This window comes from Gymnogyps californianus, chromosome 19 (assembly GCF_018139145.2).
Source record: "Gymnogyps californianus isolate 813 chromosome 19, ASM1813914v2, whole genome shotgun sequence".
Lineage (NCBI taxonomy): Eukaryota > Metazoa > Chordata > Aves > Accipitriformes > Cathartidae > Gymnogyps > Gymnogyps californianus.
In genome coordinates this window covers 3945816-4089994 of record NC_059489.1, presented here as the reverse complement: position 1 = coordinate 4089994, position 144179 = coordinate 3945816, and the positions used below count along the sequence as shown (strand labels likewise).

Sequence of the window (144179 nt, the reverse complement as noted above, 5' to 3'; positions counted from 1 at the left end):
AGTGTCAAGCAAAGCTGAAGGCTTTAAATCCAATAGTTAAGTCAAAATTAATCTATAGCATAGTGAACTATACAGTACGTTCCTAAAATTGTATAATGTCCGAAATAAAAGAGGTTTGACTAATCTTTTCAGAGAGAAATTGCAAGGTTAACTAATTATAAACACTTCTTTTCAAAATATTAAGCAAGCCTGCCAGTGCAATTTAACCAAAGTCTCATTTTTATAAGATTGGGCACACGCACAACATACAGACTAATAACCGTTTCCCCAACAATTAGCCATGAGTGAACAAACTATATTTCTGGCTCAAGATTTCCCTCTCTAGTAACCACATTTAAGGAAACTCAGATGTCAACCCACTCTGGCTTTGTCAGGTTAACAAAACAGGAGAGACACTTAGAAATCTTCCATTAACACCACCCTCTCTGACAGGTATTTCTAGGTGAAAAAGCCCAGGTCCCAGGAGCATCAGCTCAATTCTCAGTGAAACAATCTTCTTCCACGCACAGAGCTCTAATCTAGCTCAGGACTTTTTCTGGACAAAACTTTTCCCACTGGTGGGAAAAGTACCAGAGTTTATGCTCCACTTTTCTAACAGTTTCAACACTGTATTAAAACCTACTCTGAATATTCTGATAACCAACTGATTAATAGTTCCTTGAGAATAAAAACTAAGGAAGTTTGGTTTCCTATGGATTTATGTTTTATGGTTGACTGAAAGCTATAGCTGAGGCTTTTCCCACCGGTAGGGCATTTAGACAGACACTCTCCCACGCAGACTCTCCAGTGGTCTAGCAACACGGGATCTCTCGCTGCAGCTTTTTCCTCTCATTTCAGGTCACTGCTAGGGTCTCCTCTTTATCCAGGCAATGATTCTCATAAAACTCATGGGACTTAATTATCTTTGAGACCTCCATCCTATGTCAAATTTGAGCTAAAGATTCAAAAACCAGAAAGAACCATTGTCAAGGAAAATAAATCTTGCTAAGTGAAGTTAAAATGCTGATGGTTCTGGACCCAAACCACACTGTTATCAGATCTACACAGATCTGCACCATTAATAGATCCTCTAGAGGCACAAGGGCACTGAAGAAGGTTATTTGTACGTGTTTGTTTTAAAACACTTTTTATTAAAATTATTTTTAAACAAAAAAAAGTTAAGCTATTTAAACTTGCACTGAAGGTTCTCAGAAACTAGAATACAAACCAATGCCTGTATATATTGACATTGGTTTGAAAAAAAAAGGGGGGGGAGCATTGTACCATAAGTGCATCATCAAAAGACATTAATGGCTTCTAATACACATATGTAGATAAAGTATTTATTGCAAAGTATCAATGAGTTCGTGGATAGCTATGTTTTGTATTTATTACAGACTTCCTGCGTAGTCTACAGAAAAGAGAGCATTAATATTCCAATATGAAGGAACAATATACGTGCCAAGGCAAACATGCACATCAGTTTTACATACTATATGTTCATTAAATATCTTTTTATCACGCCTTATGATCTCATTCTAACATATGCTAATCAGGTCAGTTCACAGAAACATGAAGAGAGCATAATATAAGCTATCTAGTCTCCTTCCATGACTGCTTTGCTACACATAGTTCTCAAATACTTAAAAATAGGAATTAAGTGAATCGCATTTGCCAGTTTCCTTTTTCTGATTTATTACTCCAGTGACTGACAAAGAATGGTTTACTGAAAAATAATTTAGCTATTGCAAGTAAATGCAAAATATTTAATATCCCCGAAACTCCTGTAGTCTCATTTATGTGTTAGCTATTAAAATTTACATGCAATTATAGAGGGGGATGAAATAATTGGTTGAACTAATAAAAAAATTGAAAGGAACTATGATTATTGAAAATGTGAATTTTATAGAAAGTTAAAGATTTCTCTCATTTTCTGAACTGTTCTTACTCTTTTTGCTAGCTACTGAAGAACTCTCATTACAATTGCTTTTTATTTTGGAATAATTTTTACAGAAATATCAAACTTTTTATGACATAAAACTGTTGTTATGGAAGGTATTCTATGTTATACATTACCACTATTTTATATAAGTATTAAAAAGTATGTTTATTTCAGAATAGTAAGCATATCTGTAACACGTACTTAAACTCCATACTTAAAGGGAAGAAGAATATGAAGAGGAGAGTGCCATTGTAGGAAGCTTGCAATGAAAACAAGTAAAAAGTCGTAAAGATCTATGAGATTTCACAGTATCACCACATCTTAGATGTGATCTAAGCGTCTTCAATGATCCTATTCACCTTCAATGGTTGGATAACAGACCTAGAATGAGTGTTGAGGAAGGCAACAATAAGAAAGAAAATGTTATCTGAATTTAAGGAACTTGGACATTTGAGGGTAGTGACCTTGTATTGAACCCTCACGGGTATTTCCAACCTATATCAAACTGTTTATGCAATCTGTATCAAATTGTTTATAGCCAATTTGTTCATCACATTCCTTCATACCTGCAAAATAGGAGTAATACTACTTTACCTCACAAGTACATTATAGTGTTATGTTACCTGTATGTTTGTACACTCTCATCTATCTGTTATAACGTGTCTCTTGATTTATGACAAATTGCAAGGTTTAAATGTGTTTGTACCCAGCAACGTGAGGTACAAGTACCTCAGGGCTACAGTTGTAGACAATCACAATAGAAATATATTGGTTTTAAAATTTCTGTATTAAAAAATAATATTGCTTAAGCTATCTTCTTAAGTAAATAATTTTTAAATGTGTGTATTGGAGAGACATCAATACTATCAGTGAAAGATACGGGAAGACAGGTAAGAAAATAAAAAGTAATCATAAATGCCCATGGAAGCCAGCTGAAGAAGCAGAAGGAAACACATAATCAACACATTTAAAACTCAGTACGTGACTTAGTAAGAAAACACCCCCCCATCTCACATCAGACATCCATAAGCAACCAGTACTGTGTCAACAGACAGCCCCGAGTTTATAGGGGGAAGAAAAGGACTGGGTCCAAAGCTAAGAGTATGTTTACTAATCTTCTGGCTTTTCACGTGTCATCATCATAAAAGAACTAGTTCAGGCTTCTGAATCCAACCAACAGTTCTAATTCCTGTTGTTTTTTTTCTTTCCTCAAGGGTTTTTCTCCCAGTAAAAGTGCTTGTTCCAGAACATATGTAACACATGGGATAGCGAGGAGGACAGGCTGCCTATCAATTTTTACCACAATAGTTCATTTTGAAGACAAGTCTTTTTTCCCCCTACAGAAACACCATCTTTTAATGAAAGCCATTAGCATTGCTTTTTGTGATCAGATCCCAGTTGTTTGCATGTAATACGCAGTACAATACAATCACTAAAATAAGTCCCAGCTGTAGAAACACAATGCTATGCTGTTGCTAATGTGTGTTGTACTGATAATGAATGGTCGTCTATGCTTTAATCTGAATAAAGCTCCCAACTGCTCTGCCTCTCCTTGCCAAAAATTCCCCTTCCTCCTCCAGACTGTGGTTGCATTCCAATTACACTGCTGATTGGAATGAGCCTGCTTGGGGGAGGGAGAGGGAGGGAGACAAATGAACACACACACACACACGCCCCTCCTCGCCTTCGGATGGCTGCCCCTGGGACCCAGAAATTGTTTGGGGTGTTCGAACCTATGGCTGACACGACGTACTTTTCTCCACGTTGTATAAAACTCTTCATAAATTTATTTATTTATTTTAGAAAAACATTTGCAATGGGCAAACAGCACACCGTGCACAGGTTCCAGCAGGATAGCTCAATACTTTAAACGTTTCTAACAAATTCCTACTGTTTTCTTCCATTGTTGGCACGCTACCGAGAAACTTATATTTTTATGCTTGCATTCCCTCCTTGGACCTGCCTAAATCTCCACATGGGAAGATATAAAACAGGAGGTCTTCAACTATTCATCGAACAAAGAGCTGTAAGTAACGCCATACAGATTTGCAAATACAGCTGTTGAGGTAATAACTTCCTCAATTAAGGTTTTGAAATAAAATTGTTTATCCCAACTACTCACATTAAATTTTATTTTACAATTAATCTCTCTGAGGATTTTTTTTTTAGCTTTCATTTCCTTTCAATTTTCATTTCCTTTGAAAGGTGTTTTTTCTGCAGATGAACAAACTAGGTGACAGAACATGATCATAAACTAAGAATTTACTTTCAGTTAATGAAATTCATGCATTTTAGAAGATTGCTATCGATTATTGTCAAGAAGGGACACACAAAGATAGGTAAAGCTGACAAATATATGTTTTACAGGTGTGTAGGGGTTTTGAGTAAAGAAGGTACTGAAATATTAAATGGATAAGAATGCAGCAGCTGACCATTATTCTAACCACGATCACTGATCAACACGAGCTGGAGGGTTTCGTGTTGCACCTAACAATAAAGAGGGCTGCAGCTGTTCATCTCTCAAATCAGGTCTAGCAATCATATGGATGCAAGGTAGATCAGGAAGCTGAACTGGCTTAACAGAAAACCAACCTTCTGGGGAGATGGATTAGTTTGCCATTGGCTCCAAGAGCCGTGTTGACTTATCCCGCAGTCACGCCATCTGTAGATCTAATGCAAAGGAAGTGGCAGAAGCACATGGCTGCAGAGGAGGGAGGATTAGCCAGACTACCTTTCTGATGGCAACTTGCAGTTGCACTGGAAAAGCGCACTCCATACCTGGGAGTTTTTCAGCTCTAAAAACAAAATACACCCCCCCCATATATTTCATTTTGATGCTGATGGCTAGTTTTTCCTCCTGTCTCTGTTTTGCAGCTCCAGACATTTACTTTCTTTAAAAAAAAAAAAAAAAAAAAAAAGTTAAAAAGCAGATTTTGCCATCAGGATACCAAAATAACTACCTAACACCCTTCAGGTTTTCAGACACACAATCTTAACCTTAAACATTCGGCTGGAGTTTTATTTTCTATTTCCCAAAGCATACCCAGAAGCACAGAATTAAAACACTGAAAAAAGCATTTCTCTTGCAAGTATACACACAACTGCTTTCAGGCTGCTCTATTTTACTTCTTGACAGCTGCTCTTTCTGAGTGTCACAAAGCACTAGAAATTTAGAATAACCTAATGAGCTCTAAACTAGAGTTAGCACAAAACATGTACAAACACAGAGGCTGGCATGCCCTTCTTAAAAAAAAAAAGTTTAATTATTTTCCCCAATACTTTATCTGAAATTCAGTGCTACCCAAATTAAAACTCCAAACACCATCCTCTTCTGGGACCAGTATAGAGGCAGCACACACTGAGATAAAGGTGCCATATGACATGCACAGGGAAGCCCAGTTCACCCGAGGACACTGGACAAGCTGATGCTGATTTCAGACATACTCTGCTCGATTAGATTAAATGTAAATACTCTCCACCATCCCCTAGATCCATGGTTCTGCAGCAGGAAAGAGCTGCAGTGTAGGCAGCGTAAGCACTGCCTTCTGGAGCAGCCAGGTAAACCTCAAACCACCATCCCGAGCTGTTTCATCTAGATATCTTTTTCTGATGTGAATTAGGAAATGCATAACATGATCCCTTCTCCCCCCAGAGCTATGGGAGACAGGACGACTTGGAAGGGATGGTAACTTCTTCAACAGGCACAGCTATCTTACCACGTACACTTACAGTTCATACTGGTAGGAAACTAATTTCCAATTTTCAGAATTATAAACCTAGTTTAAATCCAATGCAAGTTTAGAATCATGTACCAATTCTAACTGTCTTACTAGGAATATGCGTTAGAACGATTCAGAAGTACTAATGAATTTTTAAAGTGCTATTAAATACTAACCTGTCAGGTTGAAAAAAAAAAATATTCAACACTAGTTCTAAGTGACATATAAAAGCATTATTGCTAAACTGATATCCAAACACAAGGTAGACAGCTTTAAAATAAATTCTTTTAAAATACATATTAGGACAACCTTAGTACTAGAAAAGCACTTTCAACAAGAATTTCCTTTAATAATTGTTAAAAGTCTAAATTGTCCCATAAACACATTTCTGCAAGTTCAACTTCAACACAAGCCAGATGCTAAATCCTTAATATACTGCATGTAAAATGAAACCCATTTCAAAGGATCACATGCACCTGCTTATAAGCATTGTCAGTTAGAAATCTGTCTCTCAACAAATCAGAATTATTCCTCTGGGACTAAACAAACAAAACCACAATAACCTGCATTCAAACACCGAACAGCAACATGGATTATCCAGAAGTGAAAAATGTCCTAATAATGCAATATACTTTAAATCACTGTAAAATATGCCAGAAACTAACGTAGTAACAGTACATTTTTCTTTCCAACAGATACACTGTGTTAAATTCTGCCTATAAGAGCAGGTTGTGCTTTAACTGGATTTAGAATTCTAGACCCATATTACTTGCATGTAATATAACTCATGGAGATTAAAATTCAAAATTAAAACATCACACATTTATCATGGAAGAAACGTTAATAAAGATGCATTGCATCACTGAATATAAACAGTTAAGCCAATAAATCATTCATCTCATGCAATAATAAAATTCTGGGGCAGAGTCTCCAAGGCTATTTTAAATTCCCGTAAGGGAGGACGACACGACAGCGACTCAAGACTCCAGCAGTCTGTGCCGGGGATGTCTGAATGACTTGTGGACACGGCCAGATGGAGTCTGCCTAGATTTGCCATGTTTAGACTCCTGTTTTAACATCATGATGTCTACTTCACAGTATTGTTTTACTGTAAACAAAAGGCTTCCCTTTCCACTTCTCCTCCCTTATTCCACTCCAAGCCAAAAGTAAAACAAAACACAACCCCCCCCACACCATTGAATTCTTCCTTCAAGCAACTAATGCATTCACATTTCCTAGATTCATTCAGTGATGGGCTTACTGCCACACACGTCACCAACTCTATTCATGTGTCCAGTTTATTTGATACGCCTGTCAAGAGGTAAAGGAAAGAAATTATGCTGCCGCTTTTGCAATGAAGGTAGCAACCCTCCCCAAGCATTTCAAATCTTACCATGAAGTTTTACAAGTCTCTTTTATGGAGATTCATGTTTGAACCAGTGAAATTGAATACGTAGATGCAAAATCTTAAGTTGTTTTTGTTTTGCCTTTTTTTAGCTATATACCAAATATGCAAATTAAATCTGAATGATACAGGATTAAACCATCCACATCAGGGCTCTGTGTAAACTGTAATCAGGGCTTCAGTCACAGCCTCAAACAGTGAAAAAGAAGCAGAAGTAACACATGGGAAACTTCAAGAAAACAAAGGCTATTGCGAGTATTTGCATTTCCTGGTTTAGTGTGGATGGAGCCTCTCAGACCAGCCAGGATGTTTCTAATGCATAACTTTCATACACTAGAAATTCCACTTCACTTCTCCACCCTACTCCAAAATGGTCTAACTCTCACATCTTGTCCATTTTTCAACATCTGAAAAGCCACTAGTGTACCATGAAGTCATCATAAATACACCACTTACAAAGACTGAATACTATGCTGGTCAGTTGGGGCGGGGGGGAGGAAACAACATAGCTTTAAATTAACAGCTATTAGAAAACTTAAAAAAAAAAAGTCTGCAGTCAAAGATCAATTTTCAGACTAATTTCAAAGTTATCTGTTCTGTTTCTCACAATTGTAGTAAGCATAAAATTGTATTCCAGTAAAAAAATCAGGGTGGGAAACAGAAATTCATGAAAGATGAATGAACCCACCAGTTTTGCTGTTGTATTTGCTGTATGATCCTCTCTATTTTTTTTATTATTTTATCTTCCTGCAGTATTAAAAACATAATTCCCATTAAAAAAACCTTCTAATTTCAAGTAACATTACCAAGATCAACTAATCTCACACCTGCAGAGGTGGTTATTATATGCAATTGTGAGTGAAGTAAACTCTATTACGAGTATTACCTCAATTATCCTAGAAATACAGAAATAAAATAGTATTTAGGAGCTCAAAGAAAAGGGGGTACTCTTATCTCAAACTCTTAAGAATCATTGTGCTAAAATCTTACCTCAATCCTTAAAGACTTGTTTGAAATCCCAGCAGCTAGTTTTTAACCAAGGCCCAGTTTAGACAGAAGTGGTTAGTCCAAAATTATCAACTTGCAAAATACTTAGAGCGCACCGGATTCTTCCTCTGAGGATGGGTAAATAAAAAAGGTAAGACAGAAATGTACCCATATATTTCTCAGCTTGTTTTGATAGGAACAGGGGGTGGGGGGGGGAAAAGCTAACACAAGAAACAAATTATAGCTCTGTTCTGTCTGATGTATTTCATGCACCTCTGAAAACGTGCTGGGGGAAAAACATGCTCACAAGAAGCAGAGCCCTCAGATTTGTTTCACTGCATTAAAACTCTCCACCCTCTGAATGATCTATAGTAGAGGCAACAACAAAAGAAATTCATGATCTAATTACCAACCAGACAAAAATGCCCTGAATTTTAAAAAGGGCTTCAGACAAGAGGCACCTGCAACTAACCCAGACTCCTGCGTATCAGGAACTGTAGATACCAGCAGCTTTCCAGACTGCAGGACCACTGCCATCTCTGTTGGGACGCAGCCACACACTTGATTTAAACAGGAAGTCTCAAAATTCTGTCTCCGCTACAGACACGATCCTAGGGGGACACTGCTACTGCTGGGGCTTTTCTGGGAAGAGGCGGAAGGAAAAGAACCACACACACAAAAAAAAAAGGGGGGGGACACACCAAAAGCATGCACATCATTTACCCTTCATGAGTAATTCTCATGCCACTCCAGCAAAATGCTGTAAATCTTAATTTTATGAACACTAACAAAAGGACTGTCAGCTGCTTTATAAGAAACAATTCCTGAAACACAACAGCAGCTAAGGTGACAACTTTTGTTAGGGGGAAAAAAGTCAATTCCAGCATTTCAAATATATAACTTGAGTAATTTTTAAAAAATCATTCCCTAATAAATAAAACTTAATGAGTTCATGAGGATCATGATTTTGATACTATCACTAGCAAAAATCACTAATTAAGCATCCGCCCTTAATCTAAACTCCTAGTTCAGCAGAATTATGTTTTACCACTACACCTGATGTACTGAAATCATATTACATGGGGGAATACAGATGAGCGATGCACTCTTTACATCCTTCTGCATTATCATCAATATCCACAACTTCAGACATGGATTCTGATCTGTCTCCCTGATAATATGTGGATCCTGCCTCTTCTTCCTTTAATGCAGTTGAAATATTTAAGCACAACATCCCTATATTTACTTTTGGGGGGAAAATTGTTTTTAGTGGAATGCTTAGAACTCTGGAAACTGTCTCTCTCTGGAAATTGACAGTTTGGCTTCTGCCAAAAAAAAAAAAAAAATAGGGTCAGCAGAAAGATGTGTGGACTATATACATACCCTTACCTGGCTACTAAGCTTATCCCTCTGATCACGTAATTCTGTCTCTACCTGCAGAAATGCAATACCCTGTAAGTGGGGAAAACGCCAGCTGCTTAAAGAAAGTACATATGGAAAACCAAGACAATGTCACCATTCATACATTATTAAAATTCTCATGTACCTCAGTCCAGTCTTTTTCCCCCATCAGATAACCATGAAGCCTCATCTCCAGGAGATAATTATATCAACAGACTATACAATTTATAAACTGATTTAGTTAAATTATTGCAGTCCTTTAATATGAACAGATTCAGTTTAGTTTCTCTGTGTAAACAGATGTGTTCTACAGAACAAATCCAAACAGTTTAAGAAGCTGCTGCTGTTAAACAGAGATGAGCTAACTGGATGAGCAATCCTATTTATTTCAACAGAAGTAAAGCAACTTATATTAAAGCCTCGTTTTTCTTGTTTTGCTTTGTTTTTACACAAGTTGCTTAAATTATTTCGTCAAATCAGTACAATTTATATACTACTGTAAGAAATAATATAAAAAGGATTTTAAAGAAACAGAACACCAAGAGATTCAGATGAAATAGCTCGCCAATACGTGAAAATAAAGAATCTTGCCCCAAAAAGCTTACCATGCAATTCAAACTACAACTTCAGAAATCTTTTGGGAAGATGCAATGTTCAAGTGGTGAAAAGACAAGAATTTGTTTTTGAGAAAGAGGAGCACATGATAGAAGATAATAAGCAGTAGAGAGTGAAGACTAAGAAAGATAACGGGAAGCAGGTGAGACGGAAAGGAGGAGTCTAAAGCCGATTACATTAATGTAAAAAGTATAACACTGTGAATCAACACTCCCAGCAGTATAACAAACGAATAAAAATCCAGGAAGGTATTTCCAAGAAGTTAGAGGGTATTTTATTGCTAGGCATCTACAAAGGCAGAACAGCTTTCAAGCGTAATGAGCATGCAAGTATTTCCATTGATCTCAAACACCAGTTACGAGTCTGAGTGGACACAGAAATGGAAAGCCCTCATTTACTCTGGTGCCCTTCACTCTAGAAACCCTCAGACTCTTGCAGTTCCACTTACAAAGCATTACACTAAATATCACTTCTGATTTCTACCATTTCTTACACGGTTGCACACGCAAGGTAAAAGCAGACTCAGTTTTGCAGAGGAATCTTTACATTAATTTCCCAGGCATACTGCTCCTTGGATATCTCAACTGCTAATTGAGTGCTATCCCAGCACCACCCCCCCATATAATTATTTGCTAAACAATATATTAACTTAACACTAAAATGATTTTTCCTCTCACAACTATCTTCTTACATCTCAATTATTTAACACTAAATACTTCCAATGACCTAATTCCTTTAGTTTCTCTATCATCTATGTATCTTAGAGTCAATATGACAATTTATATTAAAACAAGACCAGAGACATGCTAAAACTCTGATCAGCTATATGAACACTGAAGGAACAAAGAGGGAACAAGCCTTTTCCCCCTTTACATTCCTTCAACTAGCTTTGTAAACTGTACCTCCTTTCCGCATTGATTATTAACTAAATTTAAGAATTCACAAATACATTTCCTGTTTATCTTTGTGCATTGTAGACTACGAATGGCATTGTCAATGTTAAATAGATACAAGTTTTTAAAATACTAAAAATCCAAATGCAGTGATCGCCTTGGAACTGACACACTACATTGAACTACCTCTCCAGCTAATCATGTATTTTCACTAAATATAAACAAATAAACTATACTAAGTCAGTTCAACAAGTTCTGCGAGCATCACTTGTGTCATGCTTCCATTCCAGACACATAACAGTCCTCACTAAAAGGTGATACTGCCAAAGGGTCACAAGATGGGAGTGCTTTTAGGATGCATGCAAACATTTTGTTATTTAGCTAAAAGTCAAAAAAGTACCTCAACACATTCAAACCTACAAAAGAGAAATTAGAACAAACAAGCAAGTCTTGTAGATTTTGATCCTAAATATAGACTGCTGTTCAGGAGACAATAAAAAACACAGGACTGGAGAAGATAAAGTGTTAATCGCATATTTGGTGGTTTATGAGCCAAAGCAGTCTGAGGTTTAAACTGCTTCTGCTCAGTGCTCATCCCATTCAGAGACGATGAATCATTTCCCATTTGGCAACACTTCTGCCTACAAGGCTGTCTTCTGTGAGATTTCTCCTGTATCCTTGTAATACATTTGCTAATTTAGTACACCTGACTTTGAGCAAAAGCTATTGTTGCCAGCTGTCAGACTAGACCTCGTCCTGTTTATCAGACACATCTAAACCATCCTGTTCTGCCCCAGTCATAGAAACAGAACACTCTTTACTAATCCCAGTGCAGTAAATTACTTTCTAATATCCTTGTTTTTCTTACTCTGCCAAAATACCAACACATCATAGATTTAAAGCAACAGCAAAATCAATTTATCCACAGCAGCTGGGTTCATACCAGTTTATCCAATAACCACATTTTTTTAAAGTCATATTTGCTGTTCTAGTCATTCTGTCCATGAATTCCTGAGTTTCAGCAGTGGAAGTTTGACTATTTTAAACAAAGGCAATATAAGCTCAGAGGGAGTGTATTCTAGTTTTTTAGGCAGGCCTCCACAGCTCTGTGAAAGATAAATCAGAGCAAAACAAAGTATTAAACGCCTCACACACACTAAAACATTTCCTCATTTTCCCCAGGGCTTTGTGCATGCAAAAGAAACTGCATTACTTTCTGTTTATAAATATTTGTCTGGACAGCAGCTTAAAAGGGTAGGGGCAACAGAGAAAATATGTGGGGTTTTTTTGGTTTTTTGGTTTTGGTTTTTTAAAACCTACCTAGAGAATCTGGGAAACATATGAAAAAACAATTTGAGTATCACATTTTTACTCCTAAACAAAATCTACCAGAACTTAAGTCTTTACATTCTAGATTACATAAATCAGTTATACGGATGCAAAAAAGTAGACTCACTCTTTTCAGGTTTTATACACTGCCCAGAATCCCTACCGCACTTTAAAAAGCTCAGTGTTCACAGAAACACATACCCACATGTTAGATGCTCTTTTGATACTTTTAACTCTTCCAAATATTTTAAAACTCAGTATAACCAACAAAAATATGAGAACACATCCACTCCGCTAACAAAAATATGGAGTATTTACATTCCTCTCTTCTTTTCCATTTTCAGGGGGCTGTGGAACTGCTTACTCATCTCTAGCATTCAAATCTGGCTTTGTTAATTCATGCTGAGCAGTCTAGGAAGCGCACCTGGGGTCTTCCACCTGGGACTGACTTGGAAAGCCAGTCAGAAACTGCGATTCAACACGCAAAGGCCATTTACTGTGAGCAGGTTCCACACCACCCTATGGTTATCTTCTGCTATATTTGTTGCCAAAATTAAATTTAACTGTATTTGCCTACTTGTAGACTAGCAGAGGATCCCCGCTAACGTCTTTCTTCATGACAATATCCATACAACATTCAAAACAGGCTGATGCCTTGACTGGTTTCAGACAGGAAAAAAATAAAATAACTGTAAAATATATAAGAGAAATCAAGAGCACAAACTCCACATAGGAAAGAGTTGGAGATCGTTTGTGCTATAGGTAGTACAGATTGCTTCTAGAATATAGATACAGGAAGAACTGCGCGAAAGGGCACAGACAGCATTGCTAACACACGGGATGAATGAGAAAAGTTGTAGCAAGTTCCTAAAACAAGAGGAAGCGAAACACAAGAAACGTATGGGTGCAGGGAAAGAACAATTTAGAGCAGCTGATCGTGATGTAGCAAACCTACATGAGAAGATTGCTATGATGCAGTTACATACAGGGCACACCTATCTACGGGCAATCAGAGCAACTCTTTGGGGATTTGCAGAACATCTTCTCCCCACCCCACCCCAGTAGCCGCTCATCCACTGCAACCACACTGCCCTTGCAAAGGGGGCACGAATCTGGAACCGCCTGCTGCAACCTCAGCTGCAGAGCCACTACCTGTTCTTCCAGGTGGGACAGAGGAAAGTAACCTGGGAAATAGAACATCTTGGGATTTTAGGAAATGGAGATGCAGTCAGAACAAATAACAGAATTGAGAAGCAGTATTATTTCATGACCCTACAACAGCTACATGCCAGTCCAGTCCTCTGTAAAGGCGTTGTTCTTGCAAAAAGACCTATATATATATTCTCACAAGGTTTTTCATTGTAACATTTGAAATGATGAATCAGATACTGTATTTGAAGCATTATTCATCTGTACAATTTAAGCTAGCCCTGAGTAATCATTAAAGAAAAATATTTGCCAGGAAAAAATAACCCAGAATATATGATTCATTCACTTCTGAAACAATAAAATGGTTCACTATAACAAAAATAACTATATTGTAAATATTTCAATTAAAAAGTTAAAAAAACAGCCAAATACAATGAAGAAAGCATGCCCTTAAAAAAAAAAAACAAACCAAACATGCTGATGTGTGCAAACAACAAAAAAAATCTTGTTAGAAAAAGGTAATTCCACGAAATACAGTTAACACCATATCTGATGGAAATCGTACTCTCTTTTTTAGCTACTTAAGTTAATAGCCTTAAAACAACAAAGATACACCTCACCTCTCAAACTCTGACAACTCACTATTAAGCTGATAAACAGATATTTATTTCAGCACAAAGGTGATGGCATGCAGTGTGTATCTGAAAAAGAAACAGACCACTAGCTCTGGAAAGTTCAAGACAGTAACATCCCAGGGACTCCTAAACAACTCCCTGGGAAGTAGTTAGGGCTTTCACAGACCTTAAATCATGAAAAAGGGGATCAGCTGAAAAAAATAGAGCATTTAATAGCTTTATAATTGCCCAAAGCTCAAGAAGGTGTGAAAATGAGCAGCTTTTTGGAAAAGAAGTCTTCATAGGAGCAGACATTGTTTCAGCCTTGTATCAAACACCGGGGCGGGGGGGGGGGGGGGGGGGGGGGGGGAGAAACACTGTTAAGCATCAACGAGTAACACTGTACAAATATGAAAACAGTTTAAAAAGCTCACTTTTCTTCATGGTTAGACAATATTAAGTTTACTTAAAATGAAACCTTGCAGTTTCACATTGTATCAGTTCATTTATTTTTAGTTGACAAAAAAAAAAATCATACATCTGATAGCACTCTTACAACTTCTCCTCACTTTGTCTATATATAGCCATTCTCTGAATAGGCCTCTAAAAGAAACTTCAAATAGAACATGATGCCTTTCTCTTGCTGGAGATACACCTGCCCACTACATGTAACTTCTGATTTGTTTCTTCACTGTTTAAACTCTTTTGCAGATTCATACGTGTGTGTGTTTAATATATAGAAAGAGTGAAGATCAAAGTTTTTCACAGCACAGGCAACTCAGTATAAATGAAGCACAGTATATATATCAATCCACTAACACAGTAAGCTCTTCCTGCACAAATCCAGTGGTGACAAACTGTGTAAAATTAGAGGACTCCCCTCTTCTATAGAGAAATCTTTACATACAATGCAAGATCCATCAGAGTACACAAATGACGACTGCCATAGCTTTCTCTGTCCATTTGATATTTAACATATTTGTATTGACTTTAACTAAAAAAGGTCAAATCTTTCATGCAACTAACTCATCAATAGCAGGTAACACTTAATCTGAAAAAAATATTAATTGTAACTCCAAAACCTTTGTGAATAGATGGCATGTAAATTAGCCAAGGAAACATTAAAAACTACATAACTCAATTATTATCGCATATTACTTAACAGAAAGTCTTCTCACTCTTTTAAAGCAAGAAAATATTAGCATTAATGAAGTGACCATGACATCACACCATTCCTTAGAACCAAGGATTTAAAAAAAAATTCTCAAGTTTGCTAAAAGCTGAAGAATTGCTTTTGTTCTACATGTAAGGAGTAATCCTGATCTTATCTGCAAGCTTTTCTTAGAATTATGTTATGAATCACGGCCACTTAGAAGCCAGCCCCTAATTCCCTATTTCTTCTATATAGGATCAAAGTGATGAACATGGGAGAAATTTTGGAGTGCGTGTTTTTTCCTGTTTGTTTTTAAACTTCTGTCCTCTATCCAACTGTAACCGCTTACATTCTTTGCGTTTGTTACACATCTTAAGTTCTCATAAAGCATCTCTGCTGTAGATGACAACTTCTTCCAAGTAATATACTCAAATCACTAACAATAACACAGCACATGCAGCAACAACATTCCCCAGTTACAAAGCCAAGTGTTAAAAAGTTTGGAAACACAAAAATCCGGGCCGCCACTGCGACCCTGTGTCACGTTCATTGCTACAACACTAGAGCGCGGGCACCAAAAGATCCCCAGCGCCTTGTCCTGCCAAAAATCAGTCTCCACCACCTGCCCATTTGTTCCAGACAGTTCCTTCTTCCCGGTCACTCCCTTCTTCTCCACCCTCATCCAGCTTTTGAACCCTCTGCATTCTAGTTAATGCCTCTCTTCGCACTGGTAGCGCACCACCGAGTTTAGCATTAACAGGACAAGATCAACTCCTGTCCCCAGCCATTTGTTAAACTGTGCACTAATTCTTACTTGGCTGATGCAGAGACATCTGCCTATTACCACGGCCCTATTTAATAGCATTCCTGACCAAGAATAAAGAATTCACAAGAACAAAGGATTTTTAAAAGATGTACAACATAATTTTAATCTCCTCCTTGAAATTGGTTGAATTTTAACAGAATCTTCCCAAAATAAATTCAGCCCGATTTAGCTGCTCAGCATGAAAAATTTCAGTGTTAGCAGGCTGCTTAACAGCAACTGAAAAGACAGTCTTATAATGGGAAGTGCTAACTATAGTTGGCGTTACAAGCTCCAACTTGGTATTACAAGTTCAACTATAGTTATAAATTCCACTGACAGCGAATAAAAAGCAAGGATGTTCAGACAAAGCAATTCAAAACTGTGTTCAAATTACATGAGGTAGAAGCAACTGCAGGAACCAGTGCTCCTACTCACCATGCTGCTGAAGTGTGACTGTAACATTCAAAAGGGCCAGGCTGACCAGGGACAATTTTTCTTTTCATTTACTGCTACTCCACCACAGTGACACAGGGTGGGTGCAGAACAAGTGCATCTCCAGTCTCGGACCACACTAGGAAGAACTGTTTAAATGTGGAGAGTGAAGTTTCTAAATTTCAATAAACTTAAAAAAAATTAAAGCCTTTGAATGGGTCCAAAGTACTACCCGGTGTAGATTAAGTTACATTATGCTGATACACAGGAAATAGCTGACTTATTCTACAGGATGAACAATTCACCAGAGGAAAGGAACTTTCAGGAAAAATGATAAATATTGTAATGAGGAAATTCAAGGCACATATTCACAATGCCACATTCAGATTTCACAAATGAACAGAAATTTCTTCATGATCTCTTGGCCACAGAAGCAAGTGAGAGATAGATAAATATAAATATATAGTACCTCCCCAGGCAGAATAACCGCTTGCCATTGGGGGGGGGAACCAAAAACTTTATTGTCTATCCTTGTAGATGGGACTACAGAAATTTTAACCTCCTTTTACCATCTCTGTATAAGACAAGTATCGAGAGAACATTATGAACTGTGGGAACTGCTTAAGGAAGGGAGAGAAGACTACACAAATATTTTATTTTACGACAAGCCAGGCACAACGCATGTACTACTGAAAACTACTGTAAGTCACTTTTTCCTTAAAGGCCTTCTCTTTTCCTGTTGCAGAAGAAAGCAGAAACCAACAACATTTTAAACCATCCTTCGACCCAGTTCTTAAGTAGAAATCCCAAATATGAAAGATGTTCGCAAAAGGGATACAATATTACATGACATCACAACTTCAGGATAAATCTTGGCCACTCCTGCATTAGTACAATCACAAAGATTTAAACCCTTTAACTTTTTAGCAAAAAGCACATATTCAGCTATTTAATGCAAACTGGAATTATTGCATGGCATCTTGAATTTACAGATAGCATTTGCTTCTGTAAGAACACCAGGGCAGTTCACCTGTGCAGCAGCATTAATTAGCTTGAACAGAGTTCAGCAGCAATTTTTCCCCATTCCACACATCCGTACTTGATCAATAGTTTATTATAATAATGTGTGATATATACATTTGAAGATTCTGTTCACCTTGTGCTTTACCAAACATCCAGAATTGCTAGTTAGACATTTAGAAATGCCATGTATGTGACCCCTTTGAAATTATGAAAGATGGCACTTAAAATTTTTACAGTTGTTCACAGGCTTCAACTACCAAGAAGCTTCTGCAATAGCAGTATAAAACATTTTTGAACTTTCTACTAGAATCCTCTAAATAAAAGTCCCAGAAGATTTCCACTTTAACATGCATTATACCCTTCTTTAAAGTTTGGTCAATTAATGTGTCGTGCACTGTGAACCCAGGCTTAACGAAGCCAGTCATTTTTAATTTCATAATGAGTAATGCTGAGCAAGTGCTCTCTAGCATATGGGAGGACCAGGTCCTTCACGTCCATTTAAATGGAGTACTTAGCAACACATGTATTTTGTGTCTCTTAAAACATATGTATTAATATTAGCATAAGGAAGAGAAACATTTGGTATCTTCAGATTTTCACACTGAAAATGCAATCATTACTACTTGGCCAAGAGCAATATTGTAATCAGCAGCATGAAACGCAGGAGAGATTTCTGTATGTTTTAGCCCAAGTACAGGAACCCGCATTTGCTCTCTGCTTCCACTACAAAGTGACACGAAAACCTGGTATACTTATGGTGTCTTCAGGTCCCTGTGTCGGCTCAGCTCCTCTGGCCAGCTCTCGAACACTTTTTCCCCACTCTGTCCTATTTCACCTTTACAAATGACCCCTTTTGCCTCCAAATGACACCACCTGCCTACACCAGCTCCACCTTTATAAAGTTTCTTATATCACATCTGATATCACCTTTTATAAATTAAGACAGAAGTACTTATTTTGCTGCTAAACAGAAAAGAGGATACCTTAATACATAGGCACAATGCTACTACTCATTTAGTCCTGCATATAGTCTTCTATACAGAGCTATAAACCATTATTTCAATAAATCCATCAGGGAAAATAGTAGGCGAGAACTTTTTCTCTGAAAATAAATATTTATACACATCATAAATTAATCATTTCAGAACAATAAGGTGAAAATTTTCTGTTAAGAGCTGAATTGAAGAATTATTTGTCATAAGGACACCTAAATGCTTGGCACAATTAATGCTATGAATTTCTAATCCCAGGCAGTTAAGCATGAATGTAATTCTATGCATTTTATCCGGACATGTTTAGTTCCTTTGCACGTTTAAGGATTTTTGGGTTTTGGTTTTGTTTTTTTTTTTTTTAACCAGCCATATTTATAAGTACTCTAACCCAGATAAGATCTTTCTTCCTCCACCAGGAATAAAAGAGGATTCATTTTCGTACATTTACGTGTTTTCCATGGAAAATAATTGTAAAAGGTAGTAGACTACCTTTTACTAAAATGAAACAGCAAACTTTTATTGAGTATACTCCATCCACTTTCTTCACGTCCTGTGATACGCACAAAGCAGATGTTTCACCATACGCAGTTTTAGAAGCGCACAGCCTGGTCTTTATTTGTATTATAAAGAAATCATCAAGTTGGCTCAAGTTTTCAGAAAATGCCTCTAGTATTACCGATGCAGATTCCCACCTTCAATTAAATAGAAGCACAACTGCATCTATAATTGAATTTACGTATGCATCTATATAGACTCCAAATCAAATAGTTAGGTATGTTAAAAAGAAGTATCATTACAGGTATAATTAGTTATGACTCCATTTAACTCCATCAGTAATATTAAAATCTGGGTCAAGGCAGAATGAAAATGAGTGTATGTCACTTGTTTAAAACTATTTCACGTGATCAGCCAAGATACGCCCCCAATCCCACAGCAGCCTGCTGTTCTGCAAACTCCTGGCTGACTTAAGCCATCACTCACACACACAAGCCAACCCACAACAGTCCTCCTCTGCACCCAGTTAAAAAGAAAAAGGGGGATGAGAGGAAGAGGTTGATTTTAGCTTGGATATATTCCTCAGCCCACCCCATCTGACAGCACGGGATGGAGCAGAGGGATGCATGCATCCCGAAAAGCAGTGCTGCGGGTTGGAAAGCTCTACTATGGCATTCTCACTCTAATGTTTGCGGCAAGATGGCATCACACATGCTAATTTAAGCACGAAGGGTAGAATCTGGGTACATATTTTTACTGTGACCTGTAAATTACATAGTCTGTACATGCTCTGCATATTTGAAACAACTTAAACGAATTCATTATAGAAAGGATGCATTGAACCAGTTTACACTGACAATACCAAAGCCATGGTTGGAGCGACTCTCCCTTTCTGCAAGAAAACAATCCTTGTAAGTTGTGTTAAATACGTACTGGCCAAGAGTCATTCCAGAAAATTAACAACAGGATACAGCCACATGAACTCACATACCGCTACTTTTTCTTTCACTTTCAGAATTTTGAAAATGTGAATAACACTTCATCTAAGCAATACTTTTTACTCACTTTTGGGGATATCAGTCCTCCTAGTCTAATTTGCCTGAGCAACAGGAAAAAAATATATTTTGAAGCAGAAAAAAAAAAGTGATTGCCAAGAATCTGCAGGATGCTAAAATACAGCTGATAGTGCAACACAAATATGGCATATAAGAACCCAAATCACCCCAAATGCATAGTCTCAGAAGGCCCAAAACAGAACCATGTTTTCTGTGGATTTAAGCTCAAGACAAACAATGTTCATGGGCAGAAAGTCAAAAGATAGTGGCTCTAAATCCCAGCTTTACCTGCTTTATCCTTTTTATGATCTTGAGCATGTCTATTCTCCATCCTGTATCAGTCTCCCCACTTAAACTCAGATGATAATGCTTAGCCAATTCTGTCCTGAGCTTTGTTATCTAAAGATGATTTCTTTAAAGTTACAAGCATTCTTATCTATGCTTTCATTGAAAGTATTTAAAGTTTAAGTAGCAAGAAAAAGTCAACAGTTTGCTTCCTTGAATATGCTATTGCCAAATGTCCCTCAAGATTTTGATCCTCTTTCCCAAATAGGAAACGTGCTTTGCTAATAGCAGACACGCACGGTAGCTACTTTTATATGCATTGTCTAACACTATTGAGATTAATCTTTACCAGGCTCTCAGAAGTCACCAGAATGATCTCAGACATTGCACGTGTCATGAGCATCTAAATTTTATATATTAAAGCATGCACGTAATAGCCTGCGTAGTAATATACTCGTGCCATTAAGCCAAGTCAGAAGTTAGGTCATCTCATTATTGTGATGAGAAGAGGGAAGACACCCAAAGAAATCATCCACGTTTTTAAACACCCGCAAGAAGGTCTGGCCCAATGGTGAGATGTCATTTTAAGTAAGATGGCAAAGCAAGGACACACTTCAAAGGCCATGAGATAAAACAGAACAAAACATTAAAAGCTGTCTTCTATTAGGGATCAACCAATTCACCATAAGGACATAAAGACAAAACATCTTCATCTGGGGCCTGATCCGATTTTCGGTGTGATTAACAAACAAAAAAGAAAAAATTTGTCACCACTAGCTGAGTTACTCAGCTAAGTTCAGCTATGCAAACAGACATTATGGGACAGCTTAAACTCTTTAAATGTAACTGAAAAGTACAATTCTAAAAATTACTCGCTATTTTTCCACCCCCAGGATTTCTCTTTCATTTTTTCCCCAACAGCTTTATTTTTTTAAACATCAACATTAGGACTGTCTGCAGATTTCCCATACGTCTCCTGCATATGTCCCATATGTTACCTACACATGTAAATCCTCTACTAGCTTCTACTCGATGCTTTTCTGATTCTACAACCAAAGATGAATATTGGGCCTTTTTGCTCCTGTAGAACTGTTTTCCTACTATGATTTCCTCCCCCAAATCCTCTTTCATCTTTGTTTTCCTTGCCATGATACCCCATTACGTATCCTTGAACACAGATACCTAATTTTATATCCAGATGAATAAAAATTTGTCATATAAGCTGACCCCATTGAAACAAGCAGTTGAGACTGCTCCATACAGCTGCTCAGTTGTTTATTACAATTCTTTGGCATCTGTGTGATCCACAACTGATTTATATGTATATAAATATCTATATACTGTATATATTAAAAGCATATATATATACACACACTTCATACTTTGCTGAAAATATTGAGGGCCAAGAATCCATCAATCCCTATACAATCTGATTAGACACATGCCTATTGACTTTGTTATGACTGCACCAGTTTAATCCACCTACCATGTAATTTATTGATTCTGATTTCTTAAGGACTAGTTTTTAGTAAGTCATGTGTCATTAACTCAAATACACCTTACATGAAGGAACCCCATTGTTTTATTGTTGACCAAAGCCTACCTAACTATAGGCTGCTGGTAAAAGGCAGTCCTGCCCTCTTTTCAGCTTCTTGTGTGCATCCCTCTCCTTCAATGCAAAAAACTCCATTTTTTTTCTTGGTAGGATTAGCTTTCAGCTCATCACATAGCTACACAGTTGCTGGAGTCAACACAAGGGAGGGCCCAGAAAAGTGAAGCTGGGGACTACAAAGAGAAAAAAGAAACAGCACTCAGATTTTAAACTGACCTAAAATTGCACTACGATTTAAGCCAACTATGAAACCATAGCCTTGCTACTTAAAAACATAGGTAGCTACTTTATAAGTCAATCAGTAATGCTGTTCCTACAGTGAGGCTCTGCTATCCATAAACTTCAATCCTGCTTCCAACAACACTAATGAGAATTTAGGATTTAGGTTAACCACTATTTTGAATTGTATTAATTCAACTGTTAGATTTATCCACTGCAAAAACCAGGTTTGGAGATTCCACGTTGTTTTGCAAAACTCAAGAATATTCTGACTTTTTCTAAATAATACACACCTTTCTTGAGAAATATTGTTAGCATCACAAGAGTTTCTAGGAACTGATAAAAAAAAGAGTAGCACCTTCTTCCTTCAACGCTGTAACCTTATAGTAAAGTACAGTACCACCTTCGTACTGTAAGGAAAGAATAGACAGTGAAATCAACACGAGAGATAGCAGGACAGAAGATGAGATGCTGTCCATTTTCTACAACACAAGATCCAGTGCATTTATTTCCCTAATTACCAAACTCTGCCAGGAAGCCTGAAAGCTTACAGTAAGGAGGAAGAAAACCAGATCTAGCAACTCTTCAGGCCTACCTCTGATTCTTTACCAACAACACTCTTCCAGCTCATTCCAGTTTTATCCACAGGATATTTATTACCACTTTTTACAATACAGTGTAACTGTGCTTTGTGGCTATCAAAGTATCTTGTTAACTATTCTGATGCAAACGCTAGCTATAACACATGAACTAAATAAATTCATGCACTAACCTTTATTCAACTCAATAAATTCTAGTGCCCATCTAGCTTTTCAGACTTGAGACTGATTTTAAAATACATCTTTCTACTTGATAAAAACAGCCCTATGGACTTCCTTCAGGTAACTCTCATTGATATCATAAGTGAAAGCAGTCAAATGTAACTATTTTAACATCAGATAATTCACAGATTAGGACACAAAATATTTACTGAGCAACTGAAAGCAATGGTCATTTCTCAATCTTTTGAGGAATATAAGACCAATGTAATTCAACATGGGGGGTGGAAGAAAGAATAGTACATTCTGCCTGAGAGTACAGTATATTTACAAATCCACAAATCCAACACAACACTGAGAAAAATCACAGTAAGAACAGAAGGAGATGACTGCACTTGCAGCTTTTGTAGAACTCGGATGTACTCAGGATAGGACTAGATAAAATGGTGGTAAAAATGTCAGAGTTGAAGGAACTTTCCTTATATTACAGCTTCCTTGGATAATGTTATTACAAGCTGCTAAGATAGATTTTGGAGAAGAATAGTGCAATTCTAGACTTCAGCTAACTTAAATACATTGCCTATATTTTAATCAGAAACAAGCATTTACACCTCATACTAGAAGTGAAGTATCATCAGAAGGCATAATCTTGGGATTTTAACAACTATCCAGTGATTTTCTAGCTCAAGATTGTGCAAAATGCATCAACATAGGTATCACTGAAGATTCAAGTGATATTTACAGCAGACAACTAAACCTAGGAGCAAAATAATAACCTTTTATAAGAAACATATAACACAGATGCACTGTAAACTAAATAAAAACTTACTAGAAGTATGCCACCACTGTGGTTTTTCTCTGTTATGGAACCCAGACCTAAATAAACTGTTAAACACTTAGTGTAAAGGTATGCCAAACATTTCTCAGAACTTTCTTAAGGTCCCAACAAAGAATCAACCTTTTTTGCAAAATGAGGCCTAGGTTAAATATTTTATTTGGCTCCTCAAGATGGACTGAGAAGTTGGGCACTAGCTCCAGATCAGTTCTTGGACTCACATCAAACATTACCCTGTCATTTATCCAGTCAGTCAAAACAATGTTTTCCATCTAGACCTTTAATGTTTATGTCCTGAAAAACTGCTAATTGAATCCAGTTCTTGAAATTCATTTTTTAATCTATACCATCTAATTTCGAGATAATGAACAGAAAAGATAAGTACTATACAATGATCACAGAATTAATCCTATAAATATTCAAGCCAGAACAGAAGACTGCTAGTTTCATACAGCCAAAGAAAATTAAGATTAAATAGCATTTGTCAGTTCGAGAATAAACTTTTAAAAACACTGGATATACAGATTCTTTTAATTCCAAACAGTTTTAGAATTCAAGAGCCCTCAAACTACTTTTCCAATCAAAAAGGGTAATCAAAACCACGCAGAACACTTAAAACTATTCCTAGGCAAGAACTGACAACATGTCAGCTGAATTAATAAAATTCAGTGTTTTTCTTAAACATGTAAAGCTTCCTTACAACAAATGACCTTATGTGAAACAACTCACAATTAGCTAAAGCATAAAATACCTCAAACCTTTTTAACTCAAGAAATAGGCCGATATTTCATATAAACTTCCAAGTAACAGAACTGGTACTCAGCAACTGCAAGAGCTGCTAACCCTGGAATAGTCCCTAGAAAGACAATTTTGCCAGTGTCTCGTGCTCTGCATATTCCCTTCCTAAAATATAAGATGACAAAAAACTCAGAAACGTTCCTTAAGATTGTACCTGCTTCTTTTGGGGATTGACCACACAACTAAAACTCCATATGTAAAACTACTGCCTATTTCTTGCTCACAATCACACTCCCTATAACATACTTATATTGTCACAGACACAGTTTCATTACATGCTTAAACCTTAATAAAAATAAAATAAATATGAAACAAAATAGAACACAAAATCCAAAGGTGAAAGAGACAACTCCCTAAATGGTACTTTCCATGCTTTTACAGAAGGCTACAGACCATTTTTAATGTTCCAAAGATAAGCAAGTCTGAGCACTCACTGCTCAGGAAAAAAGTATTAAGGCACTGCATCAATAAAGCAATAACCTGAAGAGAAAGCTACAAAACACTCTGTAAAAACAAGGCAGCACTGTTCCATGCATCAGTCCCAGCTATGCTTATTTTAAAGAGTTGTATTTCTAAGTGTAATATATAGACACTCACAAATCTCCATGAAAACTAGATTACAAATTTAGTCCAAGTATTTCCAAGGTAAAACATAAGCAGATACATTTTACTTTCCCTGTAAAAACAACATACAAATAAGTATGAAAACACCTCTCTTTATTAGGCATTAAACTGGAAATATTTCTCATGCACCTAAAGTAAATATATGAACCCGTTTAGTATTTTTAAAAACATTTGTTTTGCAAGCTGATTAAATACACTACATGCAGAGAAGAGTATTTACAGTGTTATCTAATATTTTCTAATCGCTTACCTTCATGCACTGACACTTTAGAATACAAAATATCGTTTATGTGCTGGGGGACTTACAATACTTTGAACTAGCTCTTTTCTTTAGTCTCCTGTTTTTTTTTTTTTTAAGAAAGCTCCAGCAGAACTTCCAAGATTTTTTTCTCTAAACCTATTTACCTGGGTTCTTATACAGAAAATAACATACTTTTAAGTATTTAAAAACAACTCATTTTCCTTCCTAGCATGCAGGTGAACAGTTTTTATGCTATTTTAAAATATTAGAGGTCAAGTGGTCTTCTGAAAGAGGGCAGCATAAGGCACTTCACCAAACGAACTGTGTACAATCTTAACTGAGGAAGTTGGTTTAAAAAAAAAAAAAAAAAACAACAAACAAAGAGATCAAAACAAAGAGTGTGACAGTTTCTTTCGAGTTTACACTGAGAAGAGGAAGGGAAAATAAAAGTTGGGGTGCGGAGAAACAGGAGAAGGTGCCCAGTGCCTGAAGTTCACACCGGCCGGCTCCCCCACGCCTGGGGATCCCCGGCCGGCTGCGGGGGGCCCGGCCCGGCCCGGGCCCGGCGGGGAGGGCGGGCGGCACCACCGCCCCGCAGCCCGCAAAGACATGTTGTTCCGGAGGCGCGGACCCCTCGGCGGGGCAGGGAGGCGAGGGGAGGGAAGAGCTCACCGTCTCCTTCCCTCCTTCCCCCCCGCTCTCCTCCCGAGGCCTGAGGGACTCCTCCGGCCCCAGGTTCAACCTCAAAGACACATGGAGGGAGCCCGCTCCCGCCCCTCCAGCTGGGCTCTCCTCGCCCCGCTCCCCCGGGAGGCCGGGCTTCGCGCCCCCCGAGACCCCGCTGCTCCTCGCTTCCTCCGTCCCTTCCCTCCCCCCTGCCCGGCCGGCGCCCGACCAGCCCCGCCGGCGGCGGGCGGGCGGCGGCAGGCCCCGGCGGAGCCTGCCCGCTGAGCCTCACCTGTCAGTCGCAGCTTGACGGGCCCGTTCCGCCGGGCCCCTTGGTTGGACATGTCCCCGGCCGCTCCGCGGGCTCGGCGCTGCCTTGCCCGGGGCTCCCCCTGCCTCTGGGTCCGGGAAGGGAGACGGGGGGAGGGGAGGCGCTAATGGAGTCGGGCTGGGCGCTCAGGGCAGCGGCGGCCGCCGGAGGAGGAGGAGAAGCCCGGATGTGCCCAGCGTCGCCATGAGCGGGGCCGGGGCCGAGGAGGAGGCGGAGGAGGAGACGCGCGGCCGCCTTCCCCGCTTCCCTTCCCTCCGCTTCCCCGCCCCCTCGCCCGGAGCCCGGGCGGCGAGCACAACAAAGCCGGGGACGGAGCCACACGGCGGGCGGACAGACGGCCGCCTCGCCTCGCCTCGCCTTCCCTCCCCTCCCCTCGGCCCGGCCTGCCCCCGGGGGAGGCCGCCTGCCCGCCCGCCCCCCGCGCACCCCGCCGGGTGGGGGGGGGGGCCGCGGCGCCTCCCGCGGCCGTTTCCCGCCCCGCCTCGGGGTCTGCCCGGGGATGCTGAAGGGGGAACCGCGTCAGGTGGTGTCGAGGCTTGGGGTCCTCCTGGGGAGAGCTGGGGGGTCAGGAACGGCGGGGGTGAATTGCCATGGCTGAGAGGAGGGGAGCGGGAGACGGGGAGGAAGATGACAGTGAAGTTGGGGGGGGGGGGGGGGGCTGGGACAGGAGAATCAAAGGTAGAAATGGGAAAAGACCATACGGGTGAGAACTCAAAGCCGGGCTGAAGTGTGTGTAGTGACGCTCAGGAGTGCTTCTGATCCAGGGGGGTATTTTGCACGGATGGGGTGTGACAGACTGGCCGTGGAAACTGTTAAACTTTGGACCGATTCACTTCTTATCTGCGCTCTGTAGAAATCAGCAGCCCAGTTCTGTGAGCTGCCATTCTCAAAATAATAATAATAAAAAAAAGCCTTGCATCCACGGCGTGTGGCCTAATTTAACTCCCATCCCGGAGGAAAGGTGACTCTTTCCAGAGTTTTCCCAGCACTGCAGCACACTTCCCATGAGGGGAGCTCCACGCTGCAGCAGAGTCACGGGCAGCTTTCTGCAGGGTCAAAGGGGCCTCTGAAGGGTGGGAAAAGCTCCCAGAAAAGCAACGAAGATTGCCACAGTAAAGTTTACCTTAGAAGACTGAGCTAATAAACCACACACCTATTCTTAGTAACAACCTTACTAATATTCTGGACTCATTCGGTCGTGTCATTGCACTGGCTTCTTCCTGTTGAGGCAACCTGTAAAGTATTATCATGTGGGTAGTCATAGATTAGGATCCAGCCTACGGATCAGGATCCAAACATGGGATGAAAAGATGACCTGTGCTTCACAGAGTTTATAATGTAGCTTCTACACTGCCCAGGAGGTTTACTTTCTGAAGTTACGAACACAGAACTGAGCTATAAGCATGTCTGGAGTGGTCCCATCTTGACAGAGCTCAGAGGTTGGGCCTCATTACGTCAAATCCAGGGTGAGGAACAGATTTTTTCCCACTGAAGGCCTTGGAAGTGGCATGTGGTTCTCAAAGCTTTCCTCCCTTAAAATGAGACCCCTCCCCACAGCGGGTGTGTGCGGACTCACATCTCCTTCCTCCCAAAGTGTGTCTTAAGCACCAGGTTCTTCCAGGTGGAAATTTTCAATGCTTCCCGCTGTGGTGGTACTGCTGTTCCAATGTCACTTGAGGAGTCCTGGGATCAGGATCTGGGGTCCCTTCCTCACACAGGACTGCGTCTGCTGCCTGTGCAATTGCCTGTTTAACACAAAGCTAGCAAGTGTTAGAAACAAACGTTTCTTTACAGCATAGACAGAGCACAAGAGAAAATGCGGATTCATTGCTTAGCCACTATTTCAAGCAAAGAGAATTTGAAACAAGTAAGTCTAAACTTCATTTACTGTAAAATACAGACACAATGTATCTGCTGATTTTATGGCTTATATGCTGCACTGAAACACTGAAAAAGTTACTTTATAATAGTTACGTAAATTCACACACACCTCAAAGACATTCCAGGTGTCCTGATTCCTGCATTAAAAAAAAAGAAGAAAAATCAGCCTTCATAATTGAAGGTCATACTATTAAAGTTTCAATCTGTCACAAATTCACATAGCCAGGTCATTACCCTTTTCTAAAACCAACTATATAAAGCAAATGGCTGATGGTTCGCAAATATTGCAACATTACCTGGCCACTGCTGAACTGAATAGAAAAACAAAATAAAAAGCCACTTTTCACATACTTAACATATTTCTAGGTTACTCAGATTTTTCCTAACGTGATGATTATTTGTTTCTGGATTCTTGCCGTGCACTCTGGACCCAGCATTCAATAATTCTGATATAATTTGACAAAAGTATTTAATGTTATGTTAAACATAGTACTCTTGCTACATGATCTTTTTCTAATGGATAACTAGTGTGTCAGACATTAATTGCAATGCCAATATTTAAAAAAAAAAACTATTGGGATTAAATATAGTATTTCATTGCTCAGTAGGTATATGAACATTTTAAAGCTTTCATTAAAAGTGTTTTTTAAAGGTCACGAACTATAATTAGTTTCATACCACTTTTCAGAAAGCAACTTGCTGAACTATAAATTTTTCTGAGATTTTTGGACAGGCTGCTCACCTTTCAGTGAAAATACTGTGATACATTGCAAGTGTTAGAGCGTTAATTGACAGTTCGTGCATTTGGGTCACTATATAAAGTGCACTGGCTGCAAGATTGCTGCTACTGCCATGCATTTTTTTCAAATATGTTCAATATTTGATTGCATTTATTTTTAAATAACCTACATGACTTGAGCTTTTTTACTAATACATCCAAAATGCATCAGTGACACATAAGAAAGTCCTATACAGTAGGTATGTATTTAGTAGGGTGAGAGAAGAGGGGCTTTAGCTCTCATTAGCACCTGCAGGCATGGTATGTGTCCCATTTAGGTCAGGACTATGTCCTCTCTTGACTAACATAGGTAGAAATGACCTAGATCAGGTTGCACTTGGACAGGCAAATGCACCAGATGCAAACTGCTCGCTTCTTCCCTTCTGGCTTTGTGTAAGCATTACGACGACTGCACCTTGGATGTCCTTCAGATGCTTCTGCCCATCGTATCTCCCAATTCTGTAGGGAGATCAGGGTTTTTATTCATTGCTCCCCTTCACTGAGTAGAATTGCCAAGCAGAATTTAGGACGAGCAGCTCTGTGAGGGACCTGTCCAAGATCTGCAGTGAGCAGAGGTCGGGAAGCCTTGCAACGCGCCTAGAACTGCAGCGAATATAGGAGACCAAAGACACTGACACTACCTGATGATTGAAAGTGCTACTTTTCCAACAAAAGAATTCCACATGAATGTTATGATCCAGAGTTTCTTGTGCCAGTGCTATCCCCCAAGTTCTCAAAATATTCTCAGATTAATGGAACAGATATCTTGCTGATCCTGCTTTAGGTTTTGAAGCCAACAGTTTACAGGAAATTTTGTCTTTATGCAGTTCCATTTCAAGGGTGAGAAGAGGTTTCATGCTTTACAGTGCTGATCTTGGGAGATAAGCAAGCAAATATCATCATTAACTGCTGACAAGTGATCCGTGTTTCACTCTAGGCTGATATCATTGAGCAACAAATCCTTTCAAGATGAGGTAGCTAGCTCAGATCCGGAGGGAAGGGAGTGCCTTGCATCACCCCGCAGCTCACTTTTGGATGACAGCCTCGCTGCTGGACTCAGGAGGGAGTCCCATCCAGCCTTCTTCAGCCAGAAGTTAGCAACTGAGGCAGTCCCAAAGGTTGGAGGAAATGTATAGAAAAGGGGTAAGCTCAGGGATCTTTAGGACACCGACAGGGTTGTAGAGTCCTAAGGACAAAATAATTTAATGGTTGGTATCATATTAGTGAAACTTTTGAAGAAGTACTTAGAAATACAAAAACTTCTTTTGTTCTATGGCTGCACAAAAAAGAGCTTTGATTTCTTGAATTTCCCAATAGGAAGAAAAAGAAGGCTTTGCATTCACAGATATTTCTCAAAGGATTTAGTGGTTTTGGACACTGGGAAATGTGAACAAACGTCTTTAACCAAATAGTGTTCATTTTCAGAAGAGGGTAGTTGTAGTTAATTTTTTGGAGGTGAGGTCCTCTCCATCTTTAGAAATGGAAGAGTACACTGGAAACTCATTCCTCAGCATGTGGTATGTGTTCAAAGCAAATCAACATTTAAGAATTACATTCCATTTCTTTCTGTATAGAGGTTTAATCACACCACATTCCTTCAGCAGTAATGAGAGCTGGCTGGTGTTATATCACATTCTTCCCCAGCTTCTGTGATGATATCAAGAAAGCAAGAGAGTTCTGCCCCTATTATTAAGCTTTTGTAAGTAAATTGAAAGGTTAAAACTATTTTTCCTGAGACAATTTTTAAAAATAAAGATATTTAAAATTATCTGGATTGTATTTCTTTCTACTAGTCGTCATTTAGTAAATTTCCCAGAGCCTGTCATGGCTGAATTATAGACACCACCACTAGAGATCATGGAGTTAAAGACAGAGTTGATCAGAAGAGAATGACACCTCCATTTCCTTTTTCTCTATGATGTATTTCCATTGTATGTGCAACTGTTAATGCTAAATGCTTATTTTTGCCACCTAATGGTGTAGTTCTGAGAAAAGTATTACAGCAGTGTACAACTAGGCAACTCCAATAAGATTTAAATTTATCAGGTCTAATTTTATCTGAAAAGTAATAAATCTGAAATACTTGCAAAAGTCTGTTCCCTTTCTTATCACATCAATATTTTTCTTTTTTTGGTAAAGCTTTGTTAGATAAAAAAAGAGAAATGAACAAAAAAAAAGAAATTGTGAAAAATTATGAACATTTATACCACCAGTGTTCCCTGCCTCTCTCTTAATTTGCCTGATTAACTCATTTCCTTTCAAAGCATTCCTATTTATCACTTTGCAAAACATCATTTTAAAGATGCCTTGGTTTGTTTGCCTGCCATGTACTTTTCACTAGCATGTACTCTCTGTCCCACGCCAATTTCCACCATTAACAGCAAGGGTCTTCAAAGCAAGGACTTCCTCTTATCGTGTTAATGCAGTGCCTAATAACAACTAGGCCTTATCTAAGTTGATGTCCCAACACACTGCTCAGTAAAATCTAGTCATTAGGCTAGATTAGCAGGCTTGACCTGCTCCATCAACATCTTTGTTTGCAACAGGCATCATTCTCTTAGCCTGACTCTTTGGCACAGGTTTTTCTTCTAATCCTTCTCTAATCCAATCATAACTTCTTACTGTAGCAAAAGTACTTCCTAAATTCATTGCAGATCCATCACATTTTTGTCCTGTTCCTGAATGGAATTCTGTCCTCCGTGAGGCTTTCTGTTACCTTCCCTGCTGCTCTTCTGCACAAAAGGATCAAACTCTACTGAAGTCATGTGTAAATTGCTTCTGCATTTCAGGAAGAAAGACCAGGAATAGATAGTTTCACTTTGTACAAGATTCCTTATTTCCCTTTGCAGATCATGAAAATTATCGGACTGGAGCATTGTTTGCATTGCTGGTGAACTAAAACTACATTAAAGTATTCAGATGCACATGCTTAAATATCTGGTTTAACTCTGGCACCGTTACTACTCAGGGACAAACAGAGTTAACCCAGCAATGGAAGACATACCTATCAGAGTTATATGATGAAGAAACATGTCTAGACAGGGGCTCTGGCTCTCACTAAGACTCCCTTTGGCATGCAGAGACAATGTTTATGCAAGAGGTCAAGATTCAATCCATTTCTCAAGCTGGAGCTTGAGATGAAGCTTTTCAGGAGAAGAAACTAGGAAGGAAATCCCCACCCATATGCTGGCTACTGAAAAAGGGGACAGAAGCTTGGAGCAGCAGACACCATAGCCCTCTGAGACAGGATGTGTCTTGGGGAAATGATGTGTCTCTGAAGGGAAATGACTGCAGCTGTGGCTACAAAAAAAATGCATGAGCTCCCATATCACAGGATTTTCCAGTGGTTAGTCACTAAGATAACTCCTAAGTCCGTCCATCCAGAACAGATTAGTAACTGATGCATAGATATTCCATGCAGTTCTTCAGCCATGTTATTTCCTTATCATGTCCTGCAGGACAGCACTATCCTAATGCAACTTTAGAAGAAGAAGAAGAAGAAAAAAGGCAGATTTTAAAGAGACAGGCATTAAACACAGAATAAATAGATGCATTGCATTGCATTTTATTACTAGCCAGAGGCTAAAATTCACTTTCTGACAGAGGTAACACTATCGTGAGAAACCATATCCTGGCGCTTGGGCAAAAGACTGGAGATTACGCCCGTGTTCCAGCCCCAGCCCCGTTGTTTAGCTCAAGTCAACACTGTTCTCTGCTGTTGGATGTACAGTGTCTTACAACCCATAGCCCAATGACAGGCTTTGCATACCATTTTTAACAGCCCAGCACAAAGGGCAGAGCCTAGCTTCAGTCTTTAAGCATAGTGAAGTATGTTAGGCCTAAAATATTTTCCCTGATTTGCCTTACATTCACAATCAATGGGGAAGCTCGCTCAAAGTATAAACCAGATCTTCAAAAGTCCTGGGCCAGAAAGAAGGTTTCTTTCTGAAAAATGTTTCCTTTATTCTTCCATGATTTCCACTTATTTATCCATAAAATACTGTTGATAATACAATTTCTTTACCAGGCTCTTGGACAACTGGCTTTGTCAAGTGCTTTGAGAGCTACAGGCTAAGTATTCCAACTGAAATTACTAAGGTTTCCTGAAGAACCACATGTTCCCTCGTGCAACTGCTCTGCAGGACTTTCTCATGTTGCTTTGTGAATGAAGCAACTGTAGAATATCATCCTTAGATTTATTTGGCTGATACAAATAGACCTTACAGAATAACAGTTAGAAACAGTCTCCTCTGAGTGACATGTATCAAGAATTTACTTTACTACTATACTACAACATCTGTCTCCAGATATTGTCTGATTCAGCTTGACACAGTGTGTATTTGTCCCAGTGGTATGCAGCTTAGACAAATGAAGTGTTATTAGGAAGACTGTCAGCCCAAACAAGTATTTAAGAGAGCTGACATACAGCACTGTTTTCGACCAAGCCATATTATTTAGCCACTAAAAGAATACCAAACCTTCTTTAATCTTTCTTATCCCCCGTGGCCCAGCATCAATTTGAAATAACAATTCTGTTGTCTGCAAAAGATGAGCTGTAAAATCTCCTATATTGTAAGTCTCTCTGAGTCTTAATTATGCTGATGCTGAGAGCAGGGTGCCACTGACAGTGATGCCAAAAGCTGACTCAGTCCTGCTGCTATAAATTCACCCCTTAGACACTGTTGATCAACAGTGATACATTGGAAGGTAGCTGCCATGTTAAATCAATCTCTCGGTCTGCCTAGTTAACATCCTGCTTGGGCCACAGCCACTATTTAATGCTTTGGAAGAAATAAAAAATGTTCTATGATGCACCTTCCATCCACGCAGCCAAGGAAAGCAGAGATGCTTTCCTGACTCTCAAAAAACCCTAGAACATTATCTGATAAGCCTTAATACTTTGGCATAATTAGCTTGTTCTTATTGGCCATCGTTACTTATCTAGATATTCAGGGATTAAAACCTCATGTTTCTAGCTTTACAGAATTCCACACGTCAGGGGTTAAGATGAGGTTTTCAAGAGGACCAATTTATCCCATTCCAATCTGTTGCAGGGACTGCAGCTATTATAGGCAAATAGTGATATAGACAGGCAACGAGGCTGGCAACAGACTCCTCTGCCTACCTGATGCTGGCGTCTCAGGGCAGTGTAAACCACTTAAAACAGCCCTTACCCAGTAGTTCTGATTTTCTGTTTCTTCAAGCAAGTGGAAGTTTTTCCATGTGTCTCATACAAGTTACTTCCAAAGATTTCCATTCAAGAGACAAGATTAATTCCAGGACATCTATCAAATTATAACAATATTGCATACTTCTACAGGTAATTGAATCTGCAAGGTTCAAAGACAAAAATAGCTAACAAAACCTTAACCCCACAACATGATTATTTTCTGCCATGGGGAAGCAACCACTAAGATTCAGAATGAGCTGTCTTAAAGTGTGCATACCACATATATTCACATAGTTTTGTGAATTACTGAAAAGAACCCAGGCTAAATGGCTTTGGAAGCACTCTGCTTTGTCTTACATTAACAAGTCTGTAGACATAAACACGCTATGTGAAAACTAAATCTATAAATAAGATCAATCATGACGCAAAAGCATTTGTAGGTTCAATAAACACAACAATCTCTTTTTTTACTCCAATTCCTAACACTTTCTGAACTGCAGACATACCTAACCCATCCACAATCTGTACTAGATTCTTTTCTGTTAAAAGAAAGCACAATCACCCACAAGTCCGCTGTGAAATCAATTTGAGAAGATTTAAGATAACTTTATCTCTAAAATTATTTCATTCTAAAAATTATAAAGCAAGGTTGCATGCCAGATAAGAACAGCACAGATATTTAAGTAGGTTAGTGGGTCTAGTGAAGTGCTAAAAGTAACCTAAAGCAAAATCTGTCACCATGTGTCTTGAATCATTCTTTTATTCCACTCTTGAAACCCTTTAAAATAGAACTGGAGGAAAGGTGGGTTTTTTCTTTTCTTTTTAGCAGTAGAATTCAGGGGCAATATGTCTAATTAGGCAATATGTCTAATAAAAGATGTGAGGTCTTTGTTCTGCAATCAGATGTAATCTTGCAAGCAGATACATCGAGCCCCTGTATGCCTATGTACTCATTCACTGACTGCAAAATTTGGGGTTTTTCAGCAAATGTCATCTCTCATTTGTTCTGCAAAGTGCCTTGCACAGTTTGGTTGCTACAAATTTAACAAACATTTGGATTATATAGCTAGAAAGACTTTATGTTCCAATTTGAGCCTAATACACGGTTGGCTATGAGGAAGTAGGCTTTCAGTTTAGTTAAAAATTTTTTTGGGGGGGTTTTTTGGTCGTGTTTATTCCTGTTTTTTTTTTTGTTTGTAACTATGGCACACTGAATTCTGTTGACAGCTGCAAATCTGCTGTGCAATATAGCAGATCAAATTTTGTATTTTGCAGCAGTAAGATATCTGCATATGCTATTGGTTATGATGAACAGAAAAGTTTTTAAAGGTAGTCTGGACAAGAGCTGGTTGCAGGAGTGGGCTAATCTTCTAATTTTTCTTAAGTAATTTCTAGGATTATTTGCTATTAAAATTGGTTTGATTAGAAATTATTAGATCCCCATTGTCAGTCTTCCTCAATCGCCTGTTTTTCCTTTCTGACTTAATTTAAATCTCACACAGTTGTTATCATTCCTCCTCTACTTACGTTTTCCTTTTCTAATCCATGTCTGGCCACAGACTGCAGGTATTGATATGTACTTAAGTACAGATGGGGTAATAGCTTCAATTTTAGGAACTATATAAAACAATCTTTCTACACAGAAGAAAGATTCCTGCTTAATTCAAGGCAAACTTTGCAAAGCAGTTCTTCAGAAATGGAATGTGGATGTCCTGTCTGTCCCATCCCCCCCATCTTTATTTTCCTATATTGTTAATGTTCTCTCTATTGTAAGTTATATGGACTGCAGCAATGGGTTTTTTAGCCATTAGGGGAAAGGAAATGACATATGGAGAGAATTCAAGTCCCTCCTCATTCCTAGAGAGTCTATCCAGAAAGTTAGTATGCTGAGCTCCGTCCAAGTGTCGTTTCCTGCTCAGAATTGGGAAGGGGAGCTGGGGGTGGGAGGAGAGATGAATACGTAACATTAAATTGCTGCTTCTGATTAACAGCAACATTCTGCAAATGATTTCACAGTATTGCTTTGAACAGAATTGAACCTCTGCAGCCCAAATATGTGTAGCAATCCACTGATGAAAGAGCTATTTTTACATCTGTTTCATATAGTGGGTAAAAATGAAGTGATTTGGATGGTGGAAATGTGCCTTGGAGATTATTCAAGATTTTCTGATAACTTTGTACATCCAATCTTCCACATGCCCACAGAGCATTATTACATACTCCTGGTATTATAGCTATTTTACCACTGTGAACCTGTACACAAAGCAATCTGTTACAGATAACAAATTAGGCAGCTTTCCACTCTTTCTTTTTTTTAATATATATATATCTTTATATATCTAAAAATCACACCTTCAAAAGATGACCCCATGATTTTCATTTCACATTGCAATGCAAATTGAGAAAGATAGGAAATGAAGTAGAATGCTTCCTCATTATATTGCCTCTTTTGTTGAACTCATAGATGTAATCCAGCCTCTTCTGCAGTGACATCAGTGCCATTGATTTTGCTTTTAGTATGTCAGTCAATTGAAACTCCTTTCCTGATGTATGATTTATACATCACTTCTGGATTTGGCCCGTTGCTTTATTTAAATGATTAGCACAACATTTTAATGTGGTCAAGCAAGTTCTGCTTAAGAATTAACAGGATTTTTCTCCACCCTGCTTTAATTTTTCTCTCCTCTCCTCATCCTTTTAAATCCCGACTTCACTTCCCTCCCACTAATGACACTCCCTAGGGCAGTGGGTGAACTGCAACCTGGAAACAGGCCATGGCTCTTCCATGAAATCTTCTGGCTTCTGCGGAAGAGCGTCCATTTCCTGGAGCCAGTCTGAGACAGACAGTGCTCCGCAGTCAGAAACAGGACTGGAATCCAGTGACCCTTATTCCATATGAAGTGCTACAAAACTCACAGCAAGTCAATTCTTTCTTAGCTGCTTACATGCTGAGTTTCTGCCTGACTCATATCAGTGCCATGCCGTGGATCAATAGGAAGGAAGCGTTTTCCAAAAACAATGAACAACTTTGCACATTTGTAGCTTGAGTGTTCTTGTAAATGCTTTTTTTCTGAAATTTGCAATTGGTTTGGGTACACCTCTCCCAACCTTAGGAGGGGTCACCTAATTCTCTCTTAGACTTTTCTCCTAACACGTTCCCCTGAAGGTGAGTCAAGCTTAAGTTTTTAGCTCAGACCAAAGGGTTAATGCGTTTCCTATTAGGTTTTAAGTGAAAGTCCCAACATTTTCCTCTATAGGCCAAATATCATCAGTCACAATTAACCTTCATTAATTACTTCTGTTTTAATAACAGTACTTTCCCCAAATTGCACACACTCCCAAAGTTTAGACCTGCACTTAAACGTTATGTCATACCTTGTCACAAGAGAGATTCAATACTCCTGGCATAATCCTACATTCAGCAAAAGGAGAATTGTGACCAGAGGTGCCATAGGTTAACTAGAGGAATGGACATCCCAGGCTCCAGGTTAATTCTGCCAGCTACTTTCTGAATGTCTGTGGATAACTTTCTTGTATCTCAGTTTGCTCTGCTGTAAAATAGATTTAGAAACAGAAGCGATCTGTGAAATATTGTTGGCTAGTGAATTCCTTTTCCTATAAACTTACAGCTGTTCCTTTTTGCCGATATACCACTGTAGTTCTGTGCAATTTAAATCATTCTGTATAGAGTAGCAGGAAGCAGCTTCACTTAAGAGAATATTTCAGTCTAAATCACAGGGAAATAAAGAATAGATTTCTCCTAATTTAACCATTTCTAGCTTTTCCACAGTTTAAACTGTTCTTCCTGTAGCTGAAAGTGAACAGACGCGCTATTGAACAACAGGACGGCAAAGCCTCTGCTCTTCTTTCAGAGCCTAGCATCTTTGGAAACAACAAGTGGAAGCAATCACACAGGCAGCATCGGCTAGCATCAGAATTTCAGAGGTGGTTACGTTTGCTGAGATCTTAGACTGAAATCTTGCCATCACTCCACAGATAAAATAGCATTAGCAACAACTGCATTCCAAGCCAGTTGATGTCAGCGGGGGTCTGTTATTGTTGCTCTCAGCACAGAGGAGCTGGCAGACTGACACATAGGCCACCAGACATTTATTCCAGCCCTTGTCCTGAATTAGGCATTTGCCAAATAAAGAAGACTAGCTCTTAAATCTGGCTGGGCAACACAAAAAAAACCCCAAACAAGCCCCAACCAACAAACCAAGAACCGGGAGCAATAACAATTCTCCTCTCCCTTTTTGCTCCTACCACTTTTTTTAAGCTAGAGACGCAGCCTAATGGGTGACTGTGATCCTAACTTCAGAAATAGTTTGCATTTTCTTAGAATAAGGAGTGACTCACCCCAGTCACTTACTCATAATCACTGTAGATTGTTGCATGTGGAAATACGTGCTGCCAAGAACAGGGCTCATTGGTGGACAGGCTGAACACATTTTTCTTGGATAAAAACAAAGTCTTGGTCCCCAGAAAGTTAATTATTAAGCCACTGAGCTGTCAGGCATTTAGAGAAGAATTTGCAGTGTTCTATTATTAACTCAATATATTAGATAATTCTGAAACAAGTACTTCAGGAAAAAAAGTAGAGATAACACTATTCAACAAGTGTTCTGCATTTTCATCCCTTTTACTATATACAGAGACAGAAAAGTCAAATTAACTGCATATATGCTAAAAAGCAATTAAAGCAAGGAGTTGTGTTTTAAAGTAACAGTACCCTGACATACCATTTTTAAAAGATTATGCCTTAAATTCAATATTTAATCTGGTTATATACTCGGGAATTAGCACACAGATGTTTTCTGTAACTACAAGAGGTGCCCCAATGGATTTTATCTCAGTATTTTCTTAATAGGAAAACAAAGTACATCATACCCGAGTGGTCCAGGCTGGATGAAACTCCACATCAACTTCTTAGAAGCAATCGAGACTGTGAGGTTGCCTGTAGCACCCTCTACCGAAAGATGTGATATTTTACAGAGTTAGAAAACTAAAATTACTCAGGAATTCTGAATTCTGTTTCACAAGTCATTGTATCATTACCCTTATAGACCCACAAACATAAAGTATGCAGAAGCAATGATTTAATTTATGAAAGCTGACGTCACATAATTGCTTTTATATAGGTTAATTCTTTCAGTTCTCTAGTTACAGAGAAAATAATGATTTTATAACTGATGCTTTTAGGTCAGTTGGACGCTTGACAACAAAGCAAAGGACACACGAGGCTTCAGTGCAGATGCATAAAAGCCCTATTTGGTTGTTTTTTTCCCCCCAGAATATTAAAGGCTTCGGCATTGCAAGGCAGATGGTTCTTTCCACGGGTACTGCTAGGATAATACCAGAATCTGGTCCCAAGGGCGTTGCAGTATCTGTGGCGTTAGACTTGCTTTCTGCTCCTCAGTCTGGCACTGTCTACAGCTTCCTCTGCAGGTGCTGGGTGCCACCTGCAGTCCCTCCCATTAGTACAGAAGGCAGGCAGGGCTGGGAACCCGCCGCAGCCACAGTTCAGTCTCACCCTTCGTTTGGCAGCACAGGCATGGAGACGGGTGGTTAGTAACACTGACATCGACTTCTCAAGCAGAAGATGCAATAGGGTTACAATAGCCGTTGGTCTGACTGTCTTTAAAGACTCCTGTAGTAAAGCTTATTACTTACTGCAGCTTTGTTTTGGGGCAAAGAAAAAACAGTTGAAGTGGTACAGGCAAAAAAGTATGAAGTCATCATTAATCAGTTCAGGATATTGTGATTTTTGCAAGACAATATCTTTTGTGACAGGTAAAATCTGCAACCCTCTCTTGATACACCACTGACAGCAATGTAAGCATCTCTAAGGCCATGTTCCGAGCTGGATGGAGGGACTCACATGGCTCAAATAGCCCAGCAGAAGTATGCTTATGCAGGCCAGTTCACAAGTGATTGCTCTGCAGGAACCATTATTGCTGCTAACCATAAGAAGATATGAATGTATATGCAGTCAAATTGTCTGCTACCTTTTGTAACATTATCACTATCCAGCCGTACCTAAGATCCAAGCAAGTGGCTTGCACAGAGAAGTCACGTCAGTCCATACGTAGATCATCAGCCTCCAGTTAGGGCGAGTACCATTTTTACAAGCAAGTGTGAAATAGGTAGTAGTAGACTTGCAGCACAATAATGGAAGTGAGAGTGACATCTTCTATATTAGCAATGACTCATTTAAAGAAGTCTTGAGTAGCAGTGTATGAGAAAGGTAATCTAGGTTTAGAAAGAGCGTCCCTTTAAGATCAGGTATTCTTAATGAAGAATTTAAAGAGTTACACCCAATCCACTTACATATGCACATGCACTTTAAAATAGACTTCACAGCACACAACAAGCAGACTAATGCACAAGACCAAGTCAGATTCTTTCATCAGGTTTACTTAACAGAATACAAGGGGTTTTTTGTTTTGTATTTACTTGGATTTTTTTATTCCCCACCCCCCCATAAAGGCAGAAGCAAAGCCTATGGGAACCCTGGGAGAATTGCCTACACATTTGATTTTTCCCTTACCTTTTATTAATAATTGAAGTGACATACTATGTTTCAAATACGTCATGCTTATGAAAAATCTAAGCATGAAAAACTGACCTCTCCTGCGCCATCATAAGAGCTAGAGGAGCTCAGCTCAGAGAGCTAAGGCAATAGAGGTAGGGAGTCCTGGGACATTCCAGTTAATGAAATAGCTCAATCCAAGTTTTTCCAAAAAGCTGGAAAACAGGACTACAGTTCTTCTCCACCCACTACCTCCCTCCCCCCTCAAACCGCACCCTGCACAGCCACCTTTAGAGACAGAGTAGGTTGCTGTAAATAATGATTTTAGAAGTAAAGGGACAGTAGATTCCAAGACAAGGCCTTCGTTTTTGCTCTCTAGAGCAGGCAACCGCTTCAAAGCATTTCCTATGCTCTATGCTAAGGCTACCTGAACATACTTACAATTGGTTTAACTGCTGTACTTACCCCTCCTCCACACTATTACTTACAGTTAAGTAGTGCTACTACAGTCTTTAAATATTTCTCCAAAAGGCAGAAGATAGTTTAGCTCAGTTATGAACAGGGTAGAACGAATCAGATTTCTGTAAGAGATATCTAGAGAGAAGCAGCAATTCGTTTGCTCTGCAGCAATAGAAGGCTGCTATACGCAGAAGTCAGAGCCTGGGGTGACCAAGCTGTTTTAAAACCACCATCTTCAGAATTGAATCTCTCACAGTTTAGACCCACATTCTTGCCATTATACATTTTTGATTAAGTATACTCACCATATCAGTCACCTTTTAAGAGAGCAGTTGACACAGTTCAATTTGATGTATTGATATCACTTTATTGAACTTCAAATATAAATCCTTTTTAAAAGCCTACTCAGTGTATGATTACAGCAATAGGTTATGGAGAATGTAATAGATCACGAAGAGGTTTGCAGAGTAGTAGCTCATGCTTTGCGAGAAGCCTGTATGGACCACGTGCATTCTTATCCCTGACAGGGACAGTCGGAGCCAGAACGAGAACAAGTATTTACAAGTATATCTCAGAAGGAATGAAGTTTACAGTTAGAAATTCACATAATATGTACAGTTTTGAACTGTTCAAGTATGTTTCAGTTGAACAAAGTGCTAAAGGTCACATAAAAAAACACAGTAAAAACAAGAGGAACTACTAAGACAAAGAGGTGGCAGTCATTTTGTGCCAAACGACTTGTAGGTGGTTGCAGTATATGCAAGATCTAGAAGCTGAAAGTATCTGGAGTATTGCCCTGAATTTGGAAAGTGTAGCTGGCAGCAGTAGATTCTGGTACAACATTTTGGTCTTCCTCCTCCTAGAAGGAAAAGAAAAGAGTTTTGAAAAACAGTAGCATTCTAACCTAGTAATCAGTGCTAGAATAGAAAATAAGAGGGGGGGGGGGGGGGGGGGGAATCATTCTGCAGCCACTTACTTCTGCTGAGAAGTATTTCTCAATCAGGGTGGATGAGGCTTTGTACACTTGTTCGTTTTCATGTGACTGGAGAGCTTCAATTTTGTCCAGACCCCCACACTCCTCAATCATGAGACAAAGTTTTTCAGTCTCATTAATCTTCTCAGCAGCCTGCAAGAGATGAGCACGGAATAACTTCAGGAAAGAGTTATGGCACCAACTACTAGAGAACCATTAGCAACAACCTGGACAACGATCGAGTATACTGCATCCACATACCAAGAAGATATTAGAAATAGCATCCAGGATAACTAGCACAGTTTTGCTGTCTTTAGCCGAGAGGAGATTCAGTAGAGGCTCAACAACACCAGCCTGAACAAGATACACGATCTGGTCAATTGTTCCACCACTTGTGTAGTTAGTCACAGCCCACACAGCTTCCTTTTGGGATTTGAAATCCCCCTGTGAAGGTAAAAGCATGGTATTTGAACATAGATAGTAGTAGTAACAGCAAAAGCCTCAATGTAGCAAATATAGTTTTTGTTTACCTTCCTCAGAATACCAATAAGATAAGGTACAAGACCATGGTCTACAACTCGCTGAATCTGATCCTGACGTCCAGCAGTGATGTTGGACATTGTCCACGCTGCTTCTTTCTGAATGTTGTTTTTATGATGAGAAAGCAGACTTGGAAAGACAGATAGTGCTCCCGAGTCAATAACAATCTGTGTCTGCTCATCAGTACCAGTGACAATATTCCCTATGGCTCTTAATGAAGGAGTCTGAAACAAATATGAAAACAGTACTTTAGAAAACTGGTGTCATCTAATCTGTGCTTGAACAAATACAGCCATACTTGATGCCCCTCTGCTCTAGTCTTCCCAGTTAACAGCATGATATGCTATGTACTGAGGAGCTTTAAGCTCCTCATTAGCATTACATATGCAAACATTAAGCATGCTAAGACTGCACTCCTTGCAAGGCCAATCTGCAAACAACTACCCATGACATAGCTTAGGAAAACTATCTCCTAAGTACTAATGCAGTTTTATTATACTACAATTACAGTGTGCACAGAGGCCACTTCCAAACACTGTCCCTAGAATTTAGATTTGCAACAGTAGTTTAGAGTTAAAAGCAAGCTTTAAGGATGTTGACTGTTGTGCTGGCCTGTGTGTTAAATCCAAATGGTTATGTAAAGAAGCTTGATAGTCATCAACAGCAATAGTCTATGCCTCATGTGGGGCAGTCTCCAGGCAAGATAGAAGCTCAAGTCTTATCTACGCAAAACCTGGAACAAGCATCAGATTCATGTATGAAAAGAACCATTCAGTTACATGGACACTATTCTAACTGCAGTTTTATTCGTGACTCAAATCAAGCAACAGCAATCTGTATGTCTGATAGCTTACCATTATTGGCAGTTCACTGCATCCCAGGAGTTTCACAAGTTGTGGTACCAATCCAGTTTTCACTACAACTTCTATCCTGTCATTGGAACCATCTGTTAGATAGGAAAGTGCCCAGCATGTGTCTGCTAACACCTCATGATCATCATGGTGCAAGAGCCGAACTAGAGTTGGAAGAATCTGCTCAATAGCTTCTATGGGTGGTGCAGGATTCTTATTACGACACAGGTTTGAGAGGGTCCAGGTAACATTGCGTAAATATCCAGACTGCAAGAGTTGAAATAAATGGTTAGCAACTGTTTAGTTACTTGAGCTCTCTTACTCACTTGTTCGTAATTGTAACTTGGATCATACTGCACACTTACAGCCAGAGAAGAGAGATCAGGAACAGCTAGTAGACTCAGCAGCGGCTCAATTGCACCAAATTTAATAACCAGATCTCTGTAGGCAGAACCGTCCCCTGAGAAAACAAGAAAAATAACCAGGTGAAGCCAGAATAGAGGGACATGTGCATACAGTGTCATTATATGTTAGAGGATGAATTCTTCTACTGCTTAAGAAGGGCTAGATAAAATAAGAAGAAATAACAGGACAAAAGGACTACTACCATGGTTAAGTCATACATATGACAAGCATGTGTTTTTCTAATCAAGCCACTGAGCTTAAATTTTTTTCTGTTGGAAGAAGAGGTAATTTAGCATATGTTTTCTATACAGCTTTTCTCAGAGTTTATAACTAAGCAGGGACTTGCGTGTTTCTTTGAAAACATATCTAAACCCTACCACTAGAACAGAGCTCTTCCCGTAATATGGGACTTCAAACGCATTATAATCATTGGTTGCGTGATTGGGTTCTATAGTATAATGCTGATGGAATGTCAAAGTTTGACTGAATTCTTCTATTGCAAGGTACAAAAAGTACCTTATAATTGAGTTGAAAAAAAATTCTAAGGAAAAACTTTAAGAACACTCCAATCAAACAAGGCTTTTATTGAGCCCATTTTCTCTGTGTGAAGATTCACTATTCTCTGTAAGGCACAGCTGTTGGAAACCATAATAATACAGCAAATACAATATTTAACTATATTATTAATTTTGACCAGTTGTTTTTTTTTTTTTTAAGAATGGGATCCAACACTGGCAGATCAAGTAAACCTGAAAAGTGCATGAGAAACTTCAGTATATAATACTTTCACATCAGTAGCTGTTTCAAAGCAAGGAATATTGGCCATAACATACACAATTATGCGAGGCACCTGCTTCTTCCCTTCCCCCTTCTAGTCACACACAGAGCAGAGCTCATTGATAAGTCACAAAAACATCAAGTGAGATATGTGACAAAGCCCTGTGTTGTAGCATGGTTATATAGCGCTATCAAAACTGAGCTGAAATATGGAAGCAATTCACATAACACAACCCACAGGTTGCCAGGTATTGCATGAGACATCTTATACCAGGTCTGAAGATAAAGAATTGTCTGTAGCATACTCTACATTGCAGAGCATGTCTTTACTTGAAAACCATTAAGGCAGAGTTCCCAAGAAGCTCAGCATGCTGCATGACATGTCAGTAGTAATGTCTTCCTATTTTAAATAAGGGAACAGGTCTGAAATAGAATTGTGTAGCATATTGACATACCTGCAATATTTCCTAATGCCCACACAGCCTGTTCACTGATGTGAGTATGGGGAGAGGCCAGTAGTGAAATAAAGGCTGGAATAGCCCCTCCATCTACTACTGCCTTTGTTTGTTCCGACGTGCCAGAAGCAATGTTGGTAAGTGCCCAGGCAGATTCAAACTGAATAGGACTACAGTCTGCTCTACCCAAGAAGGAGACAAATTTTGGAATCAAACCAGCCCGAATTATGTTGTCTATTGGGGGCTGCTTCTCTCTCGAAAGGAGTTTCCTAAGGAAGAAGACAAACAGAAAGCATTATTTTTGCCTGCAGAGACCTGAACAACAGATTAAACAGTCTAAGAAGATCCATATTTGAAAAAGAAAAGGTTTAGCATTGTCTTAACATTCAGGGAAGGCAACGCAACACGACATGAAGGAGAAATACAGACAAGCTGAACACTAGCTTCCTAAACCTCTGTTAACATTGGTTTTGGCATGTCTTCACTATATGAGAGGTTCTGTTCAGAATCTGAAATAAAGCAGACCTGCAAGAGTCACAACACATCTGAATTGCTAGAGGTTTCTCAGTAGAGAGGTTAATGACTGCCAGAAGCAGCACTGCAGCAATACACAAGCTTGCTAAAGATGATTTTAGATTTAGAAGGAGAAAGAAAGCTTGGCATACTTCCAACTCCAGTCATCTTGCTGTTCGCATTACGGTAGATCACTGCACTCAAATATTGTAGTTAAGTGTTAACACAGTTTAAAGATATCTTATTTTGCTACAAAGGGTTTATTATTATTAGTCCTACAACTCTAAGATGGACTCCTGTTTATTTTGCCACCTCAAAACCACTAGAAAGAATTACTACTTCCTAGTAAAATGTTCAGGCACTTTAAACACTCAAAAGCCACATGGTTTCAATAAAATTATGACTAAGTTAAGTGTACCTAAGCATTGTATATAAGGTCAACTCAGGTGTTTGTTGAAATACTGTCTGATAAGAAGAGCCATAGCTGCTGTCGTAAGCAGATACTTAGGCTCATAAGCCATTTCTTTTACCTTGCCTGGTTACTGGCTTGCACAGCTGAATTGATTACCTCTACATGCCTTACCTGGCAGCTTGAGTAGCCTGTAGCTGAAGCTCCATATTATTACTATTAACTCCTTTGACTATTTCTTCAACTGACCAGTGTGCTGAAACCTGTACAATAAAGAGTTACATGAATGCTTTGTTGGGAGAGGCATGTGTCTTCCTGACCACAGAGGCCTTCTATACAATACTATGAACAGACTCCCATTTACAACCACTTCCTTTATTAAAAGATTATACCACTACGTGATACTCCAAAATCTCATCAGCTACAGCTTTATCTACAGTTATCTGAACTACTGAAAGCTCTTTTTAAAATCAAGTGCTTCACACGACTGTTACACTAGGCTTAATCACAACTGGCTAAGCTACCTACATTTTAAGAGCGTTGTCCATTAGAGTTGGTAATATAGACTTAAGTCGGTAATGTATATGTAGTAGTGCTTTCCCCCACACGAGAAGGAATTCATACTAGCGTGGCTGCATGAGCTTATATTGCAAGACCTCTAAGCGTGCCTGTTCTGACTACCTACTTACCTGATTGCTCCTGTTTTCCTGAAGGGGAGAAGTAGCATCATCTGGTAAAGTGCTAACATTTCTTCTTTTAAGCATCTGGTCATCTTTCTTAGCTTTCCTCAGCTCTACATTGACTTCAATACGCCGCCTTCTCATTTCCTAGAGGATATACATTCATAGTAAGGTCTTGGCTTTTACAACTCATGTTTAAAGAGATGATGGCTAGCTAAAGTACTAATTGCATCAGAATACTCACAGTAGTATCCTTTCCTTTGTTCTTGAATCTGTTCAATCGAGCTGCTGCTGTATTGGTATTCTCATTAGTAGACATCTTGCTTATTAGATTTTTGAGAGAGACAGATAAAAACAAACCTGAAAACAGAGCAAATAATAAACAGCAAGTTTACTCCACAAGACTTAAATCTAAGAACTGGGATCAATACTTGAGAATGAGACACACTTGTCCATATTAGATACAATAACAACCTCTGACTTGATCAAAGATACTAGTAACATAACAGATGTCTCTTTAAACACCTAGATGTTACAGCAAGCTCTAGCATTAACACAAAAGCAGCAGACACACATACATTGTTTTAAGACACTTCCAGCCACACACATTATCAGTCATTGTTTTTAGGAGCAAGATTGATCTTCCTTCCCATAGACAGTGCACATACTTTTAAATACTATTTTCACTGTGCCATATAGGTATATGGCACAGGCACCCCGTCCAGTCCCACCCCGACCCCTTTTGATAGAAACAGTGACATCTCGTACTGGGAAGGGCCCCCCGGGGGGGCTTGCTGTGCTGGTGCAGCCAGCAGCACATAGTAGCAGCTACACTGGTAACGATGCAGACCCCTGCGCCTTGGCCAGCTCCAAGGTGACCCACTGCATAAGGACCGGCTTCATTTCGGCCACAACTCAGCCGGAGCACATAGCCCGCTCTCAGACGCGCCATCCCTGTCAGCCCTATTCCATGCAGTGGCCTGCGACCACCGCAGATACGGGAGGCTCCCTCCGGAGCCTTTCGGGTAGGTCCTGCCGGCCTGCCCTACCACCGACGGAGCCTAGTCCCTTCTGACAGACCAGTGCACGGCCAGCACCCCCGCTACCCCCGCTGCCCCCCGCTCCCCGTCCCTTCCCGCCCCCGCGGCCGGGCACCTCCGCCGCGGACTCCGCGCACAAACCACCACCGCTGCCGCCCTCCTCCTGCCGCCGCCGTGCCGCTCCCAGCCCGCGAGCACGCTGCCACTACCCCCGGCCGCTCCAGGCGGGATTTAAATTTCCCGCGCCCTCGCCCTGCCATTGGCCAGTTCGAGCGATAGCAACCTTCTGATTGGCCAGTTTGAAATGCAGCTCGTCTCGCGATGAAGGGGAACGAATCTCCACCGTGCTCCCGGAAGAGCAGACCAGGCGTCACGTAGTCAAATACCCGTCCCCCGCCTCAACACTACAACTCCCGGCATTCAACGCGCAGGGACAGCGCCGGGAAGACTGCGGCGCTCCCGCCTCAGCGGCTCGCCGGGAGGCGGCGCATGGCATGCCGGGACTTGTAGTTTCACAGGGCGCCGGCGCTGCTGAGGGCCACCCGGGGAGCGAGAGCGGGATGGCCGGGGGCGGCTTGCACCCCTGGGTGAGGGGGGAACAGGGAGATTTTCAGGCTCTGAGCGGTTTGCGGCAGTAACACGCCATTCCCTCACATACAGCCTGATTTCTACCTCAGTGACCATCAGGTCACCGCAGGCTTTTCCTGTGACTCTCGTGTTGTCTCCTAGAAAAGTGGTGCACGGGAATTTAAAGACAACAGGATGGGAGATTGCAGTTGAAAGCAATTCAACAGCAATCAGGACAGATCAAAACGAAATCATACAGAACGACAAAAAAAGTATGCCCGCCCTTGCGGCATGTCCAGAAAATCGACGGATTTGGGATTGTTTCAGATGGGTTTGGCCTATCTACAAGGGATGGAATACAAAAGAACAACACCCAGTTTCACAGGAGATGTAATTCAAACCATAAAACCTGGGGGAAAAACATGACTCTGCCAGCAACTCGGGCATTTTAACATCTACAATGTGCAATTCAGGGTAGAGAAGCGTCAGAGATGCACATTGATACATCTGTGCGTTAAACCATTACCTTAAGCCATTTATACTGATCTGTAGATGCACACAGTAGTTGACAAAGATGTATGCAGAGGAGGAGGAATTACCAGTGACATTCTACATAGCTGATTTTGGGCCTTACAGTTCTGAGCTTCACAAAAAACCCAACACAATAGCATTTAAGCAAGAGCAGGGAAGTCAAGAGAAGAGAAAGCACAGCAGTCACAAATGGAGATACTGAAAAGGACTAGTTTGACAGAAAAAAAGGCAGCTCAAAAGTAGAAATCGAGGTAAAACACCTGGCGTACAGAAGGATCGGAGGGCCACCGTGAAGAAAGTCCGCCGGGTCATAAATCGCGGAGTGTGCGGTCTGGAGCAGCGTAACCTGGACGAAGGAGACAAGGAGAGTGCAGGGATGGGTGTTCCTGGGCAGGGAGAGGGCTGTCGGTGGAGACTTGAGGTGGCTGCGTACGAGGTGCTGCAGGCCGGTATGGGGTCAACATGTCTTGGGGTGGGAGGGAGGTGTCACAGCGTGAAAGGCTGTTATCAGTACAGGAAAGCGACGAACAGAGAGGTGGAGGGCGGCTGGACAGCTGGGGGAGAACGGCCCCACAGTGGCTGAGCTGGGGCTGAGGTAACGGGGACAGCGGAGGGTGCGCAGGAGGAGGGAAAAAGCGCCGCGAGGGAACACCCGTGAAGGGAGAACGCCGAGCACGAGGCCGACGGGACGGGGCGAGTGGCAGCGCAGCGCGGGAGCGGCGTGACGGTGCGCGGAGCCGCGCGTCGGGAGGCCCGTGAGGGACGGGTTTAAAGGCGAGGGTCCCGGGGAAAGGGCGGTTCTGGCGCGCAGCGGATCTCCTCAGGCGGGCACGCGCGTAAGGGACAGCGGATGACACCCTCGCGCCGCGGGGAGGGAGCTAACGGCCGCCGCGCCTGACAGGCTTTGAGCGCGCGTGAGGACGGAGGAGCTGAGGGAACGAGCCCACCCCCTGAGGACAGCGGCAGCGCGGGCTCGCATGACGTTGAAGGGCGGGGCCTCCAGGCCCGTCGGGGAGGGCAGCGCCGTGCCCAATGGTGTGCAAGGAGGGCGGGGCTGGGGGGCGGAGCCCTTGAGGGGCGGGGCAAGGAACGGGCGGGCGGGGCCTCCTGGTCACGAGCAGAGAGAACGTGAAAGCTCGCTTAGGGGCGGAGCCAGCGCCGGCCGGGCGGGGCTCTTACTGCGCGGCGCTCGCAGGTTTTGCTGGGTGACCCAGTGGCCTAATGGATAAGGCATCAGCCTCCGGAGCTGGGGATTGTGGGTTCGAGTCCCATCTGGGTCGTACCGCACACACGTTTTGTGGCCCTGCGGTAGATCCAGCGCGGAGGCTGCCCGGCCTCCTCCTGCCGCGCCGCGCCTTATTATCGCCCACCCGGAGCCTCCCCACACTTTTAGCCGCGCCGCCGGCTGCTGCAGCGGCCGAGGCCGGTGGGGAAGGCCCGCAGCCCGGTCTGCCGCTGGGACGGGCCTCAAGCTCCCCCTCAGCCGCAGCCGTCGCCCTGTCAGCGGGGCGCTGGGCCGTCTAACTCGCCCACCGACACCACGGCCCTTCCCAGGCGGCACCGAGCCTGGTGCCGCCGCCGTCTCCTTCCTTCCCCCGGGGATCCAGCGGCAGCGGAGCGCCTCCGCCCGGGGCCCGTCTCTGGCCGGAGGACGAGGCGTGAGGCGGCCGGAGCGGGCGTCGCCTTGGCCGCCGCAGATTTCTGGCCGAGCGTGTGGCTGGTGAGTGTCCCCGGGAGCCCGAAGGAGCCGGAGGCGGTTCGCGGGCGGGCGGTTCTCCTCTCAAGTGCTGCGGGGTTGATCCCGGGGCGACCGGGCTTTTCGCCGCGTCCCAGGCAGGGTCGCGTCTCTGGGTCGCACCGTGGGCGCTCCGGAGCCGTTGTCGGTAAACACGCAAGGGAACCTGAGCCTGTAGAACTCCTGCTGCTGCCAGTCTCCAGGACTAGGACGTGGCCCTTGGGCTGTCGGTCACTGTTTTACCTCAGACCATGGAGTCCTGCTCGGAAGGGTTTTCGCCTCTGCTGCTGCTGGCATACCTGTAGCTTCTTGAACGGTAGAAATACTCCAGACGCTCCTACGGCCCTTTTGATCAAGATCCTGCCCAAGTAAAGAGTCTGGAGAAACTCATTAATACAGACGTAGTCATACGTTACCGTAGGTTGAGTTACACTACCAGCTAATTTAGACAGAAAACTCCCTGGAGCACAGAAGGTCTGCAGGACACTCATGGGTGCATCCATCCATCCTCAGCACAACCCTCAACAGCACGAGCCTGTCACACTCCTGACTTCTCTCGCTTGCTGCAGGCACGCACGCTGGTTGAGCGGGAGATGAGGTACAAAAACATACGAGCTCACCGCTCCCTCATCCTTAGTTTAAATTCCTATTTCCATAATAGCTATCTTGGGATAGTTTTGGAATTAAAATGTTTAAAATAACAGAGGAAAATAAGGATTAATAAATGCTGCAGTAGAAATGTAACACACTGAGTAACAGATGTGTTAAAATTTCATTTATTTTGCACACTGTTCTGGCTAATTTTCTGTGTCTTCACCCATAGCTGCTTAAGATAAAGCCCTAAACTTTTAAGAATTCTATTAAACTGCTTAATTAAGGCAGTACAAAACAAACAGTGTTTAAACTAGGCAATAACTGGACCACATGACACAGGCATTACTGATGGGTAGATTTTTCTGTTGGGGGGTGGGTTTCAGGAGCTGAGATATAGTGCTTTTATGGGGTTTTTAAGTTGTTCGTCGCACCTTAAAGGCATGAATGAGTTCACCAACTTTCATGACATCCAATAGCAGCTAGTGAGATAAACTGTCACAATGGAAATCTTGTCTAGCAATAAGGTCACCCATTTCAACTGGGAACATAGAAATAAGCCTACTTAATTCAGTAATCTGAATCAGGGTTGGCTTGGTGTGTGAAAATTTACAGAGTTCTTCACGTTAGCAAATACAGTTTTAAAAATATCTGGGGTCAGCAGAGCTTTCCCTTGGACTGGACAGTAACTACTACATTTTCCAGTCTGAAAAGAATCACTGGAAAGGGTTCCTTAAACTAAAAGAGGAGATCACCAGCTGCATAACTGGAGGTGGCCAGAAATACCTAAATATGTTTCATTGTAATGCACATCCTTTACAGACACTGAATCGCAGAGGTGATGCGCGTTCCAGCATCTATCAATTGCACTTTATAATGTAGTTCTCCATATCCAGTAAAACCATATCTGTTCTGTATGATTTTCTCTACAAAATGCCGTAAGAAGCAAGACCCTCCCCCAAAATAAAAATCTGCTGCTAAAAACGGATATCCATATGTTAGTCACAAACACAGGTGACTGCAGGCAGTATAGACTTGTGCGTATATGGGAAGGGGGCTGTCCGTGCGCATTCCTCCTAGGCAGGGGTAGTGGGAGGCTAGCGGGGACGGCAGCAGCTTGGTCTTGCTCCAGTGGGTTGTCCAGTGAGTGATTCCCGTTTCCCCTAAGGCTGCCTCTCATTAGCATGAATCGGGGGAAGGGCATAAAAGACTCCAGTTCATTTTGAGTCTGGAAAAACTTTACTTCAAAATGACAACCAAAGTGTTCTGGCTCCTCTGCTTTGTCATTAGATCATCTTCCAGCTCAGTGGCCGGTAAGTCTGTTAACATTCAAAGCGGGGCTGGGGCATATTTGCCTTTGGTATCGGGAGGCTAAACACCTTACTACAAATTCTTGCCCAAACAGCCCTCTTCAGCTGTAGTCTTTTCAGCAAGCGGTAGCAGTAATCACGTAAGGGCTCAAGAAAGCATTTCAACATGTTTGTGGGATGGGAATGTAAATTGCAATATTTGCTTTATCATCATTTGAAAGAATTAAGAGCACCTGCCAAAAGCAGGCAGCTAGCTGGTGCCATGCGTCCTGCTAGCCATCATTCAGCAATTGAAGTTTGACTTGCTTCTGCATCTGGGATTTTTTTATTTGTATGTGACCTTTCCCTTTTAATCGTCTCCTTCCCCTCACCTGTAAACTCCAGATTTCTAATTTATTTCAACGTGCTCTGTGCTGTCACTTGTGCCTGCAGCAAGCTGTCCTCAACAGATTTTTTTTTTTTTTTTCTTCTTAGTACCTCATTGATGGTACAGAAATAAGATATACATCTATTCCATTGGGAAGGAGAAGTCCAGGAGCCGATTATGTTGTAGTTGTATTTCTTAAGTTGCAAGAGCTAGACAGGAATATACTGGTGTAGGGGCACAAACCTCAAGGTCCTGAACAGATTAAGCAGAGAAAAATGAACTATTTCTTGTTACAATCCATGACTGAGAAGGCATGATAAACTGTTAGAAAAGTATACTTAAAAACCAAGTCCAAAACACCTGTTCAGAGTTCACAGCTTCATATTGAACCATCTCCAAAACACCCTTGCCTATTGCTTTCTTTAGCTTGGACTTCTTCCACCCCTTTCTTCATGGACATTCTTTTGACTTTACGTGTGGCCAGCCCAAATATCAGGAAATCTTTCCCATGACAGCAGCTGGCGAGAGCGAAGGGGGAGAAGTGGCAAGGTCAGCAGTTGAGTCAGTTATAGAAGATAAACCAGGACGTTGTTCATCTGTGTATGTCAAATATCTCTTTTCACATAAGGAGTTAGGATCAGCCTCCTACACGATGCTAACCACAGACAGTGAACACCCAGACAGCGGCTGTGTGTGGGTGAACTGTTTTAAAACTGTGCTGGCTAACTAAAGGCATGCAGTGAAGGACTAAAGTAAAAGGAAAATGAACTGCAAGAGGAAATTTCTCTCTTCCCAGGCTAAACAGAAGGTCATTTCGCTTTGTGAGGTCCAAGCGATCAAGGTGAAGGTATAAATGAAAGCCTAGGTGACTGCCCAGCTTGCGCGAACAATGTCATTAAGCCTTTCCATTTTTCACTAGATTCCCAGACACTTCCTGTCTTTCTCAACCCTTGTCCTCTCAACTTAAGAAAAGCCTTGAAATAATTGTTACTCAGCAGCAATAGCCTAGCTACCAGCTATGGTACTGCTACTATACAACTCTAGTGCAAAAGTCAGAGACCCAAAACTGTGGATAAAGATCTTTTCAGTAGCGTTCAAAGCCCAAAGCCGCTGAAGAGTCCAGATGACATTGTCAATGAGGCATCCCATGGATGGGAAAACCAAATAGTTCTGTTGTCATGGTCTTTTAAACAAGCATCCCAAATGGCAATGTGAACCTTGTTTCCTCAGATGCTCCCCGGAGATTCAGGCTTTTGAGAAAAGGGTTTGTTTATAAGTCATGTTTTTAATTTGTAACAATAATAAAGTAAAAATGCAAATCTCCTGTGTTTTGCTCACACAGCTGCATTCTCTGTACTGGGCCTTCCATGTTTGAGTACAGAAGAATGAGGAGCTCTACTATATTTCATCTGTTGAACTATTTATCAATTATATTGTCTTATTGTTGAAGGCCTCACTTAGGGACTAGAGCCTCCAATCTGCCAGGCACTTCCCATTCAGAAGCACATGGAATAAAAAAATTAAAATGCTAATTCGCTCTCTCCTTTTTTTGTACGTAGGATCCCTGCCCTATGCCGAGAAACCCGGTCAGACTCTCGGCCAAGATGCTTATCGTTCAGCAGGCGCTGCACCTGGCCAAGGCAAACTGCCAGCCTGGGGCACCAGCAGCGGCAGAGAGAATCACACGGAACGCTGGCTTCTGCCCCCGCTGCCCTGCAGCGGCCCAAACCTCCTGAAATCATCTCCCTCTCATCAGACAAAAAGAAACACACCAAGCCTTCTCTAGAAAACAGCACAGGGCTGAGGAAACACCTCTTGCAGTATGGAGGGGCCCTGCCTCTGGAGAGCCTGACTGAGGGGCCTTCTCCTGCCTCCTTTGACTTCAACCACGCAAACAGAAAGCACACGGATAGACGGCTGGCTGAGGCTGCCAACAGCGTGTCGGCTCACTTCCATCACACAGCATCTTCCTATCAAAAGATCACATCCATAGTGGAGGCTCATCCTTTTCCAGACTCTGGAGCAGTGGAGTCAGATGATCCGAACACGCTGGATCACTTCAACCGAGCAGGCAAGATAATCCCCTATAAACATTCTGATCCCTTCAAAAAGATCACCAAACCCTCCTGGGTCACCAACCGCCAGTCATCCAGCCTGCCGTACCACTTCAGTGCGCTGAAGAAAGGTAAGGGGATAGACTGCTCTGGCAAGGGCTATCCTGAGCTTTCCAAAGGTTGGGTGGCCTGATTTGGATGAAATAGCCCCAAAGGGCCCGTTGCTGTCCCTCAGTCTGTGTGCCCGTTCCAGATGCTGATAAGGAGAAGGCATGTCTGACCGAGTGCAGGAAAGAGAGAGACGAAGTGGAGGCCTACTGCGCAAGTGAGTTCGGTAAGTTGTGTCCTCCATGAACCACACAGACAAAGCAGAGGCTGCCTTTGTTCATCTGTTACTGACATTTCCCTTCTGCTTTTAAGATACTGTTTCACTGGGTATGTTAAATAACTGCTAAGTACCTTAAAGGGACCCATCACAGCTCTTTATAAATATACTATGACAAACGGTACCAAGTCTTACCCTTTCCCTACCTTTCCCTGCTCTTTTTTCTCTTTCCTCTACTTTCCGCTCCTGGGAGGAAGACAGTGTTCTTGCTGCTGGTCAAGGGAACTGAAAAGGCCAATTGTTTTAGATACTCTAAGATTAAACATTGCAGCTGTGTTACTTACCTCTTACTATTTAAAGCAAGCTTGTGATTTTGGGGGCTGAAGTTTCAAATGAAAATAAAATGGAGAACCAACCAAAAATAAAACTGTGATCCTCTCTGTATAGAGGATTCTCCTCGAAGTTCCTTAGGATTCAATGTCTTTAGTCCTCGTGTCCAAGCTGACGTAGCTAAAGACGGTAGAAAATAGCCCGGCATTTTTGTACTGAATGTTAAGAACAAGCATTTTCTGACTGAAATCTTGCCTTGTGCTTACGAAGTTGTGAAATAGATACCAACTTTTTCTCACAGTATTTTAAGAGATAAGCAAAATACATGCCTAGTGGTAACAGATGTTTCCATTTGTAGAATATAAACACGTTATGAGACATCTGTTTTCTCTAAATGGAGAAGTCAGGAAGTGCTTTCTACAAATGCTATATTCTTTATTTTTTACCACTCTCATGCATTCCTGTCAAACGTAGGCCTTATAGCGACCTGACCTGTGTCTATTTCAGCCTTTAACAAATAGCGGTCTCATTCATCTCTTAAATTGAGAGAGAGAGGTAGGAAAAAGACAGTCTGAGCAACAGATCAGCCAAGGTTCCATTGCAGCGATCAGAGCGAGCTTTTCGTTTCTTTACATTTACAGTGCAGATTAAAGAATAAATGACTGAATCAAAGTCCTCACTCAGTGAGGCAGGTGTAACGCCAATTACAGAAGTCCTGTTTGCCTTACCTGCCTAACACGTTTGTTGTTTTCCGATTCCTGTCGTTAGCTCAGCACTTGTCAAAACCAGAAGTTGGGCGGACAGCACGAAGTGATTGTCTGAGTGTACAGCATGGCCTACTGGGTGCCCTTGCCTCTCAGTATGACAAGGGCCTTTTCTTTCAAAAGCTGAAGCGTTTCATTAGCAGGTTAGCTTTGGACTTCATTGTGACGTTTTACATTTCAAAATTTCACTTTGTTAAGTAAAGATGTCCACTTTTTATATGTCAGGATGGAAGACTACTAAAATCATCACTTTCTTTTGAGACATTTTATAAACTTCACTAAGAAACATCTCAGACCTGTAAAGCAGAAGGTTAGTAACTCAGCAAAAACTAAGGTGATGACCTCATCAAATGGGATTATTTGAAGCAACTCCTGCTTTCAAGACTGCCCACTACTGAGCCAAAGAATTTCTGCTGACACTTACTTCACAGCATTTTAGATGAGAGCCTTAACGTACACCCTGAGTTGCCACCAAGATATGGAATCTGATGCTTGGTTTTTCCCCCCCCCCCCTCCCTTAAAACAGCAGTGAACGGAATTGTTTATAACATGGAAAGACTGGGGAATGGAGTCCACTTGATTACGCTTTTGGTAAACAGCGATGGATTATACAAGATGAGTCGCCTGTATATTACTCCGGATGGCTTCTTCTTTCGAGTTCACATTCTAGTTGTGGATACTTTAAACTGCAGTAAACCGTGTCCAGACTTTAAACTTGGTAAATAATTCCAGCTAAGTCCATTCCACTATTCCTCCTGCATGCAGTGCAATTTTAGTCTGCCTTAGTTTAATAGGCTTATCCTGGGTTGTTGTGATATTCTGGGGGGGGGGGGGGGGGGGAAGTATTTACTGTTAAACTGGAGGGCTTTTTCCCTCCCAGTTTCTCTAAATTTTCAGAAGAGAACCAACTGTGTGAAGAAGTCAGGTAGCAGCGTAGTCCTTTCTTAACTTTATCCAGTTCCAAAATGATTGCAAGAATTTTCAGGTTTGCCAAAAAAAAAAAAAAAAAAGAAATAAGCAGGAGCTTAAGATGATGTCTTTGTAAGTAGTCCGGTTTTCCTTGTAAATGCAAGTTTATCAAATACCAGTATTTCCCCCCCAAAACTTCTAATTGCAATACAACACAGTAAATCATTATTTCTGTGCAAGCACAACCCCCAAGTCCTACTGAAGCTCAGGGTGCCGCTGTACTAAGCCACAGGTTCAGGATATATTTCTGCAGGGTACAACGTCACCTCTGTTCATACATCCGTTGCCCTTAGAGCGAGTGTAGTGAATGAATCCATGCTTTCTTCACAGCACAGAAGTCTCGTTTCTGTTGCAGGCAGCAGATACATTGTGATGGGTCGGATCTACCACAAGAGACGACAGATCCCTGCAAACCTGCTGCAGCTCCTGCGCGGGCGCCTGAGGCCAGGGGACGGCTTGCTTAGGAGCAGCAGCAGCTACGTGAAGAGATTCAACAGGAAGAGGAATCGCAAAGTGCAAGCGGCTCACGCTAAATGTAGATGAGGCTCCAGTAACCTCCGTCTAGGACACGGGCAGCAGCAGAATTCACCTACCAGAATACACCTGGCCATGGTTTAGCAGCAGCGGGAGGTGGTTCTCCTCACCTCTCAAACTGGTTGCGATAGGACACCTGCTTTTGTGCTTTAGCAAACGCTAACTGAATGTCTTGACTAGGTGCCGATATATTGTGAAGTTTAGCACGGAAGTCGGTGTAGGGAACATTAACTGGTCATGAATTTGCTCCAGCTGTTTTCAGAGCCACAGGTTACTATTGCCTCCCCTGCTGTAACGTACCCCTAATAATCTGTAGTAATTGTAAAGTAAAATTCTGGAGGTGTTGTTCTAGGTACACAAGAAGTAACTGCACTTTCAAACCCTTAACCTTGAACAAATGTTAGATGATACCACAGCTTTATCTATAGAGGATGTCCATTGTGTTGTCACACAATTCTGTCTAAAGCCTTACATGCATTTGATTCAAAACAAACCAACAAGACTAAGTATCATTTGTATTGTTTTGGTATCCTCAAACATGTCCATACTACTTTTAAAAATTACATCATTCTTCAAACAGAGCTGGATTTTCACATGAAGCATACAAAATAGCTATGTAATTATTTGAGTATATGAATACACTAACTGAAAGCAAATCAACTGCACAACACAAATGCCCAATTAGGCTTACAAATAACAGCGCAAGTTCATGCCAAGGAATGCAAAATAAGCACGCAACTGCAAGCACATTTGTGTGCCTGGTTACACTGCCAGTTCCTTAAAAGTTCAGTCCTGGAACTGTGTACTGAATGTCATTCTCCCATGAGAAGTATTACCAAGTTTGTACTTGCACATCAGTAAAGTTACTTTTTGAATCAAAGATACAAGCTTTTAGTACCTTTAATGTGGTAGATGGAAGAACCGATGAAACTGCTGCAAAGGGGATCTTCATGTTTGCTATTCCAAGAGTCAGTATTCACTAATCGTAAGTCTTTAAAAGAAACTAACAAAATGCTCCTGGGGTTCTGGGTTCACTGTCTCCCGGGTTCTGGAAGATCCAAAAGCTTTTGTAATGATATTAAACAAAGGCATCTCCTTGTTTGACCAGTCGGCTGGGGATTTTAAGATATATATTTATATAAAAAAATGGGAAAATGCAGTCTAGCTTAAAAAAAAAAAAAATATATACAGTGATATATATGATGTGACCTGGAACAGGAAGCAGTGGCTTCTATAAGCATTTTCTGTTTTGAAGCAAAGGTAGTTCTAACACAGTTCTACCTGTCATACTCCTCTGCAGCTTGATTTAGTGTCACTGACAAGCTGCGGAGTAGTGGATGGGCAATAAGTCACACCGTAGGAAGTATTTCTTGATATGGAATACGAGCCAAATACCAAGAGCAAACATCACACATTTTGGGACCCAAAAGGCTGTTACTATAGGACAGAAATTTACTCGTAGCTTGTGTTAATCTAAAAAATATACTGTCTCACTTTTGTTACATGAAAGAAGGTTTTGCATGGAGCACAGCATATATAGATGGAATTTTCCTGAGAGACTTTGAGGGGGCTTTTGATTTGGCAGAACGACTGTTCCTGGCAATGAATCAAAGCACTGGAGTGGACTGGGAGGGACAGGAGAAGGAGGGAGGAAGGGTTACATGTCCATCTCAAGTTTCTTTGTTTCTATTTTCAACTGAAGGCCAGGGACTAACCAGCAAGTCCTACGGTCATCCACTTGCCCAGAGCAGCAATTAAGCGCCCTTCCCCGCCCCCAAGACATTATCGTAATCTAAACCAGGCAAAGCGTGGGTACAAAAATAACATCCACGGCCGTATCTCATTTTGATTGTCTCTCGGATGAGATAAATAACAGTATACCAGTGCTAATGACATCCAAAGCCGAGTAAAATGCCAGTAACTGATACACCGTCTGCACCACTCTCAGATACAGGTATTGCTCTAGAAGCAAGCCTGAAGAGCAATGTATTCGGTGTTCTCTTTCTGCGTTACAAAGTCCTCTTACCTTTCCTTTCTTGCTTGGGAACTCACTCCTTAAAATGTTATCACAACAGCTGAGCAACAAGCCACTCTGTTTCACAGCCCAACTGAAATACAGCTGGAGCAGGAACATAACGACTGTTCTTTTTACCAGGCTCATCACATGCTAACGTACCGAAGAAAAAAAAAAATGCCTGGATCAAGTGCACTTCCACAGTCTTGCACTCGCCATTACAAACACCGCACAGCATTAACCACACTGAAAAGAAGATGGCACTTACGTGCAATAGCTGCCACGGTCATTTTGATGCCTTACAGCAAATCCTTTTCCCCAGCAGGATAAGCATGAGAATTCTGCAGCCAACACACAGAAATCCAGGTGTACAGGAATATCGTTGTCTTCCTGTCTCTCCAGGGCTTTACTCAAGGCTTTGGGGTAAGCCCAACTTCTTATTCTACTTTAAAACCCCATTACCTTTTGCATGAACTAAATCTTAGACCAAGGACAATTGCTTCCAGTTTGTTTGAGGAGACAAAAAGAAAATGAAGCTGGTATAGCTCACATTATCAAAATCTGTGTTACAATATATGACCATTTTGAAACAAATGTTGCAATAATTTATAAAAATACAAAGAGGAGGATGACTGAACAGAGATGACAAATCGTACGAACTTACCATGCTTTTAAGGAAGGTGGGTATTAATTACAAGTGTATTATTTCCAGTAACACCATTTAACTATAAAAGATCACCACTAACAAATCGAGAAAAGTACCTCAACCTACTCCATGGCAATTGAAAACACTAAAAAAGGCTCTCAGCGCGATTCAATTGTATGTATGGATTATTTCCCTAAGCAACCTGATTCACTGGCAGTTATATAGAATCTGGCAAAGCCAAGACCTCTATACGGTAACATTAGCAAATGTTTCATTAGAAACACCACCAAATCAACGTCAAACACATTACTTTATTTGTCTAGGATGATGTGTCCTGTAAGGTACAAAAAAGTACTCTTCAGTTTGCCACAATTTGTTAAAAACATAGCAATCTATTGCCTACAGGTAGGAAAGTTTTAAATCATGTCATATATATTTATATATGAATAAACAGTACAGAAATACTGTGAAATTTTGAGGAGATGCAGGATCTGTTCAAATGCTGTTAAAAGTTGAGATTTTTCCTTGTTGCATTAAAAACACAATGCATACAATATGCAGCATTTTTTTTAAACGTCAAAGGACAACATAACCTAAATGCCACTACTCTTCTTTAACTTTAAGAAGCATAAATGGATTATTGTTTTCACATTGTACAATTATTTTTAATTTTCACATATAGGTTAAATGACAACATTTGTATGTACAAAAAACCACGGGTTTTTATTAGATAAAATTGCCCCAGAAGAACCTGTACACCTGAGCCTGTAAGTGTAAGAAAGTGTGGTCAGTAGCAACATCTTTTTAAGAAAAATAACAGGAGAGGTTCTTGCATAGCAAGGTGCGAGGTTAAACCCAAAAGGAGCGTGTCCATAAATCAGGCTGTAGAACAGAAGTTAACTGTGAATTAGTGCAAAAGCTAGTCAAATGGTTGAAAAGCCGCACACAAACCACGGCTGACTAACTACAGACAGGTAATATGAGCAAGTCGTTTATATACGCAACGCGAGAGTGACAGATCGGAAAGCAAAAGGAAGGTCACCTGCAATTTGCATCTTCTTGTGACTTCAATTTATCCCTCAGAGTAGCACTGCTCACACAGGAAACAACGGAGCAGCCCAGAAAGCTTTCAAAGAGAGCATTACACTTGGCACTTGACAGTCCTAGAGTACTTGGCAAAATACCACTTAATGCAGCAGTGGGCAGTGACATTTCACAAAACACTTCCTACCATGTTATCTGTTACAGTAGCTTTGGCACCACTGTAGAAATTTTATAAAGGGGTAACAGCTGCTGAAGAACGAAACGTAGTAAACGCTACCTTTGGAGCAAAACAAAGCCAGATCTCCCTGGCCACTTCCCTCCCCTGTTACTTGAAATATCTATACTTCTGAAACAGATCCCCAAAGTGTTACAAACATATTAGCGCACACTCAAAGACACCTACATCTGTGGGGAGAACAATTATCTCCATTTATTTTGTTTCATATACATCCATATTTTGAATTTTAATACAAAAGAAAAAAATTAGAATCTGACAAATGTTTACAAACAAGATACCTTCAAATAGATTTTACTCATTTCAGTCTGGTGCAGAGTAAATGACAAATTGTACTGTTATATTCAAGGCAACAGAGTCTGTAGTCCATGACCACTTAGCCCAACTTTTATGCACGCTTAATTGTTTTTATCTACCATGAATGATAAACTCATTGTTGATTCCCAGTTCTGTGTGTGTGCACATGTGTACATAGCAGCTCCTTTCATAGAAAGAAAAGACATCTAGAGGTCTTCTTGTACTTTTACCTACAGGAATCATGTTAAGATACAGAATGGATTACATGTAACCAGGGCTGGATTTTATAAGAAAAAATAATTAGCTGACAAATGAGGGCAGCAATAAAAAAGCGTCTTTTTTGCAACAATAAATAAATACAGTCAAAGTTTTCTGTGTGGACTTTAAACCAGCTTCTTCACTGAAGAACAGACGTGGCATTTCCATGGAGTTAAACGTGACCCCATTTACTGTATCTTTTTTCTTGCTCTCTTTCTCTCTCTCCTTCAACAAAACAAAGTTTTCCTGCTTCTGCCACAATAGTACAACAATTTGATCTTGACAAGAAAGTGGTGCTGCTGATTTTTATTTCTTTGTCCTTTGGACAAAATAAGCCAAGAATATAATTTGACTGTTGTGACCAATAAAAACGCAGTTTACATCAAGTCTTGTCAGGATAACCTGACTAAAAACATCTGGCTTCTTAATTAAAAATTTTCAGACAACCAGATTCTTGGTCGTGTGTTAGGTTAACACGCTGAACTCTAAGAAGCTGTAGACTGCAGTTTGTTGTTATGGGACCTGCAGAATACAGAAGAAAGTGAAGAATTAAGCACCCTTCATTTTGGAGAACACAGTTGCAAGGTGTTGCCAAGGGTAAATCATCATGAGGGAATTACCACCATGTTGCTTCCATTTATTTTTTCCCCCTTCAGAAAAAAAGAACACTTAAAATAATTCTCTCTGAATTTTAAGCACATTTTCTCCTACAGTATACAAATATTTCAGTACTTGTAAAATGCAGTGTGTCACTGGAATATTCCAAAATGCCTGAAATCAGTTTTACTCTCATATTTACATAATAGTAGTCCATCAAAAAGGAAAGCAAAAAGACATTTTTAATTGTGAATATTTATAATAAGGTATACTTTGCTTAAATTTATTCAAGAAGTCTTTGGATTAACTTAATAGAAAAAACTGAACAGGCATGTTAAAATCACATTTTTGCTAATCAGAGTTCAGCAAAACTCCTCTTTGACATTCACAGTTTTATTAGTGACTGAAAATAAAACAATAAAATACATGGTTTCCACGATGAATTTTTCATTTTTCTCAATACAGTATTCGAGGAATGGGACAATTTTTTTTGTTAATACAGTTATGTTTACCAGTACGACTGCTGGTAACAGAGACCAAAAACCCAACAACATTTACTTTTTAGACAAATGATCTGGATTTTTAGGGCAGTTTAATGTCATCAAATTGTACAATAAAAGAAAGTGACCCCAACATCCAGTTCTGATTCCAGTTAAAAAGTTCAGACTAAAGATATCACAATCTGCAAGAAAAGAAAGAACATGGATGGTATAAATGAAAAACAATAACAAATAAGATGCAGCAATGAAATTCGTGTGCAAGCACAGTGAATGCTGGATAACCAGCTAAAGCAAGATGACAGAAACATGAGTTGAAAACTACCTGATAAAAATCATTAATACAGTATTAAATTGGAAAGAAAAATGCTGGACTAATTAATTTGATCTCATCCCTTCTTAGCAATCCCACTCTCGTTGCACATAGAAAATTAGACAGCTTCCACAACAACGGATATAAAGTGAAGCTTTCACTTTAGTTAATTACAAATGGATATAATCCTGCATTAATCTCTTAGACTAGCAGTCTGTTACAGTTTTGACCGTTACAGTCCGATGGACAAAGTTAACTACTCTACGTATATGATTTCTGAGTAATACTGAAAGGCATCCAACATTTGTAACTCAGTTACAGTTGGCTTATGGTGGAATACAGCAGTGCTACAGGAGAAATCTGTGTACTCCATTAGTGTTTGGAGTAAGCTGGTTTTAGGAACAGCTGTACTAAATACCACATTATAATTTGACTAGTGCCATACAACTCCCATGGACGTGCTATAGACAGAATAGGCAAGCAATACAAAAACTTGTCGTAGAGTTGCATATTCTTTTTCAGGAATGTCTATGTTAGGGAAATACTCTACATCGATCCTTCTACAGGAAAGTTAAAAAAGAAAGTTTGATTTTAAATAGTAAATTCTGAATTGTGTTTAGTTTTCCATCTCCTACTTTAAACCTTACTTATTCCCTCTGTTTCAAATATGGTAAGTTATAAAAAGATGAGAGAAGTAGTAAAAACGAAAGTATTTTAATTTCTTTCATTGGATTGTAAGCTTCACGGAAGGATTGTCTCTTTTTAGCATCTGAGAAGTATTTACTGCCCAGTAGAACATTATCAGAACTCAGAACGCAGCATTTGTCCTGATCAGAAATTACTCCCATTAAGTTTTCTGCAGCAATGACTTAAAGTGTCATTCAAATTTTCTACATTTCTGATACTGCCCAAATTTGCATCTAACAACTCATTTTGAACAAACATTACAAAATAACCTCCACAAAATCATATTTAAGTCTTAATTTTGACAGAAAATGACAGCTGGCTATTACAGAACAGATTTTTTTTTCCTTTAAAAGAAAAGCAGTTGTCCAGGAAAGTGCATGGAGAGGCAAATCCCTGTATGAATGCAAGGTAAGCTTACAAAAGCATTAAGGAGATTTTAGGGGCCAACAGAACATCTATGATTAGGAACACTTTAGCTTACCTGCTTGCCTTAAATCCTTTTAGTTTCTGTACAAAGAATGATTCGAGAACTTCTGCACATTGGTAAAAAGGGGAGTCACTTGGATTGTAGTAACGACAGTTATCAAAAATTTTGGTCATATCTGCCACAAACTCTGTGACCTTTTTGTAGTAACGTTTCAGTATTCTTTCTTCCATGGTGGCAAGGTCTTTAAAGAAACCAAAGATTATTAAAATGAGACATTTTCATCCTCAACAGAAGTTCACATTGTCAGATTGTGGGAAACAAAGCCTATCTAGGTTAGCTGCTTTTCCAGGAATGCTGGTTGTGAGGTGGTGACACCAGTAGGTCTCCTTCAGAATAAACACTTATGCATGAATATGTTGTGTGCAACTAAATTAAAATGCAAATATCAAAATGACCTTGGACAACTTGGGTCTTTGCAGGAAGCTATCTGCTTTTTCTGAAGAAATTAAGGGAAAAAATGTCAGACGATCTGGATTCAGTTACTTGTACTTTATTTTCTTTACAGCCCTCACTGAGACCAAGAGTCACATACGTATATGTAACAGCTATCTAAACCTTCTGATTATTTATTTGAATTCATGACTTGCTTTGAATGAATTATCAGTTTTCATGGGCACATGCACATTACCACATGGCACAGATGAAAGATTTCAAGTGCAGGATCATGCAAAATGCTAGTGCTCTCATTCTTACCGACTAGACGCATTAGTGAGACCTGAATGGTGAAGTAAGCAGTAATTGTCCTATTTTAATGCAAATGTAAATTAAAAAGAGGGAGAGGAACACGAACTGCCAATTATAAACATAGCTGTCTAAATGTATAGTGGCACTTTTAGCTGGAAAAACAATGACCTGCCCTTGGAAAATGCCCGTAAAGTGCTTATTTTGAAATGCCAGTAATGCCAAAATGTGTGAAAACAAACATAGATGGGCCTGGATTACCTAGTGTATTTTACATATATTTACTTGTATACTTACAAGTGTATTTTCCTGCTAGTTAAGTCAGAAAGGGCTAAATGAACTTTTGTTTCCTTCATTCAATCATCATATGGTTAATTATATTATTATTTGAGCTTTCCTTATAAACTTTAACCCATCAATTATGGAATAGGAGTTGTTTAGCATTTTCCTAATGGCACAACCCAAAACTTTGGAACAGAAAAGGACATAATTTCTAAGCAAAATATTATTTTCAGTCAACATACTACAATTTTGCTAAGGTACTAAATTTAACTTTCCTATTTCTAGGATCAGTAAGGAGTAGGTGGGAAAGCTCAAATGACACTCTAGCTCTCATTTAGACACATGAAAAGGTATTGGTTCAATAACTGGAAGGAAAGGAATAACATTTAGCAACACCATTTCTGGCAGGAGGTAGATTTTCCCAAGAGGTTTCACATTCAAGTGTTCATCTAGCTTATTCCTAGCTAACTGCTAAGGTCTAGCAAGATCAGACTAAAACACTGTAAAGCTGCAGCATCTCCTCTTCCACTTTCCCACACATACACAACATTTGAATAAATTCTCGTTCATACAGCTTTAAAGACAAATTACATATAATATGAAATTTAGTATCCTACCAAGTCAGATGAAGATAATTTTAAACTCCGCCTTAAGTTGCATGTTACACTTAACTGTATTAGCACCACTTCCTCCTCAAACTCTGGAGTACATACCCCACACTTTGTAGGAGGAACTGATGCAGAAAAAGACAGAAAAAAACCAAGCAAAGCAAAACATAGCAAAATTGTCCTCTTGAAATAAATGGAGTACTTCAAAAACAAGAATTCTGTCCTACTGCTGCACTGAATTTCACATTTTATATGTTAGACCGACAGTATTTAGCCTTAAGGAGTCAGCCTAGAAGTAGACATATTAAGCCTCATGAACTTTTAAATATATCAATGAGAAATCACATTGTCTCGGTTTGCCTGACTGCAAAAACTGTGTATTCTGCAAAACATATCTTTCAGATCCCTGGATGGAAATGGTCAGCAGGTAATTAATGTGAAATTCAAAAACCCAAATCCATTCACTTATGCTATTGCTCAGAAACACTTACCCATTGGTTCTTTAATAACACCATAATAATCTGGTGCATCATTGGGGTCTACTGGTTCTAGGAATGGCCATGCCATCTTGTGAGCCTGTCAGGAAAACAAGATATAATTACAAAAAAAAATTAAGTTTAATTAGCACTATTTAGTAGCCAGACATTTTAATTATACTTTTATCTGTTGGTGCCTAGAGTTGAACTTAAGAAAGTAGCGCAGCGTTACATGAAAATGTAACTAGTTCTCATCTGATGACTGTCTAAAGTTTTAAACCTCAATATCAGTGACCGAGTAGTTGGTCTTCAAAACAGGAAACAACGTGAAATTCAGACACAACAGGATACTGTGCTAACAGGCTGCATAGAAAAGTATGCAATGAATTTACTGAGAGTGCTTGGCACTTCACACCTAGAAATGGCTGCTGTTTTCACTTTCAAGTACTCTAAAATTAATTTCTTTTCATAAATGTCTGTATAATGTAGAACAATGCAAAGTATTACTCTTGTAGGATTTCTGTTACAATTATTTTATCAAAATTCTTGAAAATTCTTTACAGTTAAAGCAGAAAAGGCATATTTGAGAGTGACAGGTAAACCAGAAATATACTGTAACAGACTGATGTAATTCTTTTTATCAGGATGCCATCATTTACATGCTGGTAATGACTTTCTGTGAGAACACTATTGAAATTAGTAACTCTGAGATTAAAGTGCGGAAGCGTAGATCAGAAATCACACAAAACTAATCTGAGAACGGAACATTGCGTCTTCTACATCCTGTTCAGTTAGGCTAATACTCTGCCTTTTGGTATTTTAAGTAAACCTGCTTCCTTTAAAAGCCTTCCATTGAAGAGATTGTTTACTTTCACTAACTTGGAAGCAGCGATATACTAATTTCTGTAAATATTCCTCAGCACAACAATGCCAATCAAGTTTGCAGCTGACACAGTGGCATTTCTCACACACACACAAAAAAAGCTTTGCTATTTCCTTTTTAAAAAAAGTCTCAAGCAACTGGAAGAGAAATAAAAACCTACTCCAAGACTCACTAGGTACGTCCTATACAGTAGAAAAGCACTCCACTTTGCTGCAATCCTTATTCTCACCTGTAAGGAACGTAGTACTCTTCTTAAACCTTCATAATCTTTATCAGTTAGTGGACTGAGTACAGTCATGGCATCTTCTGTGGACTGACATTGTGGACACACATATTCATCAATGAGATCTGCCTCACTTTGTAAAATGCCAACACAGCGCCCGTGATACCAGTTCTGACATCGGTCGCAGCCAATGTAAAATCTGCAAGATCCAAAAAAGTGTTAGTGACTTGATCTATTTGATTTAAAGGTTACATTTAAATACATAAACCTGCAATCCCCTGCACACAAGCAGATACTTGGCATGATTAAATACAACAGTGTAACGAGGTATTTCAGACTGACAAATTCTAATTACACTATTCAAACTGCTTTTCTATTTACAAACAGGCTAGATTACAGACCATTTCAAAATTAGTTCCTAAATTTTATACTAGGCACTTTCAAGCAATCAAGATTTCAAAAATCATTCATCTGCTTTAGAGTTGAAAGGAACAGTGTAATGCCAGAAGTCTCACCCAACCAGTATTCTAAACCAATTCAAGATACATTTTGCGCAAACTGGACTACAACTAGGGCTCTTGTTTCACTCCATACAAACATTTTTCATATGGAAGCTTCAGTCTTGTAGTTGAATACAGAAGGGGTATTCTATGACACAAAGCCTTACAGTAAGAGATACCAACCATATACCCCCATACTAGAATTATGCTTTCTATCCAGATCAGACTAAAGCACAAAAAAATCCACTAAATACTACATTTGTCTTTTAATCTTTCTAACCATCCCTTGTTAAAAAAAGAGAAAAAAAAAAAAATCAATCCCAATTTAAAGGACATGGTGGGTTTTTGTGGGTTTTTTTTGTTTGTTTGGGGGTTTTTTTTTGTTCGTTTGTTTTTAAGCCCAACACATTTTGACCACCCTGAAAACTTCACTTTTCCTAAACATTTACTGTACAGAAACATTTTGGAGAGGAAGACAATTACTGAAAAGCAATTTGTATTACGAATGAATACAACATATGCAGAATAACTTCTTTTTTCTTTGCAAGGAACAGGTAACCACAGTCAGAGCAGTTTGCTACCTAAACATTAAATAAGAGGTTCTTATCAGAACTCACTGTGACTCATCATAAGGTGTTCTGCAGATACAGTACAATTCCTCACTGCTGCCCTCTTGTGCCCGTTTACAATCATTACAGATGTACACATCCATTTTCTTAGCCTCCTTTTCTGTGATGCCAACACATTCTCCATGATACCAGTTAGTACAAAGATCACAGCCAATATAGAACCTAAAAGTATTCACAATGAAAATGACAATGTAATTGTCATTTCAAACGGCATGGCACTTTTCCCTGCATTTCTCTCTGATGCACTTTCTTGCTGGCCTACTTTCTTCAATTTTCTGTCTCAGTTTCCCTGCTTCCTAGCATTCTATCCTTACAAACTAACATCTCATGCTGCAGCTATACTGTCAGTAAGGTCACTTGGGTCAATTTTAAATTGACAGTTCATTAAAATGCACATCAATACGTAACCAGACTTTGACAAAACTGGACTAAAAATGTATGTCTCCAATGTGTGTGTGAAAAACTGTAAAAGGCACAAAAAGACAAGGCCAAAGAAAAAGATTTACATTTTCAAAACCGTAGCTCAAAAGCCACTGAAACATTTCCTTAAGATTTGAAAATGTAGGTCTCAGTTAATTTAAAAAACAAAAGCAAAGCGCAAACACCAACTAGGAGTTACAAGTATACTACAAAGAACATGCATACCAGCCATGTGTAGAATACATATTGGTATAACATGATACGAAAGAAAATGGGGTCAGGACATGGTTGTCATAATTGTAATTTTTGGGGGGGTGGCAGGGCACGCACTGAAAAAACAGATATTAAACTACTCAAAATTGCAACAAATTGGAATGTGGACCATTCTTCAGAGAATTATGTCTACTCTCAGACACAGCTATGTGACGGAACCAGGTATGGTATGACACAAAGTGAAGGGAACCAGGTACACAATCATGTGAATGGGACCTTGCACAGAATGATGTGACAAAACTGTAAAATATTATGCAAGGATGTTTGACATTTTGTGTATGGATATCTCAAAACATACCTATGACTAGTGACAATCAACCAGATGGGCAAAGTTACACATCCATTCTCTCTGCCTAAGCAAAAGCAAGCTGACTCAGAACCTCGATCTTCCTACATTTCGGAGACCACCAACCACCTGCCACGTGCTGCTGTATGAATTACTGCCACCCGAGTTTGTCAGTCTGCAAGCACCACCCACTGGACACCACCCACTAGCAACAGGACAGAGGCTAGCACATGGTCCACAAAACAAGCATCTCTAATTTCTTGGGCCTCTGCCTACGTCCCAGATACTCAGATCCTGCCTTTTCTCTTCATTTTCAGTCAGACAAATCCTAAAAAACAAAACCACACAACCGAACCTTCCATAAAGAATGGATAGATGTAGCTCCTTCTGACAACTATCAACAATTCAGCCTGTGTTCTCTTCCCAAGAGGGACTGTGTCTGTTTGCTCCTGGTGATGTGGAAGCACATTTATGTCTAGGTGTAGATGCTAAACCTTGCCACTAGAATGTGGAACAGGTGTCACATTATGCTTTAACAAATAAGTTGGAATCTAAATAGGAATCTTAGAAAGATACCCTTACTGACCATCCTCGAAAACAATATGAGCAAATCCCTATAACCCTGGAGTATCACAAATGAGAACTAAACATAAGAGATTTGCAATAAAATATGCAACACAGAATGACTTTTGAGGATTTACTACATCCTAAAAAACGCATAGGGTATTCATAATATACCACAAATTAGCTTTTCAAGCAGCACATCTATCTTTTCTGAAGTAGAAAAGAGACATCAGCACGAAGAGCAGTATCTGATGCCTATATATACATGAAAATAAAAAAATGTTTACCAGAAACGGTTTTAAAACTTGACTAATCCCTTTCCAAATAGTGGAAGGATAATGTAGTTCAACAGTACAGTCATCACTTGTAAGAACATAAAATTTAGAATTCACAAAGCAGCAGAACTGAATCATATTGCTAAGGATACCACTAAGTTATTAACATGCCATCTTCTTGAAGTTTTATTCTGTGCATTTAAGCACAGTTCTCGATTCAGGCTACCAAAATTCACTCTATGACCACATTTTTTTCATCGGCTTACTCAAATGCCCACTAGAGTCAACACAAAATTATTCTGACAATCAAATCCTTTTGCTCACAGGATTTGTTCATCTCATCTTAGTTTTGTGACAGTTCTATCACTTACTAACAACAGAAGCAGCAATACACAGACCTTTGTTTGGTATCACAAGAAAGTGAGCACAGGGTATCCTCCTAAGTGTGCTGGATGACAGAAAGCCTAACAGAACGATCTTTAAGTGAGACTGGTGACATCCCTTAGAAGTAACAGTGAATTAACAACCAGGGCACCAGAAGTCTGCTACTTCTACAGTACCGGCAGCACAGAGAGCAGTCCAATTTCCCACACTGATGTAATGGTCAGAGCTACTGAACAACTAAGGTGAAAAAAACCCCCAAAACCTCAACTTCATTTAAAAAAAAAAAAAAAATTAAAAAACCAAGAAAGGCTAGAAGGAACCTCAAGAGATCCTCTAGTCCTGGCCCTAAATTTGGAATGAAGAACCATTACTGGAGTGAAAGCACTACTCCACCTCTATGGTTTCTTTCTGTTATCAGCATTTAAACCACCACCAAATGGCACCAATTAATACTTTTTGGTATTGTCACTTGTTGAACAGATACATACCCACTTGGAATTGGTCTGAAGTCAAATTTTACATGCATTTCTACACAGCTATCAGATGTTAACCATTACTAACTACTGATGTTAGTCACTTCTAGCTTAAGCAGGAATGCGTAACACTATCCCCCTGCAATCCACTGAATCTTCCACTCCACCACTTACTAAATTTCTTCACAAACTTTGTACGTAGCGCAAAATATTTTTCCTCATTCACAGTCAGAATCAAACTACAGAGAACTGCAGTTTTCACTTTGTCAAATGCTTACATATCCATTTTTTTTATCAACCCTGGGATGTAAATTATAACACATGGAAACCACTTCTACCTGAAACATTGTCCAAAGTGAACTGCAGTCCAGTAACCTGGAAATCCCTTTACCAGCTATTGACTTACAAAAAAGTCATTTATTGGAAGATGGTACCAAAGCTATTTCTAAAGAACATCAGCTACTTGTTCACAAGAAATTGCTCAAACCAAATTGTCACTTGCTTCTGAGGCAGAGGCAAAACGGCAAAAGAAAGAATAACAGAGCGGAGGAAAAAAAGAAAAAAGAGTATGTGCATGTGAGACAGAAAGGTCATACAATGGAAACATGCAAACAAGTAAAAATATAAATCACGTACATTAATAGTATAAATCAAGTAAGTTAATAGTTTTGTAACTGCTAGTGGAAAACAGAGACTTTATTCTTTATACCTTAGTGATCACTGCAATAATACCTGATACTCTATCTCCAATTCTAGAACTACCTTGCACTAACAGCTAAATACTAAGCCTAAAGCTAAGAATACACAGTAAAAGGCTATGGCATTCACTACTCACTTAGACTCATCATAAGGCGTTTTACAGATGCAGTAAAGCTTTGTGTCCTTCTTTGTTTCCTTTGAGGTAGTAGAAATCATTTTCTTTTTCTTGGACTTGGAAGCTGACGAATCTTTCTCCTCATCTCGCTTTCTCTTCTGGGAGGATACTGGCATTGGGACTGTGGTGGAGGAGGAGGAGGTGACGCTGGCTGCATGTTGCTGTGGTGGCAGTGGTGGCGGCAGTGGTGGCGGCGCTGGTGGTGGTGCAGCGGCTGCAGCGGCGGCTGCAGCAGCGGCGGCTGCAGCGGCGGCTGCCTGGGCTCTTTCTTTTTCCTTCTTAATTTTAGTCAAGTCTTTCTTTAGCTCCTCCTGAAGTACATTAAATGAATAAATAGAGAGGAAGGCACTTCATATGATTATTCCAGGACAGGATGAAAATCTAGACATAAATCCCCATGCTTAACCAAAAGAAAATAATTAAAGCCATTTAAATACGTGAATTTTTAAATGTGCTTATCCTACAACTCACATAACATTAAGGGACGACACTCTTGGCCTACTATGACCCACTGGCTGTAATTTATCATAAGCTGTTTCAGGAAACAACGTGATTTCAGTCCAGATGAAAAACAAGAAGCATAAAAAGGACATATACTAGCTTCGCAGAGGTCCATGCATCCACAACCAGAACTTCTTCCTGGATGTTTCCTTAAAATCTCACTGAGCAAACATAGACTAAAGATTAACACAGAAATGTTCTCCCCAGCTTAAAATCAAATGAGGCTTTGAGAATAACTGTCCTTACCTGCACTTCAATTTGTAGGTCTTTGTCCAGAAGTGCTCTTTTTTTCAGAATTTCAGCTTTCAGCTGTTCTTTATGCTTGAAAAGCAGAGCTGAGAGCTTAGTAGCATTCTGTTTACTACGCTTCTGTTCTACACTCTCTTCTCGCTTTCGTTTCTTAGCTGCCTGTTTTTCTTCTTTGTCTATCTTATCCAGAATATATTTCATCACTTGGTTGCACACAATCATTCTGGGGAAGAAATAAAGAAAAAGTACATTGTGCTGAGCTGCCTATTTATCCCCAGTTGAGAATGCAGAATCATTTAATTCTCTAGTCTCTGCAAGTTGCAAGCTAAATTATTACATTTCTTAAGATGTACAAGGTAAATTTAGTAACACACATTGCTCCTACTCCTACTTATTTACTAGAACACCACTGGGAGAGATCAAGGCTCAAGAGGGCCAGTGCCAATTTCATTTAACTGATCTGAGTACTAATCATTCCTCCCCTTCCTCTATAAAACTCTTAACAAAGTTTAGGCTTCAGTACGATGAGAGATATTTTCACTCCATTCAGTTTCCACAAACATGTTTGAAAGAGCTGGATTTTATTTATTCTGATGTAGGATGAAAGCAAGTTGGAAGCCTGTAATTTCTTCTAAAACATACATTTCCACCCTCCAGTGACCACCAAATATTACTAAGTTTTTGTGTTTTGGCATAAGGACTGACAAGTATTTTTCAGTTTATAGAATTCACTATAAAACAGTTCCAAATTTCTTCACTAATGACAACTCAGGATTAATTTTTCATTTCCTTGTTGTACACTCAACTATAAATCTCTTTTCTTGCTCACTTGTTCTGCAATTTTAATTTATTTTGCTTTATATTTCAATTAGAAAATGAATGTATTTTGGTTCTTTTGAATTTACTTTTCCCTTCCCATTCTATTTCAAACCTACCAGAAAACTAAATGCTTCTCGTTGCCAGAGTGACCATGAAAAATAACTCCCACTGACATATGAGCTGAAAGCAAAAAACAAAATAGCAATGGCCGGCACAAGTAGCTGCTGCTAACTCTGTAGTCTTAGGCTCAGACGTATTGTCTTTTGATATGCATCTGTATTTTGATGACATATGTAATATGCTAGTTGTTTTGTAGGGCCATACAATTTTGTTTACTTGGCTCTTTTTACCTGCACTATATCTACTTGGTTTAGTCTGTTTTTTCACCAGGTAAGATACCCAAACTACATTTTTGGAGAAGAAAAAAATCAGTGAGATGGAAAGACAGCTGTACCATGAACCAAGCTAGTTAGAATCCTTTTTTTTTTTTTTTTTTTTTAATTGGACTTCTGTCAGTCTAAATACCAATTTGGCTGTCTGACACCATTAAATGAAGAGCATACGACAATACATCTTATTCTTTATGCAATTGTGAACATTAAGCGAGTAGCACCTAGTGACACTGTTGTAATCAACTAAGCTTGTACTCTGATGATGAAAATTTTATAAAAAACACTATTCTTTTTCTTACTATCTGACAACACACACACACTTGTGATTATCCAATTGAAGCAACTGGATGAGTGAAAAGGAGTCAAAATAACCCCAAGACAAATGACAAACACTCCAAATCTGCGTTTAGCAGCTTCAAGCATAAAATCTCCTAGTTTGTCAAATAGCACTATCTTCCAACTCTTCAGTTCCTTCTGTAGAGTGGGATATACAGTGGACGAGAATGGAAATAAACTGTCATGATAATGGACAAACAAAACCCAGGCTTTTTCGCAACAGAACCATTAATTCTCCATTCTGTGCTCCTTTAAGGATGGTTTTCACCTTGAATTTAAAAACTGTGGCCAGCTCCAAACACATGCAATACAAGATTTCACTTTAAAAACATATAATCAAAATAAAATTGAGAATATACAGGATTCAATTACTTAAAGTTAAGAACATAATTATGAAAGTTACTTTTGAGTGTTACTTTAACCAATTTTAAAATAGCAAAATTTCTTTAAAGCAGGTTTTTACAAACCAGTGTTTTATTATACCACCATTAAAAGACGTTATAAATGTAAAACTTCCACATCTAAAGATGCACTATGATGCACATTCACCTCTGATTTTCTTCCCTCTCGGCTGGAGTCAGTGTCTTCTTCTGTTTCAAGTGTTCTATGACAGCATTCTGTTTCATAACCACCTGTAGGATGATACAGAATCCAAAATAAAATATGAAAACTTTAGCCAGTATTTCACAATATTACTGGGAGAACCAGGACATTTCCTAAGTTAAAGTGTTATTTATTTCAGTAAGTGACAAAACTGATTTTATCAGGGGGGCAGTGCTTGTTTAAAGCAATTATTTGAAAACTGAAAATGAAATTGAAAATTAACACCAACTTCCCTCCCTGCCCGCCCCCCACCCCCGAGTAGGATATTTTGCTTATGTTGAGTTTAAACCTAGGGACTAAATGTAAATTGACAGTATTTCTTCAGTGACTGGTTGTTTTATTTTTAAAAAATGGTAAGAGTCTATTATTTATATATATATGTATTTTTTTTTTTAAGCCCCGCAGCCATCCAACAGCATTACATTTCAGATACCTCTTTGAAACCTCAGTTTCCTACAGCAGGCAATGAAAGCACTGAACATGTGTTCTGAACATCAGCTCTCCTATCTATAACCTATCTTTCCTGAACTGAGAATAAAGATATATTGTCCCAGCAGCTAGTGGTAAGTTGAATCAAGGTGCCAGAAGACTGCAAACATGGTACAAGTGACTTGATGTCCTGAATTAACTTAGAATATTTAATTAAATTGCCAAAATCAATCGTGCACTAACTCTGAAAGAATCAAATTAACTGCCTATCAAATGTATTAACATCGTTAACAAGAACAGGCATTTAAAATGAGATTTGTTTCAATCATTAAGTTTTAATTTCCTTCTGTTAACTTTACCTGTTTCTGGATAATGTCACTTTGATTAGAAGCCTGAAGGGTGTGCTCACGTTTAATTTCTATCTGTTGCTGCTTTTTCTTCTGTTGCTGCTCCCTGAGCTGCTGAACTCTCTGCAGCTGCTCCTGAACACTAGCTGCTTGAACTGTTACCACATTCTGAATCTGGTGAGCCTGTACTGGGCTAGTTTGTTGGATCTGAATAGGTAACTGAAGCTTGATCTGCTGGGGCACACTGCCTTGTTGGGCTTGTATCTGAGCCACAACATGTGACTGAAGCTGAGAGAGAACTTGGACTTGTTGCTGAAGCTGAGGCACTGTAATAACTTTTGTTGGAGGCTGCTGAAGTTGCAGCTGAGGACGAGTTGGGGATTGCACAGGAACCTGATTTAAACTTTGAGTAGTTGGAAGGGTTGAGACTGAAGTCTGAACCTGAGGTTGTGATTGCTGCAGCTGAGCTTGAATTTGTATGGGAGCATGGGGCTGCATCTGAATCTGTTGTTGGGTTGTAGTCTGCACCTGAGCTGGTTGCTGAGGCTGGACTTGGGACTGGCCTTGTGGAAGGATTGCAGTCTGCGGCTGACTCTGGACTTGCACTGGAGATTGCCCTTGAGCCTGGGTCTGTGCTGGAGACTGAACTGGAGATTTAGACGATTGTGCTTCAGGTGTGACTGGAGAGTCAAGAGATGCCGGAGTCTGAGATTCAGGCTGGGTCTGAGTTTCAGGCTGAAGTGCTGGCTGAGGTGCCTGTGGCTGGGCCAGCGGCACAGGCGGAGTACTCGGATTCTGCACTTGAGGCTGGGCTTGCTGCTGACTCTGAGGCTGTGGCTGAATTGGTGGCAGCACTGATGTTGGCTGTCCCTGTAGAGCTTGCTTCTGTTCCCCTGTAGCTGTGAAGGATAAAAACAAGTATTCCATTCATTTCAAATGACACATCTACGAGCCTTACTAATTTGAACCTTTTAGAACTACTGTAAAGCTCTATGCAGAAATTCAAGAGATTTCTAAGCTTATAATACACTTCCAACAAATTTACTGTAATAACAGACCATCTCCAACTGCAATTGAAGCTTTTTTTGTGCTGAACAGAACAATGCTTACCCGAGGTTGACGTAGAAACTGTTGTTGTAGTTGTGCTAGCTGTAGTAGCAGCTGCTGGTAGTGGGGTGAAAAGAAATCTCTGAATTGTACCATTTGGCATAGCTGCTTGCATAAGTTGTTGTCCTGGACCAGGTATTACAGTCACACCCTGAGGGATTAATTGTAGTTGACCAGTAGTTTGACCTTGTCCCTGAATTACCACAGTTAATCCTTGACTACCACCCTAAAAAAAAAAAAGTTAATATCGATGCATTAGTGATACAATTCTTAGACAGACTTTGCTGAAAATCAGAAGAATTAGGGTTTTGGATTTCAGAATTCAATACTTTTATCACATACCATATTCCTAAAATCCAAAACTAGCATCTGAGATCATGAAATACTAAAATACTCTTTCAACAACTCTATCATCAGATTACTGGGTTGGAGTTAGTTACACATATTTTCATCCAAATATTGACAAGAACCCTAGCCAGAAAGCAGCTAAAATAGAACACCTCTTTGTTCCTAGAATTTACAAGCAATACAAAGCATGGATAATTTTAGACAGACTATTATTTTCTCAAGAATCCCAACAGTTTGTGTAAAAGTTCTCTGCACTGAAAACATTTCCTAACTGCGTATCAGATCCTACTCAACTGTGAGCTTTCATGACTCACTGTTCAGTCTGTAATGTATTGTGAATTTCTGTTGCTTAAGCTGACACTTAGGCAGCTCATGACATCACTCTCAACTCAGTGATGGAGAAGGTAGGGTATTGTCCCAACACCTAGATGCATAACTCCACATTTTGTGAACCCATAGAACAGAACACAGTCCCTACAAAAATCCTTCTGAGTCTTTTGGTGTGGAAATGAACTCTCTGAGTCTTGTTTCACATATAAAAATGTTATCTGGCAACAAGCAGCCCGTACATTACAATCATTTATATATATTACTTATAATTTGAAGAATAGGTATTGTGGTAACTCACAGAAGTCTATTTTTACCCTATGCTTGACTCTAAACTTATTTTTTACCAACAGACCTTCATGACCTGAGCAGAAGCTGTAAGAACTTTTTCCTCCGCCAGTTCCAGATATTGTAATTTTCCCTCTGAGACTCTGGATAATATGAATGAAAACTAAATCTTCACACAAAAATCAAAAGACAAGGAACGAACATTACACTCTGAAGGTCTACAAAATAGGCCACACAAAATAATTATGTCCCTTACTGCTATTAATGCAAAGACTTTTTTCCATACTGCTAAACTTTCCTGATACTAGTTACATTACTGGGGAATACAACAGGAAGCGATATTTAAAACTTTACGTATACTATTTAAGCTTCCTTCGGTCTGTAATTATGCTATCGGTCACCCTAAATGAAAGCCGAAACATAAATTTATAAGCAGATACACTACACTGCTGAAATCCAAAGGCTTGATAAGATGTATCATAAGTATTAGCACATTTCCATGGCCAGCGGCTGCAAAATATTTTACCTGTCCTTGTGTTAGTTGGGTGAGTTGGGCCATAGTAAGTTTCACTTGTCCCTGCTGAGGGCGAGGGGGCTGCGACGTGGTTTGTGGCTGTATTTGCTGAGGTGGCGTTCCAGGACTTGTGACAGTCTTCTGGCCAGCACTGGAAGAAGCTGTGCTGGTGCTAGAAACTGCTGTTGAGACAGGCTGACCCCTGATTATTTGAGTCACCACTTGCTGTGTCTGACCTGTAAGAGAATAATTTGTGATAAGAAACATGTTTCCAACATTTTAACCATTAGCACAGCAAACCTCCGAGTCAGAACGACTTGCAATAGCGTGTAATCAGACAAGTGAAGCGAACACTGCAGTTTGCACATAAATGTTCTTTACAAACCATCTGTGTGGTTGACTGAAAAATGTCTGCAAAATGTTGTCTATTTTAATTCCATTCACATACTTACAAAGTACTTCAAACACTTAGCTCGCCTTTAAAAAAAAAAAAAGCTTTCTCAATGCACAATTATTCTAAACTTTTTTGTTTGTTTTCAAATGAATGGACTTAAAAATAAGTACTAGATTTCCCAGTGTCAATGACGAACAACACTGACAAAGCCTGCAACCGACACATTCAAAAGCCAGAAAAGGCACTTGTTAGAAGTTAAGCATCAAAATGAAGTATTTGCATTGGGATACATGATACAGAAAGTATTTATGAAGAAACAAACCATGGATTTCACACTGGAATTTTAAATATTAAAGTGAACCTACTGGCTGGAAGAATACCTTGTTGCACCACTACAGGTGTTCGAATGATGGTCTTTCCAAGCGTTGACTGCTGAAGTGGTGTCCGTATTACTGTCATACCAGGGCGGAGTGGTGTCCCTTGCACTACCTACATACACCAAAATGGAGAGCACGTGTAAACGTGTGAAAAAAGCCGCTGGGATACGCCCTGAAGTTTTTGGGGTTTTTTTTGTTTTTTTAATATAGTAAGAAATTACAAGATGCAAGCAGATCCAAAATTTTTTCATCTATGCCCACACTGCTAAGGCTTACCAAGCTCTAAACTATTAATTTTTCCAATTGGAGAGAATTGTTGTACCTCCTTGGAATAAAAGATCCATAAATACTATTGCTGAGATTAGCCAAAAACATTGAAAAGTGACTAGACAGAACTTCTAATATCTGCCAATAACTTAAAATACATGCACCCACATTTTTTGCATTAAATAGTCAGAAAAACATCTTACTTGTGAAGTGCTTGTTGTTCCTAACGTCCCCGTGGTATTTGGCCTAATGGTTACAGTTGCTGTCCTTGGCTGGAATGAAGTAAATGTTTGACTTGCACCTGTAGTTGATGGAATGATACCCAATACCTTTTGCTGAACTTGAACAACACCTAATTAAAGAAAAATTGAGAATTCATTAGTGACATAATTGCCAGCAAAAGAAGTAAATGCAACTCCAGGGTAGCATTTAGAAATCAGTCTCCAGGTTTCTAGAACACCTTTGAGTCTTTCAACATTTCTTGGGAGAGCCTTTGTCATATTGTAAAAAGAAGCAGCATTACACTTTGTCGATAGTCCAACTACATTTTAAGTTAAGACAATAGGTATTTTAGAAAAGACTAAGGAAAGAGTGAATCTTCACAAAGATCAGTTTGATGGTAACTGTAAATAAGTCCTTGCATTGACACGGTGCCACAAATTAGTATTATACAACCATTAAAAGCTATTATCTGATTAATTTAAAATGTAGAAGACCAGTTTAAACACCTTTCACCTACAAGCTTGTGGTGCCAAAGAAAATGGGTAATGCTTTTCCTGTCACCTAAGAAATTTCAATACAAAACTAGTAGCCTTCATGATTTCCTCAGATGGTAAGTATAATGGAGACAGAGAATTGAGCTTTTCTGTTCAATACACATTCACAAATCTCAAAATATTAAGTCCTCTTCTTGAAGCAAGAAGAAAAAACGCTAATCTTAGTTCGGAGCCAAACTCTTGCTCATCAGTGAAGACCAGATGTAGGCATTAATAACTAAGAACAGCAGCTTTTTTTTGTGAAGAAAGTTGTTTAGTTGATGTATAATTTAGATAACGAAAAAAAGCATGCTTCATTCCACATTGTTAAAAATAAAGCTTCTAATTTTGCACTATGAAATGCAGAATAATTTATAGGCAAAAAACTTGCATTTTTCCCCTACAGACAGAAATATGCAATATGGGGGAACAAGCTCTAGAAACTTGTGTGTGTGTATGTATATATATATAAAAATATATTTTTCCCCCTTCAAGTCACAGTTTACTTCACTGGGAAAATACTGTCAATGGAGAATTAATCAGCAAGCTGGAATACATTTTTAATTCAGTTCCCTTTCCCCTACCTCCTTGAGTTGATGGCACATTGACGGCAACAATCTTGCTGTTTGCAGGGAGTGGCAGCTTAGTTATCACTTTCCCTGCCATCGTTACTGGACTGCCTGAGATCTGGAAGGTCTGCCCTGTGCTGGCAATGGTTGTGGCTGAAGTGGCAGCTGTGCTAGTGGCTATTGAGGTACACAGAACAGTCATTTTTAGAGCAGAATAATTAGTCAATGAAATGACTATTTTCAAGTATGAAACAGCAAACTACAGGATTATTTTTACAATCATTTTTGAATGCGTCATACTTTCTTTGGTAAAGATTCTTTTTTGGAAACAGTATGTTACAGCATAGAATGCTTTCATTATCAATGATTACTAGTACAACAACTGTCAGTAATAAATGAGACAGGTCAGAAATAAGACTACCTAGCAAGTATGAATAAAGAAAAATTAGACAGGTATTATCTCAGAAATGGCCTGCTGACTTAGCAAGAGAGTTAAGAGCAAAGATAACAAGAAATGTAATAATGCTATATATTCTGGAGAAGATGTAGGTGCCGTATATAGAATGAACTCCAGCACATGTTCTTTCCATGATAAATCGCTACTCACCTGTTGAAGACTGGCCTTGTTTAACCCAAGTAGCAAAAGTCTGATGGAAATTCTTGTTCTGTTGGAATGTTACTGTAGCTGGAGAACCCACTTTTGTAGTAAGTACTACTTTGGTTCCAGTGGGGACTGGGCCCGCTAAAGGGCCTACCACAACTTTCTGTGGCGTTGAGACAGTAGTGGCAGTGCTGCTGGCTGTAGTGACTGCGGGGGCCACACCTGCTGCAGGTATCTGCTTCTGCTGTTCCAGCCGTTTCTACAGAATTCAGAAAAAAATTGAACAAAAGGATAATTAGCATTTTCAGATTTTGTAAAATAAATGCTGTCTCTTCCCAGTATTGACAAACAAAGGACTGGCAGGATTTTAGTTCAAGTTGTAAAGGACTGAAGAATAAGCTGCTTGCACACCCTATAGCCTGAGACTCCTCGACCTGCAGAACTACAACTCTGCTTATAGTACACAGCCAGAAATTTTCCTTTATAGCATCTTTAAAATCCTCAGCTTATGTTAATTTCACTGCACATTTTACTTTAAAGAAAACTTATTAGTCTCAGATTAATCTGAAAGGTTAAAAAAACATTGAAAAATATTCATCTATATTTGGCTTTGACCATGTGCACACAGCCTGCATCTGTGTCAGTAAGAGGTACATCATCACTAACATAATTTATTACTAGCATTCCTAAGTTTAGAGCTGCCTGCACCGAGATCCTGCCAGTTACAGAAAAAAAGAAAATAAAGAGACTGTATCATTCTACTTCACCATTAAGAATGTAATTTTAAAAATTATTCTTTTAACTGTCAATCCAGTTTGCAGCCTGCTTAAAAAAATGAGGTTCAGAATCCCTTACCTCACCAAGCAACCTTCTGTGCTGTAACTGTCAAGGTGGTACATTTAATTTAGAGAGCCATTTTGTGAAGAGATAGTATCAGTAAGCTCTTTTAAAATTCCAACTAATCTAACATTGTTCCCTATGTTACTGGAATTATCCCTGTATTTATTAATTTAAATTTCAGTGTTTGGTTAGCATTATATTGTGGTAATGCCCACAAATCACAAACACTCATTCATTAGTAATGTATTTTCTTCAGGGAAGATGAAATGAAAAAGGAGTAAGTTGGAAAAAAGCACAATTCTTAATAATGTATGTGAAATGCCAACATGGCATTGGGTTTCCTCATTTTAATTGCATACATTTATATATACACACACTTACATCTATATATACATATCTATATCTATATTTATATAAAATTATCAATGGGCTTCATTCAGGCAACTTATGATAGGATAAAATCAAAAGATTCAATTTGATTGAAGCATGAAGAACAAATGCAGTTGTATTCCCAAGTCAGCTATATACCAAGGCAGCTTTCCATTACACCACAGAACACTGTTGACCTTACCTGTAGACTCGTCAAAAATAATAAAAAAAAAGGCTACCTAAACCAAATCTTTGCCTTAACCCCTTAAATTTCAAAATAACAAACGTACACAGTGGAAGCAGCATTGTTTGATGGCTTAGTTTGCACAGGAAGTGGAAACTATTTGAAAAATGGTGAAAGATTGGGATAAACTTTGCTTCCCATATTCTAACGCATGTGGACTACCAGTGCATAGTTGCTGACAGGTGGGACTACCAAGAGCTCCCCCACCTGCTGGGCAGCCAATCGTTGGTGTTTTAGTTGAGCCTCCAATTGGGCCTTGAATTCCTCTGCCTTCTTCTGTTCACTAACCTTAGCCTGTTGTTCAACTGCCTGTGCCTTTTCCTTCTCCACCCTGCCAAAGACACAACCGAAAGTAAGTTATACCACCACATAAAATCCAACCATCAAACTGGATTTCATTTTATCCAGTTTAATTGCTCTAATAAGAACAAATGTCAAGACTGAAGATCACTGAAAAACTGGTCATGGCTTTAGAAGTCTTTTGAAATAAACTATTGAAGTTGCATGCAACATCCCTGAAATATTCTGATGCTAAACTACTGCAACACCTTACAGGAAACTACTAATGAAAACTGGAATTTATAATTACATCTGAGGCTGTAAACAGTCTGTGTAATGCCATTAATTTAAAACAATTCTTTCCAAGAGACTCAAAAATGTTCCAACTCTAAGCATGCAATACTGAAAATATTCATTTTATGACTTGAATATTCTCAGGTTGAATTTACCTTTACTTTATTTGTACACATTCATTTTCTTTGCATTATAGAAGTATTTAAACACATACCGTTTAAAGTCATGCCAAAAGTAGCCTGAAGCCTTTCCATGCATGTAATAGCCTTTTAGCATACAACAGTGATTAGTTCATAAGCATGGAAAAATTAATATAATATTAGTTCTAACAAATCTGCAAGATCTGCATAAATTAGTTTTGGTACCAGCAAATAGTTTAGCTTTACAACTTTAAGCTTGACTATCATTATCAAAAGGCACCGTAAAAATGCAACACAGATCCGCTTTTACTGATTGTAGCTAGCAAATTTGTGTTCTCTAGTGAGAACTTTTATTTAACACACATACACACAAATTAAACTTGCTTTCTTTAAAAGCTCATTTGAGCTCGTTTACCTTTCAGCAAATGCCCTGATCTCCCATAGTTCCAATTCCTCCTCTGCTACCCAACTTTCAATTATAACAGGGCCCGTTTGCTTGGGTGTTTCTGGCCTTTTTGGCCTTAGTGCACTTGATCGCAGTCCCTTCCTCTGGGGTGTTGGAGTTTCTTTAGAGAACAGTCAAAACACACACGTTAGGCTCAATCATAAAACAAAATTAAAGTGTACACCAAGATTTAGTGTCTCTTTCAGTCTCATAAACAGGAAGGCCTTTCACCTTCAGATAAATCACGTCAGTTTGTTAAATGCATCATTTGTTTCAAATAGGCGAATGAGTAGTTCGTGTCAAGCTATATTTGCTCCCTTGATGGTCTGAATTAACAAAGATCCAGTTACCTTAATTTCTGTAGGAGCTTATGGGAAGCGGAAAAAAATGCATAAACAAACATACCTTTCGGAGCCTCTGGTACACCAATGGGACAAATAATTTTTCTTATACAGTACTCTGACCGGATTCCATATGGACCAACATCTCTTCGCTTTATTATTTCTGTTGTTGTAATTTCAGTTTCAGATGTTTCTACAACATATAAGTCCCAATAAGTTAATAATAGAAAACAAATAAAAGCTAAATATCCAATCAACCCAAGATACTCATGGTAAAGAAACAGCAACTAGTACAAACTGTTGACTAAAAAAAATAAATTCAAATGCCATAGCTAACATCAAGCCTTTACCGAAATGCTCGGCATGAGTGTAATACTCAAAATTAACAGCAAGGACTTTTGCATTAAGAAACCCAGAAATGTAAAGAAATAATACCTGTACGTGTAGTTCCTCCCCCAGGTGGAGCTTTTGCTGCCATGTCATCCCATTTGAGACATGCCCACAATAACCGCAACATAAGGCTCACTCCAGCCAATGATTTTACTGTTTGAAGTCGGTACCTAACAATAGAGTATTAATTATATTTTAAAATAAAAATGTATTTAAAATACCTAACCAAACCAACAGGACAAAGGTTTTCCATTCCACCTTTATTGAACAATATAGAAAATTATTGAATAATAAATAGCAAAATTTGCATGTTTGGGCACAAACATGTATATCACTTGTATGTTAAAATTCAATTACTTTCATCACATCCTTAACTTTTCCTCAAAAATGTAAAGTATGTACCTCCAAGTGATCCCAAAAGTTGGCCTTGGGGATGGATACGGCCAGATATCCAAGGCAGGCTTTGCATTGTAATTGAAATAGGGAACTTCTCTGATCCCTCCTTTTCTGGCCAGCTTTTTTAAGTCATCATTGGGTAAAACAAATATGCTTTTTTTACTGCTTTTGGTAACAAATTTTCTATAAGATGGTAAGGCAGTTCCAGAACGAGTTTTTTTGGGTCTTGCAAATTTCATTAACTTCACTTTGTCTTTCGTAGAATATTCTTTGCTGACAGTCATGGAAGTCACCAATGTGCCTTCTGGGGTGGTCAGTGAATCGGTTACTGTTGTTGTAACCACTGTTTTACTATGCTCTTGTACAGAAATGACATCAACGTTACTGTCTGTAGCTGGAGTGGTAAGCTTAGTTACAGTAGTGGTGGTAGTTACAGTGGATATGGCACAATTTTCTGTAGATGATACTACTGTTGTTTTCTCATCATTAGAAGCTACAGTCTCTGCAACTTTAAACACAGTTTTGGATTCTGTAGACACAGTTGATGTTGTGGTAGTCACTTCAGTAATAACAGTTTTTATTTTACTTTCTCCATTAATATTTTCCATTTTATATGTCTGTACACCATTCTGATCAGCGAAGTCACTACTCAAGCTAGATTCCTCACATGAGGTTACAGGCGATGGAGCAACTTTCTTATCCTCAACTGTTTCCGTTTCCATAGATTCTGTTTCACTATTCAGGTTATTTTCTTTACAGACAGTATGCGTTGGCGTGGAAGCAGTGCCAACAAAGGCAGATCTCTCAGGATAAAGCTGTTTTTCTTCAGTTTTCTGCACATACTTGGGAACTTCATCTGGCGGCTGAAGACCCTCTCCAGATTCAAACTCAGGTGAACTCTGCAGACGTGACTTAGGGTCCACATTATTTTTGTCCTTTGTGTCCTCTATCATGATGTCACCATTCATGAATGGTTTTACTGAAGATTCCTTAAAAGTCAATGGTTTTATTTCATGTTCCGGAATGGATTTATTAATATTATTAACTTTTGGTTCAATATCAACCCCTGCCTTAGTTTCACAGGTATCTTCAACTAAGCAGTCATCATTTGGTAATACGTTAATGTCATTGTCTTTTCCATTCATTTGAAATGCTGATTTTTCTTTTTCTAAGTCTGTCTCAGTTTCTTCATCTTTATTATTCTTTTTGTCAGTAACACTATTTCGATTTGTCTGATCAAGATACTTGCTTATGGTACTTGTCTCCACTTTCAGTTCCTGACCTTTCTTTTGACCGTTAGCCTCAGTTAGTTTAGAGCTCAGTAAATCCTCATCAACTTCTGCCCCATCCATGTGTTCCAGAGTTTGACTTTCAAGGTCGCTTTCAGAAATTAGCTCTGTTTTAAATGGTTCTAGATCTTTACTAACTGATTTTTGGTGAAATATAATCTTGTTTTCAGATTTACTTTCAGTCCTTCCTGGAGCAATTTCTTCCTCCATTTCACTTTCTTGAGAGGACGTTGGTTCAATATGGCTTTTTATGATACAATTATTTTCTGGATCTTTGCTCTGCTGCTCAGAATTCCCTTCTGAATCTGTTTTTTCAAGAATGGCCAGAGCATCTTTTCTACAGCTGCTTTCAGTTACCACTGGCTCTAAGTTTTCACGTTCACGCTGAGATACTCTGCTAATAGGTAGTTTTTGTTTCAAAGGGTTTTCGCTTGTTTCCGAAACATCCCATTTGATTCTACTTTCTGCATTTGTTTGTTTCAAGCCATCCACAAAGGAACTCTCAGGCTCTCCAAGAGCCTCTTGTCCTTGACACTTATCAGCAGTCATAGGTTCAGGGTTGTTTTCTTTACTATCATTCTGAATGGAGCTTTCACCTTCAGAGGACTGAGGTGAGCCTTCATCCGGTAACTGGCCTTCTCTTTTTGATAGCCTGTTCGTCAAAGGCAAAGAGGGTTCGTCTAGCTCACCAGTTTTGGTGACTGGCAAGCAGTCCTGTTCTGTATCTTCGGCTTGGGTCTTATCTGACATATAGGTTTGACCTTGGGAAGACATGTCAAACTGGCTTCCTTCTTTTACTTTTCTCATTTGTAGCTCATCTGTGCTTTTCTGGGGGCTTACAGATCGAATGCCTACAGTTTTAGCACTAGCCTCCAGTTTCATCCTTTCTAGACGTTGTTTTTCTTCCAGTGTAAACTGTTTTATTCGCCTCTCAAGTAGTCCATCTAATTTTGATGATTTTACTTTCCTTTTGTAGCAAGTCCTTAAATGAAATCCCTCACTGACATTGATTATATCCAGCTTACAATGACTACCCTCATCTTTTACGGGGGATTCAATTTTCACATCATCTACATCCATAGGTTCTTCTTTGACGACTTTATCATTTTCACCATCGATTTCTTTTTCCACTGTGAAGAAGAAATAACTCTGAATCAGTAAGCTCCCCTAACAATGAATGCCAAACTATATTTTTACATTAAGTACTAAGAAATAAATGGACCTTTTAGCATATTAATAGATTTCAAGAAAAAGGGAACAAAAACTTGAGACACTACTACAAGGGATAATAAGCAATTATTTAACTCAGACATTTTCAACATCTTGACAAAATGTTACAGTTTTTCAATAGTTATTTCTGAGGTCCTATGCTTGTACACATGCAACGTTGTAATGAATAGCTAGTTTTACAATAACTTAAGTAGATCACCTTTATCTTTTGCATGATCTAAGTTTTCAGAAACTGCATCAACTTCTACTTTTTCTTCACGTGACTTTTCTTCTTTCACTTGTACCTTCTCCAAGGTTTCTGAAACATCTGTTTTGTCTTTTGCTTGCAGATCATGAGAATCCTTTGTTCTATCTTTCTCTATTTTTACCTTAATTGGACCTTTTCGTTTATCCAGGTTGCATTTTTCATCTTCGCTCTTTGCTATTAACAAATTAAATGGTTTCAATTATTCAGAGTATTTTTTATACTCTGCTACATTTTAATGTATGTTAGTTTACCTCTCAAATCATTCACACATTATTAGTGAAATTCAGAAATAGAATTAAGTATACAATGGTAACATCATAGATTAAGCTTAGTGCAATATTGAATTTAAAAAAAAAAAAAAAAAATCTAAAAGCCCACCAGAGATAAAACTGTTTCATCTACCTTATTTTTTCAGGAGTCCATGTTCAGTTTTTCTTAAAAAACACCCCCAAAACACCCCATTTTCCAGGAAACTAAATACCACTTTCTGAAAACCCAGCCTATTAAGAGAATATTAATTCAGAGACTGAAAATTCACAAATAATTTTTAATAATTTTCATTTCTACAGTTAAGCCAGAATGGACATTAGTATTCAAATGACTTTGTGCTTAACACTGTAGTGGCTATTAATTACAATACAGAAGGCAAAATAAATCTAATTTGACAATCACACAGACAACACTAAAAGCAGCAGCATCCATTTTGTGTTTGATCCAGTTAAAAGCAACAGAGAAAGTATTACATCAATGTGAGGAAAGAAATAATTTATAGAGTGGGCCGCCATTTTCTAAATTTTAAACGGAAACTCAAGATTAAATTTATTATAAATAAGACCCATACAGTTCAGGATGCATTCTAAAAGTCAACTGGGCAAAATTTTTCTTTTTTAATATAAATCCTTGGAACAAAAAAGCGACAAGGTGTGTTTTGAATTTTCTAGAGAAATAAATTTCTTTCCCCTTATAAACTATTGTTCCCAGATAAAATTGGTTAATAGTAATCTGTCAACACAGGAGCGGGAAGTGTATATGTATCCCAATATTTTAGATGTTACTTTTTGCTTGTGATTATCTACATAATTTTTATCTACCTTTACTTTACATAAGGCTATACAAAGCTGTACAAATATTACACACAGCTTCATAACTGAAGTAATTTAATGCAGCTAAAAATGTCTATGACAACTGAACTGGTTATATCGACAAAGATTAGGAGATATCCACAAAAGCTTCTCTGGAACACTATTTGTAACAAAGTCTACATAAGAAATATCACATGCAAATAATTAACTGAATAAGCAATAAAAAGCAGTTGTTAATAATTAAAAAAAGAATGTAAGCAATGCAGACACTTACTTGGTAGCAACTTTCTGTAATTTGCGTTAGTATTTCCAGGCAGTTTGGGCATAAACCTGTGGACATGTGTTTTACTAATCCAGCTCCAGCCACCATATCCTGTTACTCTATATTCCTCTCCTTTTTGCTTCCAAACCTGTTAAATATTTTTAAAATAGTAGTTTTAATGGTGCTATTTGCTGCATTATTAATGTATACATTCATTTAAAAACCTAACATGATTTTTAAAAAAACCAAAAACTTAAATTTAGACTTTTTCAAGCAAGTTGAAGTATATTTGTGAAATAACGTACTAAAATTAAAGATGTATCTGCTGATAATTAAATTGATTCTATCACAGTAACATCTAAAAACCATATTTATTTCATGTAACAGTGAGAATCTACCTAAAAGCTGAAAGATTATACAAGTTTTTGAATCAACCTGTATGTTTGTTACAACAAACAAATTTAGAGCAAAGAACCACTCCAACAAAACTATTTAATATCTACTGTAGGAGAAGGTTTCTATACTGAAGGAGAGGTTTCTATAGTAGTTCCCATCATATTATATAACCTTCCAAAGTAAAGGTAGCTAGGCTAGCTTTTTTTAAGGGGGGGAGTAGGGATGGGAGGGGAGCACCGGACAGGGACAGACACACAGACAATATTCCAATAACCATCTCGAACCCTTCCATTAGAAAAGGCTGCATTTCACGGGCAAACATCTGTCAACTCAGGCAGTGTCACTAAGAGCATAACACATGTCAAATTTAGTTCAGACCAAGATTATGTGCTTGAATACTTGGGCATGGTTCCTACTCCAATGGCAGGGAGTAATGCAATGACATTAAAATTTTAAGTTTAAAATGAAAACAGAGAAAGAGTAAGAAATCAACAGTTTCTGTATTTTGTTTGTTCTTCACACAAAAGAAAACCTTACCTGATGTTTGACAGGAAATGTATATTTCACCCATGTAGCTTGCTGCATTGTTTCTTCTTCTTCTTGTTTTCTCTCTTTTTTTTTCACTTTCTCCTTTTCTTCTCTTTCTATTGCTGTCATTCTGCGTAATCTAATACATATAGATTTAAGTGCATTTAAGTATAGGATCTTGTAAGCAAATATAAGAAGTCAAACAACAGCATATACTACCCCTTTGAATAATTTTAAATATCTGAAGTTAAGAGGAATGCCCAGTATCAGTTATATGTATTACTTGCAACAGGAATGCTACTTTTTTTGGCTATTCCAGTAAGGCAAACACAGCTGCCTGCAACTGTGTCTAACAGCAGACACATCTCGTTTCTGCTTCTATGACACAATGAGACCCAAAAGACAGACTCCACTGAACTAAGTGTGTTGAAGTTTGCTCTTCTAGTCTCCCAAAGTTTTATCACTTTAAGACTGTGACTCAGATAAAGAAACAAACTTGCTTTGCAGGAGCAATGACACTATAAAAATCTTGTAATGTATTTTTGGTGTTTCTGGTTGAGAAAAGCACTTCAAGTGCTGAATGACTGACTAAATTTAAACATTATTCTTACAGTCTTAGAGGAACTAGTAATTGTAAAACAAAGTAAAGTTCTCATATTCAAAAAGATTTTTACGTTTCTTTATTTTACCTAGTGTGCCCCAATGATTCCCGCCAGATTGGCAGCATGACAACTGGTTTAATTGCACATTCCAATATAGCCAGCGCTAGTGCAAATTCTCTAGGTTTGCTGCACATCTGAACAGCCTTAATCCAGTTAGACCTAAATTGGAAAAAAGATAAAAACCTGAAACATATACATGCACTAATAGAGCATGCTATGTTAATAAGATTTAATGGTAGGATAAAACCTCCTATATTTTAATACTTTACTCAACGTGCAATCCTTTTAGCCATTCATCACAAAACACACACGTTATCTTATATTTTAATATACTGAAGCATGGTGCTTGGAAATCACTGATTTGAAAAAACAAAGATCATTGCTTATTAATACTGTTAGCAAAACTACAAGTAAAACAAGAGAATATATATTTTCATATATTAATTTACCTGTGGGAAGCCCAGTTAGGGTGAAGGAATGATGCCGGGATATTGTTTTCTAGCTGAATAATAGTTAGCCTCAAAGTGGATATGGTAAGAACTTTGGACCCATGTACAGACCCATTCCATTTGAACTCTCCAGCAGGAGTCAGACAGAATTTATGCGAGAGATGCCGTCTCTTGTCATGGTCCTCCCTGTGCTGGTGCTTGTTCAATGCGAATGAATTAGTGGCATACTGATTATGATAAACACGATACTTCCCCTCCTGCCCTAATTTGAAATAATTGTTGATATTTCCTTTCATCACAACTTCCTTCTTTGTGTTCATTCGGGAGACTTCACCTTGAGAGTTGACCACCAGAACCTTGTGAAAGAAAGAATGATTTTAAAGATTCACTGAAGGTTCAGATATTTCTATTTACTTATTTATGATTTAGGCTTCAACTGTTTATGTACAAAACAAAAAAAAAAATACATTGCATCAGTTTGTAGAAGCAAATAACTGTTTATCCGATATACTAAATACATGTACTTCGTCACTGACTGTGTATAGAGTTAGGATATTCCCAAAGATCAACTTTGACATTAAAAAAACCACCATCCAGGCTCCTCAGGAAGTCAAAGAGGAACCCGCTTTGCTGCTCTGAATTACGCCTATTGAGGGAGACAGCTTCGGGAAAACAGCTTCACTAAACTTAAGTAAGCTTTCTGTGAAACCCTTCCTTGGTAAATCACAGAATTCATACATGTAGTTAAGCAAATAAATATCTTTGACTTTGAAAACATGGCATGGATAACATCACTGGTCTAATGACTCATAACTGAGTTCCAAATTTGAGAGGTTTGTGAATAAATATGCTAAATGCTAACTTACAAGGAAAACCAGTTAACAAAAATAAAATTAATACACCAAAACCATGCAGACAACTAACTGCAACGAACTCTTACCATTCAAACACTTCTTTCCTGGAGAAACTGGGCTACTTAAAAAACCACCCAAAAAACCCCAAACCACCAAAAAACCAACAAACAATCTACAGCCATACAAAAAATTTATACCAACTGGCAGACATTTGAGAGAGATTTCATTTTGTCTGCATCAAGCAGTGCTACAATTTTGCAATGATTGTCTTCAAATGATCATACTCTGCCAGTACAGATTTGTTATGAACTGGAAATGTGGCTATTACCTAGCTATTCAAACAATAATCAAACACAAACCACTGTGAAGTTGTAGTTTTGGCACACCAGTTCTGAGAGTTTTGAAGACAGAAGTGGGAGAAAACACATATAACTTATTACTGGCTATAGAGTAAACAATTCTCTAACTTTTATGACCAGCATGTTAAAGGAAAGGAGGTGCACTGGGTCACTGTCATACCACTCTGTAGACAGCAACTAAGAGAGCAAGAGCAAAGGAGAAGGAGGAAAAAAGCTTCCTGTGATATTACCAATTCACCATTTGCTAGTTTATTATTACTACTTTTATTTTTAAGTACCTCCATAGTCTGCCAAAATAACTTTTTTATTTTTAAAAATATTATCAGTTTTCTGAAACAGTTTTCGTACTTCTTTGAGTTTTCCAAGATGTGCACAAACCTCTCTGCCTTCTTTATATAACTTATTTGCTTCATGTGCTGCAGCAGCAACCTGCTGGCTTTTCATCTGGCTCAACTTGCTATCTGGATTTCGTAATCTTGTGAGCATTCGCGTCGAACCTGGCGTGCCTTTTCCTGCGCCTGGAGAATCACTTCTTTCACCATTAGATTTCTCTCCTGCCCAGGAAAAAAAGGCTTTTAAAACAAACTTAAAAATTGGAAGGTTTCTATTGATGTACGGGAGTTATAAAGTAAAAAGAAAAGATGCATAAAATGAAAGTTAGAGACACTATTATTATTACCTATGTCCTCTGAAGTCTGGGATCCCCTCTCTGCATTTTCAGCATCATCAGGCATCTTAATGGAGTCATTCTGCCCAGAGCCCAACTCACTACCGTTGCTGTTTTCAACATCTGACTGTAGAGGTGCAGCAGATGCACTGCTACTGTTGCTAGGGATCATCTGACCAGTTTCTTCTACAAAAGAACAACTTCATTTTTAGTTTTTCTTTTAAATTGGATCAATGCAATTTTTTCTAGTTTTAAATTTTTCACACACAAAAAAGTCACATGAACATCTTTTGCTGGACTGGAAAGAAATACCCATAAAATATTAATTCCCTCCAGAGCACTGTATCCATGAAAGTATTTTTTTGTTCTGTTTCAAGCAGTTTCAACTTTTACAGCTCTGAAGAACTGAAATTCATACTTGGATGAAATAAGAATATATTTTAAATGCAATTTTTTTCTACAGATGCACACACAGAGAACCCTCTCCTGAGACTTTGTTTTGCTTTTAGAATGCAGATTTCATGAAATTTGGTCTTCCTGCAGCTTCTATGATTTTATCTCTTTTGATTTTTCTTGTGCTTTAGCTGTTCCTCAAAGCATACACCTTTCAGTTCCCCTCCAGTTTTCCACCGAGTCTTTGATTGTCTCTTCTTCAGCACGTTAATTCTGAGGAATCCCACAGATTTCAGTTCAATTGGCACCACTCTATATCTAAACTTCTCCTCTGCAAACTTAAAATATCAGCCTCTTTCTTACAATCTGATGGGGCTAGATGTTGCTTCAAGCTCAGTAAGATAAATGGGTTCTTGGTCCTCAGTTGTCCTTGTTACTGTCTGTCTTGACAGCTGTGGACATTATTGCCACCTCACTTGTTGCTAAGGTATACTGCACGAGTATGATCTTTCGACTACAGCATCAGTGAATTGCAGCTACCTGGAAATAAATCACTCCAGCTTCCCACTAGGAACAAGCCACCATCCCTCATAACGTCATCTTCATTTTGTGCAAAATAGACACAGCTTAACTGTTTAAAAAATACAAGATTTTTCTGTTTCTAGAATTCTTCCAAAACTTCAGCGATTCTGTTGTTATTAAGAAAGGTGACAGAACAAAACCTCCTTTTTGTGAAATATTCACTCCTAGCAGAGACGATTAGGTAAATATTCTGGGACTCTTAGAAGATCCCTAACCTGAATGCACCTTGATTTCTGACTTTGCCAAATGGGTGACCACCACTGTTTGATCCATTTCCCTTTTTAGAGGAAAAATGGAACTATTTGTGGTGCCTGCTGTTTGGAGGAGAGTGGAAGCACCCAAACTAGACTCTTAATAAAAGACTCATATCCAAATTGCATTTAACAAGGATGGAGACACACACATTCTCGCCTAGCTTTGCATTTTACTCTTATTTTCCCCCCTCTTTGGAGGTAGCTGCCTGTTGTGGTTTAACTCCAGCCAGCAACTAAGCACCATGCAGCCGCTTCCCCCTCCTCCCTCCCAGTGGGATGGGGAGGAGGGGAAGAAAAAAAAAAAAAAAAAAAAGGTAAAACTCGTGGGTTGAGAAGAGTTTAATAACTAAAGCAAAATAAAATATACTACTAACTAAGAATAATAATAATATAATAATTGTAATGAAAAGGAACAAAAAAAAAAAAGGAAACAAAACCCAAGAAAAGACAAGTGATGCACAATGCAGTTGCTCACCACCCGCTGACCGATGCACCCGCAAGCAGCGATCCACCCCTCCCAGCCAACTCTCCCCCGTTTATATACTGGGCATGATGTTCTATGGTATGGAATATCCCCTTGGCTAGCTCGGGTCAGCTGTCCTGGCTCTGCTCCCTCCCAGCTTCTTGCACACCTGCTTGCTGGCAGAGCGTGGGAAACTGAAAATCCTTAACTTGGGATAAGCGCTACTCAGCAACAACTAAAACATCAGTGTGTTATCAACATTATTCTCACACTAAATCCAAAACACAGCACTGTACCAGCTACTAAGAAGAAAATTAACTCTATCCCAGCCGAAACCACGACACTGCCTCACTGATACTGGTTTAGTATCTCTCCCTCCCTCTGAAATGAGTGTCTCAAACTGAAATTTCATAATAGGAACACAAGTATCACTATGAATACAGTAAATTAGACTTGAGGAAGAACCCTCTCCACATACACACACACATACACTTTCCTACAAAAAAAGCCCACTAATTTAAAAATAAGCTAGAAGCTTTGGAAGGAGAAAAGTACCTGTGAAAGTATAATAAAAAAATAATGATAAATATATAAGTGAATCTGTAAAATAAAATACAAATCCATAAATGTGCCTGGAACAAAGTTATAGGATATGTATCTTTTCCATTAAACCTCTATACAGTTATTTTAACTTTAAAATGGAATAAAAAAAAAATATGAGAACAGGTAAAAATATTTGGTCAAATATCTAAAATGTATGCTTTTTGTCCCATGCACTAGGATGTTTTCTGTATTAAAAAAGTGTATTATGAGGCTTCCCGATTACAGATTAATCTTAACTTCCATTTTCTCCTCCTATCAACAAAGTTTATTACAAGGTTTGGATGCATTCACATTTGCAAGTTCAAGAACTGCAATTGTATCTGAATGAAGAACTATTTCTGTAGGAGAGAAAACGTTTACTACCACTTTTTAAAACATAACACACTGAGTATGGCTACATCACAGATTAGAGTATTTTTAGATTTTTAAGAACTTAAAATAAAACTCTGATCATTTTAACAGTAATCAGATGTTTAGAATAACATTTGGTTATGTAGTAAAGCTTGTAATAGAATATAATTATAAATGTAATAGAATGTAATTCTAAAATGGTACACTGATAATTTATGTTACACCTAATCAAGTCCCATTTATTCATAAATCTAAAGTTTGGGGTTTGGTTTTTTTTTTTTAATTAAATAGTGTATATTACTACTTTTGAATCACTGACATGGCACAACAAAACATGTTAAAATACAACAAGAGCCTCTGTGCTTGTAACTCTGAAATCTGTTTAAAATTCCTATCACGACAATTTTAATCTTGACATTTCAGTGCGATGGTTTACTCACGTGAATGAAAATACTTTGTTTGTTAGTAACTTATACAGTAAATGAGAGGTTAAAATAATAAACAAGCCAGCAGCAAATTAGAATTTGAAATAAACTTTGATAGGATGCTAAAAATCATTATGGATCACTATGGAAAAATAAAATATACAGGAAATAGAACATAAAAAGCTTAGCCACAGTCATCTTTGGAAGGCATGGAAACAAATGCTAATGTCACAGAGGGCCACAAATTTCAAGCACTAGTTGCAAGAAAATTAACTTTGAAATGTTAATGACAACGTAGCAGTAAAGGATGGCACTGCAAGCAAACAGCATGAGTGATATACGCTGTGAATGGTTTTAGTGGACAAACCAGATAGAAAAACTTAACAGATTCCCCAAATTACAGAGGCATTGGTAACAGTGCCTTCTGTACCTGAGAGTTCCTGAGGGAGCTCTGATGCCACCTTCTTCTCTGCCACGTTGTTGCTATCAAGGGTTTCTGACTGACACCCCATTGCGTTCTTCCCTTCAGAGCAACTAGTGTCTCCTGCAGAAGGATTTGTGTTGTTGTCATCAGTGCTTGATGTCACAGAGTTACTTTTATCCCCAACGACTGTTGCCTCTATAGTAAAACGCACAACAAAACTTTAGGGATATTCTTTAGTATGTCTTAGGATGTCATTTGGCATCATCCATAGAAAGCAACTTCAGCAGCTTTGTTTGTCTGTTTGATAATGCTGAAAAACATCGAGCTTTTTCCTTTTTTTTTTTTTCCCCCTATAGTTAGTAGTTAGAGATAGTATTGTCTCAGAATCAAAGAACAAACTATTTCATTCTGACAAGGAAAACAACATTAAAAAGATGTAATATTGCTTACTACAAACATGTTGATCACAACCTGTAAGTGCCACCTGTACCTCAAGCCAAAGTATCTACAAGCTGGCTGTATTTAATTTGAAAAGTAGGAAAATTGGTGAAATTACTTAAGAGAAACAATTATAATATACAAACACAAAGGAACTGACAAGTATCACCTATTACTTAAAAAATAACTTAAAGAATCATATAAAAAAAGAAAAAAAAAAAAATCACATTAACACTGAAAGAAATGTGAGGATCTTAACCAAAGATTCACGTTACTTAAATGAAGTTGTTAAAGCACAATCATAGTTTCTTTACCTTCTGTTTTCACTTTTTCCGCATCTTGCTCAGTGGGTGTTTCCTCAGTTTTATCTTGGTCTCCAGATTCTTCCTTGCCTCTCTCAGCATCTGTCTGGTCATTATCAACATCACTTTTGGCCTTCTCTGCTTCATCATCTGCTGTGTTTTTATCTTCCACTATTTCTCCTTTTCTTGCTCTGATAATGTCCAAAATTTCATCTACAATAGAAAGTATGTTGTCATCAATAAACAACAAACTACCACCTACAGAGCAACCGAGCAGAAATAACATGACATAAATACTACTACTTTTAATGAGACAAAAGATAACATCCAACTTCTTACCACTTTTCCCCACTTAGAAGAAACAATTCCAAAGATTTAATTATTGATTTCTCAGAGTAATGTATTTATATTGTGATGACTTAAATCCATTTTTAAACCTGAATATCAAATCTTCACATCTTCCCTAGAACTAAAGTTCAAACCTTCACAGATTTATATTGCTATTTATTGCTCCAAGGTAGATAAATTAAGTTGGTGGGGAACTGCAGAGGAGATGTGCATTCTTCCACATTTTCCATAATATTGGAGCAAATACTGGAGCTCTAATATTTTTGCCACTCCAACTCCTGTTGGATTGTTAAATGTTTATGAGGAGTTATATACATACATATATATAAAAGACAGTACATCAAGAAACATTTGACAGTTAACACAGCTCCACTCCAACACCTGGAATGATCACAATCTGGCACACCCTAAGCAAATCGAGAATCCGAATCATTCAGGACACCCTGGGATACATGATACATAGTCCTACAATAAGTCAGCACTACATAGCCATGCTGGCACCTGCATGATGCTTCTCCATCAACTTCTATAAACCTCTTACAATAAAATAAATATAAACTAGTATTCGATTCAAAGTGTAACATCTATTCCCATTAAACACAACATTCTTACCATTTGCTGCAGAAAGGAAAGACTTGTTGTTGCCCCTTGCTTTATTAGTAAGGTCTTCTGTCACATCCATGTGCCGATGAATTTCATCACGCATTTCTTCCAGAGTTTTGCATAGGTCAGCTTCCCAGTAATCTTTGTCTAGGCATTCAATTAACTCTGCCAGCTGTATCTTTGTGCTATAGTACCAGATTTTCTTATCTTTCTCACTTTCTGAATCTTCCTCTCTGTAAGAGCATTAAAAAAATATTAATTTTAAAATATCTGGATAAATGACAAAAATGAGTATCAGCCTACTTTTTGCAGAGAACTATTAAATGCCAAGACCTGATTGTGAATAAACAGATCACATGAGGACACTCATATGCACCCAGTTTAATACCCAAATACTGCTTTCTCACTTCTCTCCCTTTTTTCATCCCCTCAGAAGTTCTCATGACAACTTCCTCAGGAAAGCTTTTGAAGAGTCTCCTTAAAACTGGTTTGTCCAATCTGGCAACAAGGTTTATTCTCATTACATTTACTATTACTGTAACCAGTAATCTACTACTAAGTCTCAAACAATTTGCAATGAAAAAGGGTATGGCTCCAGAATCCATAAAGGGTAGTGTTTCTGACTGCATATTCAGGAAATAGCAAAGTTAGGAAATTCAAAGCACAGAATGTGACATTAATAAAATATTTTATATTAGCATCTCTACGGCATTCACCTGGGAGAGCACCAGTAAGGGACAAAAGAATCTTAAAATGATCCTTTGAAAAGATCAAAGGATTTCCAGATTTTTTATCTGGGGTAGTCCGTGACACCACGAGCCTAGACAAAACTACTGGAGGACCACAGTGTCAAAAGCATCTCAAGAGGGCCACCAGACCCAAGCGAGCTCCATAAATATCTCAGGTAACAGGCTCTCCCAGAGTGCTGGAGAGTGTAAGGAGGACACTCCAAGCGGTTCTGCAGAAGGCTGCTTGATTTCAGCTTGGCTTGTTAGGTCCTGTTCAGCAGCAGCAGCCAGATCCAGGCTGGCTGTGGGCAGGACCACTCATTTCCACAACACACCCTAGCACTCCCAATACCATGAACACCGTATGGGGTGACACAATGATTTATCAGCCTGGCCTTCACATGTGGAAGAGGAGCTAAACTATTGCTACACTTGCACTACCTGTAAAAGCATTAGACCTATGGCTCACTAATAATCCTAAACCAAATTGTCAACAGGAATGGAAAGCTGACTGTAGTTTGAAAGACCTGCCCTTGTAAGGTGTCCTAGTTTCAGCTGGGATAGTTAATTTTCTTCTTAGTAGCTGGTACAGGTGCTGTGTTTTGGATTTAGTGTGAGAATAATGTTGATAACACACTGATGTTTTAGTTGTTGCTGAGTAGCGCTTATCCTAAGTTAAGGATTTTCAGTTTCCCATGCTCTGCCAGCAAGCAGGTATAGAAGAAGCTGGGAGGGAGCAGAGCCAGGACAGCTGACCAAACTAGCCAAGGGGATATTCCATACCATAGAACATCATGCCCAGTATATAAACGGGGGAGAGTTGGCCGGGAGGGGTGGATCGCTGCTTGGGCATCGGTCAGCGGGTGGTGAGTAACTGCATTGTGCATCACTTGTCTTTTCTTGGATTTTATTTCTCTTTTTTTGTTATATACCTTTTCATTACAATTATTATTATTACTTTATTATTATTATTCTTAGTTAGTAGTATATTTTATTTTACTTTAGTTATTAAACTGTTCTCAACCCACGAGTTTTACCTTTTTTTTTTTCCTCCCCCCTCCTCCCCATCCCACTGGGAGGGAGGAGGGGGAAGCGGCTGCGTGGTGCTTAGCTGCTGGCTGGGGTTAAACCACGACATAAGGTTTGTTTTGTGTTCCTCTCTACCGGCTGCCTCCACATGGCTTATACATTAAAGATGGTAAAAATTGGCCCCAGATATTCAGAAAGCCAAACAACCGTAAGGCAACTTGATCATCATCTACTATTTTCCACATTCTATTTATGAAACAAATGTAATATTTGCAACTCACTCAGAACACTACTAAAATAAGGTGGTTATGAAGTTAATAATGGCAACATTACTCAAAATTCAACTACTAATTTTTCACAATCATTACTATAAAACAGACTTTTGGTTTTGATGATAAAGCCTGGTGTATTGCACAGAAATACTATAATTTCTCTCATAAAGGCCTTTGCTCATGAAAAGCAACTAATTCTACTTTACCCTTTTACTCCTCTAGGCTACCAGTAAGTTTCCATTAGTTGTAACAGGTTAGCATGGTTAAGTTTGACAAGTTTTCTCAGAAAACAGCTCATTTCAGGAAGACTGCCCACATACCACACATCAAAAAGTAAAAGCTGAACATTGACAATCATTTGACTCTGGAATATTCTATGCCTGCAGACTTCCATGTTAAAAAAAAAAAAAATATTATTTAGACCATGTTTCCTCTAAACCAAGAAAGTTATTTACTAACTATAATAGGAATGGCAGCACCTTTATTATTGTTTGTGAACAAAAGCCACAGAAAAGGAAGATAAAGGCAAACACCCAAAAACTAAGATGGAAGGGGAGATGAGAATGCAAGAATACAGCTTTATACAGCAAGAGGAAAGAAAAGGATGAAACAAAATGCTTAACTAAAAAGGACAGGGAAAGTATGCCTAGTGAATTTTCCCTGGCAAATATCCAACGGAAGTGGTGAGAGCAAGACACTGGCAGAGCAGCAATTGTAAGGCTGCTCTGCTCCTTACAAACATGACTGCAGAATATAATGCTGTTGCTAAGTTTATACTTTAATTATTTGTTAGCTCACCAAAAAGGGAACTTTAACCTTTCATTTTGAACCCCTAGCTCATTACATGATTATTTGCTAGATAGATATCCCATTTATACATCTTCTTTTATGACCTAGATAAGCAACAACACAAACACTTTATATAGGCTCATCATTCCACGAAGTAAGGCTGTGCTAGTACCAGTTTGCCAGACAAGCAGCTCAGGCATAGAGGCTTGTACACCTTGTTTAAATTTTGATGGTGATCATCCAAGTGTTTTCTTCTTTTTCCACTTTCTCCCCCCCATTTAGCAAATCTGAAACTGCTACAGCTATGCTAATGCATCCAGGATGCGTATGTGTGTCACCTGAAAATCCCAAGAAGCATCTGTCTTTTCCTTTCCCATCAGTTCTTCCTATTCTAGTGTTACAAGGCTCTACTGGACTAAAAAGCACTTTGCTGTTATCTTCAGTTTCCCTATATAACTCAAGAAAAAGCCTTCAGTACCAGTAAAGGTATGCTATATTACAGGCCAATAAAACGCAGAGGCACACTGTGAAGAATCAAGACACTAGACCACAAAGAGGGAGTATTCTGCAGAAGGCACCGAGAGCTAATAAATCTTTCCATGTGTGATTCGAGTCCTACCCATTAAACTGCTCAGATAATATTCCAGAAATGGACAATGAGGTTATCCAAGAGTATTTTATTTCCCTTCTGCTTCATTTATATATGGTTTTGAGCATAGAATTTCTCTTGAATTGAAGGCTATCACAACCTTAGTAACAGAAGTTCAGGAATTAGCGTTTTCTCTTGACAAAAGCACAGACAGAAAAAGAAATGGCACAAGCTTGCTGTTACGTATGCTTACACGAAACTCACTTTGGTCAGACTTCTTCTCAAGATTCAGGTGTATGCTAGTGGAAGCCTGGGAGTGCTCATTACCAACTCACTAACAGTCAAAGAACTACCGCAGAAAGCACTCTATGTGATCCATTTTGGCAAAGTAAGTTAAGATTTAAATTAACAATTAAAAGATTTAAGCTAACTTTCCCTGAACACCTTCTTGCATTGGCTAAAGGGACACTACTTTTACCCTTTGAAGAAATCAGAGAGGCTATCATAAAAAGAAGATGGAAAGATGCAAGTCTGCACAAGGACTGATTCCCAGTGTTTTTTCTCTGACAAGCCAGACAGATCTGCCAGCTTGGTGCTGGACAGGTCTACTTAGTCTCCAGGGGACTCAACTGAGTCACATACATTAAGTGAGGCCAAGCAAGGGAGAAAAGAATCACACGAATATTTCCTACCTCTTTCAGCCTCCTTCGCTGCCAGGAACTATTCACTGGCAGGCTTTAGAAGCAAGTTTTAAGACTGATAAAAATGACAACACAGAAGATGCTAGAAACTTTCGAGTAATGTAATAATGAAGTAGAACTTCTCTTCCTGAATTCCATGCTGATACAATTAGAAACTGAAGAATTCAGTAAATTGTTTAAAGTAATCTATTCAAATGAAGATCCAAAACTTTTTTAAGTAATTGGAGAAAATAGAGGACGACCCACTAAGAACATAAACAGCATGACAAATCTTGCAGAAAAAAAGCTGAAACTGTTTTTGACCATCAAGGAAGACACATGCAACTCAAGAATAACAATTTGTGTCTTATTCCTGCTATCAACATGGAAGCCAAACAATGTTTCATTATCTTCTTTCACAGATATTTGACAAATCCAAAGCATCTCAATATTTCTAGAAAGATAACTTGTTAGCAGTTTACTAGGAGAATGCAAGTCAAGGTCCTAAATTTCCTGACTTGTTAACTTGCAGAAATAACCTTCACAAGCAAACCAAATGCAACTGACCTAGAGACATCATCCTAAATTTGCTAACAGCTTGAAACAAAAACTCAGGAATTAATTCTCTTGGGCTCCCCCCCCCCCCTTTTTTTTTATTTGCTCATGGGGATGTATGAGAGGATACCTCCTCAGTGTCCACTTTTCCATCTTTGTAAAACAGAAGAGGTGGAAAAGAGAAACAAAACCACAATGATGGGCTTAAACAAGGCTTATTACCCTCAGCAAGTGATGAGCGTGGAAATAAAAGTATCAGTGAACAGCAACAAGTCCACAAAACCCTTTAAAAGATGGGAAGACCAGTGGTATGATGGATTTATAACATTTATAAGGGGGGAGGGGAAAAAAAAAGTAAAAAGCCCTAAAAACCGCTTTGAAAAACAAAAAAATGCAAGAATTTAGGATTTCAGTTCTCTAATCTGCCTGGGCAAGATTTCAAATCGGTGTTTGTGCAATTATTTTTAGATCTACAAGTTTCCTCCAATATATTTGAGTCCATGGCATTGGTGAATGCACTCTTCATTTTAATAAAGTTGATATGATAACATCATTTCATGAATCTCAGGTTTTAGCATTTGGCAGTTATCCTTTAAGTTATCCTTCAGTTATCCAAGATATCAGGTATGGTTTGATCTTGTTCAGTATATATATGCAAGATGGCTGGTTTGGTAAGCATGGTACAATGGTAAGCATGCTTACTGAATCTAAAGGACATTAAAAACTGAAAGAACAGTGTTTCATATCTATGTGAATTATTAAAGTTGTATTTCCCTGGAATTTAGTTATGTAGTAAATACTGCTGTTCCCTTATGAAGTGGCTTTAGCATAAAGTTTTAAGGCACATTATGCATAAATTTAATTATGTCAAAGTTCTATGAAAAGTCTAGTGGAATTGGTTGATTCTATACATCCCACACTGCACTGTTAAAGAGTACTGCTGCTGCAGATCTATCAGAACAACTGTCTATCTGTTTTTTCTTCCAATTCCATCAGGAGGATTTGAAAAATTTTTAATCCAAACCACATACTTCAGAAAGAACTTGTTTTGGAAGCATGCACAGGTACATTTACACTAGCAGAAGGCATGATATCTAATGGCAACAGGAAGGATAGGGACTAGCAGGGGAAAAAAAAAAAATCTTTCAACCTAGATGATCTGCATGAGAATATGAAAGAAAGTCAGGAAACAATTAATGGATGAGCTGCATTTCTTCTTGTTTCTGTAAACATAAAAATACTTTTCTATTTACATTTTGAAATATTTTAATCACTAACAAAAAATCAGTAAAGTGGAAAATCCAATAAAAATTTTCCTTTTGCTATATTGTTTACAGTTCTCATCTATCTTGATTTGAAACGGCATACTGATGTTATTTTCTCTTTAAATAAATCCCAATTAAGATACAAAACTTACATTCATAAAACTTGATTTATGATTTCTGAAACAAATAATTTGCCCACTGAACTCCTAACAGGAATACAAAAACATTAAAAAAAAAAATCAATACATTTAACCTTTGAAGATGTCTTTTCCAGTGCAGTTAAAATTATTACCAATGTGCTAGAGAGAAAGAACTTTCACATGTAGATTTCAAAGGATCAAGAAGCACCTGCATGATTTAGTTTAAAATATGTTGAAGTACTGCCTGTATCAGAACCTTCTGAACATCAAATATTCCACTTCATTAGGAAAAAAACATTGTTTCATAGATCAAGTTTAGTCAAAAATAATTACCAACCTGCCTCCACATTGGGGGGAAAAAAAAGCCTGCCTGTTTATCTGAAAACCACCTCCTGAGTGACTCTGGATTTTTTTTACATTAATTCCCAGACCTCTAATGGCAAGCAGAATATAATCATTCTGCCAGTACAGTAGAGCAGTGAGACAAACCCATCTTTAGAACAGCCTTTTCCTCAAGAGTTTGAAAGGAAAGATACAAAAACGATCCACAGAGGAGACTGTCTGTAAGTTATTAAAGCACTGGTAACTAGAGCAAAAAGAATATCAGTTACATGTCCTTCACAACCAGGCTTTTTGTGAAAAAAATCAAACTTTCAACTCATCTTCTGGAAACAGAAGGTAGAAAATTACGTATGAGACAACAGAAGAATTAGGATATCAACAGCTTCAGGCTAACCATCACATCCTGCTGAACCACCTGAATAATACACCACATACTACAGAGCATGTGATTGAGTATAAACATAGAGTATTAAAAAAAAAAAAAAAAAAAAAAAAAGAGTATAAAAGATTCCCTGCATCTCTTAAAAGATTACTTGACACTACCGTGGCATTTATAACCTGGAGAAACTAAAAATAATCAAAACATGGACTCTTTTTTTACAAGTGTGAAAGAACACCACAGGAAACAAAGAGCAGCAATAATTAATACTTAAAGCACCAGCTAACAATACATTAGAGAAAGAGCACTATATTTTAAAAGACTAAAACAAGTCCTTAGAAGTGTCTTGTTTGCAAGATGTAACACCATCAACAGTCCTCACAATCCCTTTTAAAGACACTGGCTAATATCTTAATATTCACTGTAATCTGTTTTGTATGAAATTCTGTTAAGGTATCCAGCTGTGGCTTATTTTCTCTGTAATACTGAATGGAAAATTGTATTTCAAGAAATCTAATAAAATCTCTTTATTTTTCCTAAATTAACAACACCATTGATTTAACTTAAATACTATTTCTCTTCCATTATGAGAACAAGTACATAAGAACAGTCAGTTATAAGAAAAAACAGTCTTTAGTTATTTTCCTGTGAAAAGCGTAGAAGTATTTTTATAATGTCAGATTCAACTTTTCAGGTAAAAAAACAAGGCATAATGCCCTCGCTAACAAGGGGTTGATTATTATTAATATTTTGAGATACATTACTATCTCAAGACGAACCAGTAACAGCAAATGATGTTAAACATACAAAGTAGATCACTTGAAGACAGGTATTTCTTGCTATTTTGACTTTGTTTACACTACAGAAGTGTTCACATACAACATTTTCTGCATTTCTATTTAACAGATATGGTGAATACCTTCGAGTACCTCTGAAAGTCTTAGCTTCAAAGGCAGACCATCAAACCAGTAACAGTATCTAACAGCCAAATACTATCTAAGCAGGTGAAAGTATACCAAAACTAGTGTCCTATATACCATGTGATCACGAAGAGAGTTCAACTACTTTTCAGTAACTTTTACAAGAAACTGGAGAGTTCTCATTAAAATTCCCTTTCTTTTCCTCACATTCATGTGTTTCAGGCACATTAATATTAAGCCGGAGGCCCTGGGTTTTTTTTCCCCTTTTTATATATAGACTATGAGAATATTTATTTTGGAGAAAATTGATGGATTAATTACATGGTCTTTAGAAATCTACTTAGAAAACAGCAAGCAGTGGTCTTATCTAAAGAAAGAACAATTTTAAGATGGCAACAGCAACTTACAGAATATATTAAAACTACATTCAATACAGTATTATTGTTCAGAAAATACTAAATGATTAGTTTACTTACATAATAATTCTTCTGTTCAGGAACCAGTATTTTCGTCTATGCCTGTCATATCCAATAGGTTCATGTCGAATGTATGGTTTATTTTTTTGGATTTCAGCAACACAGTCAGTTACTCCAGGCACCTTATGTGCCACGCAGACCTCACACTGCCATTCATCTTCAGGTACCTCTTCAAGAGGTGGTTTCACGCACTCCAAATGGTACACAGCTGAACAAGTTTCACAGCAAAGCAAATCCCCAAGTTTGTGACAAACCCTACAATGATCATCATACTGAATAACACCTTCTGACATTAACTCTTCACGTGCAATGTTTGTTGTAAGAAACTGATCCACTAAGAACTGCAGAACTTTGATTTTATTCTCTACTGGTCCATAAGGATAGTCCTCTGTCTCTTGGTAAGGAAGAACATGATGGTATTCCTTGTCACTCTCACAATATACCCGCAGAACCTCTGGCCACGTCATTCCATCTATGAAATACAAAGTGGAATTAACGCTATCTTTGAGGTCAGCAGGTCCAAAGGTAGTATTTGAAGTGTCTTCTTCACGTAAAACTGCTTTTAAAAGCACTATATGCATCTCTGCCATAAGTGTGCACTGCTCTTGACTTACCAGAGCAGCACAGAAGTCCTCAAAACGAAAAGGAGAGAGGCGTAAAACAGTGCCAAAGTTCCTTAGTACCTCATAGATGGCAATAACATTCATTATATGCTCACTAGGCACCATTAAGTCCTCTGAGGATTTAGGAAACTCCAAGGGTGGGATATCTTTTTCTTCCAGTATTGGAGAACGAGGACGATGCACTCTTTGTCTTCTCCTACCTGGAATAAAAAACAACAATAAGAATTTTGCCATTCACAGGTCAACATGTTTAAACATCTATCATCAATGATTGTGTCAAACTTTCTAAACTATTGCAAATTAAGGATTCACATCTTCACAGTTACATAAATGTGACAATTCAGCTAATAATCTTATACTTTAATTAACAGTATGAAAATAAAATACACAAGATATCTGAAGTTTTGCTTTAGACCCTTAGAGCAGCTGCATTTCCCATATAATATACATCTACTGAATCTTTAAAATGACATCTAGAATTTTAATTGTTTAAATTAGTTAAAAAGACAGACATTTCCCTCAGCCAAAATATTAATTTAGAAATTTTTCTCATTTTTATTCAGCATGACTAGTTTATCATTCCTTCTTGGAATTTTAACTTTAAACTTGAAGCATCAAGCTTCAAACAACAGATCTTTTGTATTAAAACGTTGCAAGCTATTCTCCTATCCAGCAATAGTATACAGGAAAGATCATTTCAAGCAAATGTCTTAGGACATCAATTTCAACCAAATTAAAATACAAAAGAGAACCTATATCACTTTGTCCACTGCTTTCTAACTAGAACATTTCTCCTGGATACCTACAAGCCAGAAGCAAAAGTTAAATGTGATGTTTTATGAAAATGTTTCAGGAACTCGCAATTTTTCAAAACAAACAAAAAACCCCCCAACCAACCAAACCACCCCCATGCTTCAATAAAACAGGAGACATATCCACAGAATGAGAAGGAAGTAGAATTATGGAAGGACAAAGCCTAATACAAAAAGCTAATCTGAAGACCTGTTTCACTACGTAAAAGAAAAGACACTGAGCATAATTAATTCAGTCTCAGACGCTATTTCAGATGAGATGCTACACTTTCTTCCCTTTAATTCCACTATCCTTGATGCCAAGCAGAAGGAAAAACAAAAGAGGAACGTTTCTGTACATGGCACTACCAGACAGATGAAATATTTCAATCTTCTATCAAAATAACAAAAAAGTATCCAGCTACATGCAACTATTTTGCAGCTATCAGTTAAAGTATTAGGATGCACCCATTAAACCTCCTTCCTTTTTTTTAAAAAAAAAAAACAATCAAGTTTAGACAATCTCATAAACTAATCATAAAACCATCATCTTGGTTTAAAACCAAGAACTGAGATGAAAAGTGTTTTTAGGTCCTCTGGTAAGCATATTAAGACTCTGGTCAACAACTAAATTTCATAATTACCAATTCTACACAGAGAAGTGGTCGGCAGGATGCATTTTATTCACAGAGAAAATCCAAAGGAAAATTGAAGCTGTCCATAACAGCAATTTAATATGCACACTTCAATAAAAAGTGACATATATTATGCATTGTGTGATCTGAGACTGAAGAGAGACACAACCAGTATTCTGGAATTTTAAACTTCACATTAATAATTTTTTGATCAAATTCTGTGCATAACAGCACCACCCCCTCCTCCCCCCCCTGCAACTGGTTCAAGAAAATGAAGAGCTAAAGTAAGTTCCAGTCAGCTTGGATGTTACCATTAAGAGGAAATGGTTCTCTGTGGCATTTGTTCAACCTACCCTACTCCCTCCAATACTCCCATAAATACAGGAAATAAGTCTAAGGCGGGTGGGGGGGGAAGTCCTGCTAAGGCAGGCAGATACCCAAAGACGGATCCTACTGAATCTGAAAACACCATCCTTAAAACTTTAATGCATTGAAAAGGGAAAAAAAAGTTACCAAAAAGAAAAGCTACCTTTAAGAAACATCTTGATGCATAATAGACAGTTTGCCAAATGATTCCAGAAGGAAAATGAATCAATCATTGAGCTAGTATGGCAAGATGACACCAGATACATCTCTCCCTCTCAAACTTTAAAGAATGAAATCTTATGCAACAGATTAGACACTCTGAAACAATATAGAAGATGAACTGCCAGATGTTTCCATTACAGAAGTAATGGGTCAACATCATCTGCGTATAAAAATAAATTTCCAAGTTTAGTTAAGTTTGAGTTCTGACTGTGGAAAATGAAAGAATGCTTGTATGACTGTCTTCCAATATGCTTCTGCACAAATCAGTGGAAAATGTTTAATCATGGCAAACGCACAAAAACACAGGAGTTTCACAGCCAGGCACAAAGCAAGCATTCTTACAGCAAGAAATATCTAGATTAAACCCAACTTCTCTATCATCATGATCCAAAATCATATATGCATAAACCAGAGTTGGCTTAATTAAAAGACCCCAAAGCAAAACACACGCGCACACTCACAGATTAAAATACTTTAGGGTCCTGAAGCTTCCTTCAATATCAGTCCTAGTAGGTGGTCATGCAAGACAACAACAATGCAGAACAGATATTCTGAAATCACTAATGGTCTTCAGAGTCCAAATATCACAAAAAGCTGGCAGAGCTATAAACTAGGATTCTTTTCAGTGTTTGCAATTGTAGCAGAAAAACGTGTCTGTCACACAGTAAAGCCATAAAAGAAACAGCCCTTCAAGAAAGAAAGCGGCAAGAACGATAACCTTGGTTTACCTAAATTAATCAGAAGTGACAACTCCCCCCCAGTAATTTCAGGCAAAGATAAACTAGAATGAAGGAACACTGCTGAAAGAAGCAAAGATTCCTTATTTCCTCTTATTTGTTGAGATTTTCTACTTCGAGAGCAAAATTACAATTGTCCTATGCATTGTTTTCATCCTTCATTGAAAAAAACCACACTCTCCATATACCATCTTTGTTGATGTCTCTTTCACAAGAAATAAACACTGGTATATTTGTTACATCAAACTAACAGAAGTAAAAAAAGAACCTTAAAACAAGGCATTCCCAGTATTTTCTGAAAAAGTTAAGAAAGTTCTCTAACACTTCCTCTTACAAAGGAAGCATATGGGTACAATTAGAAGTCTAGAATAAATGTGTTATCAGGACACAAAGTATGTCACAATACCATAATAAAGAATTGTACTTTGGTGCAAGTACAATGTAACTGTGTGGTTGCATTATTCACACCACTCTTCATCTTCTATTTAAATCAATTTACGTATTTTCATGTTTGCTTCGGTATAAAGCACAGAAATTTCAAAAGTAATTGTAAAACTATTAGTTTAGACAATAAGGAAAAACATATTGCATTATAAAACGCATGCCTCATTTGTCCACTACTTTGTGTTATGCCTCACAGTACGCAGCACTTACTATATCATACCACTCAACACTCCCAATCCATACTGTAAATCACACACCACATCTCAAGAGCTCAAATCATTTCTCTTTTCAGATACCAAACTGCTTTGAACAATTCTGCACTGCATATAATCTGGTTTCCAGAGCTAAAATAGGGAAGTATTCAAAGATGCAGAATATTTTAGAAAGAAATGGTACCCAGACATACTTTTCTTGAGTGGCTTGGTGGCATAGTATTTCAAATCTATGGGTTCTGGTTTTTTTTTCTTTCCAATTTCACTTTCAATTTGTTATTGATATTTGCTGTACCAGGGCTGAACAGAACTTGAAGTCGAGAAGAGAATCAAAGTGTGATTTGGAAATTCAGAAATTCCAACCAATTTGTGCTTAAACATATTACCATCTGATGCATCAACTGCAATCTCAAGAAACACTCCAGACACCTTTAAAAAACAAAAAAACCCCAAACACCAAACCAACAAAATCAAGCAGTCTAATCTCCAGTGAAAAAGATGGACATTCTCTGCCAAGGTGCTCATAAATCTTGAGGCATTCTAAGTGGCTGTTGAACTTAAATTAAAAGTGTAGGCCAATGGAATATGATATAATGATGTCAAAGTGCTAGAGTCTCTCTTTTGAGCTGAAATTTTTGTATTCTCCTGGTTGGGTGGATAACCCCCTCCCTTGCCACTAGCTCAGGCAGCTGAAGAAAGGCAGTTTTGAACTCCAAATAAGGACTCTAGGCTTGTTTGTGATTCTGATAATAACAATTTCTTCATTGCTAATTATCTGCAGTGTGCTGACAACCCATACAGCTCATACTACTTCGAAGCAGTTTCAACTTCTGTGAAGGTTTTTTGAAGATCACAGTTCATGTTTACCTAGCTGTTCTTCACATACACAAAAAAAGCCCTCAAATTTTGAAAAAGTTTTCCTACAATAAACATATCCAACTTTTCAAGCTCTTCACTTTCAAGGAAAATCTCTTTTCCACAAGGCAAATTGTCCAATGCTTGAATTTGACATTCACTGGCAGACAAAAACCAAACTTTGGTCTCTTAAAACATTTGTATGTTCGAACTATTTTATTTTATTTTTAATTATTTTAGAGATTCTGGGATTTGACAACAACCTTTTTTTTTTTTTTTAAACTTCTTGTCTTTCATCATGAATTTTGCCCTCCACAGGGAATTTTGACTATCATCTGTAAGAAAAAGTGTTAATTGAAATTTAATTAAATTGATTAAAAAATAAGCAATTTAATGACTTCAATTTAAATATTTGAGAAGTGCAAGCTTGTGTAGACTATAAAATTGATGATTACACAATAACAAATAGTTATTTTGATTTGGGACACTATGTATGTGCACTACATTAATATGTATTTAAAATAATACATGGAAGTGAAACAGTATAACAAATTCAGTGCAATGACCACATTGAGCAGTCAACACAATTACACTGTTGCTGTCTTTCCTTAACTTTGTATTACTACATCATCTACTGCCATTAATATTTTTCAATTTATCTTGGTATAGTTTAAATAACTTCGGATAAATAACTTTTATCATTTGCCCTGAATAATTTCCCATTTGTGGAAATCTCTTCTCATAGCAGCAGGTTTTTTTGTTTTAAGCAGAAAATGCAATATGTACTACTTTGTCTAAAACAAAAAACATCAAGAGAATTCCAGAGCAGGTGTACTAGCAGGAGTTACTTCTCCTTTAAGCATTACCACCACCTGACTAACTGGACTTTAATCTGAATCTAGATGTATCTGCTTTCAATTAAAGAAAGTCAATTTACTCACACTGAAGTTTCCCAAAATGGACTCAAGTTTTATTATACGTAAATTGTATACTTCTAAGATCGTTTCCACATATTAACCAAATCCCTGAATCAAATTCCACCTTCAAGTTTGAGCCAGTACAAAGAGAGAAAATGTCCACTTTACGCCATTCAAATTCCATAGCTTTATTTGGAAGGATAAATTGATCTGCCAATAGCCTTCTGCTGCCACGACTGGACTATTTACAGGATCCAGATCATCTTGAGTGTCTCAGCATTATACTGCTATCTAGCACACGCTTCTTTTAAATCACATTCTTTCACTAGTTGTCTCCAAAAGTGATGAAGTAGTCTGCAATGGCTGCCTCTCCCTATTTTGAATTCTCTAGTTGAAGAGCTGCCTGTAATTAAGATTAAAGAGTAAACAATTTTATTCACATGGCACATTTAATTATAGATATTGATAATTATAGTCTACGCTTACCATAATCTATTAAAATAATTTATATTACAAATATTTAAGCAAAACACACTAATGATATTTGAAATAAAATTAAGTTACTGAACTGAAGTAACAGGCTGAGCACCCAAAACCAGAATTTACTGAAGCACTTAAAAAACCCAAACTCTTGCTTTATTTATTTTTTTTTTAAATTTGCATCTATTTAACCTATTTGGTTCAAATGCTGACCCTTTCAAAATTTAGAAATGGAGTTTAAAAGGACCAAAAAGCTTGTCTCCCTTTTCATTCACAGACTGAAAGAAGAAAAGGGAAAAGCACATCTATTCTTTAACTCTTTACTACAGGAGGATATGGAACTTAAAAATACTTTAACTGTCTTTAACATATCTTCTGGTTTATGTAGACAGTTTTAAAACAGAGTATCTGAATGAACGTATTTACATCAGTGTCCAGAATACAGAAAGGTTCTATGACTAAATATGACTTTCGTGCTTTGTGCTTTAGTTGTATTCCAATTACCATACACATGTAGCCTAACAAAAATAACAAAATCCAGTTTTGCCTTGTCTCACTTATGTTACATATCCCTTCACTCCAGATGTACAGTACTAGTAAACATAGCCTTTCAGCCCAACATATTTCAAGCAATGGACTGGTGGATGGAGGTCCTACATTACAAATATTCTGCCAGAACTACTGTCTTGTTTAAACAGGGAGAGAGTGGTAGCTGCACTGGTATGACCTAAAAAATAAACACTGGTTCCAGCATTTCTTGATTAGAAAGCTCGCAACTGGTCTCATTTCTCTTCTCTAAAAACTTTCCCTTCCTCATAATTTCTCAGCACTTGGGCACAAAGACTCCAGCTTAGAGTTCCCGTTCACTGTTGCAGTGGAGAGGATAAACTTGACAGAGTATAGGGGAGAGAAAAGACAGACCAACGAGTTTCAGATACTTCAGTAATCTGTCACAGGAGGGGGGGGAAGGAAATATAGAACACCACCCCCCCCCAGCCCACTTCACAAAATTGACTCCAGCAAGTGAAAAAGACTGAATTTGCCCCCAATAAGAGATTAATTTTTGGCTTCAAGTTCCACACGTCAAGTAAAACTACCCTACTCTTACATAAAGTTCATCTTTAGTAAAATAGAACTGGGTTGGTTTTGTTTTCCAGATCATGAGTCACTACAGAAACTTCTCAACTTAAAGACCAATTGGCAGTTATATGATGTCCTGGAAGCACGAGTACTCCTTAGAGAAGATGCCCTCTCCTACGTTTCCCTTCCTCCTGGAAATTTTGGCTTTTCACTACCCTCCTAAACTCACTAAGACTGTCCTATTTTTTTTTGGTTTTAATAAACATAGAAGAATCAGACGTTTGCTGTCCCACATTACTACTTTGCACCAGGCAAGTTTCAAATGAGAATGTACAGCAACACACAAGTTCTTGTTAGATATCACTGAGACAACTGAAAACAGTTGATGAAAATGCATAAGAGAACATTTTTTGTGTTTTTTCTTTTCTTTTTTTCTTTTTTTCCCACAGCAGAATGCATAAACTGAATAAAGCTACATGTTTGTCACAGCAGTATCCAAACTGGTTCCTTAATTAAAAGTCAACCTCTTAGGAGAGCATTTGCTCAGCTTACACCAAAGAAGAAAAAGCAGTAAAATGAATCAGTTTAACATAAAATAAGAATATATTATGAAAAGCAGAACCAAAATAGAAAAATCTAAATCTTTTTCTTGGGATGGGCCAAAATTAAAGACTTTGACTTACACAAAACACTTTTTTCCCTTTAAAAAATGCCAACATGACAATCAACATGTTTCTAATATTCACAAGTCAAATGATCTCTTCCAGAAAAATTTTCTGAAAGATGCATTTGTAACTACTTGAAAGTGCAGCTCCAATTTGAATATTGCTCTGCAACAATCGTACCTAACCCAAATTTATTTATTTTGCCTGGAAAAAGAAAAAAACCAACCACAAACCAGATTAAACTTAAAATCTAAACCGACATTAAAAGTGAGACATTCCAAGCACCACAAAAGCTTTGGAAGTTGAAGCACAAATGAAAAAATAACCAGTTACTAGACTAGATCCTGAGAGCATCTTCCTGAGAGCACTCGTATCACAGAAATTCTCAACACGTGCTCCTAAGCTGAGTCTGACTACTGCCTTGTGTTGTACAAAACTAGGTCTTTATGTTCTTTAAAAATTGTTTTAAAACTTTAAAACTTTTGGCTGTTTATTTTTTCAGTTTGTACAGCTGTCAGTAGTACAATTCTAATCAAACTAGGGTTCTCTACTGATTTTACACTAAGAATTTAATTTCTCAATGTTATGGCCATCAGTAGGAGCCAGGAATACAAACCCCCTATATTCTAAGGCATCATTTTAACATTTAGATAACTAATGCAAGACAAGTAGCAAACGAGATCCCACATTGTTATTCTGAGAAGTACTCAGAGGCACAACCCTTTTGTGCCTAGAACCCGGGCGGGGGGCGGTAGCACTAACATAACGTCAGGAACATCCTAAAAGACAATTGCTTCGTTGGGATACACTCAGAATAAGTTGTAACTAATTTCAGAAGTTAGTGAGCCCTGAGAGCCGGCCCCAATCTACTAAAATCTACATTTATGTACCTTACACCAGTTCTATGCAATACAATGGTCAGCTATGGAATTTTACTGCAGACCTACAAAAAAAAGTTTGCACAATAAACTCATCTGCAGTACATCAAATTATTCTACCTTTTACAACATACATACTTTGATAATGGTACGGTATTTGCTGCACAGAGCTTCTTAGAAAGATGACTGAAGTGACAAATGCTCTCTTCAGATAAACTGCAAATTTGCATGTCAATACAACAGAATCAGCCACAGATTTACTCGTTTGGCATTCTACACAATTTCTTTGCTAGGACTCGTCTTCTACATTTTTCATGACTGGCATGATGAACTAGTGATAGTTCCTCTAGAGTACAAATCAAAGTTCAGATTACTAAATGGTAAAATAAGAGCATGCCAGATTTAATTTAGAGAACACAGTACCCTAGGTAAGATGTTTGGGAGGCTGGTAAATCTTCTCACATGACAGACAAAAGAGGCTGCATATCTTACTGTTGTATCTCAATGTCTCCATTTAAACAATTCAAGAGCAAGAAAACGTGTTAAGATATAAAATTACTACAGATGCACAAAATGCAGCACCTCATTTCCAGTTAAATTCTTTCACTCTGAAGATAAAAGCACACTGGTGAAGTAACTGGTTAACAGAAGTGATGGTCAATCACTGTAAATGCTCACAGACTAGCAAAATCAATCTAAAAATTTTATTTCATGTATTTTAAGACAAATCTTCTGGCTCACAAGTCCACTGTTGTGCATTTACTTGTTAGACTGATGATTATTATCTCAGTCAAAATCTAGATGTATAGCTCTTCCTAAAGCTGGTTTTCCAAGTTTTTGACGAAGAAAAACAAGAAACAGAAAAAATGAAGGACTTCTAGGCATCCTGATTAAATCCTTCTTTTAGAATTCTGCAACATACGGAAAATACTTGATATCTATAATGCAATTGTGACAAGCCTAAAGTATAACTTACAGCGGACAGGTAATGGCAAAAATGTTTAGTGATACACGATATATAGGATACCTATCCTAAAAGTACATCTACCTTCTCGGGATACAAAGGGATAAGAGAGAAGGGACATTAAACACACACAAAATACTGCTACCAAAAGTCCATCCAGCAGAACAAAAAGCAATAATAAATGTCATATGCATTCACACCATAAGCTTTTACTGTACCATTATTAAGCATTGTATCAAAGGCATTTTACCATTCCTAAGATTTTGCTTCTTTAAATACTTTAATAATATAGTAAAAAAGTACTCCTACATCCAAGTTCAAGATATATCGTAAACTCCCCAGCAGAGCACAAAAATTGAGCCTTTCTTGGCTAGAGACATCGCACTGTGATCTTTTAATTCATTGTTCAACGTAAGTTTGAAAAACCTGTAAGAAGTCTGTCACCCATTTAAGTGGGATGTGATTTACGTGTAAAATCTTGGTTGGTAGGAGAGTTTGATTGGGATTGCAATTTTTCAATGCCCTGCTCTCAAAAAATAAACTCTTCAGCCCCCAAGACTACATCCTGAAAGTGGTAGTAATTCAGGCTGCACGTGATTGAGGGAAGATAAGTAGAGAACGATCGTTCATCATCTCTTCTAGTAGAAAAAACCCAGCGGGCACCGCACGATTCTGTCAAGGGCCAGTTTAAAACAATGGAGGAGACACTCCTTCAAGCCTCCCGTTAACCACGGGAACTTTGTCACTGTATACTACAATTTGTCTGGTTTGAAGAAAAATATATGAAAGAAAAAAACCCGTATCTAAACATAGCTAAAGACCAATTGTGGCTCAGCATGCACCTGAGTCAAAGAGCACTGCAACCCATGAAGGAATTCTGAAGACATATCACTGTATGCTTGCCCTGTTCTTAACATTCTTCTCTGCATTGGGTGCTGTCAGATAAAGAGATACTGAGGTTAGGTGAATCTTTTCCTTGCCTATTAATGCTGTTCTAATGTCAAGTATCTCTTCCTGGATTATGATAAGACTAAGATTTCAATTAGTGCCACCACTGTGTAGCAGTGCTCAACGTAGATATTTGTTCAGCAGAAACAAGACACAGACTGAGCTGATCAAATGAAAAGTTTGTACTTTCTTCGGAAAAGGGCAACAGCATGTCTGGGAGGGAGGGAAGGAGGGAGGGAGACCTCTAGGCAAATACTGAACTAATCAGAACTGCCAATAAATTGCCAAAATAACAACATAGATGTTTTAACTATCAAACAGTCAGTATTAAAAAAAAAAAAGCACGTAAGGATGAAAATGCTTACACTTAAACTTATCTTAAAAAAATTAACTGAAGTTACCCTGACCAAATGAGAAATAAACATGTAAATTATCAAAATGGTTTCTGATACACCTAAATACCACATAAAACCTGTCTACGCTTGCACAACAATGCACACAGAGGTATCTTACTATTTGCCAAAACACTGAAGTACATTTCAAAAATTGAATACACCCATACTCTGTAGAACTCATTTTAAACCTGGATGCTCATGTGAAAAATATTTTCCTGACCTAGCCAATTAAAATCATAAAAATATTCTTTCCCTGACAAAAGCACCCCCCAAAAAAGTAATAAAAATTAAAGTTACCACAACTAAGCAGAAAATGAAGAGTTAAAACTCAAGAGAGTACTTTAGAGTTTTTTTCTTCTGTGAAGCCAGACCTCAACCTTTAAAGGAATAAATATTCAAAAATTTGAATTTGATTGCAGGACATCCCTGCAACAGGTAAACTAACACCTTAAAAAAAAATTCTCTCTAAATTAAATTCATTTAGTAATGTATGTAGTTATTTTGATTCACTTAGGTTCCTGAACATATGGATATAGATTAAAAAATATATATAGACAGACATACAGAGTTTTTTAAAGGACTATTATGAAGTCACATAATGAGCTGATACCATTAACTCACCAAAATAAAAACAAATTACACATTTAGTAGCCTGTACTTCCCCCTTTTTAAAAGTCATCAGCTAACTACTCAAAACTACACTCCTTTTTTTAATTAAGATGCAATGCATTTACACCAACAACCTGTTCCTCCCCCCTTCCAAACTGGCCAAATACTTGTACAACAGCAGTGTCTGTTATCCTGTAGCCCAATTCAGAGACACTCCTAGGTTACCCCTAAGTTTAATTACTCTCCTGGTTCAGAGACTTAAAAAAAAAAAAAAAAATCCTAAACTTGAACTTCATTCTGGAATGAATTAAAATAAATCCAAAGTGCTTAAGTTTAGATAAAAGAATTTTTGAAGCTTGAAATCCACATGGTTAACGAACTAATTAAGGACAAACAGAAGTGCAGGCCTTAAATATTTGAGCCCAAATTTGCCACTAGAGGTTAAAAAAAAAAATAATCACAATGATGTTTAACAAGTTTTAACCCCAACATGAGTTTTAAGGTTGCCATCTCTTAAAATAAATGCAGTATTTAAAACCAAGACTTTTGACTCAACCTCCACCTTTTAATCTTTGTGTTTAACTAAAACTAGGTTTACACCCTTGCAATGAGGCCCTGTGCACTTTTCCCCAAACTATAACAATGCAATCTCCATTTTGAACAATGCACCTCATTTCCCTCCTTGGAAAGCTAGTTTTGTCTAAAAGCCAGTAAATGCTGGATCCAGTTATACCTCTGATTTCAAAAGCCAGAAAATTTTCAGTGTTTATGGTTGCTTTTTTTTTTTTTCCAGGCCACTTCAAGTTGCATGTGCTTCCTTTCAACATCAAGTTATATTTGCAAGCACAAGCCATCCTTTCCTGTATATATCTGAAAGGACCTCTTTGCAAGGCATGCACCTCGTTTCCCCTGTTTTTAAATATTAAGTGAATGCTCCATTCACTTTTGACATTGTTTGCAGCATGTTCTGGTGTATCATGCATTTCTGCAGTCACCAGAATCTCCATGCATATTTGCAAAGCATCCCCTTGTTACAGCATGTACTGCCCTCCCTCCCTCCCTCCTCTCAGTGCATGTGTTTGTAAGCATCTTCTAATGTTCCCTGCATCCGTGGGGTTGCCAGTCGTTAATTTGCATACCCCTCTCTCCCTGTGAGTGCTTGCAGGCATCCCTTACATACACACATGGGAGGAAGAATGCGTGCGGACTGTATTTGCAAACCTAGAGGGAGCATGTGGGGTGCCCTCGACTTGTTTTAGTTCATCCCACTGACTCTCTACCTGGGGTGCTGCTGTAGGTGCTGTGGCTCCTGAAGCTGCTCTCAGTGCAATAACTGGCATCGTCTTCATCCTCCATCTCTTCAGGGTAGTCAGAGTCGTCGTCGTCCTCCTCCTCCATTATCTCCTCCTCCTCTTCCTCCTCGGAGTCCTGGTTATCCTCGGGGTCTCCCTCCTCTTCCTCCTCGGACACCATGCTCTCCTCCTCCTCTTCACTCTCATGATCATCGTACACCACTTTGCTGATGCTCCTCCTGGACGAGGCAGCCCTGCCTTGGCTGTTGCAGCTGCCTCCTCCGCCTCCTCCCCCTGCTCCTCCAGCCCCAGCCCTGCCCCTACCCTTACCGCTGCTGCCTCCCCCACCAGGGGTGCTGCTGCTGCCGCTGCCTCCCTTCCTCTTGCTGCCCCCCCTGGGGGAGGCGGTGGCGGGGGAAGAGGCCTGGGCAGCCCCGGCTCCCTTCTGCTTGGGCCCCGCCGTCTCCGCCTGGGCCGAGGTCGCCCACCTGCCGCGGCTGCTGCCCCGCTGCCGGGACCTCAGCCCCCCGATGGGGCCCGCCGGGGCGGGCGGAGCCGGGGAGCTCGCCTGAGCGGTGGCCGCCGCCGCCGGCTGCTGCTGCTTGGGCGGCCTGCCTCGCCGGCCCCGCATCTCTGGGCGCTGGCCGAGGGGGGAAGGGAGGGGGAAGGAAGGCTCGGGAGGGCGCTCGGAGTCCGGACAGGCGGCTACGGGGAAGCTCCCCCCCTGCGAGTGATCCGGGCCGGGGAGGGGGGCCGCCGAGCTGTGAGGGCCGAGGGCTCAATCCGAATTGCCGGCGTCCCGCTCCGGATCGCCACCGGCCGCCATCTTGTTTCTTCGTCTCTGCCTCGGCTCGCTCCGCTCTGACTGGGGGAAGCGGCGGCGGCAGCAGGCCCCGAGCGCCTCACGTGACCGGCCGCGCCCGCCAGCCGCCGCCAGGGGGCGCCGCCGCCGCCGGCCGCGAGAGCCATGTTGGAGCCGGCGCGCTGAGGCGGCTCCGCGCCCCCCGGCCGCCGGTGCCCCCGCCGCGCTACCCGGCCCCTGCCCGCCCCGCCGCCGCTTTCCCCTCCGCCGGTACACTGTGTGCTCCCCCCGCCCCAGATCACCGCCACCTGTCACGAGGCGCTGCCCCGCCACCGCCACCCACACGAGGCTCCCCTCAGCCCCGGCGCCAGGCGCTCCCGCCGACGGCTGAAGCGGCCCCGCGGCCGCCGCCCCCCCCCCCCGGCCCCCCTCGGACTCACCGTCTCCCCACACCTGAATAGCGACGCCCGTTACCGGTCCTCTCTCCCAGAGCTCGACCCGCGCCCTAAGGGGAGCCCCCCCGGGCTGCCACCCCTCAGCTCCAAGTCCCACGGCTTCAGCCGGCCGCGCAGCCCTGCAGGGGACAGCTGTGAGCGCAGGTAGGCGACGAGCTCTGCCCTCCCCTCCGCCCCGGGCAGGGGCTCATCACGGGGCTCTTCCCCCCCGCCGCAGCGCCCGCCAAAACCAGAGCCAGCAGGTCTCCCCTCAGGAGAGGTTTCCCTCCTTCGCCGCGCTGAGGCGGCGGCCGCCCTCCCCCAGCACCGAGCAGGCCCCCTTGACCACTGCCATATTCACCTCTTGCCGTGTTTTAGATCTTCACCCATTACGCAGAAATTAAAACCCTCTTACAGCTCACCATTACCTAGCCAGGGTCGTGATAAAGCAAAGTAGACAGGAGATCACATAGGACCCCGCCATTTGCATTTTTGTCCATCTACTTTCTCTGAACTGCTGTGTTTGCAGTTCACTACGAAATGGAGATGGGCTTCGTCTATTTTGTATTCCCTCTTGTTTTCCCATTTGCCAGAGCCCCCGAAGGGCTAAAAATCTACATAAACCAATTGCACTGTTGGGTTTCTAATGCCGCCACTTGAATTCAGGGTATCAGTTTCCTGAGCAAAAGCAGTGCAAATTGAAAGCCAGCCCAAGGCATGCAAACGTCTTGCATTTCTTAGAACCAGCCCTCTTTTCTTTGCTAAATCTACACAGCTTTGGGATCCCAGAGAGTCTAAAGTCTTATTGTTAGCACATAAGTGTGTTCGCATTTTCATCTTCTCAGTCCTTGCTTATGCTTCTGTGTGATGTACAACCCAATACTGGTCATGCCATAAGCATGCCAGTTGCATGTCCAATGCGTAATTTAATTTGCATTCTTCTGTAGTAATTTTTGAAGTGCCTTTTGTTCATGAACTTGTTGCTCAGGCTGAGAACCTCATTAAACCCACAAACCTGCCACAGTGTCAAGCATGCAACAATGTCACAATGGCACCAGGCAGCAGGGTTTAGCCCAATTTGCACTCTTATATCCAGCTTTTTATCTGTATCTCTTTTATATGCAGTTGCATTCTTTTATATTCAGTGGTGCAGCTGCACAGGCTCAGAGCCATGTTCTAGACACAGTACAATACAGACACAGCAACAGTAGTAGACAACACTGCCCAACCCCATTTACACCTTTATACTCAATTTCTTTTCTGAATCTTTCAGTTACCTGTAGATTGCTTAGGTCAGGCTAATTTTTGCAACCTCTTACAAAGTTGCAAAGGATTACGGTAACTCTTTAAATACATGAATACACAGATACATGTTTTGAGGTAGGCTATTTCACTATCTCCCTTTGTGATCTTGGAAAAAAACACCTGTGAATTCTGCCATCTATACATTCATCAAGAATCTAGCAAGATATCTAGTGTATCTTCTGCACTAGTATTCACACAGCCTGCAGCATTATGAGTGCTAACATCCTACTGTGGATTTTGTGTATCTGTAGTAGATCAAAGGTGCTAAGAAGCATTTGCTTTTGAATACTGTGAACCAGAATACCTTGTCTCTTAATCCCATCTCTTATTTAAGATTTATCAATTGTTGATGTGGAAGTGCTTACTGACTAGGACATAAAGAATTTTAATTTCATAGGTGGAGAAATGGATGCATAGAGAGGTATATTAGCTTTCAGGAGCCAGGACTATAAATTAGTTCTTTCCAACACACAGTTTAGCTCAGTACAGAGAAATCAACCATAACTCCTTAACCTACTCACCTACCCATGTCCACTCCCAAGAACAAAACATATCTCCATTAGGAATTTGAAGTTCCTATTTTGAGTCTGCTGGTATAGTTAAATGAGCGTATTTATAAGTGAATTGAATACAGCAGGAAGAGGAATTTTAGGTAGGAGGCCCTACACTGCCCCCATACTCAAGACAGATGGAGAGAAAGACTCCTTTCAAAAGGCACTTTGGAGAAGATGAATAGCCTAGTTGTTCCAAGCTGTTGTCTGGATGGGTTCCTTTCTCTAAGGGTAAGGGAAAGAACTTACGAACCTACAGCTGGATGGCATTAATAACAAGTGAACATATGCTCTTGCTTAAATTATTGAGCTGCTTTTGTCCAGTCCTGCCCTCCAAATTATTTCATAACATGTATTAAGCATTGAATTTTAGTATTCAGTCTAATCATTACTTCATTTATAACAGGTTGCTTAATTACCTAGGGCTCAGCTGTAGACTAAAGTCAGTCAGTCTTAGGAAGCAAGGGCGTACATGACTTTTGCTGGTGTAATTCAATATATTACCATTTTATTTAGTATGATGAAAAACAAAAGTATATCAATATACTGATATGCTGAATTATATCAATATTCAATCACATTATTAGTAAAAATAAGTTTTTAACATCTTATTTGCTATTCTGAACATGTATTGATGTAAGTCTATCTTCTCTGAAGGCCTCTGTCCCCAACCACTCATTTTATACTAGACCTTGAGAAATCTAGCATAATGCTAATCTGTCCCATTTTCCCCTATCCCAGATAGGCTTTCATTTAGATGAATATTCAGTCCCACAAGTAGCTTATAACAAGTCAGTTTTAAGTGAACACCTAATCAGAAGTACAATTCAATAGATGCTTATACCTGTAATATCTTCAACAAGCGTTGCTTTCATAAAACTTTAGTTCCTCACTTTTTTTTTTAAACAGACAGTCAAAACAAATCTAAAGCTAAGATATACTTTGAAATGCTAAAATTCAAGCTATATAGAACAAGTACTATAGATAAGGTCAACTTGAGGTGTTCACTCTTTGAAAAAGCACTTGGAGAAAACAGACACTGATGTAGGTAAGAATGTTCTTATTTTAAATTGAAGATAAGTTTTCTTATTCAGAAAATTAAAAGCAGCTACTGCCAGTACCAAGAACTATCTGTCTATATGATTCTTCAGCTGCCCACTGTAGTGTTTTTTTTAAATTTTACTTTTACATACATTTGGTACTGACCTCTGATAACAATGTATACTAGAACATGTCAACTTCCAGAGAGTCTTAAGGCTTTTAACTGTGTGCAGCTGTTTCAAAGTTATACAGCCAAAGTCCAGTAAGTTATGCACCTAACGCTTCAGCCATAATAACCTTGTGTTCTAGCTCTAGCCAGAGAAAGGAAGAAAATGCTGTTGTTCATTTTCAGGCAAGTTTAACCTGACAAAGGTTAAGGAGCCTTTTATTCAAACAATGATTTCCAACATTCTGCTCCAAATCAAACTGGGTGTCTCCTCTGTGTTCAGTGACATAGGCTTAAGTCAGCACTATCAGAGAAAAATCACTATCCAAAAAGAGAAGTTACTTTCAGCTAGGTTAGTTCTTTGCTCCAATCTAACAGGCACGATACCATTCTTGCTCTGAGCTGCGCTGGCAGTTATCAGTTGCATGGTCAGCTTAAAGACATGTCAAACTTACTCCAAAGTCCACAGCATTCAATTTTACCTGAACGTTATTTTTATGCTCCTCTCCCCTTCCCCCAAAGCTTCAAATGTATTTGGGCAAGATTTCAAGAGATGAGTATTTAAAAAGCAGAAACTATCTTGGATGCAATCTTTCAACATCAGAAAGCTTCAGAGATTTCTAAAGCGGAAGTCTTGAAGTACAGCTAGTTATTCTGAAATCCAGTAACTCCATTCTGCAAGTCTGTGCAGAAGAGCATGCTCTAGAGGAGCAGTCTCTCTGCTTGAGAAAACAGTCATCTTCAGCTGATGGCGACATCTGAGATAAAGATTATAACAAGACATCCTATTAAATAACTGCACTTTGCTTCTTCATTTGAGGAAGGAGTCTAGTTCCTGCTGTATACCTCTTCCTTCTCCCTAGCTGTAGGCAGCTTCTGGATGCAGGTGGTCTTATCAGATATGAGATGCATCAAAACAGCTTTAGATTATTGTCATTCAAGATTTTAACTACTAACTGCCACACAACCCTCTCCCTTCTGTTTTTTTAAAAGCAGCATAAGAGGACCTGGTTGGACTGGAAAAGAAAGCATGAAAGGGTATGCTAACAAGTTGTGATACCATGACACATAGGAGAGAGAAAGCAGTGTGAGTTATGTAACAACCCTATACCTACACTTAAGCTCCCTTCCCTGTTTAAGCTAAGTCTGTAAATGTCAAAGGCATCTTTGGACAAAGTAAAAATAACGTAAAAATAGAAAAATCAAAGCAGCAAACTCAGATGAGTTCATCTATAGTTCATAACCTGAGTGGAGATAAGAGAACTGAAGAATCTAATCAGAGGCTTCAACTATTAAGTAAAAAAGAAGCAAGCAGAATAAAAATGTCAATTCATTTGATGAAACATCTGTTGAAGCCTCACTGCAAATATCCTACTAATACTTTGCCAAGAATCATGTGGTATTTTAGGATGTTCTTATGATTACATATCAAAATTATACATGAAAATATAATCAAGCATCCAGCTTCTCATCCAGTCAGAAAGAGAGCTTTTAATACATGAGTTTCGAACTTACAACTCCCATGTAGCTACAGAGTAACCGTGCTCCTCCTACGTAGAAAACAACTTTTCACATCCCCAATATGGAGTGCTAATACATCCTCGTCATAAAAGGAATCAATAAAAAATAAATGTGTTAATAATTCATTTCATATTCAAATAAGTTCCAGCACTTCAATAGAATATGTCTGAGAGTCTTTCTGGTGATTAAGTCTTTGTAATTCTCGCAAACTTCCTTCAATCTTGTTGAGTTCAGAGTAGAACCGTACCTAAAAAGAAGAAAACACAGACATTTACAGTAAAATAAATTTTAATTCTTTTCATACTGTGGAACTACCTGTGGTTCTGCACAGTTTCAGATATTTAAATGAAATAGGTATAGCAGCTTTTGAAATCAAAATAAGAGAGGCAACTGCCATTTCATGCTCAGGAAGGAGCATGCAGAGGAGAACAGACATTATTTGATTTACTATATAATTTGTTGTTGTCTGCCCCCCCTCCTTATTAACACCCATATTCTAAATCCATACTAAAATGAAATAATTATCCCAGAAGATGCAACTTACTTGGGCTCTCACAAACTTATGCAGGTTTGAAAGTAACTCTTTTGCTTCTGGTAGCATCACCATAACTGTGAAGTGAGCATCAAGTAACAGGCACATCCAATCCATAATCTGAAGACAAACAAGAAAAGTACACTTAAACTTTACGATATGCAAATAACACAGATTTTGCTTTAAAAGCTGAACTCTGAAACATTAACTTCTAATGCAAAATGTGTGGTTTCATATTTTAAGGCAGTATATTTATTTTCCAATAGTAAAAAGTGTTACATTTGACTTCATACGGGTTATATTAATAGACAATACTTTACAGAATGAATGTAGATCTCAGTTAATTTTAGATATTCACAACTACTCACTAAGTTACACACCACAGAAACCGAAGGAAGTACAACTCTTAGAACTAGCTTCTCACCTGATTTATAGTTGGAGAGCGTATTCCAGGAAGAGTAGTATTAATTTTTTCACTGCATTTCACATACAGGTAGTATAAATACCTGAGAAACAGCTAAAAGTAGAAAAGTCAGAATATTTTTAAAGGACAAACGTTTAATAGACTGAGGAGTTTCGTCCTGCACACAGCAATACTTGTAAGGATTTTTTTAAAGATGTATTTTTTAAAGCAACATAGATGCCTGTACACTATGCATTAAAAATAAGTTTTATGGTTCTCCTACACCATCTATAGCTAGATGTTTGAAAATCCTCAGCAATATTCAGCGTAAAGTTACATTCAGGGGTAATCATTGTTCCAGTGATTGTGTCAGTGCAATTTAATTCAGACACAGACTTTTCTAGGAACTTTGCTAAAAACTGTATCAACATTAACAATTTTAGTCCCAGTTTCACTTTCAGTAGCCAACAACACATTGCTAATGCTCAGAATCAGGTCATCATCTTGTGCTGAGCACAAGTCAAAGATATCTTCCTCTCTCCAAAAAACGAAATCAAGGAGATGGATCAGTGCTAAGGTCAGCTTTGTTCTGATGTGTGGGTTTTTTTGAATCACTGGAAAACCACATATATGTTCAGGTACTATGGTACATGCAGTTCTTGAAGTTGTATTTCAGGTTTTGAGGGACATGGGAGGTTGTAGGTTTTTTTTTTTTTGTTTTTTTTTTTTTAAACAGAGAGGATCTGAGATTGAATACTCGAGTTTGATTTGTATTACCTTTGGCATTTTACACAGTGTACAGTTTTTTTTCTCATATTTTCTAAACTTCTGTTTCTGATGGAACTGACTAAATTAGCATGTCTTGTTCCTTTCTTAAAAAGCATCCAAATCAAGAAAAGGTACTATACTTGCTAACAAAATACGGACAACATTTTCCAAGTAGACTGGGTCATAGACAGGGTTTCTTCCCTACATTTTCTAAAATAAGCAAGGACTACAAAAATTAATAAAAGTTCCATATGTATGTGGAAAAACGTGACATTCGTTAACATAAATCTTATTAGGCATCTTAATTTCATTTTCATGCATTAGTTTGTGATTCAGACTCCAGTAAGAGTAGCAAGTTTCTGATACACAATTGAAAAACTCTCTTCCCTTCCCCCAACATAATAAGGGTTTTTCAACTTTTAAATTTTAACATACTTACAACAGCTTGCTGAGCTGGAAGGTTTTTCAGATGAGGCAAAAGAAATGTTTCACTGTAAGCTGAATGGAGAATAGCATTTCTGTGCAGTACTATTAAGGAAATAAAATTTCAGGAAAAAATACCAGTTTCTACAAACTGAAGTGAATTCTAATTAAAATATTTCTCTAGATTCTCTGAGAGAGGTCCTATTTCAGCTTTTTGAATCTCCCTTGTTTCTATCATGAAATATATACAGCAACTGAAATATCACAACACAGTTAGCTTGAACAACGCTGTTTAGTGCAAGTATGTAATTGGCTAATGTGTTTCAACAAGCAAACATCAAAATCATCGATGCTATTTTCTCTTGAATAGACAAAGTTTTATTACACTTTTGCAATAGTGTAAGTTTAAATTGGTGTAGATGCTTTCTAAAAGTTAATTGTTTCTATTTATATTATAAACAATTTTTCTACTGAGTAGGAACTTCTCTTATTGTAACTTCTCAGAAATTTTCAACAATAACAGAAGACATGTGTTTTGGTAATACTAAATATAAACATTCACATCACATACAATGCACTGACATTTCTTCATTAAAACATACAGAGGATACAACAATGCTGCCTTCTGTGGTCCAACAGGGCAGAATTCACCATCAGTCATCAGATGGGTTTCCTTTGTGATTTTAGTATCCCAGATGTCTTGTTCCAGCTCCGCATTGAAACCATTTTCTATAATTTCAGTCTTAACTTCTTTATTGTTGAATTCAACATCAATGTAACAGATTACAGATTCTAGATTCACATCTATTCTTTGAAGATAGGCTTCACTAATGCTATAGAAGAAAATTTCAGACATTTAATACTTAATAATTATTAGCTTTAAAATCAGCAATGCCATCAACCCAACAGTAGTACACACTATGAACTCTTTGAAGCTTACTATAAAAGTAAAAACATATACTAAAATATAAAGTCTTGCCAAATGAATAGAAGACATGAGAGAACGGTTAATGTTTTATAATTATTAACCTTGAACAATACATGTACTGCTCTTTTATTCCAACAATGTAAGTTACTGTATTATTAGACATTCTGTCATGGGCTGATTTAAAGGTTATAACCCATTCAAGGCTGTTATTGTATTCTGACATTAATGGGACTGCTTCAACCCATAAGACAGTTATGATTTTCCTAATATTTAGTAATAAAAGTATTTGACAATTCTAAGGTATGAAATTAACAGGATCTGATGTTTCTAATAAAAAAAGAATCCTTTTTGCTCTGGAAGCCTAGAGGAACAGTTACAACAGTCTTGTCTGTTGGTTACAGTGCCTACCTAAAACTTCATCCTTTTTGGGATATGAAAACCATTTTTGTCATGAACTTACAAGAGTTAATTTTTTTTTTTTTGTGGGCTTCTTACCCCAGGTAAGTTCCCAATTAAGTCTGTTGCACAGTAAACAGATAGCTGTAACAACATATGTAGGAGGATGCGAATGCCATTCAAGCCCGCAGTGTTACCAAAAGGCATGTTCATTTAATTACCATTTACATCATTTTTAGAATTAATGTATGCAACAGACATCTTGTAAAAAGTTTGTCAGTCTGCAAGACTGCAACATACCCTGTACTCAGAATTAAGAATTTAATGCACAGTATTAATTGCTCATCTATAAAATTAAAGCCATTCTTGGCAACACACAGCTTTTTATTAAGGGGCTTGGTTTGGTGAAGGGGGGAAAAAAAAAAAGAAAAAAAAAAAAGAGTGATTCTAACTTACCTTAAAAATACTTTCAAGCAAGCATAAGTAATTTCTTCAGGAATATCTGGAAACCGTTGTAAGCAGATTTGTAAGAGATGCACATCTTTTTTCTCCAAAGCAACAGCCATTAAATCTGGACATAAACTGTAAGAATATGAAAAGAACAGGCTGCATACTTCACATCCACTAAAAACTACATTGACAACTAATGCAGAAGTCTTAATCTTGTTTTACACAAAAATCCATTTGGGAAGTGTCAGCTTCATCAGAAAATAAGCATAAGCACCTTTGACAGTAAATTCTAATAATTCAAGAATGCTTTATAAAGAACTGGATTTCTATTTTTTTTTTTTATTTTTAAAGACTATTCCTTACAATTAAAAAAATGCCGAATCATCACCTGTAAGACAAGTCTCGGGTTTGGACTATCTGTAGCAGGAAACTTCGAGGGTAGTACTTTGGATTTGTTTTACATCTGTTCATAAGAGCAGTTATTACACATCCAATGGTGGCTTGGAAATCTGGCATCTGTGCTTTTGACATCAATTGTCTCAATTCATCTTCAAACGCAGTTGTAGAAGCGTCCTGAAAATGAAAAATACTGTGCAACTCAGAAGTACAAGGCATAGGTTTGAGAACTGTACTGTTAATAATTAGACCAAGTAGAAACAGACTTATTTTGGAATTCAAGCTAAAAAAATTTACAAAAAACCATTCACCACTCTGCATTTTGGTAGTCTCTCTCAAGCATGAAAAAGCCAAATGAGGCTAATTACTCTAAACTCAGGTAAGCAGTATCTTTCAATAATTGCTCAGGGATTATTTGCCTGTTAATTCAGTAACATTACCAAGATGTCCAGCCACAGCTGAACTATAGGTACGTTCACACAGGAAGGGATGCAACTCGAAGTATCACAACACTTGCAGCAGCTTTAGAAAGGAACTAAACAGCTTATTGCTATATTTGCAGTGGAATTCCTAGCATTCCGACTTTCTAGATCCAAAGTGTCTTCAACAAAATTAAAGCCATAAATAAGAATCTAAAAAAAGCTTAAAAAAGCAGAGTTCAGGTGAAATATCCTCCCACCTTATTTACTGTAAGAGAAGGTTTTCATTAAAAATGAACAAATTTGTGCAAGTTTTCAGAACTCAGATAGCTATTATAAGCCCTGTATTGTACAGTTCTAGAACACACTCCTATGACAAAACTTTAATTTCATCATGCCCAAATACTATTCTAGCACAATAGTAATACTACCCTCCAACTCACCTGTTTTAGGCAGCTTTGTCAACTTGATACGTGCAAGAGGACATGGAAAAATATGAATAGCTTAAGAGACAACGAGAATATTCTGAGAGTGTCTAAAACACTACTTTAGGATATTTGGTTTACTTACTTTTAGATTTAGTAAGAGCTGCCCAACTGATAAGGTATCTGGCTGTACTTTAGCAACGGTGTTCCTTTTTGATCTTAACTATAATGAAAAACAAAAAGTTACTATTCAGCTCCAAAAAGATGGTACATATTTAAGGATTTCAATCAAGATAACTAGGAACTTCATGTGTCAACTTGCTGCACAGATTACAATTAGTAACTGGGTAGAGTCCAATGCCAGAAACAGTGTTAGAAACAATGAGTGACAAAGTGAAATTTCCTTCTGCGACAACACCTAAAAGTAAAAGTAGCAGCATGGGGAAGAGACAAGAGAAACAAAACAAAACCCTCACAATGCTCCTAATGCTAACTTACAGTCATTTTGGACTCAGATTTTAGAGCTACAGACTGCTGTGACTGAAAGGAAACCACCAGCTCTTCATCTCCAAGAGTATTCCAGTTTACAAATGAAGACACATCTGTGAACACAAAAATGAAACTATATGAAGGTAACACTTAAAGCACATTTATTAAAGTATGAATATTACATCAACTTCTTATACTAATAGGTATTTTCTAAAGTATAATCCAAGTCATTTTATGCCAAGAAAGTTTCCAGTTTTATCTCAGCAGCAGGTAATTTTATGACCCTTTTTGCATACTGTTTTTCCATTTAGCCTCTGGGAGGAAGAGAAATAAGTTATTACACAATTTATTGTGAGTATTACTTGCAACAACATTTTACCGGTGCACTGCTAAATTAAAGACGCTATGACAGTACAATTTTAAACTAAAGTTTACAAACTAAGGTTTGACGTTGCCCCATCTAATCACAAACTCTTTGAAAATAAATTATAGGAGACAGCACTTCATTTTGTTTTCAGTATTCATAGCTAGCATGCCAGTATTTTCAGTAATGCCAGTATTTGAATGACAACCCAGGTTAAGTGAAGCCACAGTAAATTCAGACATTTGCGTGCTTTGGTGTTTTCAGCAACAGTAAATTTAACAGCTAGGAACAGAATACAGTGTTAGGTTACTTCAAGCTGTTTAGATTCAATTGATTTTATAGGACTATATTAAAATAATTTTTATACAATTTCAGAAGTTTTCCTTTTACAAGATCTTTTCACTGCAATTATAAAAATTCTTACCAGGGGTTTGACTGTCCTTGAGCTTTCCCACAGCAGCTGCCAAGGATGATGTTTCACACTTGTACATAATCACTGTTAGCACTTTCCCATGAGTAAAAAAAAATTTTTCCTCATAACACCACAACTACAAAATATTAAAACATATCGTTAATGAGGAGATGAGCAGAAAAGCGTGTTCCTGCACAAGCTGATGTTTAACTGCTTACTACAAAATTCAACTAAAAGTCAGCAATCAGATTATTTTAAATTATTTTTGGTGGGTTTAACACTTGTTAGCAGACCTTCATTAACTTGATTTTAAATACAGAAATAAGAAGCGTTCTGTTGAGTATTTTCCAGGGATGTCTTTAAGTACAGCAGCTGCTCCGAGGCATTAAGTCCACTTGATAATTTTATTTTTTAAATTCCCTCTTGTGCAATTTTAAGACAAAACCAGTCAGCTGTTCTATTTCACTAGTGCATTTATTACTTAGGTGTCAGTTTACTTATCATGAATTGACACCTGAACATCTTGAAACACTATTTAGGGAGATGCAGGGATCATTTAGGCTGTCTATTGCAAATTGTCTGAACAGAATAGATACTGGCTGGGTTTTCTGTTTAATTAGCTATTTCATTCTCACCAAATAATCAAGACCATCAGAAGTGAGAAGGTACTGAATTATCAAAGAAATTGCCATAGGCCACCATTCTCTCGCTAAATAGTCTCACAAAAATAGCTCATCAACCGGTCAATATTAATTTTGTTTCAGAAGTTGGCATTCACTGCTCTTCCAGACAGAAGCCGAACTCTGAAGCCCACCAGTCTCTTCACCGCTATCATGCCAAATGCACAAAGCTTATGGACCACAAATTAAAGATTGAGCTTACTTGTCCACTGGTTCCCAGGGGCAGTTCCTTTGAAGTTTGCAATGTCTGAAATTTTGTATTCCATATTGTTAGGCACTCTAGGGAAAATAAAAGATAGATGTTACAAACCCAAAAAGCAACATAAATGCTACATTTGCCTTTGCTACTTTCAGTTAAAAACACTTGAGGAAATAGAAATAACTGTTTCAAAATAGCTCAGTCAGTCATGTATTTAACATGAGGAATTAAGTCATTCTGGTTAGATCTCAAGAAGAATATCTAAAGATGAATTAGTTTTCCAGTGAAGAGCTTTAAACAAGAAGCTGTGGCAAGTGGGACAGCAGCCAGTGTGGCTTCCAGTCAGGAAGAACATTTTGTCATAAAATGCTATTTTCAGTGACTTAAATTTCAGTGATCCCACACTTCAGAAGCTTAGGCATGAGACTGAAGTGTTTTGTCTCACTTCTTTTAGACACTGATTTCTTAGAGGACATTAGGTCTGTTTCCCTGCATAGATCCTTTTACAAGTGTCCAAGTCCTCCTTTTAATTCCCCTCCATCGACAAGTTCTCTTGTTGCAACTTCTCAACTGTTTCACAAACAGCATGAAAGCAAATACTGAAACACAACAGTGAGTATAGTCCTGCAACCCACTATGCAGTTTACTGGTAAAGGTTATCTTTCGGCTTGTGCTCTGAATGGCACAGCTCAACTACATACTAGTTTCAAGAGCCAACCAACAGTTTATTTGCACTATTTCCCGCTTAGTGCTTTGCCTAAGGAAATTTTAGACCTTACGACATCTTCATCTGATTTTTCAAGTTACCTTTGGATTCTTCGCCAGATGTGGCTAGACTTCCTAATACTGCGACGTGGTCTTTATCAAGAACAACAAAAGAAGTTCCTTTTAGAACACTTCCAGATACCGAAAGGTTTAGTAGTAGTGACCTGGACAAAATTTGGTCTTCCTCTTCAGTATTTTGCTGCAGAGGTATCAGAACCTTGTACACAGAGTCATTGGAATCTGTCAAAGAAAAGTGATGACGCTTTTATCACCTGTTATTGTGGAAAAACTATTTGATATGATATGGCAAGAGGACATCCAAAGAGAACAAAATCCAGTGAGTGCTGAAAGAAGAAATAATACAGGATATTTAAAGGACACGTGATGATGCCAAGTAGCAAAATAGAAGTAAAGCTAGCATGAGATCTGCAAGGTACAAGTCATAACATTTAGGAACAGTCAACCTTTGCAGCCATTAAAATATCAGGAAGATTGAATTACTACTTCTACCACTAGCTGCTTTAGAAAGTTTAAAGAGCTAAAAATATTAAATAATAATTCACAAATATCATCATTTTATGTCCTTCCATACAATTCTTTGCTTTATTACCACATTCCATTAGAAAATGTAACTTACACAAACACAGAAGTGTGATAATTTGATTTTTTATATATGCCGTGAAACTCATTGGCTTAGATAATTCCTGTTGTTCAAGCTTGTATTTGTGTAGACTATTCATCTTAAGTTTCTGTACATAGACAAAAAAATCCCCATCCTAAAACAAAAAAGAAAATAAAGTTTTCCTTTACACAAAGAAGAGATAACAAATTCAGATATTAGTACTGCTTAACTTTGAATGTTAAGCAAAACTAGGAATTGGTGTTTTCTATAGGACATACAGCCTAATTCAGAAAAGTCTGCAGACTCAAGCACATAAAGAAAATTCTAATTTGATGAAACAAATGGATTCACAGGAAGAAGCATTTGACTAAAGACAGATTCATGTATAATTCTTTTTTTTTTTAAAACTTGAATCTTATTTAGTAAGTTCTTCACAATGAGCAAGTATTTGAGGGCAATGAAGAGTCAGACAATTGTCTACTGTATTTAATCTTAATTGTTCTCTGAAGTTCTAAGAGCCAGGCTCCTCGGCCCTGAAAGCAACACAACTTCAATTGAACTGTTGTATCAGAAACAATACATATATAGGATATTGATTAAATCAGGATAATGATTTCACTAAAAACTCTTAAAATCCAGTGAAACAGGTGACAGATTTTAGAAAAAGCACTTAGATTTGCTGCTATGAAAGTTTTTTTAAAAAAAGTATTCAACTCACTTTCTCAGTAGCGAAAATTAAGACAGGTTGTTGACCTTCCATAAAAGCTTCACTCCACCTAAAACCAGAAAGCTGTATGAACGTCTTGTAAATTCTAGGGCTATACCTAAAGTCATATCACTATTCCTTAGGCGACCTCTTATTTTCAGGATATCTGTATAAATAATTTTAAGATTTTAAAAACAACGTGTTCGAAAAAAACACCCAACCCAAGATCTCGGTCTTCAGATTTCTCCCCTACCCCTCAAAAAAGGGAACCACTTTCATCATCATCATCATCATCATCAATTCCTCTGAGTCAGAAGCAAGCTTCATAAAGTTGTGTCACTTACTTGATGACTTCATCTGAGATAATGTTTTCAATTTCTTGTTGTGGGGCTTCCAAAAGGACATCTAAAGTTCGAACACCACCTCCTTTGAATAGCACCACTGGCCCGCCATTGGGTAGTGAATGTATTCTGTATACATCAGCTGAAAGCTATACAGAAAAAAAAATTTCTGTGTTCTTCAGTACATTACCTTGAAAGCCAAGTGTTTTATTTTTGATTTTTTTTTAGTTCTTTCAATAAACAAGTAACAGAAGAATGATGAACCTGTAAGATTCCTAATAATGTAGGCCTAGTAGCTGCCAATTTTCTGAAATGCTATGAATATGGCAAATTACTACCCAACAAAAAGCCAGGAAAGCGTCCCAACGAGCATCACACTTCTGAATCACATCAGAAAAAACGTAATTGAGGGTAAGGAGTTCAAACAACTGCTATACAGCATAACACAAAGTGGTGTTTAACAAATCCACCAGCAGAACAGAAAAATCTGTATTCGAACATAATTCACCATCTTTAAAGAAAGTCCTCTGAAACTTTGGACTTGGGATACGAATCATTTTAAGAGTAATACTTTGATGATCAAGTCTCTCAGTCCAAGTAGATTCCTTGCAATATTCCAGAACATCATGAAGCGCAAGTTAAGACAATGGTCAGCTAAAATGTAATATTACTAGTACTATGAAAATTAGCATCTCTTCCCTCCACCAGGATTCAAAACGTTAACATAAAAGTGAATATATGTAAGAGACTTACCGTTGCTTTAAATACTTTGTCCAAGTTAATATCTTTGTTCTTCCATATTCTTAAAACCTTTAAGAGAAGCATCATTTTTTAAGCACTGTAAAACAGTAATATATAGACTTCTCGGCACGCAAAATACTAGCAATTGCACATCACTGAAACACAGGAGGAAAATATACAGAAGGTATTCACAGTAACCTTCGTGGAAACTGACCCAGGGGAAGTTTGCGTGGGAAGAAGCTGAAGCAGAGACAACAGGAATACAAACCAATCTCAGAAATCTTGAATTGGAAAGAAAGGATAGGAAAGAGTAAGGTTAAAGAAAAAGATACAGCAGAATTGTACATGAGAGTAGATCAAAGTGATGGAGACAGATTAAGATACAGATGCCCTGATCTGGAAGAGAATGTTTCAAGGAGAACAATGAAAGGTCAGGAAAGATATTTCTTCAAGAACAATAACAAAAAGCCAAAGGTTCAGCATGTGCTGAGCAAACACTACAAGTACACAAACAGGGAATGTTTAACTGTAAAATATAAGCAGAAAAACAAGGATGCAGGTATGAACTATTTTAACCATTTCAGTACAATAATCATGCAGTTCTAAATGTCAACCAGTCCACAACAAGAGAAATAACTTATCCTTAGGCAATGTATGTATGAGGCATTCTTCACTGAGAACGCTTCAGTTTTTAAAAGGCCACTGCATAACTGGCGCTCAGCACAGATCATCTTCCTGTCACTAACAAAAGAACACACTGTGCAGCCGTAGAACCGCACATCCCTGTCCTCTCAAAGAGCAGAGAGAACCTGAACTGCAAGAGGGTGTTGAGAGCTCCATGCGTTTACATCTAGCCAAAAATCTAGCACCGCTGATTTCTTCCCCATCTACATTCAGTCAGAAGACTCACTATATCCTTTTTTTCCTCTAAGAAAAGATAAAGGATCTCACCTTGTCATCATGAACAGCTATATATTCATGAGTTTCAAAGTTGCATACAACTGGACATGTGATAATCTGCCCATGTTTAACCGACCAACAACCTAGTGGCTTCTGGTCTGAAACCTAGAAGAGTCAGAACAAAGACGACGTAATTAAAATATAGCATGGTACACTTTGGGGATTCTTCTCATGGCAGAAAGGAAATGCAAGGCAGCCACGTCTGATTTGAATGAGAATATTAAAATATGGAAACTGCTATACTCAGAACTTCTGCTTGAGCATTCCTGTTTCTGACTTTAACACCAAAAATTTCAGAGTAACATGAAAGAACTCAACATTAATTAGAAATCATTTCTTTTCACACCAGAAATAACTTTGACCTGTAATAGTCAGACGGGCTTACGTCACGAAGCACAGGTATGATGCATGGCTTTTCCAAAGTGAAGATATTACTTTTAATCACCAGTGTAAGTTACTTTTACTCACTAATACAATCATGCACAGAACCACGCTTTTTCTCTTCCTATTTCAATGTAAGTTATTGAGACCAAGAGCAATGAATTTTTCTGTCTAAACTCACGTTACGTGTGATTTACATCTGGCTGCTCTGAGGGTACTCAACCCCCTCTCCTCAACCTAGAGCTACATTGGGCATATTTACCAACATATTTATGTTCTCACGTGGGGTCATGGCAGTGCGACTAAACAACCCAAAGGAGGTTGTATCGTGAATCCACTAAGATACAATCCCTAGCCCCACGAATGTGAAAGCCAGTTAAAGATATAAACCCAAATATCTTCCTAAAGTTTCTTATTACGGTCTACTGAAATATACACATACATTAAAAGACACCAGAACATATTTGCAGTTTCAAGTGCTGCAAACTAAAATCTTTCATCCTCCAGCCGACAGGAAGGCGGCTGACACAAAACTGACAGCTGGACAAAACGCACGTCTCCCTGCCTGCTGTAAGGAAACGTCACGCACGCTGCAGCTTCGGGATGGAAGTATGGCTTGGAACGGGCAACCGAGAGAGAGGATCAGCACCAGCAGAATGACGCAAGCACCCGCCCAAGCCGACACCCGCTCCACCGGCAGACAGGCCGGGGGACAGCGGAGGAGCGCAGGCGAGCGGGGCGGGGCGGGGCGGGGTGGGGCAGGGCGGGGCGGGGCAGGAGCCCCCGCTCCCCGAAGCCAGGGCGTCCCAAAGGCGCCCAGGCGGCGGCAGCGCGCCCGGTCCCCCGCTGCCCCGCCTCCAGCCAAGGGATGGCGGCCTGCGGCCGCGCGCGGGCGCGGCGCGCGGGCGGGGCGGGGCGGGGCGGGGCGGGGCGTGCCCGGTGACAGCTGGGCCCAGCCGCCCTCCGGACAGGCCGGCCGGGGCAGGAGGGAGAACGGCTCCGAGGCGCCGCCGCCGCGGCCCTGCCCGGGAGAGACTCCCACAGGCCGGGGCTGCCCGGCGGCGGCAGCAGCAGCAGCGACGCCTCCCGAGGAGGAGCGGCCGGGGCTGGGCTGGGCGGTTACCTTAAAGAGCGTGGCCGTCCTGCCGCGGTCGGTGAGCAGGACGTGGTCGGGGTCGGGGCCCGGCTCCAGCGCCAGGAGGCCGCCGCCGAGGCCGACGCCGCCGCTGGGACCCAAACCGCACAGCGTGAAGCCGCCGCACAGCGCCGCCATCTTCGCGAGGCTCCGCCTCTCGCGAGACTTGGCACGGCGCACGGGCCGGCGCGTGACCCGGCGGGGGCGTTTGGTGGGGCGGCACATCGCGCATGCGCCGCTGCCGGAGGCGGCGGGGGATGGCGGAAACGGCCGAGGTCGTTCGGGAGTTTCCGGGCGCCGCGCGCCGTGGGAGCGGGCGCGGGCGCGGGGCTGGCGGCGCCCACGGAAGGGAAAGTTTGCGTCGCGAGTGGGTGCGCTGCCGGGTGGGGACTGCCAGCCCTGCCTCTTCCCCTGAGGGCGGGGGGAGGCTTCGCCGGCTGGCATTTGCAAAGGGCATAAGGACACGATGCGTTCTGAACACTTTAAATATTATAACGTCGAAGAAGAGCCATTGATTTTTCAGAACGCCGTTGCAAAGCAGGACAATGAACGGCATTTAGGATTTCCTTTGTTCAGTTGTTTCCAGTGTATTTCGTGCATGGTTTTTACATCGATTCGTCATCGTGCCGAAGAGGTGACATTTATATGCAGATTAGCACGAGGACACTAGATAACAGGCTTCTGTGCTTTTGCATCTACACAACAAAACATTGCTGGTTTTAAGACTACTTTAATTGAATGTATTTCTGCCCTCTGAGATGTCTCATTTTTGTAAAAAAACAAAGGGTGGCATTTTTTCCCTCTGCAAGAGCGCAACCCAGCTCCACCAATTTGAACAGCGGTAGGGTCAGGTTCAGGTTTTTAACCAATTTGTAACATATTTTCACGCATCAGTGTTTTGTTTGTGTGCAAATTCTAATGAAGCCCTAGCAATACAAGCCCCAACTGTAAAAAAACATCAAGCCGAACCAAACCAACAAGAAGTCAGGTCAGGCCCAGTCATGAGGTGCGTTACTGTGCTAGCTGTTGACCACTGCTGGGGAACGCCTGTTGCCAGCCCTGTAATTTCGGGGTCTTGCCACTGGCATATCTGCTTGCGGGAGAATCCAGCCGTAATTCCGCCTCGTGGAGGACAGTCACAACCTCACTTTGGTGGCCAAGACCGGGCCAGAGCCCCGGCTGGCTGCTGGGCACAGCCCCTGCACGCTGACCCCCACGGGGTCGTAATGCACCGAAGCCACCGAGAAGTCGGTACTGGCGACCCGAGGCCGCGCAGGGCTGCGTGGTTCCTCTCCCTTTTGTACCGTGTGGTTTCGACCTTAAATATTTTCTAGGCCTGTGTTTGTTCCTCGTGTCCCGTCCTACGCTGTTGCGAAGCAGTTCTATACTGAGTATGCGACTGCTGTTTTTCTGGTGCAGAGAACGCTTTATTTCTATGGAGCAAGCCTCTACTTAAAAGCTGAAAGAATCACTGTACACGTGAAATTTCTGTTGACTGAAATTAAATGACTTGCAGACAAGTCTGAGAAGTTTTGAGGGGTCGCTTTTGCAGTATTTTCCACTATTTACTACAACGCCGGGCTGCCAAACCCTGCATGGAGAATGAGATTCCCTACTGAAAAACTTCCTTGTCAACCAAATGGCCATTTACAAATGAATGGGCTAACACCAGGCTGACGGGGCACCTGCCCCGATAAAATCTTTCAAAAGCTGGGGCACAACAAAACCTAGATGATGTTGTAAGGGGTTTAAATTTTCCGTACAAAGCCAATTCTTTGTGCTCTTTAGTTTTGAGGAAGTGACTTGCAGAGCCGGGGGTAGAAATGTTAATGGGTATGTTCCTTGCTAGAGGAGACCTAGGAAAAGAAAGTAGCCACAATTGTAAAGAATAATTGTTGGTAGTTTATTTACAACAAAATGCAAGGAAAAATACAATATTAAAAATAATAAATAACTTGGAAAACTCAGAAACTAAGTGATATGAATGAGAAATATGACAATCAAATTCTCCTGCTGAGCCTTGCATTATTTAACATGCACATTTCCATTTCAAAACTTGGTCCTTCTTTGATGGCAGTGATGTATTGCCTAAGGTAGCCATCATTGCTCTCAATAAAAGAAAGGAATTACTGGACATTCAGAGTCACGTGGAATTATCACAGACATGAAATAAACCAGTGAAACCTGTTTTAGTGACACCACAAAACTACAGGAGATTGTAATTCAATGACCATGCTGTTCATTTAAAGCAAAACATTGTTAGACTTATTTAGCAATTTTAACTTACACATATAAAACCAAGTCCAAACAATGGAAACAGAAAAGCTCCTATTGACAAGATCATGAATTCTCTCTTACTGCACTAATTCATAAAAAGCATATACATTTGGCTTATTTCAAATGATAGCACGTCGTTTTGAAGTTATGGTGCAGCAAGCTTCAAAGCAGTTTTAACAAAATATAGCGGTCTTGTTACAAACTAAAATTCAAGGAACAAATATTTCCATTTCAAAATCTCTACAGCAGCAATTAATGCAAATTGGCTACTAGATGTCACAAAATCACCTTCCAGAATAATCAAAAAAGCCAAAGAATAAGTTCAAATAGTTTCTTTCCATAGGATTTATCCAGTCATTTACAAAATTAACGATTACATTCATAAGAAATCCTATTAAGTACGTGTTTCAGGAATGTGCTGCTCCTCATAGTCTTTATGGATACCTCCTGTTTTTAATTTATCAGGAGATTACCCTCCTAAAGACTGCAATGAATTGCCAGTTATTTTGTAATGATTGTTCTATATGAAATACATAGAAGTACGAGCAAAGCGGGAGGAGGTTTTAATAGAAACCCAAACAAACTAATCATGTTATTTGCTCTGAACTCTATTCTTCTTGATGAAAAATTCCTTGTCAAGCCCTAGCAGAGCTGCATCACGTAATTCTTCAGTCCCTGTGGCAGAGAATAGGAACACGGCTGTTGTGCCTATTCAGCTGTGCTGCGTGGCACCCTGCTCTAAAGATGTACTCGCTAAATAATCACATCATTTATTTTTGCAAAAGAAGTGAAGAACACCTGCAAAATGCTCTCTTTCTCCTAATAAATGTTTGCACATACAACAGAAAGCACTGTGAAAAACGCAGTAATGAAAACAACGCCTTTGCCTCAAGATGTTATACTGAAGCATTCAGACCTTCCTTTTCATCTAATTTTGTGGGGGTTTGAGTGTTTGCTGGGAGTATTCTAGAAAAAGTTATCCTACCTTAACAAACAAACAAGCAAACCCCAACCAAAGAGAAAAAGATCTTTAACGATCATATTGACCGAATGGGTAACGACTGGCGGGGAAAGCAGAGCGGAACCCAGCAGAGGGTACGTACGTACACCGGCAATGAAACGCCTGGGCTATTTCTTATCCAAAGCAATGAAACATTACAGAGCTTTTTATTTGCCTTCACTGGGAAGCAACGTGGAGGCGGCGTGGCTGACCGTGACCCTTGTTGCGGCCAACGGTGAATCCGGGCTGTTCGGTCAGTAGCTCTGGTACTCCTTGGGAACAGCCCTGCTCGGTGAAGGGCTACAGCAGCAGCACACGCAGACGGCGACACAGCATTAAGCAGCCTTGTCATTTTTTCCGTGACGTGGTCAGTGTCCTTCTCCTACATCTCTGTCATGCAGCTATTAAGATGTGTCCTATTCAGGTGTGTTAATAATTTTCATACATGCCTTATCCCCACACCTACTTAACACGATAACCAATGTATCCGCGTGGGATTGGAAATCAACTAGTTAGATATGAGTAAAGGTATGACTGCTTTGGTCTAATTATCTGTGTCAAGCCCAGATGCCAAAACGTATATAGAAACAGTAATACGTAAGCACAAGGACATTATGACTAGAGCTGAGCAAATTTTTCTTTGACAAAGAAAAAATTCATTGAAAAATAGACTTTCGGGTGGAGCAGACCTAAACTATTTCTATACAGTTCAGATTCAGGAAACTAGAAAACAACCAAACAATGCTTTATGTTTTCAAAGGTTTCCCTTCTCTGCCAATGTTCCAATCTTGCTACTAAATAAATAATAAAAAGATCAGACCAGTTATAATCATGAATATATAATCTGCACACTTTTTAAGCTGAAATCATAAACTGATGTAGGAAAGTTTTGTTTGCATCATTACAGCGGCTTCTTTTTAAACAAAAAAATCATCGCCCATTAGTTTACTAATCACACAAAATTACTAGCTCTGAGAAGAAAAGCAAAGCAAAACATGGACAGTAAGTGGGAGAATGCATGAAGTCAGACCACAGCTAACCTACAAAGAGCTCCTGGATTTTGCTAGCTACAGGATTTTAACTATCAAACAAATATACACTTGTTTTCAGTGCAGGTTGGCAGTGGAATTACTTCTCCTGCTACTAAAACTACCCGATAAATATCACACATTCAACATAACTTCTACTGGATCTACAGCCATTGAGAAGTTCAGTGCATTTAAGCCAGTCAGACCACAGCATTGTGCTGAGAAGATGGCACAAACGTCCCGTCCAGGTAAAAAACCGTCCCCAAACTGATTGTTCAAGATTCAATGATAGTTCAGCTCTGGAGGACTCTCTTTTTTTTAATCCATGTACCGTGTCGCCGGTGGTACAAAATATCACCCACTTTGATCATATGATTCGGGTAATAGCTAACATTCACTGGGAACTGAACAGCGGCTTATTTAACGTCTCCTACAGCTACCAACAGAGACAGATACTGACAGCATTCATTAAATAGCAATTTGTATGAAAGAGAACAAAGTACCCCAAACGGGGGTCAGCGGGGAAAGTTTCTCACTGAGCTTACATTTTGAAAAGGAAGGAAGGAAGAGACCACTTCTGCCGTTTATTTTTCTCCTCCTTCCACAATCTACGCTTCCCTACTGGGAAACCTCCTTCTCTACATTTTAATTCCTGAGATTGAAGAGTGATTTCACACGCAGACCAGGAAGAGCACTTCCGTCTCCTTAACGTCACCCTCCGCGGGACTGAGCAGCCCCACCACTCATTTGCTTCTTAAAGTGACTGACTTTGTTCACCCCTTCCCCAGACGGTGGTAGAACCTGGCACCGGCTGTCTGTTAGCAGAGATTGTGCTGTTTAGGAAAGATGCGAGGCAGGAAAGAAAAA

General features: G+C 39.1%; 4 protein-coding genes and 1 non-coding gene across 10 annotated transcripts in view; 1 reads left to right on the top strand and 4 right to left on the bottom strand.

Annotated features, from left to right (window-relative positions):
* The window catches only part of SMURF2 (SMAD specific E3 ubiquitin protein ligase 2), a 63850-nt gene extending 37472 nt beyond the window's left edge, over positions 1-26378 (bottom strand). The window contains exon 1 of the mRNA XM_050908588.1: positions 26319-26378. Coding sequence (XP_050764545.1) covers positions 26319-26370 — 52 coding nt within the window. The 5' untranslated portion in view covers positions 26371-26378. The remainder of the gene's footprint in view (positions 1-26318) is intronic.
* A 15151-nt stretch (positions 26379-41529) lies between these two features.
* KPNA2 (karyopherin subunit alpha 2) lies at positions 41530-47981 on the bottom strand. The gene is made up of 11 exons (XM_050908591.1): positions 47936-47981; positions 47025-47140; positions 46790-46927; positions 46275-46363; positions 45179-45447; positions 43907-44001; positions 43545-43808; positions 42681-42914; positions 42412-42594; positions 42154-42303; positions 41530-42036 (listed from the first exon to the last, which is right to left on the bottom strand). The coding sequence occupies exons 2-11, from the start codon at positions 47097-47099 to the stop codon at positions 41944-41946; spliced, it is 1590 nt and encodes a 529-aa protein (XP_050764548.1). The 5' UTR covers positions 47100-47140; positions 47936-47981; the 3' UTR covers positions 41530-41943.
* Positions 47982-50125: 2144 nt separating this feature from the next.
* On the top strand, positions 50126-50198 carry TRNAR-CCG (transfer RNA arginine (anticodon CCG)). Its single transcript has one exon. It is a non-coding gene; the product is annotated as a tRNA-Arg (tRNA).
* Positions 50199-62013: 11815 nt separating this feature from the next.
* BPTF (bromodomain PHD finger transcription factor) lies at positions 62014-121001 on the bottom strand. 6 transcript variants are annotated; one of them, XM_050908579.1, is made up of 32 exons: positions 120241-121001; positions 107140-107962; positions 98985-99208; positions 98037-98237; positions 97291-97479; positions 93802-93975; positions 93501-93676; positions 91910-92265; positions 91488-91619; positions 90808-90937; positions 89887-90022; positions 88483-88704; positions 85771-88183; positions 85414-85538; positions 85043-85171; positions 84608-84758; positions 83687-83810; positions 82033-82285; positions 81441-81602; positions 80305-80453; positions 79823-79946; positions 79076-79299; positions 77590-77812; positions 76492-77378; positions 75650-75732; positions 73551-73776; positions 72765-73114; positions 69243-69416; positions 68132-68324; positions 67035-67119; positions 64967-65153; positions 62014-62913 (listed from the first exon to the last, which is right to left on the bottom strand). In XM_050908579.1, exons 1-32 carry the CDS (start codon positions 120881-120883, stop codon positions 62877-62879), a joined length of 9705 nt encoding a protein of 3234 aa, XP_050764536.1. In that variant the 5' UTR covers positions 120884-121001; the 3' UTR covers positions 62014-62876. The 6 variants fall into 6 exon arrangements, with proteins under 6 accessions (XP_050764536.1, XP_050764539.1, XP_050764540.1 ...); XM_050908582.1 differs by having other exon boundaries at positions 77008-77378; XM_050908583.1 differs by having other exon boundaries at positions 93471-93676; positions 120241-120328.
* Positions 121002-126012: 5011 nt separating this feature from the next.
* NOL11 (nucleolar protein 11) lies at positions 126013-139145 on the bottom strand. Its single transcript, XM_050908589.1, has 18 exons — positions 138996-139145; positions 137483-137596; positions 136544-136600; positions 135794-135939; positions 135462-135519; positions 134759-134897; positions 134164-134361; positions 133360-133436; positions 132490-132613; positions 131711-131814; positions 131358-131435; positions 130361-130545; positions 129979-130104; positions 128810-129031; positions 128215-128293; positions 127029-127121; positions 126617-126724; positions 126013-126319 (listed from the first exon to the last, which is right to left on the bottom strand). The coding sequence occupies exons 1-18, from the start codon at positions 139143-139145 to the stop codon at positions 126206-126208; spliced, it is 2172 nt and encodes a 723-aa protein (XP_050764546.1). The 3' UTR covers positions 126013-126205.
* Between the last annotated feature and the right edge of the window lie 5034 nt (positions 139146-144179).

Excerpts from the sequence above, each read along its gene's own strand:
- BPTF (XM_050908579.1), bottom strand. The coding sequence starts at position 120,883 with ATGCGGGGCCGGCGAGGCAGGCCGCCCAAGCAGCAGCAGCCGGCGGCG. Across the intron at positions 79,300-79,822 it reads ACAAGGTATTCTTCCAGCCA|GTCAGACACAGCAAGTGGTG; the intron begins GTAGGTTCACTT and ends ATTCTCTTACAG. Across the intron at positions 75,733-76,491 it reads GTGACATTATCCAGAAACAG|GTGGTTATGAAACAGAATGC; the intron begins GTAAAGTTAACA and ends ATCATCCTACAG.
- KPNA2 (XM_050908591.1), bottom strand. The coding sequence starts at position 47,099 with ATGTCTACTAATGAGAATACCAATACAGCAGCAGCTCGATTGAACAGA. Across the intron at positions 42,915-43,544 it reads GCAGTGAACTGCCAATAATG|ACTCCTTCATTAAGAGCCAT; the intron begins GTAAGCTATCAG and ends TATTTGTTTCAG. Across the intron at positions 42,304-42,411 it reads CTATTTCTAATATCTTCTTG|GCTGCTGAGAAGATTAATGA; the intron begins GTATGTGGATGC and ends CATCTCTTGCAG.
- NOL11 (XM_050908589.1), bottom strand. The coding sequence starts at position 139,145 with ATGGCGGCGCTGTGCGGCGGCTTCACGCTGTGCGGTTTGGGTCCCAGC. Across the intron at positions 131,815-132,489 it reads CAAGGACAGTCAAACCCCTG|ATGTGTCTTCATTTGTAAAC; the intron begins GTAAGAATTTTT and ends TTGTGTTCACAG. Across the intron at positions 129,032-129,978 it reads TGCTTGAAAGTATTTTTAAG|CATTAGTGAAGCCTATCTTC; the intron begins GTAAGTTAGAAT and ends TTTCTTCTATAG.